Genomic DNA, 144,179 nt, shown 5'->3' on the forward strand with positions numbered 1-144,179 from the left:
TTCAGCCCCAAAACATAACTAAAACTTCAAATAAATTTATTAAAAAATCACATTTTTAAAATAATTATAAATTACATAAAATAACTATTTTAAACCCAGAAATTCGGGTCTCCACAGGTGAGTATGCACGGGGTACTCACCCGTAGGCCCAATGGAAGTGCCAGTTTCCTGCATGCACTGCGCATGCGCGGGAAATCGGCACTTCCGTTCCTCTGAAAGCAGGGGCTCAGAGGTCGAACGCGTGCGCAGGAGAGGCTGCGCGTGCGCATCAAACTTCGTTTTTTTTTTACAGGTTTTCCCAGGAAGGTAAGCCTGCAGAAGTTAGAAATTTAAAAAGCAGGCGTAAGGCCTGCTTTTTACAAGGTAAGTTGTGAATTAATTAAAATTAATACATTTTTTCCACAGGTTTATTGTTTTTAAATACTTTAAAGCAAGGTAAGTTTATTTTTAGCCCCATTAGAAAATAAAATTATTTTTTTCAAAAATTTAAATTATTGTTTAAAATAGTTATTTCATGTAATTTATAGTTTATTTAAAAAATGTGATTTAAAAAAAAAATAATTTGAAGATTCAGTGTTGTTTTGCGGCCATAGTATTTATAAGTCTTGACAGCACTTCCTGTCAGACTTATGAATGGAGCATTCCCTGCCCCAATTGGCTCCCCATGGCCCACGTGATCCCAGGGGACGCATCGAACTAACTGCGCCGGCAGCTGGACCAGGCCCCGGATTGGAATTCCACGGGGGCCCACAGCTCAACAGCTGGCGCGCAAGGTAAGTGCAGGTCGGGGGCTAACACCTGCGGGAAGCCCCCGACCTGAATTTCTGGGCCATAATTTAAATTTTTGAAAAAATTTATTACAGTTTCTAACGGAGCTAAAAATAAACTTACCTTTCTTTAAAGTATTTAAAAATAATAAACCTGTGGAAAAAATGTTTTAATTTTACTTAATTCACCACTTACCTTGTTAAAAGCAGGCCTTGCGACTGCTTTTTATAAGCGTAGCTGCTGGAGCCTTACCCTCCCGGAAAAACCTGGAAAAAAACGGAAGTTCCAGGCTTACGCGCTGCCTCTTCGGTGCACGCGTTCGACCTGTGAACCCCTTCCTTGAAGGGAACGGAAGTTCCGGTTTCCCGCGCATGCGCAGTGCATGCACGAAGCCAACACTTTTGTTGGGCCTATGCGTGAGTACCCAGCGTGTACTCACCTGTGGGGACCCAAAGTTCTGGCCTGAATTCTATTCCAAGTACACTCCAAATACTGCTTTTCATTGAGTGACACCATAAGGATGATTTTTATACATGGCCATAATGGGCAGTTGGCAGGTGGAGGTGCCATATGTGACCTTGCCCAGGGAGTGTGATGCATTCAAATCATATCTCTCCGGCCTGGTCACCAGTCTTTGTCAATGGGCAATCATTCGACAATTTGGTGAATATCACCATGAATGGCTTCTGATCAGTTTTTATTCTATTGAAACCTTTCACTTGAAAATCACCAACAATCCTTCTCAATTTGTGCACAACTAGTCTCTGCTTGAGACATGGCTTGTGAAGTACATGTAACTGTTAACCATATACTATCATAATTCTGCAGCTATTCCACTTCTGACTTAGCTTCATTGCTGTTCATTATCCAAATCCACGACAAGGTCTTGGACAACGTGGACCACTTTCCATACCTCGGGAGCCATCTGTCAACAAGGGCAGACGTCGATGACGAAGTCCAACACCGCCTTCAGTGTGCCAGTGCAGATGGGTCACATCGTCCACATGCCTGATACGAGACTCCCAAAACAAGTGCTCTACTCGGAGCACCGACACGACAAGAGAGCCCGAGGTGGGCAGAGGTAACGCTTCAAGGGCACCCTCAAAGCTTCCTTGAAAAAGTACAACATCCCCACTGACACCTGGGAATTCCTGGCCCAAGACCACACAAAGTGGAGGAGAAGCATCCGGGAAGGCGCCAAACACCTCGAGTCTCTTCGCCGGGAGCAAGCGGGAGCCAGGCGCAAGCAGCGCAAGGAGCACACGTCAACACAAGCACCCCACCCACCCGCCCCTTCAACCACCATCTGCCCCACCTGTGACAGAGACTGTAGGTCCCACATTGGACTCATCAGTCACCTGAGAACTCATTTTTAGTGTGGAAGCAAGTCATCCTCGGTTCCGAGGGACTGCCTAAGAAGAAGAAGATTGCTGTAATTCAGATAGGACTACAAGAGTCATGAGTCTGAAGAACCATTGGTTCTGTTGATAAGAGATCCTTCACTTTCTTTTTCTTATCAAATAGCATCTACAGCAGAGTCAACAAACAGTATAAAAAGACCAGTCGTAGTGCGAGCAAGCACTGAGTGCGAGTCATCAAAGAGTGCTGTGAGTTTGGGTAAGTGTGAGAGTTCTTTAATTGTTATTTCTCTTTAAATCATTCTTGATAAGATTACTTAAGCAGTTTAAGTAAAGGGGAAAAGTTAAATATTTGGGATTCTGTTGGTTTAAGAAGAGTAAAACAAGGTTACACTGCAGCAGGAGAAATTGGCACAGCAGGCAGTGGAAACCAGTTTTCTAACCAATCAGCAGGGGTGACTCATTTGGCTGTAAACAAACAAACAGTATAAAAAGAACAGTCGTAGTGCGAGCAAGCACTGAGTGCGAGTCATCAAAGAGTGCTGTGAGTTTGGGTAAGTGAGAGTTAGGGTAAGTAGGGTGTTAGGTGCTCTTTTCAAACTTTAACTCTGTGGGTTCCAGCTAATAAGGCCTTTCTGGTGCAGAGTGACTGTTGGTAAACCATTTAACTGGTGTAACTAGAGGGATTGATTTAATTTAAATACAATTAATTAAAGGGGATATTAGCATCTAAAATCGGGCAGAGGGTGTCCATAACTAACAATAAAAAATTTAATCAATTACATAGAATGGAGCAGGTGATGTGTTACTGTTGCGAGATGTGGGAGCCGGTGAACCCCATTGAGGCTCATGGTGATTACGTCTGTGACAAGTGTCTGCTGCTACAGGAAATCCAGCTCCGTGTTGATGAGCTGGAGTCTGAGCTTCAGACACTGCGACACATCAGGGAGGGGGAGAAGTACCTGGACTCTGTATCAGGAGGTGGTCACACCTATGAAGTTAATTAATTCAGATGTAGCCCATGGTCAGGGACAGGACGGTGTGACTACGAGTGAGGCAGGTACGGGGATCCAGGAGGTAGAGCTGGAGGAGCCGCAGCCCTTGCTCTTGTCCAACAGGTTCGAGGTTCTTACTCCCTGTGGGGACAGGAGCAGGGACTGCAGGGAGGATGAGCAACCTGGCCACAGCACCGTGGAATGGGGGGCCATTCAAGAGGGGGGAGTAAACAGAAATGTTGTAGTGGTAGGGGATAGTATTATTAGGGGGATAGATAGAGTTCTCTGCAGGCGAGAGCGAGCGTCCCGAAGGCTGTGTTGCCTAACCGGTGCCAGGGTTAAGGACATCTCCTCTGGGCTGGAAAGAAACTTGCAGTGGGAGGGGGTGGATCCAGTTGTCGTGGTCCATGTTGGTACAAACGATGTAGATAGGACTAGGAAGCTGGTTCTGTTAAAGAAGTATGAGCAGCTAGGGGTCAAATTAAAAAACAGAACATCAAGGGTAATAATCTCTGGATTATTACCTGAGCCACGAGCGAATTTGGCTAGGACAAATAAAATTAGAGAGTTAAATGCGTGGCTCAAAGACTGGTGTGGGAGAAATGGGTTTTGCTTCCTGGGACACTGGCACCAGTACTGGGGCAGGAGGGAGCTGTTTCGTTGGGACGGGCTTCACTTGGCCAGTGCTGGGACTAGAGTCCTGGTGGATCATATAACTAGGGCTGTAGAGAGAGCTTTAAACTAACTAGTGGGGGGGGGGGTTCCTAGAGAGCAAATAATAAAAATGACAACAGAGAAGGTCATAGACTTAGGTAGCACTGGGGAAATTAAAAACCAGAGCGTGTCAGGAAGGGGCAGAAGGTATGGAGTAAAAGGTAAAGTAATAAAAAGGGCAAAAGCAGGAACTAAGTGTCACAAAACATATTTGAAAGTTCTCTATCTGAATGCACGTAGCACTCGTAACAAAATAGATGAGTTAATGGCACAAATAACTACATATGGGTATGATAATAATAATAAAAATAATTCAACTTTATTGTCATTGTACAATGCACAAGTACATGAACAACGAAATGTGATCTTGCAAGCTCCCATGAGTCCAGTACAGAAACATGGCTGCAGGGTGACAATGCCTGGGAATTAAACATACCTGGTTATTTAATGATCAGGAAGGACAGGCAGGAAGGAAGGGGAGGTGGGGTGGCTATGTTAATAAAGGAAGGAATCACTGTAATACAGAGAAATGATATTGGGTCAAAAGATCAGGATAATGAAACAGTTTGGGTGGAGGTAAGGAATAATAAGGGGAAAGAAACACTAGTGGGCATAGTCTGTAGGCCTCCGAACAGTTGCAACTCTGTTGGACGGAGTATCAATCAGGAAATAGTTGAGGCTTGTAATAAGGGAACATCTATAATTATGGGGGATTTTAACTATCATATTAATTGGACAAATCAAATTGGGCAGGGCTGCCTTGAGGATGAGTTCATTGAGTGTATTAGGGATGGGTTTCTTGAGCAGTATGTAACTGAACCGACCAGGGGGCAAGCAACCTTAGATCTGGTCCTGTGTAACGAGACATGATTAATTTAAAATGTCCTAGTAAAGGATTCCCTTGGAATGAGTGACCATAACATGGTTGAATTCCATAATCAATTCGAGGGTGAGAAGGTTGGATCTCAAACAAGCGTGCTAAGCTTGAATAAAGGAGACTATGAAGGTATGAGAGCAGAATTGAGTAGAGTGGATTGGGAAAATAGATTAAAGGGTAAGACGATACATGATCAGTGGTGTACATTTAAGGAGTTATTTTACAATTTCCAAAAAAAATATATTCCACTGAGAAGAAAAGGGTGTAAAAGAAAAGACAGCCATCCGTGGCTAAGTAAAGAAATTAAGGATAGTATTCGACTAAAAACAAGGGCACATATGGTAGCCAAATCTAGTGGGAGGATAGAGGATTGGGAAAACTTTAAAAGACAGCAAAAAAGAACAAAAAGATTGATTAAGGGAAGATAGATTATGAAAGTAAATTAGCAAAAAATATAAAAACAGATAGTAAGAGTTTTTATAGTTATATAAAAAGAAAAAGGGTGGCTAAAGTAAATGTTGGTCCCTTAGAGGATGAGACCGGGAAATTAATGGTGGGAAATATGGAGATGGCAAAAACACTGAATGAATATTTTGTATCAGTCTTTACATTAGAGGACACTAAGAATATCCCAACACTGGACAAACAGGGGGCTATAGGGGGGGAGGAGCTAAACACAATCAAAATCACTAAGGAAGTGGTACTCGGTAAAATAATGGGACTCAAGGTGAATAAATCACCTGGACCTGATGGCTTACATCCTAGGGTCTTGAGGGAAGTGGCGGTAGGGATTGTGGATGCATTGGTAATAATTTTCCAAAACTCCCTGGACTCAGCAAAGGTCCCGGCAGACTGGAAAATTGCGAATGTAACACCCTTATTTAAAAAGGGCAGTAGACAGAAGGCTGGAAACTATAGACCGGTTAGCCTAACATCTGTGGTAGGTAAAATTTTGGAGTCCATTAATAAGGAGACAGTAACAGGACATTTGGATAATCATAATTTAATAGGACAAAGTCAGCATGGTTTTATGAAGGGGAAGTCATGTTTGACAAATTTGCTGGAGTTCTTTGAGGAAGTAACATATCGGGTGGATAAAGGGGAACCAGTGGACGTAGTGTATTTAGACTTCCAAAAGGCATTTGACAAGGTGCCACACAAAAGATTATTGCTTAAGATAAAAAATCACGGGATTGGGGGTAATATTCTGGCATGGATAGAGGATTCGCTATCTAACAGAAGGCAGAGAGTTGGGATAAATAGTTCATTCTCAGACTGGCAATCAGTAACTAGTGGTGTTCCGCAGGGGTCAGTGCTGGGTCCCCAACTCTTTACAATCTATATTAACGATTTGGAGGAGGGGACCGAGTGTAACATATCAAAGTTTGCAGATGATACTAAGATGGGAGGGAAAGTAGTGAGTGAGGAGGACATAAAAAACCTGCAAGGGGACATAGACAGGCTAAGTAAGTGGGCAGAGATTTGGCAGATGGAATACAATACTGGAAAGTGTGAGGTTATGCACTTTGGCAGGAAATATCGTAGAGCAAGTTATTATTTTAATGGCAAGAAACTGGAAAGTACTGAAGTACAAAGGGATCTGGGGGTCCTGGTGCACGAAACTCAAAAGGTTAGTATGCAGGTGCAGCAAGTGATTAAGAAGGCCAATGGAATGTTGGCTTTCATTGTTAGGGGGATAGAATATAAAAATAGGGAGGTATTGCTTCAGTTGTACAAGGTATTGGTGAGACCGCACCTGGAATACTGCATACAGTTTTGGTGTCCATACTTAAGAAAAGACATACTTGCTCTCGAGTCAGTACAAAGAAGGTTCACTCGGTTAATCCTGGGGATGAGGGGATGGACATATGAGGAGAGGTTGAGTAGATTGGGACTCTACTCATTGGAGTTCAGAAGAATGAGAGGCGATCTTATTGAAACATATAAGATTGTGAAGGGGTTGGATCAGGTGGATGCGGGGAGGATGTTCCCGATGATGGGTGAAACTAGAACTAGGGGGCATAGCCTTAGAATAAGGGGCTGCTCTTTCAAAACTGAGATGAGGAGGAACTACTTCACTCAGAGGGCGGTAGGTCCCTGGAATATGCTGCCCCAAAAATCTGTAGAAGCTACATCATTACATAAATTTAAAACAGAAATAGACAGTTTCCTAGAAGTAAAGGGAATTAAGGGTTACGGGGAACGGGCAGGAATTTGGACATGAGTCTAGGTTCGGATCGGTCATGGCCCTGTGGGTAGCGGAGCGGGCCCAGGGGCCATGTAAACTGATCCTGCTCCTATTTCGTGTGTCTAATTCTGTTAGATTCAGGAGGTGGTTCTGTGATAGTAGATTGGTGGTTAGGATCAGATCAGCCATGATCTTATTGGCCTACTCCTGCTCCTATTTCTTATGTTCTTATGTTATGTTCTTATTATTGAGACATATCAGCTACAAACTTGTTGAAATAATTCATCATACCTCGACATCTCAGTTCAGTCTTGTATGTGGGTTGTTCCATTTCTTTTAATGGCTGAAATCTTTTCTGGAGTCTGGTTTCACTCTTTGCTCACTCAGAATGTTACCAATAAATGGGAACCGGCTCACCCCAACCTCTTACTTGTCTCAGTTTAGCTTCAGTTTGACTGATTTGGTCTTTGTTCGGACAAGTCTTCGCCTTTCATTGTGGTTTTGTTGCGAAGATGCCCACATTCTTTTATCCATAATAACAACAGAGAATGCTGGAAAAACTCAGCAGGCCAGGCCACATCCGTGGAGCGAAATTAGAGTGACGTTTCGGGTCGAACCCTTTTTCAAACTGCTTTTATCCATAGTTGTATCTACTCCTGGAATATGTCACAAAGATGTTGTGAATGGTCTTGTTATAGACTTCTAAGATTAGGAGGAATTTCTTCACCCAGAGAGTGGTGAACCTGTGGAATTCTCTACCATAGAAGGCAGTAGAGGCCAATTCATTAAGTATATTCAAGAAGGAGTTGGATATATTTCTTAAGGCTAAAGGGATCAAGGGTTATGGGGAGAAAGCAGGGACCGGGTACTGAATTTGGATGATCAGCCATGATCACATTGAATGGCGGAGCAGGCTCGAGGGGACGAATGGCCTACTCCTGCTCCTATCTTCTATGTTTCTATGTTTCTGATACTAATGCAATCCTAAGGATTGTCTTAAAAATCTATACCTCCTAGGACTGTGATTAATGGGCACAGTTTAGAACTGGCTTCATTCAAGTTGGTTCCCAGAATCCCTTTGGTATGTGTAGCTTACTGAAAATCTTTGCATAAAATATTCCCTAATGCCGTTGCTAAGGTCTCATGAATCCACACATGCATGATCTGCCATTCCTGCAAAACTTGCCATTTTTCTTAAATGTATTAACAAGCAAATTAACTCAGTCAGTTGATTCGTCAACTTTGATGATCATATCCAACTCTTTTGTGTGGTTAAGTTTGGTTTTCCATTTCTCTTCTATTGGAAATGGTATCTTTCTGCATGGTGTTGCATTTGCAAAGATAATCCAGAGACCGTCAGTGAGTTCAGTTTATGCTGCTTTTAATATGGCTGCCACACACACACACTTCCAGGCACAAGCAATCGAATACCTATACACAATACAATGATCACAGCACTATCACACTCCATGTGCTCAGGCCAAGGCAATCGAGTACCTATCACCAAATGTCAGACATAACATTTCCTCCCCCCTCACAGAATTTCAAACATGAAATGTAGTGACAAAATCCTGTAGGTGGCCAGGGCGAGAACGTGTACGAACAGGCCGAGGTGTGGACTGGTGAGGAGCAGGCTGAGGCACAACATCTGCTTGAGGGTTGGCTGGCTGAACCACATGTGCATCCCGCCATTCTGCGGGTAAGGCTTGGGGGTTAGGTCCGTATAATCCCGCATCAGGGGGTGCTGGCACCTTCCGAAGGCGGCTGGCATGCCACCGAGAGCCGTCAGTGAGGCAGAAAGTGGCTGGTCCAAGTTGGCGGCTGATTTGGAGAGGGGAGGACCAGAATAACGCCATCTTATTATTGCGGTGAGGCCTGCGGACTCTGACCCAATCGGAGACTGAGATGTTGGGCGCCTTGGCCCTCTTCGACTGGTCGAAGCGGAGTTTCATCTTCTCCTGCTGTCTAGCGACTGTGGCTTAAGCCGGTGGAGCAGGGCTCTGAGCTAGCGGGGGGCGGAGCCTGCCAAGGGGCAGCATGAGCTCACGGCCTAGCATGAGGGATGCGGGTGAGACCCTGTAGTGGAATGCTGGGAGGCTCTGTAGTGCAGCAGTGTGTGGAGGAGGGCCTTGTCAAACGCACACCCCTGGGATAGGTGTGCTCTGAGGCCATTTTTCAGTGTCTGGTTAAAACGCTCCACCCCCCCCCCATTTGACTCGGGGTGGTAGTATGCTGTGCGAATGTGACGGATGCCCTTGCTCTCAAGGTAAGAGGAGAGTTCCGAAGAGACCATTTGGGGGACATTGTCTGTGGTGATGGCCTTTGGATGCCCCCAGCGGGAGAAGAGGGACTCAAGGATATCAATGATGACCCGAGAGGTGACGGAGCCCACGGCAGTGACCTCTGGCCATTTTGAGTGCAGGTCATAGGTCACCACTAGGAACCGTTGATGGTGGGGGACACCATGGATCTCCCTGCAGACGTCCAGCTGCAGGTGCTCCCAGGGCTGAGAGGGCCAGGCAAGGGGTTGCAGGGGTGGGGGAGCTTGGTGGCCAGTCTTGCCACTTACAAGGCAGGCTGCACAGTCCTCGACCAGGGCCTCGATTTCCCTGTCGATACCCGGCCACCACACTAGGTCTCGGCATCGTTGTTTGAGTTTCACTATGCCCAAGTGGCCCTCATGCGCCATGGATAAAACACGCGCACGAAGGGCACTTGGGACCACAGTGCAGAGCCCACGTGCAACACAGGAGTCATTCCAGCAGGAGAGCTCCTCTTTAACTCTGGAGTAGGCAGACAGTTCCTCAGGCACCTTGCGAGGCCAGCCATCTCTGATGAAGGTGCACAGCTGGGAGAGGGCCGGATCCTGTTCAGAGGCCTCTTTGAGCTCCTGGAGAGAGACTGTGGTTTGGAGAGGCGTGTGCAGCATCTGGACGATATCCTGTTCCACTTGTTCAGACCCGACGAGTGGGGCTGGGGCAGAGACAGTGTGGGAGAGCAGATCTGCAACAACATTGTCATGTCCTGGTGTGAACTGGAGACTGAAATTTTATTGGCGGAGGCGGTCAGCCCAGCGGTGTCGACGCAGTGGTCTGTGGCCCGTGCCGGATGTCGACAGCAGGGCAGTGAGAGCCTGGTGATCGGTTCGCAGGGTGAAGGCACGGCCATACGTGTACAGGTGCCACCGCTCACATGCCCAGACGCACGCCAGTGCCTCACGCTCGCCTACTGAGTACTTCTGTTTGGTGGGGCTAAGGGCTCGGGAGGCAAAGGTGATTGGTTTCTCCACTCCATTCTGTATCTGCGATAACACCGCCCCCACAGCTGCAGCGGACGCGTCGCAGGTGACGAGGGTGGGGCTGGCGACGTCAAAGTGAGCCAACACTGGAGGCGACGTGAGCTGCGATTTGAGGAGGCGAACAGCTTCCGTACAGGCTTGTGACCACACCCAGGGCTCATCCTTTCGCAGGAACTGGCGCAGTGGGGTTGTGGCGGCTGAGTACTGGGGCAAAAACTTCAGGTAGTACCCAGTCATGCCAAGGAAGGAGGCAACCTGTGCTGCAGAGCTGGGTTCTGGGATGCTGTGAATGGCATCCACGTTTGACTGGAGTGGGGATATACCGTCAGCCGACAACCGAAACCCCACAAATTCGATCTCTGAAACAGCAAAGACACACTTTTCGCCATTCAGTGTGAGCTTGTGTTTTGCTAGAGCTGTGAAAACTCTGTGAAGGCGTTCGTCGTGAGTGGAGGTTGAGGGCCCATGCATGACGATGTCATCCAGGTAGATGGCCACCCCAGGAATGCCCGCGAGCACAGAGGCCATCACCTTTTGGAAGCAGCTGGGTGCAGAGCTAAGTCCAAATGGCATCCTGGTGTACCGAAAGACGCCAGCATGCGTCACAAAAGCAGTGAGGTCCCTGCTGCTGGGGTGGAGGGGAACCTGTAGATAGCCCTGTCGAAGGTCCAGTTTCGAGAACTGGATGGAACCATAGAACTGTGCTGTGAATTCCTCTGACGTGGGCAGTGGATACTTGTCAGGGATTACGGCCTTATTCACTGCTCGAAGATCGACACAGACGCGTAGACCACCTGACCTTTTCGTTGCGACCACCAGGTTGGAGACCCATGGGGAGGCATCAACTGGTTCGATGATGCCGGCTTCCAGTAGCTGCTTTAATTCAGCTGTGACCCCGTCACGGAGAGCAAGCGGGATGCGGCGCAGTGGCTGAATGACAGGGGTAACGGTGGAGTCAACCATGGGCTGGTGGGTGAAGGCAGTCAGGCAGCCCAGACCCTCGAAGAGTGCTGGCCATGTTTGGCGCCACGGTGAGGCGACGTGCAGAATCGCAGGCCCAAGAGAAAAAAAACCAGGTCAGTGAAAAGATCCAGTCCCATCAGGTTAGCTCCTTGGCGTGCCACATGAAAACAAAAATCTGGCAAAACTTTTGTTCCATAGCGTACTGTGAGGTTGACTGAGCCCACCAGTCCAATTTTTGAATTACCACACCCGCAAAGGGTAGTGGAGGGCGCAGAGAGTGGCAGGGAGCTGAAAAAGCGTTTGAATGTGTCCACATTCAGCAGTGAGATGCTGGCACTGGTATCCAACAACAGCGGGATGCACACATCATTCAGGTTAATTGTGCATGATTTGAAAGCCACTACTGGCCCAGCGCTCACGTTGTGAATTATAGTGCTTGAGGACTGAGAGTGTTCATTTGTAGCAACCGGGGCAGAGCGGCAGACATTGGCAAAGCGATTTTGTTTTCCACAATTGCGACAGGCTTGGCCACGCGCGGGGCAATTCTGCGCTCTGGTAGCATGTGAATGAGATCCGCAGTTTCCACACTGTTGCCGCGGTAGCGCGCGTTGCTGCCGTCCCGTGAGCATTACCGTGTCAGAGCTGTCAGGGCCGAGGGTGCTGTCACTGGGTGTGTGTGCTAGTTTCGCTGCACATTCGGCTGCAGACTCCACTTGAAAGGCAATGTTGACTGCCTGTGACAACGACAGATCGTCGGACTCGAGTAACAGTCTTTCACGCACTCTCACGTTGTTGGTGTGCTCTATTAGTTGATCACGCACCATCTCATCTTGTAATGCACCGAACTTGCACGAGCTAGCTAATCCCCTCAAATTAGCCACGTATTGATGCACTGACTCGCCGAGGAGTTGGTGATGCTGTCTAAAAATGAATCGCCGCAGGAGGGCACTTTGTGGGGCAGAGAAGTGTGTGCTTAACAGAGCCACAGCCTCATCATATGTTTGGATTGAGTCTGCTGTGCATAATGTCCCAAGAACATGCTGGCCCTCCGCTCCCAAGCAATGGGATAACAGTGCCTTTTTCCGAGCCGTACTCACAGTTTCTAGTCCAAGAGCAATGAGGTAGGTTTCAAAGGACTGTAACCAGCGAACCCATGGGATCGGGGGCTCACCGGGTAGTGCAAGGAAGGGAGGAGGTGGTGGAAGAGAGATTTCAGCCATCCTTGTCGCCAAATGTTGCGTTTGCAAAGATAATCCAGAGACCGTCAGTGAGTTCAGTTCATGCTGCTTTTAATATGGCTGCCACACACACACACTTCCAGGCACAAGCAATCGAATACCTATACACAATACAATGATCACAGCACCATCACACTCCATGTGCTCAGGCCAAGGCAATCGAGTACCTATCACCAAACGTCAGACATAACACATGGTTGCTGCACTAGTTGAGCAACTTCCTCAACAGCTATGAGATGCTCACTTGTAGGGATCTCAACTCTTCAAAGATATCTCCAAACTGCTGTGTCAGAATTTCATAACATCCACCACTGAAGGCTTTAGCATTCAACAAGCACTTTATGAGCTGAGGTTCGCCATGTTTTGAAACGTAAAATTTGTTGTACTTCCATGGGAATGATCATAATCCGCACACTGTATACTCTGCCTATGGACTTTACTTTTGCCTTACACTGACCTATGCAACTCCAGATTATCCAATTATTTTCACTTTGCCGTGAAATAGTTTGCCCTTCATGATCAGACCTTTATAGATCTTTTCAGGAAGAAGGTTGACCTGTGCTCTGAAATCTAGCTGGAAGTTACCTTCATTGATATCTAAGCAGAAAATCCTGGAAAACACTCAGCAGGTCAGGCAGCATCTGTGGAGAGGGAAACAGAGTTAACGTTTCACCTGAAACATTAACCCCATTTCTCTCCCCGCAGATGCTGCCTGACCTGTTGAGTATTTCCAACGTTTTATTTTTTCAGATTTCCAGCATCCACAGTATTTTGATTTTGGTTTATTGATATCTACATCCTTTCCTGCTTATAATCATATTACAAGTAAATCGCCAGAGTAACCCATTTCATCTTCAGCTATATTGATTTTACATTACTGACTCCTCCAGCATTTGGTAAAGTGTCCTATTTTACTGCACTTAAGGCAGAGCATAGCCATAAGCAGGGCATAGCCTTGGCTTGTGTCTCTAGTCATATTTCTTGAACTTGAACTTGCTCTTTGTCTCCTTTACTTTAGCAACATGATTCTCTTTGCTGTATGCCATCTTTTTAATGACTGCAGGAACCGCTCCCCTTTATCACGTAGTCCTATGATTTGGCATTGTGTGATTTCAGATGTCCAAATCATGTGATGTAAGAAAACTACTAGGCACTAGGTCTAAGTATTTAACAAGGCTTTAATCAACTGTTTTTCAACATGGAGATCTAGTTGTGTCCTTCACTAGTTCCTGTTAAAGAATGTCATGAGCAAGCTGGGCCCATGCCCGAGTATTTATACTCTCCCTGGACAGCGCCATCAGCAGGCCACCCAGTATTACTTCATAAGTCATTTCCACATGAATGACAAGATTCATGTCATTCTTCCCGCCTGAAAGATTGAAAGTCCGGCGGCTTCCTTCTATTGAATTAATCAGACTGAGAATAGATGCAGTCATTTGGATCTCCATTGGAGGCCGGAAGGCACGTCTCCTCGAGCCATGTTTTGGTCCCTGGGTCGCTTGGTTCATACTGGCAGGCCGGCAGAGTCTGTGTCGCCTTGATTGACCTGAGGGGCACTGGGGAGATCGTGGCTCCGGGTGTGGGCCCCCATCAGCGCAGAGCTGGCTTCACCCTGCTCAGTAGTCAGTGACTGACCGGCATCCTGGTTTCGGGTGGCCATTCCGCGGGGAGCACTCTGTTCCCCGGGTTGATCCGGTGGAATAGCTGGCAGATCCCTTGACGTCCCAGGTAGGGCGTCATCCTCAGAGGAGCGCAGGCTATCGCCCTCCTTAATATGGATCCCACTATCGATTGGGGCCGTGGGATTGGGGCCGTGGGACCGGTTGGGCAGGGAGCCAGATCCCGATGTGACACTGTGGATTCCCGGCCATCAGGGTACCGCACGTGCGCGTACATGGGATTGACATCCGTCAGTTCCGCTTCGTCGATGAGGGGATCACTCTTAGAGGATCGGACGAATCTTCGGAGCAGCACGGGGCCAGGAGCTGCCAACCATGATGGTAGGGACGTCCCATGAGTGGAGCGACGCTGGAACCCGAAGAATCATTCGTGAGAAGTAGCGTTGGTGGATGCAGAAAGAAGAGACCTGATGGAATGCAACGCGTCAGGGAGCATAGTTTCCCACTGCTGGTCTGGTAGGTTGTGTGACCTCAGTGCAAGATGAACAGCATTCCAAATGATGGCATTGTATCTCTCAACCTGTCCGTTTCCAATAGGATGATATGGTGTTGTTTTACTTGTGGCGATTCCCCGTTGGGAAAGATAACTTTTGAGTTTGCTTGACATGAAGGAGGGACCCCGATCAGAGTGGATGAAATTGGCCGTACCGCAAAGGGAAAAGACCTGATCGAGGCATTTGATCACTGTGGAAGTAAGCATAATGGGATAGGGGAAAGCAAAGGAAAAGCATGAATATTCGTCCACCATAGTAAGCAAGTAGGTGTTTCACGTTGAGGAAGGCAATGGCCCTTTAAAGTCAATGCTGAGTCTCTGCATAGGCTGTGTAGCGTGTATGAGCGAGCCAACCGACGGACGGAAGAATTGCGGTTTTAATTCAGCGCAAATTCTACAAGTGGAGCATGTTCTTTTCACGTCTTCCGTAGAAAATGGGAGATTTTTAGATCGTACAAAGTGCAACATACGGGTAATGCCAGCATTGCACAAGTCAGTATGAAGATCCGTATGAGTCGAAGTTGACATGGAAGAGCAGAATGCACGCGTGAGGGTATCTAGGGCCACATTCTCTTTGCCGGGTCGATAATGTATGGTGTAGCCAACGGCCGCCAATTCCATCCTCCAGAGCTGTATTTTGTTATTCTTGACCTGAGTGCGTTTTCGGTTATCCAGCATAAAGGCCACAGAGCGCTGATCAGTTATGAGTGTGAAATGGCGACGAGAGAGAAAATAACTCCATTTACGTACTGCTTCGATGATAGCCGTAGCCTCCTTCTCGACAGGAGGATAATGGCGCTCACTACCCTGCAAAGTTCTGGGCAGAAACGGGTCGACCGCCTTGATTCAAGGTAGCCGAGATCGCCATCTCCGATGCATCGCACTCGACCACGAAAGGGAGATTTTCATCGATGGAATGAAGCGTGGCTTTTTCCAGTTGTTGCTTGAGGAGGTCGAAAGCTGAAATAGCCATCACGTCCAACGGAAATGACTTTGCGTGAAGGAGGGGCTGGATCTTGTTGGAAAAGTGGGGTATCCACTTCGCATAACAGACAAACATGCCGAGGGCCCGACGAAGAGAGCTGAGATTCGTAGGAGGAGGGAGCTCCTGAAGCGGACGAAGTTGCTCCGGATCAGGTTTGATGACACCATTGCCTACCCAGTAGCCAAGGATGTTGACTGATGTTACTGATTTCACAGATTTGGACTCATTTAAGGTTAAGTTGCGATGATGGAGAACTTCAAGAAATTTCTGGAGGTTGGCATCATGCTCCTTCTGGTCATGACCAGCAATGGTGATATTATCCAGATATGGAAAAGTGTCCATTAAGTTCTCCTGTTTGACTAGGCTGTCCATTGCCCATTGAAAAACGGCCACCCCATTGGCGACCCCAAATGGAAGGCGACAAAACTGGTAAAGTCGACCATTGGCCTCAAAGGCCGTATACCTTTTGTCAGATTCCTTTAACGGTACTTAATGGTATGCACTCTTTAAGTCAAAAGTTGAAAATACCCTGTAGTTGGAAAGGTTATTGACCATGTCATCGATGCATGGTATTGGGTAGGCATCCAGGTCGGTATACTGGTTAATAGTTTGCGAGTAATCAATGCAAAGATGTTTCTTGTGTCGCTTCAGAGGATTTTTAACATCGACGACTTGAGCCTGCCAGGAAAATGAACATGGCTCAATGATACCATCAGCTAGAAGGCGAGAGATTTCTGCCTCGATAAAGGATCGATCTTGGCTGAAACGTCATGATTTAGTGACTATGGGCTTACATCGGGGGGGGAAAGATTGGAAAACAAGGAGGGCTCATCGAGCGAAGCCGCCAAAAGTGCACAAAACAGTACTTTGGAAATAGCTCCAGCTTTGGCCCTCCAAACTCGAAAGTGAGTCTTTTGTGTTGTTTCTGGAAATCCTGTCCCAGGAGTACATCACTGCATAGGTTTTTGAGCACCCCGAGCTGGGTGGAAAAATAAGTGAGGCCATTGAGAATAAGGTCAACAAGACAAAAGCCAGAAGAGTTGGTGGTCAGTGTCGTCAGAGCCATTACAATTTCCCTGTCCGAGGGGTAAATACGCAGCTTTAACTTACTGACAGCCCGCTCACTGATGAAGCTGTCTGAGCTACATGAGTCGATTAATGCACTCAAAATGTGTCCATTTACCGAAACCCTCGTGGATGCATGGGACAGGCTTCGGGGAAAAACAGCTGTAACACTAGTAGTGACTCTTGGGGGAGGAGCAATTTTATAGATAGCAGCTGTAACACTAGTAGTGGCTCTTGGGGGAGGAGCAGTTTTAAAGATAGCAGCTGTAACACTAGTAATGGCTCTTGGGGGAGGAGCAGTTTTATAGATAGCAGCTGCAACACTAGTAGAGACTCTTGACCGGCATATTTTAGAAAAGTGACCTTTCTTACTGCAATGATTGCGGTTGCATTATGAGCAGGACAAAATTTCCTATAATGGAATGCACCTCCACAGAAGAAACACTTCTTTTTAGATTGCCAAGGTGCCGCTAGGGTAGGGTCGTCATCAGTGAGGGCGTCCGCCTGAGGCTTACCGGGGGAGTCACTAAAAGTAGTAGCAGCAGTCCATGCATATGGTAAATAGGCATCTGAATTTTTTTGAGCTAAGTCCAGAGAATATGCCTGGTTATAGACAGCTTGTAACCTGAGGGTTTTATTCTCCAACAGATGCTGGCGTATGAGGGGAGAAGCAATTCCATTAATAAAAGAGTCACAAATTAATTCCTCCCGGTACTGCTCAGCTGAGACAGCTTTAAGGTTACAAACTTTGCTGAGCCTGTGAAGCTCTTGAAGGAATTCATCAAGTGATACCCTGGGTTGCTGTCGAGTTGTGGCCAGTAGGTGCCGAGCAAAAATTTTGTTTGGGGCCTTAACATATAGTTGCTGTAGTGTTTGGATAGCGGAGTCATAGTCTACAGTCTTCAATAAAGTCAAACACATGAGGGGATACATAATTGACAAGCGTTCATAACTTATTAGGAATATTCTCACCACACTGCTCGAGGAAGTTGCTGAAGGTACGATACCAGTGTTTCCATAACTTAGCAGCTGTAAGTGAATTCGGGTCCAGGTCGAGACGGATGGGTCTGAGTAGTTTCTCCATGATGGATTGATTACTACGTCTGAGTTCCCTTCTACAGTTTGAATCGTAGCTGTCTGTTCCCAAATCACTCAGAGCGTGGAGCGGGTTGCAGTTGATTAAATTGACGTAAGAAAACTACTAGGCACTTGGTCTGAGTATTAAACAAGGCTTTAATCAACTGTTTTTCAACATGGAGATCTAGTTGTGTCCTTCACTAGTTCCTGTTAAAGCTTATCCTGAGCAAGCTGGGCCCATGCCCGAGTATTTATACTCTCCCTGGACAGCGCCACCAGCAGGCCGCCCAGTATTACTCCGCAAGTCATTTCCACATGAATGACAAGATTCATGTCATCATGTCTATTGCTTTTTCTAATGTCATATTGGTGTCTTGTAGCAAACTCTTTTTTCTATTCTTGTTTTATTTTGCCCTGAATGTCATGCAGTCCTTAATGAGGGAGTCATTTAATTCTCCATGAGCTCTCCTTCAGACCGATCCCTGAAATTAAATATAAACCTCTCATAGTGAAGCAAAATTTTTCAAACTGTTTCATACATTGTCCTCCTAGATGAAGGGGTTACTGGTCTCTCCCACCTTGGGGTAGATTTTGCTCTTCAGCACCAGTGCATGAGCTTAATGAAACTGAAGTGCTCATCACAAATTTGGGCCATACAATAATTTTAAATGAATGGAAAGTAGTGAGCAGCTTGTACCTTAATTTCAGGAAGTGCTTCTGTCCCACCAAGCTCTTACACTCAGTTGCTGAAGAGGAAAATCTTTCTCCTCATCTCCCATTTCTGTAAGGAATATAGCTACTCTTAGTTTACCACCTTTATTTAAAACAACTTCTGTAGCAACGTCAAACCATTGCTTAAATTCTTCCAATTTCTGAAAGCATTCATATTCATTAGCAGCAAGATTCTGGTACTTGTAACCCATGGGCTGCCATTGTGTTTTCATTTGTATACTGTGGACTTTGGTATATTACATTCTCAAGTATATTTTCTCAAATGTAGGTAACAGGAAGCTAGATAAGTACATGAGGGAGAAAGAAATAGAAGGATATGCTGGTAGAGTTAGTCGAAGTATAGAGGGAGGAGATTTGTGTGGAGCATGAACACCATCATAGACCAATTGGGCTGAATGGGTTTCTTCTGTGCTGTAAATTATATATAGTTCTATGTATGCAGTACTATACTTATACACTCCAGTGTAACCTCTAATCACAACAGCAGGTGCTCTGGCTCCATACAATCTTATTTTTATGGATGACTTCATATGTATTATTGGATTAAACTGAGACAGTGGACAATGCAGGTCCAAAACAGAATGTTTATTCAAGGTGCCATCATGAGATAACAACTGGCAGTAGAAGGTGCTGTATTCTTTCATCATTACGCTGTGATGATTGGGACCATCAGTGTCAGTGATAGAGAAAAAAAGATTAAAAATGTCACCGTCATGATTTGAGTGAGTGGAAACCAGGAAATTGAATAGCAAGTGCTTCTTCTCAGTCCCCACTGGATTTACACCCAATCTATTTTCTTTTTGGGTTGCATGTCCATGTACATCATTCATTTTGTGGGTAGCCTAATTATGCTTACATCCAGTATGCCAATGAGGACCTTTAGGAGTCCTGTTGAAATATGAAGTTCCATCCTTTATTATGAGAAGTTAAAGGAAGTTGTTTAAAATTCTAAACTAACGGGGGGGAAAAGATGCAATGTATTTTATTAGAACTTTTGTATTTTTCAGCTAATGTTTAGTATATGAACATATATATTTTTTTCCACTAATGTTTCCTCTATTTTCCAGTGTTTTCTAGATTGTACTATGTCAGGAATGTTTATGCACTGAGAAGCAGCACATTCGTTGTTACCAATATCACTGGGAAACTTACGGGATAGCAACTCTTTCCAATAGTTCTGCAGAACAGGATGATCATTAAAGAAGACAGGATCTGTAAAGTGTCTCCCACAATACCATCATTCACTTCACGCAGGCTGCACCACAGCATCTAACTGGAAGACACAGAAAGTGCTGTGCCTTTTGGCAAGTCACTGTTAGCTTTAATACAGGGGTTTGCTTTGAAAGCACCCCATTGCAGAATTTCGTGCTTGAAGTGAAACGTGAAGAAAGGAGGCACCAGAGCCAGTTTGGCCACACCCACCATGATGCCACTCAGCACGACCATAGAGAGCTGGCTCTGCAAGCTACCGGTCAGAAAGGAACCACTTGTATGTCTGTTCCATCTAGTGCAATGACACCTGCAGCCAATTTGCTCCATAGAGATTGAACTGGGAGTGACGGGCAAAGTTACCAGCACACTCACATGTTTTGGCTACCTAGTGTCACTGCACTGCTGCATTCCCTAAATTACAGGGTGCCAACAGCAAATTTGCCGCAGATTCCTGGCATAACTTTATTGCATGCATGCTTGGGCAAGTATCTAATAAATAGTACCATTGGCTAGAATTACTTTGCAACTTCATTAAAGTCTACCACCCTTTTCCACTTTTGTTCCGCGGTCGTGTGGAAAGTGCAGGCAAAATTAAACCTGGCTGCCACCTTCTGCCCACCAGGCTGAATTACAGTTCTGGGAAAGAGTGCCATCAACAGGGCAACCCTCTTCAGATCCACCTTATAGAGCAGCACACCACCAGCCATCAAATGGAGTTCAGAAGCTGCATTGCTCCATCACATGATCATGGACTACATTTTCTGCACCTTGGGGGGTGATTTTGCCAGTCCCGGGGAGGCGGGTAAGGAGGTGGGACTGCCGGGAAAATGGCAGAATCTGGGGGCGGGTACCCATCCCGCCCCCAATCCGCCTCCGTGCCATCTTCCCAGGAGGTGGGTACCTGACCTGTGCCGGGTCCCATCTCCTCGAGACGGGAAGGGGATTTGTGCCAATTAACTACCCGTTAACAGGTAGTTAACAGGCAGTTGTTCGGAGAATCCCTATTTTCAGCCCTGAAGTGTGGGCTTCCCAATGGCTCTGAACCTTGCCAGGGTCAGCGAGGCAGGCCGTCAGTCTGTGGGGGTCGGAGGGGCCGAGATGTGCGGTGTGCAGGTGAGTGATGGTGCATGTGTGGAGAGGTGAGTGTAAAGTGTTTCAATAAGTTTTACTTACCTTTACTTCTTCCTGCAGGTTTCATCCCTTCAGGTCTCGGGAGTCCCTCAGCTCACCGGCACAGAAAGCAGAATGGCTGCTGAACTGTCAAAAGCTGCAGCCTTCTGCTTTCTGCTCAGGAGAGATCTCTAACTGAGCCTGAGTGGAAGGACTCAATTTAGAGGACAGATTGTCAGTGCTTGACAGCTTCACAGAGCCGTCAAATGCTAACATTTCATCTGTCAAAAGCTCTTGACAGATGAAACGGTAGTTGCTGACGTCACCTGTAACCGGCTTTCCCTTAATTGGCCTGCTAAGCCCACTGGGCTTAACAAGGTCAATTCAGGGAAAATAGTGTGGGTTGGTCACAAGTCGATGGAGGTGGGACTAAAACCTGACAAGTGGGAGTCCCACCTCCAAAAGCTTCCCATTGAGAAAATCCAGCCCTTGCTTTCTATTACGTCCGTGAATGATTGAGACACGGACAGAAGGAGTTGAACAAAACAAGTCTTTACTGATGGAAGTCAATAGTGAAACTGGAACAACAGAGGCTCACTAGCGCCTTTTATACAGGGGTGGTCACTGCCGGTACTGCAGTCTGAGACCAGTTATTCTCTTAAAGGTACATACACAACAATTCCTCCCCTTTTAAACAGTACATAACATTCATTTAACAACTAAATGATAACTAATTACAATCACAATTACGGTTGCTGGATACATTGGTTAAGTTTAAGCAATTATAAGTTCAGTCTTTGAGGAGGCTTCCTGACTCTGTCTGGATAACGCCTCTTTGGGGTATCAGGTTCTTCTGGCAATGTTGAGTCGGGATCAATGTCGTTGTTTGGTTCATCTGCTTCCAATATTACCGGTTCTGCGGTAGCTGCAATTGGTACGTCGATTTCATTGCCAAGTGTATCAGATCGTGGTGTGGAGTTGACGTTTTCCAGTGACTCTAGAATCTGGTCAGCATGGCGTCTTACAATGCTCTCTCCAACGTCCACGGTATACATGAGAGGTCCTTGCCGTGTACAAATCGTTCCTGGCTGCCATTTCTCAGTGCAGTAGTCCCGGGCCAAAACTGGTTGACCTATCTTAAAACTCCTGGTCGGCCTTTCATTCATATTCTGAAACTGCCTGTTCTCCACATCTCTTCGGACGTTTGGCTTAACCAAATCCAAGTGGCATCGTAGTCTTCGATTGAAGAACATCATGGCTGGAGTTTGGTTGGTAACCGCATGTGTCGCATTCCGATAGGCAAACAAGAAGTTGTCCACCTTGTGTTGTAGGGGTATATCTGCATTACACATTGCCTTGATAGCCTTCTTGAATGTTTGGACAAACCTCTCGGCCAATCCATTAGTGGCTGGATGATATGGGGCAGATGTGTAATGCTTAACACCATTGTTCTTTAAGAACCTCCGGAACTCTTCAGACACAAACTGTGGTCCATTGTCGGAGCAAATCTGTTCAGGCAGCCCATTCCTGGCGAATATGGTTCGTAAAACTGTGATAGTTTTTTCCGTGGTGGTTGAGGACATTTTTATTACCTCTGGCCACTTTGAATGTGCATCCACCGCAATTAAAAACATCGAGTCCATGAAGGGACCAGCAAAATCAATGTGCACCCTTTGCCATGGAGATGAGGGCCACTCCCATGGATGCAGAGGAGCTTGTGGTGGGGCGTTTTGGACCTTCTGGCATCCTGCACAGCTCTTGGTCATCTCTTCGATTTCTCTATCGATTCCCGGCCACCACACAAACGCTCTGGCTAAGTTCTTCATTTTTACCCCACCCAGATGACGCTCATGAAGCTCATTGAGCAATCTATTCATCAACTTAGGTGGAATTACTACTCTGGATCCACACATCAAGGTTCCTCTGCACACTGACAGCTGTTCTCTTCTCGGCGAGAATGCTGGCAGCAGTGGTTCGCCATTTGCTGGCCATCCCTTCACCATTAAATCAGAGACCCGTGATAGTGTCGGGTCATTACGTGTTTCCTTTCCTATGTTTGCATTCGTCACAGGGAGACATTCGACTATGGTCGAGTGGAATAACTCCATTGGATCCACTGCAAGGTCTTCTTCTTCTTCCACCGTCGGCGTGACAATCCATCAGCATTCCCATGCTGTTTAGTTCCTTTGTACTCAATGTCATATTGGTGTGCCCCGAGGAAAAGGGACCACCTCTGCAGCCGTTGTGTTGTCATTATCGGTACACTCTTCTGAGGGTTGAAAATGGAGACAAGAGGTTGATGATCAGTTAGTAGAGTAAATTTTTGACCGTGCAGGTAGTGATTGAACTTCTTCACCCCCCACACTAGGCTGAGGGCCTCTCTGTCAATCTGGGCATAGTTACGCTCGGCAGAAGTTAACGAGCGTGACGCAAAAGCTATCGGCCTCTCTAAACCATCAAGGAATTTATGTGTCAGTACCGCCCCAATGCCGTAGGGAGACGCATCACACGCCAGTCTGATCGGCAGTGCTGGGTTGTAGTGAGCCAATACTTCCCTTGAAGTGATTAAGTCCTTACTCTTCTGAAAAGCGCGCTTACAATCATTGCTCCATTCCCATGCTACTCCCGTTCGTAGCAGGGCGTTCAGTGGGTGCAGAATTGTCGACAAATTCGGCAAAAACTTATGGTAGTAATTCACCAATCCGAGGAATGACCTCAGTTGCGACACATTTTCAGGCGCTGGGGCCTTAACAACCGCTTCAATTTTGTCAGGGGACTTATGTAACCCCTCTTCATCAATCACGTGGCCACAATACGATATCTGCTTTTTAAAAAACTCGCACTTGGGGCGGTTGGCTCGCAGCCCATGTTCCCGTAGTCTAGTGAGCACCTGTTCTAGGTTGTTAAGGTGTTCACTGTCATCTTCACCTGTTACAAGGATGTCGTCCAAGTAACACTGAGTCCCCGGAATCCCTTGCAGGACTTGTTCCATCGCTCTTTGCCATATCGCCGGAGCCGATGCTACTCCGAATACCAATCGATGATACTGGTAAAGACCTTTGTGAGTGTTTATCGTGAGATACTTCCTAGAGGACTCTTCAACCTCCATCTGCAAATATGCTTGTGCTAGGTCAATTTTTGTAAAACGCTTCCCTCCAGACAGTGAGGCAAAGATGTCTTCTATCCTTGGAAGACGATATTGTACTGTGTGAAGGACTGGGTTCACCGTCACCTTGAAATCCCCACAGATGCGAATCTTCCTTGGCTCCCCGGACTTATTGCTTAACGTTTTCTTCATGACAGGAACGATGGGTGTCGCCCACTCGCTCCAGTCGACCTTAGACAATACGCCTGCCTTCTCCAGATTCTCCAGCTCTGCCTCGACGGCTGGGCGAATTGCATATGGTACCGGTCTTGCTTTGAAAAACTTGGGAACTGCATTCTCTTCTATTTTTATCGAGGCGGTTACGCCTTTAAGCGTGCCCAGTTCTTGTTGAAATACCTCTTTGGCGTTAGCTAAGGTTGTTGACAATCGTCCAGGAGTGACGTCTTCATCTTTTTTACCGTCCACCGTCATTGCATGAATGGAGTGCCAATCTAAATTTATCTTCCTGATCCACTCCCGTCCCAATAACGGTGGTCCACCATTTGGCAGTATGTAGAGATACAATTTCCGTATTTTCTTGCCGTTGTATTCGACAGGCACCCTTATTTTTCCTCTGGGGTATACTTTTGCCCCGTATACGTCGTCAAGATGATGGATGTCTCTCTCAAGGGTATGTGTGAAAATAGCCGCTCGTAGTCTCGTCGATTCATGATGGTTAGCGCTGATCCTGTATCCAATTCCATTTTAACTTGGGACCCTGCTATCGTGAGGGCGACCCAAATGGTTCGGTGATCCTCTTTTACGATTACATTGTGAAGTTTGAGACAGCTTAGTCTCCTGTTCCCGGATTCACTATCGCTCATCTGGTCTTCGGAACTACTGTCCGTCATCTTTTGTACTTTCTTGTACGGTTCCTTAGTAGCCTTTTTATTGTCGCTGGTCTTCTTCCCAGACCTGCAAACTCGTGCAATGTGTCCCATCTTCCCGCACTCCCTGCATATTTTGTCTTTGGACCAGCAGTCCTTCTGGTCATGGTTAGTTCTGCCGCAGCGATAACATTTTGCAAATCCCCGTGTCATTTCGTGGGTGCCGTATTCCTGTGGTTTTTGTTGAATTTCTGCAGCTCCCCTGGCTGCTGCTTCATACGATACTGCCACGCTGAAAGCCTTATCTAGCGCCAGCTCTTTCTCTGAGAGTAACTTCTTCTGTGTTCCTTCACTCAGGAGTCCAGAGACAAATTTGTCCCGTAGGGTATCTGCCAGTCCTGCTCCGAACTGGCAGTGCTTTGATAGCTTTCATAGTTCCGTAAGGTACTCAGCACTGCTCTCATCTTTATGCTGAGTTCTCCTGTGGAATTTAAATCTTTCTGCTATCAACAGCGGTGCAGGGTTTAGGTGTTCCTGTAGGACAGCAACAATTTCGTTAAAACTCTTCGCCTTCGGTTTGGCTGGAGTAATCAGGTCCCGCAATAGGCTGTATGTTCTAGCGCCCATTAAGTTTAGCAATACCGATGCCTTTTTCTCCTCAGCTATTTCGTTTGCCTCGAAATATACCTCGACTCTTTCCACATACGTGGTCCAGTCCTCTATTGTATTATCAAAAGCAGTGATACAGCCAGTCTTCGGCATCTTGCAAATCTAAAATGGCGCCTCCCGCGCTTTGCCTTCTTCCCCGATTTAACAAAATGGCACCTCCCGCGCTTTGCCTTCTTCCCCGCTGATTAAGATGGCACCTCCCGCGCTTTGCCTTCTTCCCCGCTGTTGCTAGCGCTGCTTTCCGCGGTTCCCGTTGCAACCTGCAGCTCCTCGCGGTTTCTTGCGCGTTTAATATTTCTTTTTTTATTATTTTCCCGTCGTGGAACAACCCTGTGGGACTCTTGCCTCCCTCTTCTCGGGTCTATACGCAGCCCGGCTTCGTAGCACCGGCCGCGCCCTGTGTGCTCCACCCTCTCTCCCTCTTCTTCCCGACAACGCTGCTCGGCCCCGTTGCAAACCACCCGCTCGAGTTCGTGACTGCCGCAGCCCAGGAAGGATCAGTGCAGTACCTGCCACCAGCCCGATTAGCTGAAGCACTGTCGACAGGAACCAGGCCCCGCTTCCGACAGCTTCTCCAGCAATCTTCAACTCCGCAACACAGGGGTGGATGCCCATGGTCGACGCCCGTTTCTACTGCCTCTTACTTTCTTTTCTTTCTGGCCTCGACCTCTGCTCACTTCGCTGTAGGAATGGATCCCAGGAGGTGGTGCAGACTGTAGGTAGGTTCGTATCTGCTCGTCGCCAGTATTACGTCCGTGAATGATTGAGACACGGACAGCAGGAGTTGAACAAAACAAGTCTTTACTGATGGAAGTCAATAGTGAAACTGGAACAACAGAGGCTCACTAGCGCCTTTTATACAGGGGTGGTCACTGCCGGTACTGCAGTCTGAGACCAGTTATTCTCTTAAAGGTACATACACAACAGTTTCCACTGAATTTTGACAGCCAATGTTTTTCTCCATTTAGCCTTTATAATTTTTTTATTTTACTCATTTAAAATGACCTTTAGAAAGCCTTTCAAAAATTACTGTCATCTGTACAAAGGCTGTACAAATTTCTGTCCCCGTATATCCAGCTGTGACAAAAATGAAGCAATTCTGTTTAATATTTAACTTGGCATTGGCTTCCTTAATTCTGTCACAGTAGTTAAAGAATTCTGTCACAGTACTTAAAGATCAGCTTCACTCAGAGAATCATCTCATAGTTTCACTCAATATAATGGGGCAGAAATTCGGATCGGGGGCTTGCCGCGCGTGCAGGCCCCCGATCTGCACTTACCCGACGCGCCTGCCGTTCACCTCCAGGGACGCCTGGAATTCCTTTTTGAAAGAGAAGAATCCCGGGCAGCGTCTGACGTCACGCCGCCTAGGAGTGCAGCCAACGCGAAGCCTGGAGCGCGCTGTGCAACTGAGACACGCCCCTTGAGGTCTCCGTTTAATAGGACACGCCCCCAATGTTTCTCACAAGCTGCAAAGCATTTTTACATGCAGAGCAGCATTTCAAATAGGTTTTTGGTATTTTTATGAAGCTTTTGGTAACTTTTATAAACTTTTAAAAACATTTACATTATTTTGAAGAATCTGAAGTAGTTTTAAACAGAATTAAAGCAATTTAAAGACTTTTAAAAGCCCTGAAAGAATTTTTTTCATTCCATTTATTTATTTAGCAACGTCGTCGTCATACGTGTCTTCACACTGTTCCCTTTGGGGAACTGTATGAAGTGGTGGAAGGATTTATGGCCGTGATTAACGCTCCTTCCGTGACGGTAACCATCTTTCTACCAGCCATTAGGGTGGTTAGTCCTATGGCGGGAGGGTTTTACAGGCTCCCACAAGCTATACGAGGAGGGGGGCCACCCACGCCCACGGACGCAAATATCCCACTGGATGTCAACCCAGAATTTAGAGCCGGAGCTCCGACTCCACTTGCTGGGACTGTCTGGAGCGGGGTTCGAAACCCTACCCCGTCTGGCCCAGCGGCGGGGATCCTACCGCTACGCCAAAGGCCCACTCCGATTAGCAACGTGAAATGGCTGGAATGAGCACAATTCACGGCATTAAAAGAACTCACAATTGAACTGATGATGACCTCAGTAATCTCCTCAACGAGGTGAAGGCGCAGCGCCTGCTCATCATTGGTAATGAGAAGTCCAAGGCACCGCAAAAAGGACAGATGATAGCTTGGTCTTTCAAGTGGCAGCATAGGGCTCCAGTCACGGGGAGGGAAAAGGCGCAGGAAACGTATGGGTGTCACCTTTTGTGCGGAGTGGGCCTTTTGCATAGCGGTAAGCATCCCCGCCGCTGGGCCAGAAAGAGTAGGGTTTCGAACCCCGCTCCAGACAGTCCCGGCAAGTGGAGTCGGAGCTCCAACTATAAATTCTGGGTGGACATCCAGCGGGATATTTGCGTCCGCGGGTGTGGGTGGCCCCCCCCCTCAGATGGGTTGTGGGAGCCCGTAAAACCCTCACGCCATAGGACTAACCACCCTAATGGCTGGTATGAAGATGGTTATGGTCACGGAAGGAGCATTAGCGTGGCCAGAAATCCTTCCACCACTTCATACAGTTCCCGAAAGGGAATAGTGTGAGGATACGTACGACGATGACCTCTTGTGCAATGCACCTCCTTGGACCCTCAGTCGCAGATGCGAGGGGGCAAATCGTGCAATTGTTAAATTTTTCATTTTATTGACATGTAAAATGTTGGCCCAGTAATTCCGTTCCAAACGCGTGAGTACGGTCGGGGTACTCACGTGTCTGGCCGGAGGAAATGCCGCTTTTCAGCATGCACAGCGCATGCGGGGAAAACCGGCATTTCCTGTCCTCTGAACGAAGGGGTTCAGAGGTAGAACACGTGCGACTGCACAGGCAGCGCGTGCGCAGTAAAATTCGCCGGTTTCATTCATGCTTTCAGTGAGGTTAAGTCCTTACAACTTACACATGAAAAAAGCATGAGTACAGTTGCTCCAGAGGCTGCGGAGGAAGATATATTTTATCGTGAAGCTTCTGAAAGGCAATATTTTTGTTTGGGAAAGGGAGGAAAGTTATTTTAAGAAATGCTGAGGTAAGTTTTAAAGTTTATTTTTGTTTTTTAAAATGGGTTTTCAGTACTGTAGGTAGAAGGAGCAATTGTGGCTATGTGAATTGAATTGAATTGAGTACCCCGACCGTACTCACACGTTTGGAACGGAATTACTGGGCCAATGTTGCAACCATTTATCAGTTGGTTTCCATGCAGTTAGTTGAGGAAGTATTCAAGCCACTCAATTCAACTACAAAAACATTAGCCCATATTTTCCGATCCCTACGGGTGTGTACAAGCTGTGTAAACACCCGTAGGGACCTCGCAAGTGCCGGTTTCAGGCATGCGAAGTGCATGCGCTGAAAACCGGCACTTGCGATCTGTCAAGAATCCTCTTGACAGATCTTGCGCCTGCCCTGGAGAAGGGCCTCTGCGGGCCAAGAGTTGCGCTTTCTGCAGAACCTCCGCCCGCTGAAAACCCTTAAAAATCTTACGCCTGGTAAAAGCAGCGTAAGGCCTGCTTTTACCAGCATAAGAGTTTAAAAAAGTAAAAAAATGATTTTTTTATCCCACTCATTTATAATTTAAAAATTCTTAAAAAGAAAGTAAGTTTATTTTTAGCCCTGTAAAAAACTTAAATTATTTTTTCAAAAAATTAAATTTTTGTTTAAAATAATTTAATGTAATTTTAACTAATTTTAAAAGCATGATTTAAAAAAAATGTATTCAATGTTTTGATGTGTTTTTTGAGTGATCCCCATTCATACTAATGGTCTAAGCTGAGAGATCTGTCAAAAGTATGAAGGGGGATTCCCTTCTTTCATTGGTTCCCCATGGCCCACGTGATCCCAGGGACGCTTGCGAACTGCCTGCGCCCCTGGGATACCTTTGTCCTGCGCATTTCATAGAGCAGGGGCTGAGGAGCGGAAATGTCCAGACCTCCAGAGCACGCAGGAAGCCTCCGATCGGAAAATACGGGCCATTGTGATTTGTTCAGATACACATTCTGACTGGCACATTTCTGAATTTACAGATAATTATTATAATTCTGCTTAGCTTGGATTTCAGAGGAACTTCTTTTGCTCTCGGGATGTGACCGATAACTTCCATAGTTGAGAAAAGAATTAAAATAAAACTTTTAAGAAGTAATTCTAGTCATAGTTTTAGTACTCGAATTACAACCTAATATATTTCAGTATTGGAGGATCTAATCAAGTTTAATGACTATATTAATGTTTCTGCTGTTATTTGTTTGTTCATTTACTGTTTTAATAAATTTCTTTGTCACTTAAACCCAAAATAATATCTAAGTTAATGTTTTTTCACCACTTTTCAAGATATTGAAGATCTTGAAGGCAGGGGATAGAACCAATAGCTGAAACGATCTCAATGAAGGTTTTCTGTTCTTTATCCTGGGTGCACAACATTTCACCTAGATATTAAGGCAAATGTGAACACTTTCAAGGACATAAGGAGAGTAGTCTTAAAAACACATAAGCTAAAAATATCTTGCGTAAAAAGGGTCATGAGCCGAACAATATAACAGCTGCCAATTATTTTAAATAATTCCTTTTAAATTCACCACAATGCAATGTTAACAGGCCTTTAAGAGCTGCTAGCCTACATTTTACTCCTCCACCACCGCTATCCCGCCCAAGCCACATGCTGTGGGAAGACCTAATATGGGGCAAGATCTTGCCTGTATAGATTTAAATAACTAAAATCAGCCAAACATAGATTGTCATAAAGTCACTCTGCAAACAAAGTGGCAGGATTAAAGTCCGTGCACTTGGCTCCTATCATTTGAATGCCAGGACCGGTAAAATCTATGACAATACGGTAAAGATGCCTTTCTAAGGCAGATACCAAAGCCCTGATTTAACCTAACCCACCCAGCGAGAATGCGCTTTTGGGTCGGATGGTTGATTTGCACCCCGCAGATTTTCAGCTCCAAGTTAATGGACTGTAAAATTGGGCAGGGTGTAAATTGGGCATCCGACTCAAACCTGCTGAAATCTCGCTGGACGTGTTAGGTTAAAAATCAGGGCTTGCTACTTTGCTCCATATATAACAGAACATGAAAGTGTTACCTATTTTAATCATCATATGACCGTCAATAAATAAAATGAAATTTCTAAAAATGTTTTGACTTAATTTTGATATCTGCTATATATATTATGTTACATTCTTGAATAATTACAATCCAATATTTTGAAAATTTCAGTATATGTAACACAGGAAACAATGGGTAAGACATTGGTGTTGAGTATATGCAGAAATAATTTCAAAGAAACCTATGTGCAAGTGACCAGGATTCTACATAAAGTTATTAAAAAATTATGGAAGAATGCAGCAAACATTCTTTTCAGTGATTTAATCAGATTTTGAAAATTCTATTTTGCTATTCCAGGCAAATCAGGTAAACAATATGAACAGCTTTACAGGTCAATACAAGAATGGGAGAAATGCATTCTTGTTTACAAATTTGCAAAGTGCAGAAAATAGAACTAAATAATAAAACTAAAAAGGATATTTTTTGTAATATTTATGGACTTGATCAAAATCTTTCAATAATTTAATCTAATTTTCATCTGGTTTATATACCTATAAACAATGAGAGGTATTCTGGATCATTAGTATTTTGAGCTAGTTGTGGAAGTTGTGTAATAGAATGGCTTCCTGCTTTACTGGGACTTTTTGTCAGTGTTGGGCTGCTGAAAAACACTACAGTTGTGGAAAAGAGATGATGAAAAATACAACAAATGCAAAAAAAACACAAGCCTAATCTTCCAAAGATCTGTAAATACTTGTATACACCCACAAAATTTGGATATATGTGGACTTGTATTCCCAATGCCTACTACGACAACAAAATGTTTAAGGAGCCTGAAACAGCACAGCTAAATCAGCCCAGTTCCCCACACTCAAGCAATCCTATGTAGTTTTGTCAGTGACAATCTGCAAGCCATTGGAGTTTGATATTTGCACAATGTAACTACTAGGGGGAGAAATTCGGTATAGCCCCGTTTGGGCGTTAAAACTTTGAAAGTTGAAAAATTAGCGCCAGGCGCTAATCATTCCCGCCTCCTGCAAAATTCAGTTTTAGTGCTCCAAGAGGGAAGTGGAGCACTAAATCAAGTGCTAACCACTTCTCTTAGGGTGCTAAAGTCCGAGAGCGGGGCGGTAGCGGCAGAGCGCTAAACAATTTTGAGCGCATTGTAACCGGCACTCTTTCATCACAGAGGCTGCTTCCCTCGCTTAAAAGGAAGGCCCAATGATGCTGCACAAGCTAGCTGTCGTCAGTTCTGTTTTGCAAGGCGACCTGGGCGACTGCCATTACAGCCCCAAACACTTTCACAAAGCGGAGGGCTTGGACATCGTGCATCAATGAAACAGAAAAAAGTTTGCACAGGCACCAGACTGGCGCACATAATAAAGGTTGCGCTAGCTGAAAAGCATTCCCTTTAATTACCACTCCCAAAGCGGCCAGCTGAGTTCACAATGCCTCCTCTAGCTGGTGTTGTCATAAGCTTTGTAAATATTCCTCTCTTCCTTAACCTTCCTTCTAATATCCTTGTTGATACAATTTAATACCTATTTTATTTACTTTGCCTCTGCTGCACTTAGGTATCTATTCGTCCTGTAGCCCCATTTAGCATTTTGAAGGACAACCACTTATATGTTACAGATTTATATCTAAGTAATAACCCTCCCCCAAGCTATGTTAACTGTTGCGAATGTATTCATCACTTCGAGATATGATGCCTGAATCCAAACATGTCGTTGTATACTGATCAAAAGTGTGATCCCCGAATTCATTTTTATTTACTTCCTTCACCCAAATATACCAAAGTCGATTTGCATCTCCCTAACATCATCATCCTAGACGATATAAGCTAATTGGCTGTATCTATATAACCAGTGAGGAACAAAATGGTTTGCAGAACTAGGAGTTTATATCCCATTATTATTTTATAATGGGGAGTACCATATGCCTGAGACCACAATTTCTAAATTCATTTCTATCAAATCATTGCAGCTTTTATTGTCAATGTTCAAATGGCTGCCTACTTTCCAAAATCTGCATCTAAAATTGCAATTGAGAACTTGTACATTGAGACCAAATAATTATTTTCCCAACGGAGGTTTTTTTCAATCACTGAGACACATAAAAATGCTTTTACCTTTGTTGTCCAGAAATTATTGTTGGGGATATGAACAGATAAACACTTACTGTATCTGTGTGACATTGCTGTTTGAGTGGAGCTGACAGAGGAATATCACATAATGTATTAAGCATTCCTCTGCTAATATCGTCAACAGTCATTTCTAGACTGAAAGATTTGGTAAAGATTTAACATAGAATTATTGGGCACTAATGGTCCAAACTGTTTCATATAACTTTCAATTAGTGGACTAAACGATGAATACATTCTTATGAAATTTCTCTGCCTATTTTTTTAAAGAAAATGTTAGTTTGATTATTTTAAAGTAGTCGGGAAAACAATTTTTATAATATTGCACAGCATAATGTTCAGGCTACATGTTCTTAAAACATTTTCACTCACCCTTCTAACTTTATGCCTTTATAATTTAAAAAAACTGTAGATCACTTAGTAATATGCAACAAAAACAGATAGATCTGCTGCAGAAGCTACCTCCTCTGTGGCTCAGTGGTAGCACTCTTGCCTCCGAGGCAGAAGATTGTAGGTTCAGGACCCACTCCAGAGACTTGATCACATAATCTGGGCTGACACTTCAGTACAGTACCAAGGGAGTGCTGCACTATCGGAGGTGCCGCCTTTCAGAGGATATGTTAAACTGAGGCCCCATCTGCCCTCTCAGGTGGCTGTAAAAGATCTCATGGCACTATTTCGAAGAAGAGCAGGGGAGTTGTCCCTGATGTTCTGGCCAATATTTACCCTGAACCAACATCACGGAAAAAACAGATTATCTGGCCATTTATTTCATTGCTGTTTGTGGGACGTTGCTGTGCACAAATTGGCTGCCATATTTCCTACATTACTACAATGACTAGACTTCAAAAGTACTTCTTTAGGATATCCTGTGGTTGCGAAAGGCGCAATATAAATGCAAGTACTTTTGTTCTTTTAAAGGATCTCTGTATTCCTGAAAAATGCTTGGTCATTAATCCATTGAAATAAATCATATGAAAACACATCATCACTTCACTTCTGTGTAATATTTCTGTAATAGGCAGGTGATCGGCTGCACTAGTTTACTTCGAAAGACGAAGGTGAAAATGATCCCCACTGTCTTTTCTTTCGTCCCCTCGAACAATGAAAATATTTCCAAACATTTTTTTGTGAAAACAACACCTAACTTGACCAGTTCATCCAAGTTATTCTTCTCATCTACACATGACAAAGCTTATGAAAGCGTATTGATAATTATATATTCCCAAGCTGCTCTTGGGATTATATTGGACACTAGCATAGCAGTACAGCAAAATAAAAACATACAAGTACTAAATCAATGAATTCAGCTACCTGGGGCATGGGCTGAATGCCATGAGAGAGAAGATTAAGCAGATTAATATTCATAGTGGCATGTAAAGGTTATTTGCTCCTGACCCCCTACCCTTACATGGTTTAAAACAAGCAAGAGCTGTGAAGCACCCAGTCACAGATATCACAGCTATAATCTAATTTGTTTGACAAAGCAGAATCTTGCAGCAGAAAATTACCACTATAACGCAACAGCTCCTGGTGCCCAGCAGGATGCCACATGAAAACAATATCCTTAATTTAATTTAGAATTACAGTACTGGTGCACGCAATTTTAATTCGCATCAGCATGAAAATAACATGTAGATACTTTCCCCAAACGAAACAGCTGTAATCGTTTCTTCAACAGGCTGAAGCTTGCAGATTCTGGAGCTACTCTACATAAAATGTATAATAAGACATGTAGGGGGAAAAATTCGGTGTCGCCCCATTTGGGGCGCCATTATTGGCGGTGTGCAAAGTTTAGCGCCTGCCGTTAATTATTGCCTCCGACAGCAAACTTGGCTTTTATCGCCCCTGGAGGTGATTGGAGCGCTAAATCAGGCGCTACACACCTCTCTTAAGGCGCTAAGGCCGAGGAGCGAGGTGCTACCTCAGAGGGTGGGCGAAGCTCATGTGATGTCAGTCAGCAATGGAACACAGACACAATGGCACCGGCCAGTTCTTAAAGGGATGGATTGATCTTGCTCTCCATCCACATCCTGCTCATTGCAGCCTTGAATCTCGGCCTGGAGAGACTTGTACATCAAATCTGCTGGAAAGAACAATGGAGAGATCCAGGGAAAGAGCTCACAGTGCAGCCTCCACAGTCTCTTCTAAATCGATACAAGGACAAATCAAAATGAACCTGCAGATTGCTGCTCAGTACCCTAAACTCCTTTACACAGCGTTGAATCTCTCCAGAAGTCTCTCACTCTCTCTCTCTCTCTCTCTCTCTCTCAGAATGCGTGGTGCAAAAATGTTACCAACAAAAAAAGGCAGGAAGTGGTCGCCTTTAAATAGCGCTCCCCCAGTCCCTTTCTGACTGCAGAACGCATCCCTCAACCGGTCGTTGCTAGCGGCAGGTGGTAAGGCAGGGGGCGCCACTCAATATCCGGTCTGGGGTGCTACCGGGGCGTTGTGCACTCGACTGACGTCATGATCTGCCGGCGCAGGAGATCATGGTGGTAATGTTTAGCACCGCCGCAAAATGTCTAGTTAATTTTGCGAGAGGCGCAGATATCGCCGCACCCGGGCACTAGTTGCTTTGTGCCCCACTCGGCACCCTCTTAAGGCACTAATGGGAGGCGCAACCAACTGAATTTTTCCCCCACAGAGGCGGATATTTCAATCACTATGGGTGGGTACGTGTTTTGTACACACCCGTAGGGACATTGGAAATGCTGGTTTCAGGCATGCGCTGAAAACCAACATTTCCGATCTGTCAAGAATGCTCTTGACAGATTGGATGCCTGCCCTGGAGAATGGCCTCTGCAGGGGGAGAGTTCCGCTTTCTGGAGACCCTCCACCTGCAGAAAACCCTGAGAATTCTTACGCCTGGTAACATAGAAACATAGAAACATAGACAATAGGAGCAGGAGTAGGCCATTCGGCCCCTCGAGCCTGCTCCACCATTCAATGCGATCATGGCTGACCATCCAAATTCAGTACCCTGTCCCTGCTTTCTCCCCATACCCCTTGATCCCTTTAGCCTTAAGAAATATATCCAACTCCTTCTTGAATATATTTAATGAATTGGCCTCTACTGCCTTCTGTGGTAGAGAATTCCACAGGTTCACCACTCTCTGGGTGAAGAAATTCCTCCTCATTTCTGTCCTAAATGGACTACCCCTTATCCTTAGACTGTGACCGCTGGTTCTGGACTCCCCGACCATCGGGAACATCCTTCCTGCATCTAGCCTGTCCAATCCTGTCAGAATTTTATAAGTTTCAATGAGATCCCCTCTCATTCTTCTAAACTCCAGCGAGTATAAGCCCAATCGACCCAATCTCTCCTCATACGTCATTCCTGCCATCCCAGGTATCAGCCTGGTGAATCTTCGCTGAACTCCTTCCATGGCAAGAACATCCTTCCTCAGATAAGGCGACCAAAACTGCACACAATACTCAAGATGCGGTCTCACCAAGGCCCTGTACAACTGCAGCATGACATCCTTGTTCCTGTACTCAAACCCTCTCGCTACGAAGGCCAACATACCATTTGCCTTCTTAACCGCCTGCTGCACCTGCATGCTTACCTTCAGCGACTGGTGCACAAGGGCGCCCAGGTCTCGTTGCACTTCCCCTTCTCCCAATCTAGTGCCATTCAGATAATAATCTGCCTTCCTGTTTTTGCCACCAAAGTGGATAACCTCACATTTATCCACGTTATATTGCATCCGCCATGCTTCTGCCCAATCACCCAACCTGTCCAAATCATATTGGAGTTTCTCGGCATCCTCCTCACAGCACACACGCCCACCCAGCTTTGTGATGTCTGCAAATTTGGAGATATTACAACTAGTTCCCTTGTCTAGATCATTAATATATATTGTGAATAGCTGGGGTCCAAGGACCGATCCCTGCAGTACCCCACTAGCCACTGCCTGCCACTCGGAAAAAGACCTGTTTATTCCAACTCTTTGCTTTATGCCTGCCAACCAGTTCTCTATCCAAGTCAATACCTTGCCCCCAATCCCATGTGCCTTAACTTTACATGCTAATCTCTTATGCGGGACCTTATCGAAAGCCTTCTGAAAGTCCAAATACACCACATCCACTGGTTCTCCCTTATCTATTTTACCAGTTACATCCTCAAAAAATTCCAGTAGATTAGTCAAGCATGATTTACTTTTTGTGAATCCATGTTGAATTTGTCCGATCCTGTCACTGTTTTCCAAGTGCTCTGCTATTACATCTTTTATAATGGACTCTAGCATTTTCCCCATTACCGATGTCAGGCTTACCGGTCCATAATTCCCCGTTTTCTCTCTACCACCTTTTTTGAATAGTGGGGTAACATTAGCTACCCTCCAATCCATGGGTACTGTTCCAGATTCCATCAAATGTTGGAAGATGATCAGCAATGCATCTACTATTTCTAGGGCCACTTCCTTAAGTAGCCTAGGATGTAGATTATCAGGCCCTGGGGATTTATCAGCCTTCAATCCCATCAATTTCCCTAACACCATTTCCCTACAAATACTGATTTCTTTCAGTTCCTCCCTTTCATCAGACCCTATGTTCCCCGATATCTCTGGGAGGTTACTTGTGTCCTCCTTTGTGAAGACAGAACCAAAATATGTATTTAAGTGGTCTGCCATTTCTTTGTTCCCCATTATAAATTCCCCTGATTCTGACTGCAAGGGACCTACGCTTGACTTCACCAATCTTTTTCTCTTCACATATCTATAGAAGCTTTTACAGTCAGCTTTTATGTTCCCTGCAAGCTTACTCTCATAATCTATTTTCCTCCTCTTTATTAATCCCTTTGTCCTCCTTTGCTGAATCCTAAACTGCTCCCAATCCTCAGGTTTACTGCTTTTTCTGGCCAATTTATATGTCCTCTCCTTGGATCTTATGCTATCCCTAATTTCCCTTGTTAGCCACGGTTGAGTCACCGTTTTTGTTTTATTTTTATGCCAAACTGGGATGAACAAATTCTGTAGTTCATCCATGCGGTCTTTGAATGTTTGCCATTGCCTATGCACCGTCAACCCTTTGAGTGACATTCCCCAATCAATCCTACCCAACTCGCGCCTCAGACCATCGTACTTTCCTTTATTTAAATTCAGGACCCTAGTCTCTGAGTCAACAACTTCATTCTCCATCTTAATGAAGAATTCGGTCATATTATGATCACTCCAACGCAAGCAGACGTAAGGCCTGGTTTTACCAGGATAAGAGTTGAAAAAAAGTTTTTAAAAACTTTCACTCACTTATCATTTAAAAATACTTTAAAAAAGGTAAGTTTTTTTTAGCCCCGTAAAAAACAAATTATTTTTTCCAAAAAATTTAATTTATTGTAATTTCAACTAATTTTAAAAAGGTGATTTAAAAAAAAAATTATTTACTGTTTTGAAGTTTTTTTGGGATGATCTCCATTCATATATTTGACAGGTCTCTCTGTCAAGTGTATGAAGGGAGCTTCCCTTCTTTGATTGGCTCTCCATGGTCCACGTGATCCCAGGGACGCTTGCGAACCGCATGCAATTCTGGGATACATGGGCCCTGCACACTTGGAGTTGAAGAGGCCCAGCATCAGAACTATATGCACCTCGGGAGCCCTCAGCTAAGTGCGTAGATGTTTTCCAGATCTGAGGCCTCCGCACGCGGGAAGCCTCCAATCGGAAAATATGGCCCATTATTAACTAAGTGCACCGTTTTGCAAATGGTGGTCGAGTCTGGCCATGATCCTTAATTAAGATCGTACTATTATGCACCTCTGTTAGTGTGTTCTTAAATAAGGATCACAGACTCAATCCTATTTTGACTCAGTACTACCCAATAGTTTTTCTACTGAAACATAGGGTTGATTTTAACTCAGGGTGGGAATCAGAGATACAGGGGTCAAAGCAGGTGGCAAACTGTTGGGCTGCCGGAGTATGAGGACCAGGAGATTTAACTTCAGGGGGTCAGCCAGAGCACTCCTGCCAGGGACCATGCGGGCCTTCGTCAGATCCAGGGTTAAAATGGCGTATGTGTCCCAATTATGTCACTTTGACGCAACGCTGTCTTTTAAATTTGGCCCCTGCTCCTCTGGGGCAGGAGACCTTCCCATGCCTGAATTCAGGCAAGTAAAAATGGTGAGGAAGTGGGAACGCATTGGGAATGCAGTGCAAACCTCCTGGTATCATACCTCCCCGCCCACACCATTCCTGCTGGTCGAGTAAGGGGGTTCAAGCTGGCCCTCATTTTTTCTTACAAATAAGGTAGAATCAGTATTCATAAGAAAACAATGACAGTGGGCCAAATCTTCCCGAAAACAAAATCGGCCAGCAAGTTCAGAGGATGCAAAGTTACACTGTGAGTGGCGAATCTCCAGAACTCGCTGGTCGATTTACGCCACTCCACCGTTTGTTTCACAGAAACATCAGCCAGAATTTTAATTACTAGGGTGGGTCGGGTGTGGGCAGTTGGCATGGCAACTTGGAACTCCATTCTTCTTTTCATCTCGCTCCTCAGAGCGACTTTCTGTTAGTGGCGCCTGACATGAAAGGAAGACTTATGAAATAATACTGAGCGGCCTGCGGGTGGCGTTGTCCAGGGAGAGTATAAATACTCGGGCACGGGCCCAGCTTGCGCAGGACATTCTTAACCGGAACTAGTGAAGGACACAACTAGACCTCCATGTTGTAAAACAGTTGATTAAAGCTTTGTTTAACGCTTAGACCAAGTGCCTAGTAGTTTTCTTACATCAGCGCCTAGAAAGGCAGGCTTGTGCATTATTCGGCCCTATCAAATAGTGCAGGTCTGATGGAGATATAATACCAATCAATCTCCCTGGTCCAAAATGGAAGCAATTTAAACTAGTCAGTCTCATTCCTACCTGTATTATATGCTTCTTAGAAGCTTAAAAAATTTCAAATATTGGGCCAGTAATTCCGGCCCCAACGCGTGAGTACGGACGGTGTACTCACGCGTGGGCCCGTTGGAAGTGCCGGATTTCAGCATGCACGGGAAACCGGCATTTCCTCTCCATTGAACTAAGGGGCTAAGAGGTCCAACGCGTGCGCGCAGGACTCTGCGTGCACGCGTTGAACTTCCTTCGTTTTGACAGGTTTGCGCGTGTGCAAGGGCCTGGACTTTTTAGAAATGAAAAAAGGAGGCGTAAGGAGTGGAATCTTGAAGGTAAGTGGTCTATTATTTAAAATTATTACATTTTTTCCACAGCTTCATTGTTTATAAGGGCTTTACAGTAAGGTAAGTTTATTTTTAGACCCGATTTCATAAAAAATTATTTTTTTCAAAAATTTTATTAATTGTTTTAAATAGTTTTTTTAAGTTATTTATAGTTTATTTAATTATTGGGATGTTTTTTTAAATTTTAATTAAAGTTAAACTAGTCTTTTGGGCGCCCGTACTTTTCATGAGTTTGACAGTCTTTACTATCAAACTCATGAATGAGTTTCCCCTCCCCTGATTGGCTACAGAGTGCTCACCTGATCCCAGCCGGCACATCGCACTAACTACGCCGCTGGATCAGGTAAGCACATCGCGCCGACATCTGAACCGGGCCAGTGACAGGAAATGCAAGCAGGCCCGGGCTTCAGATGTCAGCGCGCAGGGTGAGTGCAGATCGGGGGCTTGCACGCGCGGCAAGCACCCGATCCTAATTTCTGGCCCATTAAATTTTACTTGTTTTCATTTTTTTCTTATTTTTCCTTTCTGTCTCTTTATTCTGTTTCTCTTAATCCAATCTTTCTTTCCCTTTATTTCTCTTTCTGTACCTGAATTGACTCCAATTTACCCTCCTTCTCAATAGTTCCTTTGGTTCTTTCGCAATCCTTCAACCTCATTAGTTAAGGAGATAGATTAATGGTCCCACCATTCACTAAGGCCCCAGATGCCCTGATGCCCTCACGACAACGTTGTCAGCTCGCACTTCCAGCAAGTTATGGCATAAAAAAATTGAGCTGAAGGGTGTGTGGAAAAGTCTAACTAACGGGGTATGCCATGAGATGCCCCACTCCAGCAAGATTTGGCTGGTTAGGGATGAAATGAATTATTAATTGTGTTAATGGGTTGGTGATGTATATACTGTAGTGCCAAGGTGCAGCAGCATAAAGAAGAGGATATGGGATTGATCCCCTCACTCTACCAAGTTCCAAGTCTCTGTTGTGCTACACAGAAAGCCAATTCCCAACAGAGGCAAAGGTGGTAAAATCGAATGGCAAGTAGTGTCACTACTGGGCCACTGCTCACAAGATCATAAGATCAATACAAATAAGGAAGGCTAGTCAGTTCATTTGAATTTATTAACCAGAAAGATTGTCTAGTTCCCCCATTATTTTTGGGGTGTGTGCGACACTGGCGAGGCTGTCAATCCCTAAATGATTCCAGGGATGTCACCTCCATCAGTCTACCCAGAGTCCATTCCATGCGTTGATTATTCTGTGTGAAGAAAAATTTACCGATATCAATCCTAAGCATGCCTTTTACTCAGCTAAACCTGTGCCACCTTGTCTCACTCTTGTGGTTCAGTTTGAAGTAATTTCCCCATTTTACCTTTTCCATACCATTTACCATTTTATATATCTTTATAAGATCACCTGTTAGTTGCCTCCTTTTGAAGCTGAAAATTTGAGGAGCACTGTTTTCATTTTCTAAAGCAGTAAACGTAAGCAGCAAAGGTTGGGAAATCTGACATAAATCAATTTCACCAGATTCCTGCTGCTTTTGGTACCCACTCTATCTTCTAGTCTTGTTTGGGACTAGCAACTGAGCTTCATTAGCCAATATAAAATGGGGGTGGTGAAGGGTACATTGCCCACAGAAGTGCTTGATATCAAGTCCACAGCACACCCATGAAAACCTAGTAGAAAGGAGGACTTGGTTGGATGTGCAGGCATGAGGGCCTTTACAAGTCTCACAGACTTGGATTAGGAATGTATGCCAGTTGGTGTTATTTATTTTTGTCCTGCGCTTCCTTTATTGGCACCAAAGGGTTCACATATAGGGATCCTCTATGTTGACATGTAATTTCTGCGAGCCCTGAAAAGCCTGCCTGGGAATAACAATGGAAGTCTACCTTCTAATAGTTCAGATCATCAGAGGAGTAGATGCCAAGCTGTTCCATGTGTTGTGAGTCACGTGCAGCTACAATGCCGCACAGAGCTTGCACGGAGAGTATTGGTCAACTGTGGCCAAATACCTGTCTGCACTAACTTTCAGGCTAATTTATGTGATGGTTCAGTGGAATGGCAGAGGAAACCCCTCCTCGCAAGCATCTCATGCAGCACAACCTCAACTTCAACAGCCAAAGAGGAATTCGGGTGCAGGACTGTGCTATCACTTGTGGACAAACTCATGTTGCACCTAAGGGATCTTTTTCCCTTCATTCTGGCATTCCCACTTTTTATATCTCTGCTCCTTCAGTCTCGACAAAGTTATGTTGATGGGTCAAGATGCTTCTTAATGTTCTCCAGAGCTTTCAAGATGTTTGATTCCCTCCTTGTGATATTCCCTTTTTAAATGCCCCCATTCCTTTAAATGTGCCTTGTGCAAAAGTTTCCTCTCCTACCAATAATGACGTCCTTAGATCCACCTGAGTTTGCATCTGGAGTTGTGAATAATTATACAAATGAGGTTAAATGAGAAAATTGAACGCTATTAGCATTTGACATACAGGCAAGTCTTAAATCAATGCTAAAAATTGGAGTAAATTTGCACCAGAACATGAAAAGTGCCCCCAAGTTCTCCAGTCTTTTGATGTTAAGGAATAAACCTGCCTTTCTTTGCTCTCAGCCAGCCCAAGTCTTGCCCTCTGTATCAGAGGTGAAACTCAGTGAGGTTCCACATAATTCCTGCTGCACCCTGCATGCATGAGCATTAGACAATTCTGATGGGTGTCCCCTATTTGGCTGGGGCTACTGGGCATGGGCCCTGTATCCTGTGCATTAATCTGCCCCTTTGGACAGAGCACTGTGTAGTTTCAGGATGACTTTCTGTGACTGCTTTGACAATAGGGCTCAGCATTCTGTTTGTTCTGCTGATTGCTGCTCTGCAGTATTTGGAAAGATCGAGCATGGAGCCTTGGGGAGTGCAGCAGAATCCCCATTTACACAAGGAAAGCGGGCAGAGTCGTGGTGGCCGGATGCAAGCAGCTCGGAGGAAATTCCTGGCCCGGGTCTCTTTCAACTTCAGCCTGGGGTACCTTACTCAGCACTTTTCCCCCATCTTGATATAACTCTTTTAGTACCCTCTGTGTTGTGTGTCTGTGAATGGTTGGCTAAAGGGTGACATTGGAAGCAGGCCAACCATTCGAATCTCTTGAGCAGAGGGCAATTGATCCAGTGGAAAACCTGTAAGGAAGGAAAGATACAAAGGAAACCTGTATGCCTTTCAAAAGGAGGCTAACATCTAAATCAGGCAGAAAATTGCCAACAAATTCTCCTGGTAAATACCTGTGGTCCAACAAGTTTTATGTCAAATCTACATTGTTCTATAAATTCTAGTGTTTCCCTTGACTTCCAATGCAGTCTGTTATGAATGTCTTTAGACCCTCCATGAGTGTCACCATATAGAGTCGAGTCAGAATCAGTGTTTTTTTTTCTCTCCCTTCACACTTCTATCTTCATCTGCTGAAAATAGTTTCTATTCTCCCTTCACATGATGTATCTATCACATTAAAAATTCTGACCCGCACTTCACAGGCCTAGTTTATGTTTTGCATTTAGAATTATGTTATTTTTCATGCAAATTTTTTTTAACCAATTCTAGACAGTTGGTACTTCTCGGTGACCCTGCTACAATTTCCTGCTTCAACCACTTGAGCTACCACGTTGTCACCACAACAATCCCGACTTTTAATAATAGGAAAGCTACAAGCACAGTAACTCTGCAGAAAAATGATGACATTTCACACGCTTCCAGCAATAATGGATGTCTTTGCAGCTTCTTGGCTTACACAGATAAATTACTTTTGTGCTCCCTGTAGCTTTTTAGTGTACATGTTGATAGGCCTGACTGTGATTACTGATTAACGGGCAATCCAGGGTGGGGGGCGGGGGTGGGCTATGGTAGCAGAGTGGTTATGGTAGGCCCAGGCAAAATGCTGCCCAAAATGCTGGCACCTGAATTTAGATCTATCCCAGACTAACAGCATGAGCAGTTCCTTTCTCTACTGGCTGTAGAAGCTTTAAATTTGGTCACCTTGGACCTAGTTTTTTATGTCAGCACAAGTCTATAGGATCAAATGACAATAATGCAGTATAAATTGCCACTCCACTGAAGAAAGGCCACATGATTGGGCAATAAAATATGCATTACACTAGTGCATTAAAGGATTGTCTTCTGAGATTAGAGTGAAGGTATATTGTTGGAAAATGAAAAGCCTTACTCTATGCTTGTCCTGGAAGTACGTGATGGTGACACTGATGGCTAAAGTGGGAATGACACTCAATACCTGAAACACAAGGATAAATAAATAAAACAGGGCCAAAACTCAATTTTTGAACAAAAATAAGTAAGTTCCTCATAACACGGATATGCAAAATTCAGACTTGAGTCTTTACTAGTCCAAAGAAACTTCTTAGCTGCTACTTAGTTTTGTTGTCTGTTCAGCTAGGTCATTAGGTACAGCCTTCTATAACTGATGGAAACGGACACTCCGGGGTCAATTTTCTGGCTGCCGTCGGGCGGCTTTTCATGCGGCCGGGGGCCGAAAATCAGCGAAAAAGCGGGTCGGGAGCTCCCCGCCTGATTCCCCGCCCCGTCCAACTTTCGGACCGCCGTTTCCCCGCGACCCGCTTCAGTCCCAGCCGCCGCTGGTGGGACTGGTCGTCGGAGCACTAATAAGCAATTATCAGCTTGTTGAGGTAGATTTTCCGGGGCCGTTGCAACTTTGGGGCTTTCCCCACATCAAACCCACCTGCGGGGAACCCCACTGCTGAGACCTGGCGTGAAGCTTGCCAGCTTGCTTGCTGTCAGCTGCAGGTCAATCGGAGAAGCTGCGATTTAAAGGGACAGCACTTGTATGTTGAAGGACCTTGTTGTTGCAGGTTTGGGGCTACTTCTTCAAGGCTTAGGCACAGCTGTGGAAGGTTGCAGCCTCACACACTTCTCCAATGCGATCTCCTGGGAAGCCCCTCTCGCCACCCTCACTCAGCGCTTCCTCAGCGGAGGCATCTACGAGAAGCATGGGATGCCTTTTTTTCCTTCCCTTCTTGCCATTAGAGGATCTCCAGCAGCAGAGGCGGCAGCAGCAGAACCAGGAACAGCAGGATCAGCAACAGGAACACCAGGCTGCTGCTCACTCACCTGAAGCTGCACAGGCCAGAAGGGGCCAGCACTTGGAAGTGGCTTGAGAGCATCTTGCTGCGCTTTAGGGGGCCATGGGGACCCGTATCTGCACTGGCAGTCCTACTCAGAAGGACTTCCATGAAGGTCTGGTTTCTCTGTTCAACAGATGGCCAACGCTCCTCAAGAAATGTCATCCTCTTATGAGCACTCACCATGTTTTCCATACCCTGGCGAGTTATCTCCTCCATGGAGGTTGCCAACCTTTCCATGGTGATGCAATCATGTGCCAATGACTCCACAAAGGCTCTGCTCATGGTCGCTATGGACTCCTCCATTCGCTCCACACTCACAGCGACCCTGGAGACAAAACCTGCCAGAGACTCCTGCATTTGTGCATGGAGATCCATCACCTCTTCTCTTGTGGATGGACCCAGAGGCAGAGGGTCCACATGCAGCGCAGCTGAGCTGAGCTGGCAGAGTCCTGTGCCCTCCGATGAAGACTCTCCACTGCTGTCCCTGTCTCCAGAATCTGCTGAGGCTCACTTGTGAGCTGTGACACACCAGGTGACAACACTACTCTATGTCCCGAAGGTCCCCCCGAGGTGTGAGTGTCTGTGCTGGTGCTGGGTGCGCTTACTTCTGCTGACGCTGCGCCCTCAGAGGTTGGAGCTTCCTCTGAGGAGTCTGGCTGCACAGCCTCTTCCTCCTCCACAGTGAGGACGGGGGCTCTGGATGGTACTGTGGGGGAGTTAAGGAAGGAGTTAGAGATGTAATGCCAAGGTTCTTCTGGTGACTCCCAACGAGTTGGCATCTGCTGACACCTGCATCCATGCAGCATTGGTCTCAGTGGGAGGCCTCTTCCTCCCTGACCTAGGGAAGAAGACCTCCCTGTGGGCCCTAACCCCACCCAATAATGCCTGCAGTGAAGCCTCGTCGAATTTGAAGGCAGCTCGGCCTCTGCCGCTGGCAGCAGCTGGTGCAGGCTCCTCTGCCATTGTGCAAGAGTGGCTGAGAAGCCTGCAGAGGTGGAGAAGCTTGCTGGACACTCTGAAAGCACCACGAATGATGACATCATACTGTGGGGATTTCTGACTCGAATTGGACAATTAGCAAGGCTTCCCACATGCTGGGAATTAATTGGCCACTTGAGGGAAAATTGCGTGGAGCTGGCTGACACTTTTTTATGTGTGTCAGAAACCCCACATTCGGGGAAACCCAACCATTTCCCACACAAGCCGAAAATCGGGGCTTCCATCTCTGTAGTAAATGCTCCTCCTTTGTGGCAGATTCATGAAACAGCACTGGTGACAGTCATCCCAGACGAGAGTCAAAAGAATATTTGTCAATCCTTCTGGCTGATATGTGATGAACAGTATCCTTAATAGGGAGAGATTGTTCTGCTCTGCCAAGAACAAGTGGAATAAATAATTCCCAGTTACAGGCTCTTCCAGAGACTACAGTGGGGCAGTTAGTCCATAATACACAAGCGATTCTAGAGAAGTTTGTGCTTCTCTAAAAATGTATTTGTTTAAATCAAAAAGATTAATATTCTTCTGTAGCAGATGCACAATGAAATAAGAAAATACTGAAAGCCTGAGTGGTTCCTGACTAAGTAGATTCATTTTGTTGAATAGGTTAGAGATTTTATTGTAACCTGGAAGGTTGACAGAAAAAAATCATGATACTGTTGAAAATCAGACTTTAAAAATCCATTTCATTCAATTAGCTAAATAATTAAATATATTCTGTAGGCATCAAAAGGTAATTCAGGGCATTGGATCCAAATCAGGAACTCTTCATTTTCAAATTTAACAGGGGCTAAAATGAGTCATTTCATGTTGGGCACTGAACAGAATCTATTTCCTCCATCAAGTTAAAGATGTCACAAATCTACTTTTCTCCAGTAAAGAAAGCACCAGTTCCCTGAGCCTCTCCTCATAGCCAAGATTCATAAGACTGTGGGAATTCAAGGTAAGTCTGAAGAATGGATAAGAAAGGGTAGAATACAGCAGATAAATTGCTAGCAGACACAAGTGTTGAATATGGCACCCGAGGGACTAGTCTTGGGACTGCTACTGTTTCATTTTATATCAACAGCTTGTATTCAGAAGCTCATATAAATTGGTCAATTTTAAAGAGGATGCTAAATTAGAAGAGGAATACAAAATGAGTTGAACAAAGTGGACTAAATAATGGCAGATTAAATTTAATATGGACATGTGTAAAATATTGCACATAAAGGAAGAAAAAAGTGGGTGATATATGGGGACGGAAATTCCTTTAGGCCTGCTTTCGGGCCTGAAAATGGCACTGTGCACAGAGTGTGTGTGCCCCAACCAAGAGGCCCAAGGCCAGCCTGAAATTGAGCCTTGGGACTCATTAACATTATTTGGGTGAATTCATCATTTTTTTTCTTGTCTTTCTGTGCAGAAGCACCTAGCCTGTGCGCAACTGAAATCATAGATGGTAATTCATAAGTATGAACCTGCATCTCATCATTTTAGCAATTTAAAAAAAATGCATATTTTTCTTTGCCAGTTTAGAGCAAGATTTTTTTTAAATTCTACAAATTGAGGAAATGTTCATAATTTGAAAACTAGCGACAGTGCAGAAATTCCACAGAAACACCTCTTGAACTTACATAAAAGTCATTGTGGAATTTTCTTGTAGCACCCAGAAAATTTTTGCTCTGTTCTACATTTTAGCAATATTTAGTGTGAAAAATGCACTCAGTGTGCAAACATTGTAATTGTCAGTGTCGTTACTCAATTTTGTCGAAAATACTGCCAAAGATTTTTATTTGAAATTCAGTTTCCAGGGTATTATTTATAAAGTGTTTTCTTTTAATTGGTTTGTTCATTTTGCTATAGCTTTTCTTTTGTTATAACCTCCCCACAACACCATGTCCCCAGCCTTTGGCATTGATATCCTTCCCAAAAGTGAGGATGTGTATGAGACCAGTAGGAATTAATTTTGCTCCAGAAAAAAATTCTGCTTCTCTAGCTTTTGCCTCTCCTGTACCAGAGAACAGGTGCTCTGGTACAAGGTCCTATTTATTTTGCATTCCAATTGCCCTGGGAAGATAATCCATTCCCTGAACCACAGCAGTCTTTGTGCTGATGGTTCTCTCAACGTGGTGTTAGGTAGGGAATACCAGGATATTGACCCAGTGACAATGAAGAAAGATCAATATATATCCAAATCAGGATGGTATGATAACTAGAGGAGAACTTGGAGGTGATGATGTTCCCACAATATTGCTACTCCTTTTCTTCTTGGTGGTAGAAGTTGCAGAGAAGGGAAGTGCTGTCGAAGTAATCTGGTGATTTGCTGCAGTGCATCCTGCCAATTGTATATATATATATATATCCACAGTCCATCCATGGAGGATGTTATGTCCAGTGGTAGGGGAACTGATCAAGCAAATTGCTCTGTTCTAGATGATTTTGAGCTTCTAGAGTACTGTTGCTGATGTATCTTTCCAGGCAAGTGGTGAGTATTCCATCACACTCCTGGCTTGAATCATGTAGATGGTTGAGAAGTTTTGAGGAATTAGGAGCAATGTTCCCTTTTTTTGGGTGCGCAGCGGGGCTGCGCGGCCCATTCACAGTTCCTGCGCAAAACTTTACATTGAAAAAGCCGGTCCCGGGCTGCGCGGGATCGGCAGAGAGGTATGTGGTCGCGCACTTTATAGGGAACGTTGGTTAGGGGTGAGCCATTTGTTGGAGTAGCCAACTTCTGCTTTGCAGACATGATGTTGATATGACTGGTTCAGTTACGCTGCTACATAATAAGAAATAGTAGCAGGAGTAGGCCATTCGGCCCTTCAAGCCTGCTCCGCCATTCAATAAGATCATGGCTGATCTTCTAATTCAACTCCACCTGCCCGCACTATCCCCATATCCCTTGATTTCCTTAATATCCAAAAATCTATCGACCTCAGTCTTGAATATACTCAATGACTGAGCATCCACTGCCCTCTGGGGTAGAAAAATCCAAAGATTCACAACCAATTGAGTGAAGAAATTTCTCCTCATCTCAGTCCTAAATGGCTGACCCCTTATTCTGAGACTGTGACCCCTAGTTCTAGACACCCTGGCCAGACAAAACATCCTCCCTGCATCTACCCTGTCAAGCTCTGTAAGAATGTTATATGTTTCACGGAGATCACCTCTCATTCTTCTAAATTCTAGGGAATATAGGCCTAGTCTCCTCATCTCTCCTCATAAGACAATCCCCCTATCCTAGGAATCAGTCTGGTGAACCTTTGTTGCACTCCTTCTAAGGGAAATATATCCTTAAGAAGACCAAAACTGTACACAGTACTCCAGGTGTGGTCTCACCAGGGCCCTATATAATTGCAGCAAGACTTCTTCACTATTATACTCCAATCTTATATTGGTGGTCTCTAGTTTTGCTCTCCCTCACAATAGGAGACATGCTCTCTGTATCTACTCTATCAAAATCTTTCATAATTTAAAGACCTATTATATCACCCCTCAGCCTTCTCTTATCAAGAGAAAAGAGACCCAGCCTGTTCATTCTTTCCTGGTAGGTGTAACCTTGCATTTCTGGTATCATCCTTGTAAATCTTTTTCGCACCCTCTCCAGTGCCTCCATATCCTTTCTATAATATGGCGACCAAAACAGTACACAGTACTCTAAGTGTGGTCTAACCAAAGTTCAGTACAAGTTTAGCATAGAAACATAGAAGATAGGAGCAGGAGTAGACCATTTGGCCCCTCGAGCCTGCTCCGCCATTCAATGAGATCATGGCTGGTCATCCAAATTCAGTACCCTGTCCCTGCTTTCTCCCCATATCCCTTGATCTCTTTAGCCTTAAGAAATATATCTAACTCCTTCTTGAATATATTTAATGAATTGGCCTCAACTGCCTTCTGTGGTAGAGAATTCCACAGGTTCACCACTCTCTGGGTGAAGAAATTCCTCCTCATCTCTGTCCTAAATGGCTTACCCCTTATCCTTAGACTGTGACCCCTGGTGCTGGACTCCCCCACCATCGGGAACATCCTTCCTGCATCTAGTCTGTCTAGTCCTGTTAGAATTTTATAAGTTTCAATGAGATCCCCTCTTATTCTTCTAAACTCCAGCGAGTATAAGCCCAATCGACCCAATCTCTCCTCATACGTCATTCCTGCCATCCCAGGTATCAGCCTGGTGAATCTTCGCTGCACTCTCTCCATGGCAAGAACATCCTTCCTCAGATAGCATAACTTCCCTACTTTTCAATTCTTTCCCTCTAGAAATAAACCTGAGTACTTATGCTTGGTTTCCTTTTTTTATGGCCTTATTAACCTTTGTTGCTACTTTTAGTGATCTGTGTATTTGTACTCCGAGATTCCTTTGCTCTTCTACCCCATTTAGATTCTTATTTTCCAAGTAATATGTGACCTCCTTATTTTTCTTACCAAAATGTAATACCTCACACTTATCTGTGTTTATCTAGCTTTGCATCGTCAGCAAACTTGGATACATTATACTCAGTCCCCTCATCTAAGTCATTGACATAGATTGTAAATAGCTGAGGCCCAAGCACTGATCATTGTGTGTATTGATTTCTTTGTGGGTTCAATGATGAGACATTTATGAAAGAGAATGAGTTTTAATCTAAAGTCTGTTCAACTCTTTATACAGCATTCAGGAGACACCATTATGCTAGTGATGCATCTAGAACGAAACTGAAACTAAAACTAACTGCCTTGCTTCTCTCGGTCACATGCCCTCTGCTGGTCAGGCACAAGCAATCAATCAGGCAACTATGCTGGTAAGACATGATAATCAAACAGGCAAATAACATCACTATTTGCTGATATCATTACATTGTGGTACTCCACTAGTTACAGCCTGACAACCTGAAAATGACCCGTTTATTCCTACTCTCTGTTTTCTGTCCATTAACCAATCCTTAATTCCTGCTAATATATTACCCCCAATCCCAAGATCCCTAATTTTGTTTACTAACCTCTTGTGTGGCACCTTATCAAATACTTTCTGAAAATCCAAATACACCACATCCACTGGTTTCCCCTTCTCTACCCTGCTAGTTACAACCTCAAAAAACTCTAACAGATTTTTCAAAATGATTTTCCTTTCATAAATCAATGTTAACTCTGCCCAATCATATTGTGATTTGCTAAGTGCCCTGTTACCACGTCCCTAATAATATTCTAGCATTTTCCCTACAATTGATGTCAGGCTAACTGGCCTGTAGTTCCCTGTTTTCTCTCTGCCTCCTTTCTTAAAGAGCGTGGTTACATTTGTTACCTTCCAATCTGCAGGGACCACTCTAGAATCTAGGGAATTCTGGTGGATCAAAACTAATGCACCCACTTTCTCTGTAGCCACCTCTTTTATAACTCTAGGATTTAGGCCATCAGGTCCAGGGGATTTGTTGACTTTTAGTCCCATTATTTTTTCCAGTACTATTTGTTTACTAATGCTAATTTCTTTAAGTTCCTCATTCTCACTAAACCCTTGGTTCCCTACTACTTCTGGAATATTTTTTGCATCTTCTTCTGTGAAAACAGATATAAAAGCCAGAATTTTCCAAGGTGTCAGCGGATGGGATCAGTGGCAGGTCGGTTGGGAAAGTGTTTTTTTTTTAAAGCGGGTCAGGAAACAGCTGTCAACCTGTCGCAACGTGCCGTTCCCAACGTCGGGTCTGTCAGCGCTGAGCAGACCCAACAGGCAGCGGCGGGCGACCCAATTAAACAAATTATAATGTACTTACCAAACCCGTAACATGCTTTTTTTACCTTACTTTTTAACTTTAACTTCATGGCCACGGGAACCACGCTGTTCGGTGACCACATCTGTCAACCTGAGGTGGGAGGTTCAGTGGCCATTGCTCCAGCTGATTACTTGTCACCTTCAAATATACAGTGAAAGCTCCCACCTGACAGATCTTCACTTTCCTCAGCCAAAAACTGTTCCTCACTGCATTTCCACAACAGATTCACCATTCTGCAAGTCTTTCCACAAGTCTCCAACCAGTCTCACCTTATTACCTCGCTTACCATTGACAGATCGTTTCTGTCATCTGTACTTCACCTGCCATCTATTCCATCAGCATGGGTGCCATTTATACTGTCTCACCTTGGTCTTCAGAATTGGACCACGATGAGTCCCAACAGCAGCAGCACCAACAACAACACCAAACTTCTCCGCAATCACCTGATGCTGCACAGGACACAGGGCATCAGCACCTGACCACCTTGCTGGCCAGGAGGCCAGGGATGACCTCATCATAACCAGATTTACTTAACTTTACGCTGCACACCCTGGCTGCCACATGATGCACCAGGTTGGTGCTATTCCACACCAACACCATAAAGCATCCCTACAATGCCCAAGCCATTCCTTTCACACTCACCACCATTGCAGGGGGAACCGTTATGTCTCACCATTCACCGCAACTCACTAAGCCAATTCCAAAGGTGCACAGAAATCTGTCCAAGAACGTGAACAGAAGAAAGTAGGGTTGAGGGTTGGAAGGGCAGGAAAGTCAGCGAGAGAGTAGGATGGGGCAGTTGGGGTTGCTGCTCGTGAGGAGATAGTGATGAGTGCCTTGATGGGCCCTTTGGAGGATGTCAAGAGGCAAAAAGGGAAGCTGTAGGCTTATCTAAGAGGGAGTCAATCCTGGGACGGCAGCAGGAGAGTAGGAAGGTTGAAGAGTAATGAAGGGTTGTCACTACTCTGCTCTACGGCCTTGACATTTCTCTTACTGCTTTTGAATTTACCCTTTCCTGCATCCTCCCACCACTCCCACTGCCTTCATTAGTTTAAAGCCCTATCTGCCGCCCTAGTTATTTGATTTGCCAGGACGCTGGTCCCAGCCTGGTTTAAGTGGATCCCATCCCAACTAAACAGCTCCCTCTTTCCCCAGTACTGGTGCCAGTGCCCCATGAATGGAAATCCCTGCCTCCCACACCACTCTTTCAGCCACGCATTTAACCTTCTAATCTGCTTGTCCCTTTGCCAATTTGCATGTGGCTCAGATAACAATCCAGAGATTATTACCCCTGAGGTTCTGCCATTTAATTTCGACCTTACTCCGCAAACTCTCTCATCAGAACCTCAGTCCTAATTCTACCTATGTTGTTGGTTTCTACGTGGACTACGACAACTGGATCCAAGTTCTTCTCCAGCTGCGAGGAGATGTCTTTAACCCTGGCACCAGGCAGGCAACACAGCCTTCAGAACTCTCAGTCATGGCTGCAGAGAACAGTATCTATCCCCCTGGCTATACTGTCCCCTAGCACTACATAATTCCTTTTCACTCCCTCTACTTGAATGACCTCCTATACCCCGGTGCCATGGTCAGTTTGCTAACCCACCCTGCAGACTTAACCCTCATCCAAACAGGTAGCAAGAACCTTGGCCGCGATTTTAACCTCGGTGTCAGGATGGGGGTGGATCAGCTGGTTTCCGAGTTCCGGTCGCGCCCCCAGCTGCTTCCGCTCCACAGACGTGATTTTCCCTTGATTGACCTTGTTAAGCCCGCCCTGCGGGCTTACCGGCCAATTAAGAGGAAGCGGGTCTGTTGACATCATTTGATGATGCATCATCTGCTGGTTTCCTTAAAGGGACCATGCACAATTTTATTTTGAGTTGATTTTTCAGTGTTTGACAGCATTGAAAACACTGACAATCACTGCACAAAAATGAACTCTTGCACCCAGGCTCTCCAATGACTCCCTCCATATCTGGAATAGATGGCAGCTGAAGGTGAGGTGACAGAAGCGATCTGTCACTGATGAGAGAGGTTGTCCCAATGAGGTGGTACTGGACATACAGTTGGACTTTAAAACTTGTAAGTTAAATAAATCTGTATATGTATTAAAAATGCAGTAACCAACATTTTCTATGCTCTGAAACTCACCATGTGCAACACTGGATCCTTGACACCACTTCTGCAGCTGTCATCTTTTCACAAACATCAGACCAGACTCACAACACGCCACACTTACCTGGCGTGTTGTCCGGACGTCGTGAAACCCGATGCAGAAGCTGGAAAATTGAAAAACAGCCTGTAAACTACTGGCAAGTGCCTGGTAATAGGCAGTTAATTGCCTTTAATCCGTTTCCCGCCGCTAGGTGTCGGGTCCATTCACAAATTGGGGACCCGACACTTGGGAAGGTTGTTTGGAGGCTGGTTGATGGCGGGTGCGAAACCCGCCATCAATCAGAATGACTTTAACTTCTGACCCGCCTCCAAAGCCGCCCTCTGAGTGCCGGCAAAATCGCGGCCCTCATATCTGTTGGATAATGGCAAAGGCCAAGGCCCCTCCAGCACTGCACCTGGGGTCCCCTTACCTGCCTGACTCGCAGACACACCCTCCTGACCACTAACCAGACATGTACTACTACATAACATAAGAGGTGTGACTGCCTCCTGGTTCAAAGTGCCCAGGAAACTCTCCCTGATGCCCTGCAATGTCTGCAGCTCAGACTCCACCTCCACAATTCTGAGCTGAATTTCCTCGAGATGCAGACACCTACTGCAGACATGGTCATCCGGGATCACGATGCTCTCCACAAACTCCCATATGCTGCAGTTACGGCACACCATCTGCGCTGCCATCCCTAAAATAAGTGTTTTACTTAATTAACTAATTTTTAAAAATTATTTGTTATGAGATGTGGGCGTCGCTGGCAAGGCCAGCATTTATTGCCCATTCCTAATTGTCCTTGAGAAGGTGGTGGTGAGCTGCCTTCTTCAACCGCTGCAGTCAGCGTGGTGAAGGTACTCCCAAAGTGTTGTTCGGGAGGGAGTTCCAGGATTTTGACCCAGCGACGATGAAGGATCGGTGATATACTTCCAAGTCAGGATGGTGTGTGACTTGGAGGGGAATTTGGACATGGTAGTGTTCCCATGCACCTGCTGCCCTTGTCCTTCTAGGTTGAAGAGGTCACGGGTTTGGGAGGTGCTGCTGAAGAAGCCTTGGCGTGTTGCTGCAGTGCATCTTGTAGATGGTACACACTGTAACCACAGTACATCGGTGGTGGAGGGAGTGAATGTTTAAGGTGGTGGATGGGGTGCCAATCAAGCGGGCTGCTTTGTCCTGGATGGTGTCGAGCATCTTGAGTGTTGTTGGAGCTGCACTCATCCAGGCAAGTGGAGAGTATTCCATCGCACTCCTTACTTGTGCCTTGTAGATGGTGGAAAGGTTTTGGGGAGTCATGAGGTGAGACACGCGCCACAGAATACCTAGCCTCTGACCTGCTCCTGTTGCCACAGTATTTATGTGGCTGGTCCAGTTAAGTTTCTGGTCAATGCTAACCACCAGGATGTTGATGGTGGGGGATTCGGTGATGGTAATGCCATTGAATATCAAGGGGAGGTGGTTAGAATCTCATTTGTTGAGGATAGTCATTGCCTGGCACTTCTGTGGTGCGAATGTTACCTGCCACTTATCAGCCCAAGCCGGAACGTCGTCCAGGTCTTGTTGCATGCAAGCATGGACTGCTTCATTACCTGAGGAGTTGTAAATGGCGCTGAACACCGTGCAGTCATCAGCGAACATCAGCATTGCTGATCTTATGTTGGAGAGAAGGTCATTGATGAAGCAGCTGAAGATGGTTGGACCTAGGACACTGCCCTGAGGTACTCCTACAGCGATGTCCTGGGGCTGTGATGATTGTCCTTCAACCACCACAACCATCTTCCTTTGTGCTAGGTATGACTCCACTCAGTGGAGAGTTTTCCCCCCGATTCCCATTGACTTCAGTTTTACTTGGGCTCCTTGATGCCACACTAAGTCAAATGCTGCCTTGATGTCAAGGGTAGTCACTCTCCCCTCACCTCTGGCATTCAGCTCCTTTGTCCATGTTTGGACCAAGGCTGTAATGAGGTCAGGAGCCGAGTGGTCCTGGTGGATCCCAAACTGGGCATCAGTGAGCAGGTTATTGGTGAGTAAGTGCTGCTTGATAGCACTGTTGATGACACCTTCCATCACTTTACTGATGATTGTGAGTGGACTAATGGGGCGGTAATTGGCTACCCTTTAGCTTAGTTTATTAACTAATTACTTGATATAGTTTAAGTTATATATGCATTAAATTAAATATTTATCTGCAAAACAAACCACTGCAACTAGTGAAGGCTAAAGGTAGCACCTCTGCTCCGAATTCGCCCACTTGCCAAATTCCCAACTTTTACACCATAGAAACATCGAAATTAGGAGCAGCAGTAGGACATTCGGCCCCTCGAGCCTGTTCTGCCATTTAATAAGATCATGGCTGATCATTCGAATTCAGTACCCTGTCCCTGCTTTCTCCCCATATCCCTTGATCCCTTTTGCCTTAAGAAATATATCTAACTCCTTCTTGAATATATTTAATGCATTGGCCTCAACTGCCTTGTGTGGTAGAGAATTCCACAGGTTCACCACACTCTGGGTGAAGAAATTCCTCCTCATCTCTGTCCTAAATGGCTTACCCCTTATCCTTAGACTGTGACCCGTAGTTCTGGACTACCCCGCCATCAGGAACATCCTTCCTGCATCTAGTCTGTCTAGTCCTGTTAGAATTTTATAAGTTTCAATGAAATCCCCTCTCATTCTTCTAAACTCTAGTGAATATAAGCCTAATCGACCCAATCTCTCCTCATACATCATTCCTGCCATCCCAGGTATCAGTTTGGTGAATCATCGCTGCACTCTCTCCATGGCAAGAACATCCTTCCTCAGATAATGTGATGAAATAACTCTGTGTTCTGGCATTTGTATTGTCTGTTGTTGTTGTACTTGTTAATGTCTGGAATGTTCTACAGGTGTAACCACTAATGCTCCTCCATAGCCCCGCCCCTCTGGATCCTCCGGATTGGTGTGAGTCTTACTTATAAGAGCTGGGTCTTACTCATAAGGGCTGGGTCGGTGATGAATGATGGTTGCCCTGTGTTAACTTGATGCCATGTTCTTTACTTAATAAAAAGCCTTTAGTTTTAAGCTTTAACCTCTTGGATTCAGGCCGTTATTTGGCACATCAGATAAGGCGACCAAAACTGCACACAATACTCAAGGTGTGGTCTCACCAAGACCCTGTACAACTGCAGCAAGACATCCTTGCTCCTGTACTCGAATCCTCTCGCTCTGAAGGCCAACATACCATTTGCCTTCTTAACCGCTTGCTGCACCTGCATGCTTACCTTCAGCGACTGGTGCACAAGGACACCCAGGTTTCGTTGCACTTCTCCTTTTCCCAATCTATTGCCATTCAGATAATAATCTGTCTTCCTGTTTTTGCCACTTAAGTGGATAACCTCGCATTTATCCATATTATACTGCATTTGCCATGCATCTGCCCAATCACACAACCTGTCCAAATCATACTTGAGTTTCTCTGGATCCTTCTCACTGCACACACACACACCCAGCTTTGTGTCATCTGCAAACTTGGAGATATTACATCTAGTTCCTTCGTCTAGATCATTTATTTATATTGTGAATAGCTGGGGTCCTAGCACCGATCCCTGCGGTACCCCACTAGTCACTGCCTGCCACTTGGAAAAAGACCCGTTTATTCCAACTCTTTGCTTCCTGTCTGCCAACCAGTTCTCTATCCAAGACAGTACCTTATCCCCAATCCCATGTGCTTTAACTTTGCATGCTAATCTCTTATGCGGGACCTAATCGAAAGCCTTCTGAAAGTCCAAATATACCACATCCACTGGTTCTCCCTTATCTACTCTACCAGTTAAATCGTCAAAAAACTCCAGTAAATTAGTCAAGCATGATTTACCTTTTGTAAACCCATGTTGACTTTATCCGATCCAGTCACTGTTTTCCAAGTGCTCTGCTGTTACATCTTTTATAATGGACTCTAGCATTTTCCCCACTACCGATGTCAGGCTTACCGGTTTATAATTCCCCATTTCTCTCTACCACCTTTTTTAAATAGTGGGGTTACATTAGCTATCCTCCAATCCATGGGAACTGTTCCAGAGTCTATAGAATTTTGGAAGATGACCAGCAATGCATCTACTATTTCTAGTGCCACTTCCTTAAGTATCCTAGGATGTAGATTATCAGGTCCTGGGGATTTATTGGCCTTCAATCCCATCAATTTCCCGAACACTATTTCTCTACAAATACTGATTTAATTCAATTCCTCCCTCTCATTAGAACCTATGTTCCCCGACATCTCTGGGAGGTTAATTGTGTCCTCCTTTGTGAAGACAGAACCAAAGTATGCATTTAATTGGTCCACCATTTCTTTGTTCCCCATTATAAATTCCCCTGATTCTGACTGCAAGGGACCTACGCTTGACTTCACCAGTCTTTTTCTCTTCACATATCTATAGAAGCTTTTACAGTCAGTTTTCATGTTCCCTGCAAGCTTACTCTCGTAATTTATTTCCCCCCTCTTAATTAATCCCTTTGTCCTGCTTTGCTGAATCCTAAAGTGCTCCCAATCCTCAGCTTTGCTGCTTTTTCTGGCCAAATTATATGTCCTCTCCTTGGATCTTATGCTGTCCCTAATTTCCCTTGTTAACCACGATTGAGTCACCTTTTTTGTTTTATTTTTATGCCAAACAGGGATGAACAAATTCTGTAGTACATCCATGCAATCTTTAAATGTTTGACATTGCCTATCCACCATCAACCCTTTAAGTAACATTCCCCAATCCATCCTAGCCAACTCGTGCCTTATACCATCATAGTTTCCTTTATTTAAATTCAGGACCCTAGTCTCTGAGACAACTGCTTCACTCTCCATTTTAATGAAGAATTCTACCATATTATGATCGCTCCTCCCCAAGGGGCCTCGCACAACAAGATTGCTAATTAATCCTTTCTCATTACCTAATACCCAGTCTAAGATGGCCTGATCTCTAGTTGGTTCCTCGACATATTGGCCCAGGAAACCATCTCGTATACACTCTAGGAATTCCTCCTCCACAGTATTGTTACTAATTTGGTTAGCCCAATCTATATGTAGATTAAAGTCACCCATGATAACTGCTGTGCCCTTATTGCATGCATCTCTAATTTCCCATTTAATGCCATCCCCAACCTCAGCATTACTGTTTGGGGTCTGTATAGAACTTCCACTAACGTTTTCTGCCCCTCAGTATTTCTCAGCTCTGCCCATACACATTCCACATCGTCAGAGCTAATATCCTTCCTTACTATTGTGTTAATGTCCTCTTTAACCAGCAATGCTACCCCACCTCCTTTTCCTTTTTTCCTGTACTTCCTGAATATTGAATTGGGATGTTGAATTCCCAGTCTTGGTCACCCTGGAGCCATGTCTCCGTAATCCCAATTATATCATATCCGTTTACATCTATTTGCGCAGCTAATTCATCGACCTTATTACGAATGCTCCTCGCATTAAGACAGAAAGGTGGAAAAATTCAGTATCACCCCATTTAGAGCATCATTATCGGCCGTGCGCAAAGTTTAGCGTCTGGTGCTAATTATTGCCTCCGACAGCAAACTTGGCTTTTATCGCCCCTGGAGGTGATTGGAGCGCTATATCAGGCGCTTCACACCTGTCTTAAGGCGCAAAGGCTGAGCAGCGAGGTGCTACCACAGAGCGCTGGTGAAGCAAGGAAGGGCAAATCAAAATGAACCTGCAAAGTGCTGCTCAGTACCCAAAGCCCCTTCACACAGCATTGAATCTCTCCGGAAGTCTCTCTCTCTCTCTTAGAATGTGTGGTGCAAAAATGTCACCAACAAAAAAAGGCAGGGAGTGGTCACCTGTAAGAAGCAATCCTCCAGTCCCTTTCTGACTGCAAAACGCTCCCCTCAACCTGTCATTGCTAGCAGCAGGCAGAAAGGCAGGGGGCGCTACTCAATATCCAGTCCCGGATGCTACCGGGGCGTTGCGCACTCGACTGACGTCACGATCTGCCGGCACAGGAGATCGTGGTGGTAGTGTTTAGTGCTGCTGCAAAATGTCTAGTTAATTTTGTGAGCGGCGGAAATATCGCCGCGCCCGGGCGCTAGTTGCTTTGCGCCCCATTAGCGCCCTCTTAATGCAATAACAGGAGGCGCAAACAACTGAATTTTTCCCCCTTAGTCCTTTTAGAATTATTATTTACTGTGGCCCTGTTTAATTTACACATTTGATTTCTCTGCATTCCAAATTTGCTTTTCTCCTTCCTGTCTTTTGTTTCTAACCTTGCTTCCCTTTTCTCTGTCTCCCTGCACAGGTTCCCAACCCCCAGCTATTTTAGTTTAAACCCTTCCCAACTGCACTAGCAAACACTCCCCATAGCACATCAGTTCTGGTCCTGCCCAGGTGCAAACCGTCCAGTTTGTACTGGCCCCACCTCCCCCAGAACCAGTTCCAATGTCTCAGGAATTTGAATCCTTCCCCCTTGTACCATTCCTCTAGCCACGTATTCATCTGAAATATCCTTCTATTTCTACTCTGATTAGCACGTGGCACTGGTAGCAATCCTGAGATTACTACCTTTGAGGTCCTATTTTTTAATTTACCTCCTAACTCCCTATATTCAGCTTTTAGGACCTCATCCCGTTTTTTAACTATATCGTTGGTACCTATATGTACCACGACAACTGGCTGTTCACCCTCCCCCTCCAAAATGCCCTGTAGCCGCCCCGAGACATCCTTGACCCTTGCACCAGGGAGGCAACATACCATCCTGGAGTCTCGTTTGCGGCCGCAGAAACGCCTATCTATTCCCCTTACAATAGAATCCCCTATCACTATAGCTCTCCCGTTCTTTTCCCTCCTGTCCTGTGCAACAGGACCACCCATGGTGCCAGGAAGTTGGCTGCTGCTGCCTTCCCCCGATAAGCCATCTCCCTCAACAATATCCAAAGTGATATATCTGTTTGAAAGGGGAATGGCCACACAGGACCCCTGCACTACCTGCCTGCGCCTACTACTCTGCCTGGTGGTCAGCCACTCCCTTCCTGCCTGTGCAGCCTATGGTGTGACTAACTCCCTAAACGTGCTATCCACGATGTCCTCAGCATCGCAAATGCTCCATTTAAGACCACTCTGTGCAGACCACTCTCTGTGTCAGCAGATATTGTTTACTTTTATTCAACCAAGTTAAAAGTGCTGACTCAGCTTCGTGCTCACAGTAATTAGCTCCTATTCAGGCAAACACTTACAGCTGATTGACAGCTAACTGCCACTGACAGGCAGTTTCTGTTAACTTTTGACTACAGTTTATTTTATAGTTTTTAAAGTTCTAAGTTAAATTCAAAGTGTTGAACTAAATTTCAGTTTTTACATCCAGTACTCACCCAATACTTATCAGAGACTTCCACTCTCTCCAATTTCCCAACTTTTACACTCTGTTTAAACGTACTCCATATTAGACCACTCTATGCAGGCCACTCTGTGCATCAACAAATACTGCTGGTCAATGGTGACTCCCAAGATGGTGATGATAGGAGGCTTGGAGATAGGCTTGGTACCATTGAAGGAGATGGTTGGGCTTTCTCTTGTTCAATGATCATTGCATGGCACTTATCTTTCCTGCCATTTGTCAGTCGAAGCCTGGATATTACCCAGGTCTCACTGTAGTTCTGGTAATGGCTGTTATGCGGTTTATTTTGGACAGATTAAAAATGAAGTTAAAGTTAAATATTTAATTAACAGTGGAAGGAAATTATTGTTACGAGTGTATCTACATCCTGGTCTGAAGCCCCAAGGATGCCATTATCGCAAATCCACCCACCTCTTTAACTTCTCATCGCTGAGCTGATGGAATTCTATAATTCATCAAAGCAGTTCATCTTTGCAAGACAGGGGTGGGAAAAGCTTCCCTCCCTACATGATTTGTAGCTCATGCCAGCTAACTTCAGAACAACACAGTCAGCATGAAGAAAGTCAATTCCCATCCTGTGACCTGGAAGGGGTTTTGTAAAGGTAATAGTCCAGCAAAGGGAGAATAGTAACTTTTATTGTGGATGTGCAGACATTTTAAAAAGAACTGGAATTTTTTCCCCAAATGATTTTATTATTGAGTAGTATAGTAAATTAAAAAGAAAAAGCTGGAGATCAAAATAGAAACAGAAAAATGCTGAAAAAACAGCAGGTCACAGTATTGTTAAGGAGAAAAGGCAAGTTAAACATTGGAGTGCAGGCACATTTTTGTCATACTTGCAAATACTTTAATATACAAATCTTGTCAGACCTCCCTTTGTTCAGAGTCAGAAAGGGAGCATTGGGAGTAGGTGAAGAAAACCCAGCAACTAGGTATCTGAATAGGAATCAGATTACAAAGGGACCAGAGTCAGAGGAAAGTGAAGGGGAAGAGGTTTTGAGGGTCAACTGGCATCCAAGAGTTACTTGAGTTCCCCGTCTTTGCCAAAGAAGAAAAACATGTTTGGGTTAAGCAGTGGATGAGACCAAAAGATGATGTGGAATTGAGAACTGGGGCAGTTAGATTGTAGATTGAACTAATGCTGCTGGAGAAAGCCAATGCATGATGGCACCTGGCAGATTGAATTAAAGTACAAGAACATACGCCCTACAGGGAACATAATTGAAGCCATTTAAAACCATCTTTTCTATTTTCAGACGTTGTCTGTATTTTCTGTTTATATTTTAAAAGAAATTAAATATTTCTCAGGTCATGACAGAATACAAATAAACAGTATATACAGCTTTTAGCTTTCACAGTTCTCATATTGAGGGTACATTTATTTCATGATGCGGTCTCCTCTACACTGGGGAGACCAAACGCAGATTGAGTGACCGCTTTGCGCAACACCTCCGTTCAGTCCGTAAGGGTGACCCCGAGCTTCCGGTCGCCTGTCACTTCAATTCTCTGCTCCACTCCCACTCTGACCTCTCCATCCTCGGCCTCTTACACTGTTCCAATGAAGCTCAACGTAAGCTCAAGGAACAGCACCTCATCTTTCGATTAGGCACGTTACAGACTTCTGGACTCAACATTGAGTTCAACAATTTTTTCACATGGCAGCTGTTGATGATTCTGCCATTCCCATTTACACCTCTTCTAGACTCATCTTTTGTTTCTTTACTTGTCCCATTACCATCTCCTTTTGTTTGTACTATAATCATTTTGTCATTTAATCACTCCTGCCTTCCACCTATTGTTCTTTCCTCCTCTCCCCCTTTCCCTGCCCCTGCACTTGCTTAAAGTCTGTTACATCTCTAACTTTTTCCAGTTCTGATGAAAGGTCTGATGACCTGAAATGTTAACTCTGTTTCTCTCTCCACAGATGCTGCCTGACCTGCTGAGTATTTTCAGCATTTTCTGTTTTTATTTCAGATTTCCAGCATCTGCAATATTTTGCTTTTGTACATTTATGAAGGTCTGATATAGCTATAGCAGTTCTTCACAGTCAGGTGCGATTATTAGTTGGCAAGGAGCCTAAGGTCATACAAGTAGGAGAGAAGGATAAGAACATAAGAACATAAGAAATAAGAGCAGGAGTAGGCCATACGGCCCCTTGGGCCTGCTCCGCCATTCAATAGGATCATGGCTGATCTGAATCTGGACTCACGTCCACTTCCCTGCACTCTCCCCGTAACCTCTAATTCCCTTATCAGCTAGGAAAATGTTGATATACCTATCAATTCATCCAATGAAAAGCGACGAGTTAAGATAGTAACTATAGGTTTTTATTGGCTAAATAACAGAGCCCACCCTCGTGGGTGATCGGGTCCAACAAGGAGGAATACCAGCCAGTCGACCACCTTTATACCTGGGCAAGCAGGCGGAGTCATGGGCGGAGTCAGCTGTGGTCAGCCCAGGTATAACAGCGTGACAAGAGGTGACCTTGTGTAGTGATACAACAGTGTAAACAGTGATAACCATAGTGTAACGATATAAACAGTGATAACCATAGTGTAACGATAATGAACGATAAAAGTGGTTTACCACATTCACCCCTTGTTTAGATTTGAGTCCGGCGGGGTGAAGTGTACTACCAGTTCGGGTATGTCAGTCTGTCCGGAGGCCTCGTAAGTCTCTCTGATCGGCGCAGCAGCGGCGGCGGTGATGCAGTATCCGATGTTAATGCTGGTGTCTGCGTGGTCGGCGAAGGCTCGTGGGGTTCCGGCATGCCGTCTACCTGGGGTGGATTTGGGGGGGTGGTGGGGGGTAACGGTGGTGTCTCAGGGGTGCCCGAGGGTGCAAGGTCTCGTAAGGAGACTGTGTCCTCCCGCCCGTCTGGGTATGCCACATAGGCGTACTGGGGGTTGGCGTGCAGGAGGTCCACCCTCTCGACCAGGGGGTCCGTTTTATGGGCCCTCACGTGCTTTCGCAGCAAGACGGGCCCCGGAGAAGTCAGCCATGTTGGTAGTGAGGTTCCCGTAGTCGACTTCCTGGGGAAAACAAACATTCGTTCATGGGGGGTGGCGTTAATGGCCGTGCAAAGCAGTGACCGGATGGAATGCAGCGCTGCCGGGAGGACTTCCTGCCAGCGAGAGGTTGGCAGGCCCTTAGACTTTAAGGCTAAGAGAACGGCCTTCCGGACAGTCGCGTTCTCTCTTTCCACCTGGCCGTTCCCTCGGGGGTTGTAGCTGGTGGTCCTGCTTGCAGCAATGCCTCTCGCTAGTAGGAGCTGGCGAAGTTCCTCGCTCATGAAGGATGAGCCCCGGTCGCTATGTATATAGTTCGGGAACCCGAACAAGGCGAAGAGGTCGTTCAGGCATTTGATGACCGTGGTACTGGTCATGTCTGGGCAGGGGAAGGCAAAGGGGTAACAGGAGTACTCATCAATGATGTTGAGGAAGTACACATTACGGTCAGAGGACGGGAGGGGCCCCTTAAAATTGATGCTCAAGCACTCGAAGGGGCGGGTGGCCTTGATCAGGCTTGCTCTGTCCGGCCTAAAGAAATGCGGTTTGCATTCGGCGCAGGTTTGGCAGTTCCTGGTCATGGTCCTGACCTCCTCGATGGAGTAGGGCAGGTTGCGGGCCTTAATGAAGTGGTAAAGTCTGGTGACCCCGGGGTGGCAGAGGTCGTTGTGGAGGGTCTGCAGTCTATCAATTTGCGCGTTGGCGCATGTACTTCGTGATAGAGCATCTGGGGGTTCGTTCAGTTTACCAGGCCGGTACAAGATATCATAATCATAGGTGGAGAGCTCGATTCTCCACCTCAAGATCTTGTCGTTCTTGATTTTGCCCCTCAGCTTGTTATTAAACATAAAAGCGACCGAACGCTGGTCGGTGAGGAGGGTAAATCGTTTGCCTGCCAGGTAATGCCTCCAGCGTCGTACTGCCTCCACGATCGCCTGGGCCTCCTTCTCAACCAAAGAGTGTCGGATCTCAGGGCCCTGGAGGGTCCTTGAGAAGAAGGCCACAGGTCTCCCCGCCTGGTTAAGGGTTGCTGCTAGGGCGAAGTCGGATGCATCGCTCTCCACTTGGAAAGGGATAGACTCATCCACCGCGTGCATCGTGGCCTTAGCAATGTCTCCCTTTATGAGGGAGAAGGCTGCGCACGCTTCTGCCGTCAGGGGGAAGGAGGTGGACTTCATGAGGGGTCTGGCTTTGTCCGCATAATTCGGCACCCATTGGGCATAGTAGGCGAAGAGCCCCAGGGTTCTCTTCAGCGCCTTTGGACAGTGGGGGAGGGGTAGCTCCATGAGGGGACGCATTCTTTTGGGGTCGGGGCCGATGACCCCGTTCTCTACTACGCAGCCGAGGATGGCGAGACGCGAGGTGTTAAACACACATTTCTCCTTATTGTAAGTGAGGTTCAGCCTTTCGGCCGTACGGAGGGATTTCTCCAGATTAACATCGTGGTCCTGCCGGTCGCGGCTGCAGATGGTGACGTTATCTAGATAAGGGAACGTGGCCTGCAGCCCGTTCTGGTCAACCATCCGGTCCATCTCCCTTTGGAAGACCGAAACCCCATTGGTGACGCCGAAGGGAACCCTAAGGAAGTGGTAGAGGCGGCCATTCGCCTCGAAGGCGGTATACTGGCGGTCCTCAGGGCGGATAGGGAGTTGGTGATAGGCCGACTTAAGGTCGATGGTGGAGAATACCCGGTACTGTGCAATCTGATTGACCATATCAGATATGCGGGGAAGGGGGTATGCGTCCAGCTGGGTGTACCGGTTTATGGTTTGGCTGTAGTCGATGACCAGGCGGTTTTTATTGCCGGTCTTAACGACTACGACCTGGGCACGCCAGGGGCTGTTGCTCCTCTCGATGATGCCCTCCTTCAGGAGACGCTGCACCTCAGAGCTAATAAAAGCTCTGTCCCCGGCGCTGTACCGCCTGCTCTTGGTGGCGACGGGTTTACAGTCGCGGGTGAGATTCGCGAACAGGGAGGGGGGCGGGACCTTGACGGTGGATAGGCCGCAGGTGGTATGCGGTGGGCGGTTTAAAGGCTGCTGGTTGTCGACTGTGAGTGGGGGGAGGGGTCCACCGTATGCCAAAGTGACACTTTGAAGGTGGGATTGGAAGTCCAGCCCTAGTTGGACGGCAGCGCAGAGCTGGGGCAGGACGAGGAGTTTAAAATTTTTATACTCCGTGCCCCTAACCGACAGGGTCACAACACAGTAGCCGCTGATGTCTGTAGAATGGGACCTCGACGCCATCGAGATCCGGTTGCGCGTTGGCCGGACAGTGAGGGAGTAGTGGCTCACCGTGTCTGGATGGATGAAACTCTCCGTGCTTCCGCTGTCGAACAGGCAGGTCGTGGCGTGGCCGTTTACTTTGATGTCCATCATGGACTTGGACAGGTGATGCGGGCGAGCTTGGTCCAGTGTGACGGAGGCTAGAGTATGGCTGAGCGAGCTGCTGTAGTCTGCGGGTGAGGCGGTGGTCGGGTCTGGAGACAAGGTGGCGGTCGAGTGTGGTGGACAAAACGGCGGCGCCCACGAGGTTGAATAAAATGGCGGAGGAGATGGCCGCCCCCACAACTCACATGAGGCACTGCTGGCGTCGGTGACCTTGATCAAAGATGGCCACCCCCACGACTCACACGAGGGGATACTGGCATCTGTGGCCTTGATGAAAGATGGTCGCCCCCACAACTCGCATGAGGCACTGCTGGCGTCTGTGGCTCTCCCCCTGCAGGCCTTAGCGAAGTGGCCTTTCTTGTGGCAATCGGAGCAAGTCGCGTTTCTTGCAGGGCAGCGCGTCATCGGGTGTTTCGCCTGGCCACAAGAAGCAGCCGGCGGCCCGATCGCGGGGCTCCGATGTTGCAGCCGGTACCGGGGGTGGCGGTCCCGATCGGTTCTGGGACGCCGACGCTGAGGTAGGTCCCAGAGGCGGCGGTGCGAGGGGTATTGCGGCCAGGGTCGGGCCGGAGTCCCAGGGTCGCGCAGCACAGTACCTGGAATACGCCTCGAGGTCCCGATGGGCCACTTCCAGAGAGCGAGCGAGGGCTGCAGTTGTATTCAGGTCGAGGTCCTTTGATTCGAGCAGTCTTTGCCGTGAGTAGTCAGACCGAAGGCCTTTCACGAAGGCATCGCGGATATTCCGTTCAGTATTTTCTGCAGCTGTTACAGCTTTAAAGTCACAGTCCCTGCCGAGTGTTTGTAGCGCCCGCCGGCGGCTCCTTGTTGGACCCGATCACCCACGAGGGTGGGCTCTGTTATTTAGCCAATAAAATTGATATACCTATCAATTCATCCAATGAAAAGCGACGAGTTAAGATAGTAACTATAGGTTTTTATTGGCTAAATAACAGAGCCCACCCTCGTGGGTGATCGGGTCCAACAAGGAGGAATACCAGCCAGTCGACCACCTTTATACCTGGGCAAGCAGGCGGAGTCATGGGCGGAGTCAGCTGTGGTCAGCCCAGGTATAACAGCGTGACAAGAGGTGACCTTGTGTAGTGATACAACAGTGTAAACAGTGATAACCATAGTGTAATGATATAAACAGTGATAACCATAGTGTAACGATAGTGAACGATAAAAGTGGTTTACCACAAATGTCTATCTCCATTTTAAATTTATTTAATGTTGCAGCTTCCACAGCTCTCTGGGGTAGCAAATTCCATAGATTTACTACCCTCTGAGTGAAGAAGTTTCTCCTCATCTCAGTTTTGAAAGAGCAGCCCCTTATTCTAAGATTATGCCCCCTAGTTCTAGTCTCACCCATCAGTGGAAACATCCTCACCGCATCCACCCGATCAAGCCCCCTCACAATCTTATATGTTTCGATAAGATCACCTCTCATTCTTCTGAACTCCAATGAGTAGAGTCCCAACCTACTCAACCTTTCCTCATACGTCAACCCCCTCATCTCTGGAATCAACCGAGTGAACCTTCTCTTAACCGCCTCGAGAGCAAGTATATCTTTTCTTAAATATGGAAACCAAAACTGCACGCAGTATTCCAGGTGTGGCCTCACCAATACCCTGTATAACTGCAGCAAGACTTCTCTGTTTTTATACTCCATCCCCCTTGCAATAAAAGCCAAGATTCCATTGGCCTTCCTGATCACCTGCTGCACCTGCATACTAACTTTTTGTGTTTCATGCACCAGGACCCCCAGGTCCCTTTGTACTGTAGCACTTTGCAGTTTCTCTCCATTTAGATAATAACTTGCTCTTTGATTATATTGCATCTGCCAAATCTCTGCCCACTCACTTAGCCTGTTTATATCCTTTTGCAGGTTTTTTATGTCATCCTCACTCATTGCTTTCCCTCCCATCTTTGTATCGTCGGCAAACTTGGATATGTTGCACTCGGTCCCTTCCTCCAAATCGTTAATATAGATTGTAAAGAGTTGGGGTCCCAGCACTGACCCCTGCGGAACACCACTAGTTACTGATTGCCAGCCCGAGAACGAACCATTTATCCCAACTCTTTGTTTTCTGTTAGATAGCCAATCTTCCACCCATGCCAGTATATTACCCCCAATCCCGTGATTTCTTATCTTGATCAGTAATCTTTTGTGTGGAACCTTGTCAAATGCCTTTTGGAAGTCCAAATACACTACATCCACTGGTTCCCCTTTATCCACCCTGTATGTTACATCCTCAAAGAATTTGAGCAAATTTGTCAAACATGACTTCCCCTTCGTAAAACCATGCTGACTCTGTCCTATTAAATTATGTTTATCCAAATGCTCTGTTACTGTTTCCTTAATAATGGACTCCAACATTTTGCCAACCACAGATGTTAGGCTAACTGGTCTATAGTTTCCAGCTTTTTGTCTACTTCCCTTCTTAAATAAGGGTGTTACATGAGCAGTTTTCCAATCTGCCGGGACCTTTCCTGAGTCCAGGGAGTTCTGGAAAATGATCACCAATGCATCCACAATCCCTACCGCCACTTCTCTCAATACCCTAGGATGTAGGCCATCAGGTCCGGGGGATTTATCTGCCTTAAGTCCCATTATTTTACTGAGTACCATCTCCTTAGTGATTTTAATCGTGTTTAGATCCTCCCACCCGCCCCATTGCCCCCTGTTTGTCCAGTGTTGGGATATTTTTAGTGTCCTCTACTGTAAAGACTGATACAAAATATTTGTTCAGCGTCTTTGCCATCTCCATGTTCCCCACCACTAGTTTCCCAGTCTCATCCTCTAAGGGACCAGCATTCACTTTAGCCACCCTTTTTCTTTTTATATAGCTGTAGAAACTCTTGCTATCTGTTTTTATATTTTTTGCTAGTTTACTTTCATAATCTATCTTCCCTTTCTTAATTCATCTTTTAGTTATTGTTTGCTGGCTTTTAAATGCTTCCCAATCTTCTATCCTCCCACTAGATTTGGCTACTTTATATGCCCTTGTTTTCAGTCGAATACTATCCTTTATTACTTTACTAAGCCACGGATGGCTGTCTTTTCTTTCACTCCCCTTTTTCCTTAGTGGAATATATTTATCTTGAAAGATGTGAAATATCTCCTTGAATGTAGACCACTGCTGTTGTACTGTCTTACACTTTAATCTGTTTTCCCAGTCCACTTTAGTCAATTCTACTCTCATACCTTCATAGTCTCCTTTATTTAAGCTTAGTATGCTGGTTTGAGATCCAACTCTCTCACCCTCAAACTGAATTTGGAATTCAACCATATTATGGTCACTCATTCCAAGGGGATCCTTTACTGGGACATTTTTTATTAATCCTGTCTCATTACACAGGACCAGATCTAAGATTGCCTGCCCCCTGGTTGATTCAGATACATACTGCTCAAGGAACCCATCCCTAATACACTTTATGAACTCGTCCTCAATGCTGCCATGCCCAATTTGATTAGTCCAGTCAATATGAAAGTTAAAATCCCCCATGATTATAGCTGTTTCCTTATTACAAGCCCCAACTATTTCCTGATTTATACTCCGACCAACAGAGTTGCAACTGTTAGGAGGCCTATAGACTACGCCCACTAGTGACTTTTTCCCCTTATTATTCCTTATCTCCACCCAAACTGTTTCACTATCCTGATCCTTTGACCCAATATCATATCTGACTCTTGCAGTGATTCCATCCTTGATTAGCATAGCAACCCCACCTCCCTTTCCTTCCTGTCTGTCCTTCCTAATTGTCAAATACCCTTGTATGTTTAGTTCCCAGTCATGATTATCTTGCAGCCATGTTTCCGTAATGGCCACCAGATCATACCCATGTGTAGCTATTTGCACCGTCAACTCGTCAATTTTGTTACGAATGCTGCGTGCATTCAGATAAAGAACTTTCAAATATGTTTTCTGACAATTTATTCCTGCTTTTACCCCTTTTACTACTTTACCTTTATCATTATACATTCTGTCCCTTCCTGACATGCTCTGGTTTTTAATTCCCCCACTGCTACCTTGCTCTATTGCCTTCTCCACTGTCATTTTTATTTTTCGCTCTCTTAAAACCTCCCCCCGACTAATTAGTATAAAGCCCTCTCTACAGCCCTAGTTATTGGATTCGCCAGTCTTCTAGTCCCAGCACTGGCCAAGTGAAGTCTGTCCCAACGGAACAGCTCTCTCCTGTCGCAGTACTGATGCCTGTGTCCCAGGAAGCAAAACCCATTTCTCCCACACCAGTCTTTGAGCCACGCATTTAACTCTCTAATTTTATTTACCCTAGCCAAATTTGCACGTGGCTCAGGTAGTAATCCAAAGATTATTACCCTTGTGGTTCTGCTTTTTAATTTGGCCCCTAGCTGCTCAAACTCCCTCAGCAGAACCTCCTTCCTTGTCCTATCTATGTCGTTGGTACCAACATGGACCTCGACAACAGGATCCTCCCCCTCCCACTCCAAGTTTCTCTCCAGCCCAGACGAGATGTCCTTAACCCTGGCACCAGGCAGGCAACACAGCCTTCGGGACTCTCGCTCTTGGCTGCAAAGAACTCTATCTATCCCCCTAACGATACTATCCCCTACCACTACAACATTTCTTTTAACTCCCCCGACTTGAATGGCCCCCCGCTCCACGGTGCTGTGGCCAGGTTGCTCATCCTCCCCGCAGTCCCTGTTCCCATCCTCACAGGGAGTAAGAGCCTCAAACCTGTTGGACAAGAGCAAGGGCTGTGGCTCCTCCAACACTACCTCCTGGATCCCCGTACCTGCCTCACTTCTAGTCACACCATCCTGACCCTGGCCACGGACTACATCTGAATTAATTAATCTAATTGGTGTGACTACCTCCTGATACACAGAGTCCAGGTAACTCTCCCCCTCCCTGATGTGTCTCAGTGTTTGAAGCTCGGACTCCAGCTCTTCAACACGGAGCTGGAATTCCTCGAGCAGCCAATGCTTACTGCAAATGTGATCACCGTGAGCATCAATGGTGTCCACCAGCTCCCACATATTGCAGCAGCAACACATCACCTGATCTCCCATTCTATGTAATTAATTAAATTTATTAATATTATTTTTAAATACCCTCTGCCCCGATTCTAGATGATAAATATCGCACCTTAGAAACTATAAACCACAGAGTTTAAGTTTAAAAAAGAGAGAAATACTTACCAACCAATCACTTACCCGCTTTCTGGTAACATCACACTTGGATTACTTTTTACCTCTCTCCTTCCCTCCGAGTTCCAAGTTCGGAGACTGGTAGGCCTTACCTGGTCTCTGGGGCCTTTTATAGCCCCGCTCTGCCGCATTCCCGCCGACGCTGTGAGGACTTACCTGGTCTCTGGGGCCTTTTATAGCACCGCTCTGCCGCTCGAGATTCCCGCCGACGCTGTGAGGCCTTACCTGGTCTCTGGGGACTTTTATAGCCCCGCTCTGCCGCTCGAGATTCCCGCCGATGCTCTGAGGCCTTTCCTGGTCTCTGGGGCCTTTTATAGCCCCGCTCTGCCGCTCGAGATTCCCGCCGACGCTGTGAGGCCTTACCTGGTCTCTGGGGCCTTTTATAGCCCCGTTCTGCCGCTCGAGATTCCCGCCGACGCATTGAGGCCTTACCTGGTCTCTGGGGCCTTTTATAGCCCCGCTCTGCCACTCGAGATTCCCGCCGATCTTGTTGGGTGCCGGGTTGGATATGCAAAAGAGCTGGTGGGGGTGGTAGGTGGAGGAAGGAAACAGGTCTCTGTCTATTCAGAATTCAGCCAAGAAACATAGGAACAGGATTAGGCCATTCAGCCCCTTGAGCCTGTTCAGCCAATCAATTAGATCATGCCTGATCTGTACCTAACTCCATTTGCTTGCCTTTGTCCATATCTCTTGATACCCTTAACTAACGAAAACCCATCAGTCTTGAAATTTTCAATTGACCTAGCATCCACATTCTATTGGGGGAAGAGAGTTCCACATTTACACTGCCCTTTGAGTGATAAAGTGCTTCCTGACTTCACTCCTGAATGACCTAGCACTAATTTTAAGTTTAAGAGATCCCTCAAGCTATGGAGCCTTGAGGTGATTTGGGTGGGTGTGGAGGAAGGGGTGCCCTGGCAATGTTCCTAGTTCCAGGTACAGTCTGTACATCACTTGCTCTGTTTAGGTGGAGGGGGGCTGGTGAGGGGAGGTGCAGGGTCTAACTATGCCAGAGGTAAGGTTTGCACTTTCTTACTGCTTGGGAAAATCGGGGTGAGCCACAGAGGGCTGGAGGTTCCTTGCCTCCTTCCAATAAAGCGAGATGGCATGGAGTATTGATCTTGACTGACATTAAGTCACGGATGACAGACTTTACTTTGTCTAAACATCCTTTATCAACATGATTTGGCAAGCTGTAAAGGCCTACCAGTAGTAGTAAATGCATTTCTGCAAAACTAGAAAATTTCACAACAGCTACTCAGTGCAAGACAGAAATGCAGGGCAAGTAATCTGTTCCAGTTGTGGATAAATTCCAAAAGACATAGGCTGAGGACAAGACTCTGGTCATATCAAAAGAAATGGGTCAGTCTTTGTAAAAACAAAAACTACTAAGGTGGCTGTGGTTGTTTCTTTTATCACAATGTTGGGAAAAAAATGAAATATCAGATGTCCAGTAAATCTATCCATTATTGGCCTATTGTGCCTCACTTGCAGTTTGTTAATATTGACACTGGGTAGAAAATTAATTCACCTCACAAGAACATTAGATCAGGTAAGGTAGACACAAGAAAAAAACAGCTAAATTATATACTGCCCAGTGAAAAAAAATTACCCATATTCATTGTTGTCGCTCAAAGAAAGGATGGGAGCACTAAATCATGCGCTAACAGCCTAGCTCAGTGGCGTTACACTCAAAGCGCTAACCAATATCAGGTACAGTCTAATCGCTAGTCATCATTGCCACAGGCTCTTTCCAGTTGTTAAAGGGGAGGTTCATTCATGCTGCAGAACCTAATTCTCAGCATTGCTGGCTGTGAACCTGTATCAGCAAGCAGGAGCAGGCCAAGCCAAAGGAGCCGGATGACTCAAGCAGGTTTCATGATGGCAGATCCATGCCCCAGGGAGAGAGCCCGCAGATTTTCGGACCAAGCATTGGAGGAGTTAGTGTCCATTGTGCTCGACCCGGCAAGTGGCAGGATGCCCTCGCGGCAAGTCTTCCGTGCCATGTGGAGGGAGGTTGCCCATCAGGTCTCGGGCAGCACTGTGGTCCCCAGGACCCACACACAGTGCAGGAAGAAATTTAACAACCTCACTCAGGTGGTCACTGTTATAAATCTCATCATCATAAAGAAACTACTCATGAAATAACGCTGGATGGCCAGCTGGTGGCGCCGTCCAAGGAATATAAATACTCGGGCGTGAGTCCAGCTTGCCCAGGGACATTTTGTAAGACAGGAACTAGTGAAGTACAACTAGACCTCCATGTTCTAGAAACAAGTTGATTAAAGCTTTGCTTTATACTCAAACCAAGTGCGTAGTGAGTATTATTACGTCAATTTAATCAACTTGATATCGACTCCACACTCTGAGTGATTTCGGGAACAGCCAGCTACGACTTCAACTGCAGAAGGGAACTCCGGAATAGAAATCAATCCATCATGGACAAACTACTCAGACCCGCCCGTCTTGACCTGGACCCAAATTCACCTACAACTGCTAAGGTATGGAAACACTGGTATCGTACCTTCAGCAACTTCCTCAGGGTATGTGGTGAGAATGTTCCTGATAAATTAGAGATACTTGCCAATTATGTATCTCCTCATGTGTTTGACTATATCGAAGACAGTGTAGACTATGACTCCGCTATCCTAATATTGCAGCGACTATATGTTAAGGCCCCAAACAAAATTTTTGCTCTGCATCTACTGGCCACAACTCGACAACAACCCGGGGAATCACTTGGCGAATTCCTTCAGAAACTTTGCAGGCTAAGCAAGGATTGTAATCTTAAAGCTGTCACAGATGAGCAGTACCAGGAGGAGTTAATTCGTGATTCCTTTATTAATGGAATCGTGTCTCCCTGCATACGCCAGTGTCTGTTGGAGAATAAAACCCTCGAGTTACAGGTTGCCTATGACCAGGCATTTTCCCTGGGCTTAGCAAAGAGGAATGCAGATACCTATCTTTCACCTCGTGCACAGGCTGCTGCTATCACTTTTAATGACAACGAGACCTCCGTGTTCTGAAACAAGTTGATTAAAGCCTTGCTTTATACTCAAACAAAGTGCATAGTGAGGTTTATTACATCAGTCACATTAAGTCAATGCCTCAAAAATTGCAACATACCACTGTCTGAACCTCATTCTGCACACACTGGCCAAAGCACCACACCCCCAGCACTCACCCACCAACAATTTCTACCTGCCAACACTCACACCCATATCTCACATCTTGCACACAATGACAGCTATTCAACTATGGCAGGCACATCACCCAAACACATTGTTCCACACTCACTCACACTATTTCCTTTCTCTTGCAGGCCAAGGTGGCTCACAACAGGAAGGAGCAGGAGTGCATAGGTGGGGGACAAGCTGACACCCAACCACTTTCTGCGCTGAGAATAGAGTGCTGCAGATCATTGGGCACCAGGTGGTGGGCACCGTGGCCACCGGCGACGTTGACCCCCTTAGGGACAACAACGATATGTTCATCCCTACTTCTTCTTCTCACGTCCTATTTCTCCCTCACCCCACAAGCCTTTCGCACTTTCCATCTAATCATACTGTATGCATGCCTTTCTCCCTTCCTGCCCCCCTCCCTCACCTTAAACCATCTCATGTGCCTTTATGCTTTCAGATAATGAGCAAGCATCGGAGCAGCCTGTCCCTGAGGGCACCGTTGAGAGCAATGTGGGAGGAGAGGAAGAGGAAGAACACATCGCATCACTGCATGTCTCACCCACAGGCACCAGATCAGATACTGGCACTACACATTCTTTAGAGGCTAGTATAGTAGCGGGATCTGCACAGGGTGATGCACCGGGAACGAGTGGGCTGCATCAAGGCCAGGGGGAAAGGGTAGCTCGGGAGTCAGCTCCCTGGAGGGTGAATTCACGTGCAAGTTCTGTTGCACAGGACTCAGATGAGGACCTCGATGGGGAGTGATGTAAAAAGATTACTGAGCACTTGGTTTGAGTATAAAGCAAGGCTTTAATCAACTGTTTCAAAACCATGAGATTTCTAGTTACATCACTAGTTCCTGGTTACAGAAACATCCTGAGCAAGCTGGGCCCACGCCTGAGTATTTATACTCCTTGGACGGCACCACCAGCTGGCCGCCCAGTGTCACTTCATGAGTCATGATAAGATTCATGACAGGGAGGCCTTTAGAAGAAGGGTAATGGGCATGCACACCGAGATCGTAGGTGCAATGGCAAGGGTGCCCGAGAGCCTCTCGGCAATGGTAAGGAGCGTGGAGGAATCCGCCTTCAACATTGCACAGAGCTCTGCGCACACCATGGAGCCCATCATTTCCAGTCTGGAAAGGATGGTCGACTCCCTGAGAGACCGTGTTGACCCAGACCTGATGCTGTGTGTGATGGGCGATCTGGCAGCTTCCATTGCAGCACTGGCGGAAGCAATGCAACATCTTAGTGCTGTAATGCAGTCTCTGCTTGGTGTCATTCAATCTCAGACTGCTCTCATGCAGTCTCAGCTTGATGCCACGCAAGTTCTGACTGCTGCCATCATGGCTGGGTCTACCACCATTGGCTGGGGCTTTCACGGTGTCGCAGCAGGCCAGGGATGCTGAGGTACTGCCCCGGGGGAGTGGCAGTGGGTCAGTGGAGCAGGAAGCTGCTGTCCTCTCTCAGGAGGTCAGTAACCTGACGTTGTGTGACTTCTTACATTTGTCCACCCCAGTCCAACTCCGGCATCTCCACACCACCTCTCTCAGGATGACAGCATTCTTGCTCCCGCCACTGGCACTCCGCCATTGCCCTTGTCGCTACCTGTCATCCAGCCAGTCCAGACTGCTGCTGCTCCTGCTGAGGTGGTGCAGTCTCCAGCCGGGCCTTCAAGGCCAGAGCTGGTCGAGGTCATCCTGCAAGGGCATCTGAAGTCTCCCGCACGGACACTCAGCAGCCTTCCACCAGCCGTGCTGCAGCTACTTGGCTAGCATTTCATAGGAGCACTAGAGTTGGCAAAGGCAAAGTAACGAGAGGCACTAAGGGATTGCACAAGGGTGAATAGTAAATATTGTTGGCGTAAAGGTGTGTTCACAGATTATTGATAAACTTATTAATTCAGTTCGAATAATTTTCTACTGTCTCTCATTTCAGCTGTGCACTGTGATATGGCCTGCGACAGGGATGGAATGATGGGGATGTGCTGAGCAACTGGGATGTGGGGTTTAATTTTCTGGAACCGCAGTCTGATGAGGCGATCACGGACCACCCTTCCAGAAGGCCGATTGAGTGGCTGCCTCCTCCCACGCTCCTGTTACTCCTCCTCATCCTCCTCCTCTTCCTCTTCCTCCTTCTGAGATGGTCCCACAATCCCTGCTGGCAAGGGCTGGGCCCTCATGGTGACCAGATTATGGAGCATGCAGCAGACCATGACGAAATGGGACACCCGCTCCGGTGAGTGCTAGAGGGCTCCTCCTGAGTGGTCAAGACAGTGGAACCATTGCTTGATCACCCTGATGGTCTGCTTAATGATGTTCCTGGTGGCAGCATGGCTCTCATTATGAGAGTGCTGGGCAGGAGTGTTGTGGTTGCAGAGGGGAGTCATGAGCCAGGTGGAGAGCAGATATCCCTTGTCTCTGACCAGCCAGCTGCGAGCTTGATGTGATGGCTGGAAGAGTGCTGGCACAGGATGAAGGCATCATGGCTGCTGCCAGGATAGCGGGCATTCACATTGAGGATTCCTTGGCTGTGGTCGCACACCAACTGCACATTAAGTGAGTGGTAGCCTTACGGAAGTTACAGAAGATCTCAGGATTATTATGTGGGTACAGTCAATGGTGCCCTGAATCATGGGGAAGCCCGCTCTCCTGGCAAAGCCACATGCATGCTCGTCCTGCTTCTCTCTGGTGACGGGGAAGGAAATGTAATCCCTTCTCCTACTGTGGAGAGCCTCTGTGACCTCCCAGATGCAGTGATGGATGGTGAACTGCAAGATGTTACCTATATCTCCTGTTGCAGACTGGTAGGATTAGCTGGCGAAGAAGTTGAAGGCGACGGTAATCTTGACTGCCACTGAGAGAGCCGTGGTCACCCTGATCTGAGGCTGGAGGTCTGGTTGCAGGAGGTGGCAGACTTCTGTAACCACCTCCTTGATGAAGCGGAGTCTTCTAATACACTGCTTCTGGCTTAATTGGAGGTAGGAGAATTGCTGTCGGAATACCCCAGAGGGTAAGGCCTCCTGTTGAGAGCCCTGATGGCCCTCCTCCTCCCTCTGGCTACATGTTCCAATCTTTCTCGCTGCCTGCGCTCAATCTGCCGTAGATCCTGGAGGGCGAGGTCGACTGTCAGTACAGCCCCCATAAATGTAACCAAGTGTCGCACTTTGATATGTTGTGAGAATAAATGTACTAATTTTTAGTAGCCACATCACTCCAGAGACTAAACAGCCTTTAAATGATTGATTTAAACTGTTGCAAAATGTCAAACTGACAAGGAAGCAGTGAAACAGCACTAACCTGAAAGCTGTGACTCATTACTCATGATCTCTTTAAGTAGGGCCCCTGGAGCTGGCTACCAACTGCTCCACGCCTCCTCTCCCTGTCACTGTCAGGGTGAGTTGCCAAGGCACGGGACGATACTCAATTTGGCAGACTGGGTGCCCAGTGAGCGTTGCACGATCTGCCTGGCACTGAAGTCCCTGTTGTGTATGTACATTTAAGGGAATAACTGGTCTCAGACTGCAGTACCGGCAGTGACCACCCCTGTATAAAAGGCGCTAGCAACCTTCTGTAGTTTCAGTTTCCCGATTATAACAAGTCTTCACTGAATGGAGACAATCAACTCCTGCTGTCCGTGTCTCAATTATACACGGACATAATATTGGCGACGAGCAGATACGAACTTACCTACAGTCTGCACCACCTCTTGGGATCCATTCCTGAAGCGAAGTGAGCAGAGGTCGAGGCCAGAAGGAAGAAAGAAGCAGTAGAAACGGGCGTCGACCGTGGGCATCCGCCCCTGAGTCAGCGGAGTTGAAGATTGCAGGAGAAGCTGTCGAGAGCGGGGCTTGGTTCCTGTCGATGGTGCTTCAGCTAATCGGGCTGGTGGGAGGTAGTACACTGATCCTTCCTGGGCTGCGGCGGTCTAGAACTCGAGCGGGTGGCTTGCAACGGGGCCGAGCAGCGTTGTCAGGAAGAGGAGAGAGAGAGAGGGTGGAGCACACGGGGCGCAGCCGGTGTTACAAAGCCGGGCAGCGTACGGACCCGAGAAGAGGGAGGCAAGAGTCCCACAGGGTTGTTCCACGTCGGGAAAATAATTTTAAAAAATATATTAAATATTAAATGCGCAGAAAACCGCGAGGAGCTGCAGGTTGCAACGGAAACCGCGGAAAGCAGCGCTAGCAACAGCGGGGAAGAAGGCAAAGCGCGGGAGGCGCCATCTTAATCCAGCGGGGAAGAAGGCAATGCGCGGGAGGCGCAATCTTAATCCAGTGGGGAAGAAGGCAAAGCGCGGGAGGCGCCATTTTGTTAAATCGGGGAAGAAGGCAAAGCGCGGGAGGCGCCATTTTGGATTTCCAAGATGCCGAAGACTGGCTGTATCACTGCCTTTGATAATGCAATAGAGGACTGGACCATGTATGTGGAAAGAGTCGAGGTATATTGCGAGGCAAACGAAATAGCCGATAAAAAAAAGGCATTGGTACTGCTAAAATTAATGGGCGCAAGAACGTACGGCCTATTGCGGGACCTGATTACTCCAGCCAAACCGAAGACGAAGAGTTTTAACGAAATTGTTGCTATCCTACAGGAACACCTAAACCCTGCACCACTGCTGATAGCAGAAAGATTTAAATTCCACAGGAGAACTCAGCATAAAGATGAGAGCAATGCTGAGTACCTTACGGAACTACGCAAGCTATCAAAGCACTGCCAGTTCGGAGCAGGACTGGCAGATACCCTACGGGCCAAATTTGTCTGTGGACTCCTGAGTGAAGGAACACAGAAGAAGTTACTCTCAGAGAAAGAGCTGGCGCTAGATAAGGCTTTCAGCGTGGCAGTATCGTACAAAGCAGCAGCCGGGGGAGCTGCGGAAATACAACAAAAGCCACAGGAATACGGCACCCACGAAATGACACGGGGATTTGCAAAATGTTATCGCTGCGGCAGAACTAACCATGACCAGAAGGACTGCTGGTCCAAGGACAAAATATGCAGGCAATGCGGAAAGATGGGACACATTGCACGAGTTTGCAGGTCTGGGAAGACCACCAACGACAACAAAAAGGCTACTAAGGAACCGTACAAGAAAGTACAAAAGATGACGGACAGTAGTTCCGAAGACCAGATGAGCGATAGTGAATCCGGGAACAAGAAACTAAGCTGTCTCAAACTTCACAATGTAATCGCAAAAGAGGATCACCGAACCATATGGGTCACCCTCACGATAGCAGGGTCCCAAGTTAAAATGGAATTGGATACAGGATCAGCGCTAACCATCATGAATCGACGAGACTACGAGCGGCTATTCTCACACATACCCTTGAGAGAGACATCCATCGTCTTGACGACGTATACGGGGCAAAAAGTATACCCCAGAGGAAAAATAAGGGTGCCTGTCGAATACAACGGCAAGACAATACGGAAATTGTACCTCTACATACGGCAAGATGGTGGACCACCGTTATTGGGACGTGAATGGATCAGAAAGATAAGCTTAGATTGGCACTCCATTCAGGCAATGACGGTGGATGGTAAAAGAGATGACGACGTCACTCCTCGCCGATTGTCAACAATCTTAGCTAACGCCAAAGAGGTATTTCAACAAGAACTGGGCACTCTTAAAGGCATAACCGCCTCGATAAAAATAGAAGAGAATGCAATTCCCAAGTTTTTCAAAGCAAGACCGGTACCATATGCAATTCGCCCAGCCGTCGAGACAGAGCTGGAGAATCTGGAGAATGCAGGCGTGTTGTCTAAGGTAGACTGGAGCGAGTGGGTGACACCCATCGTTCCTGTCATGAAGAAAACGTTAAACAATAAGTCTGAGGAGCCAAGGAAGGTTCGCATCTGTGGGGACTTCAAGGTGACGGTGAACCCAGTCCTTCACACAGTACAATATCCTCTTCCAAGGATAGAAGACATCTTCGCCTCACTATCTGGAGGGAAGCGTTTTACAAAAATTGACTTAGCACAAGCGTATTTGCAGATGGAGGTTGAAGAATCCTCTGGGAAGTATCTCACGATAAACACTCACAAAGGTCTTTACCAGTATCATCGATTGGTATTCGGAGTAGCATCAGCTCCGGCGATATGGCAAAGAGCAATGGAACAAGTCCTGCAAGGGATTCCGGGGACTCAGTGTTACTTGGACGACATCCTAGTGACAGGTGAAGATGACAGTGAACACCTTAACAACCTAGAACAGGTGCTCACTAGACTACGGGAACATGGGCTATGAGCCAACTGCCCCAAGTGCGAGTTTTTTAAGAAACAGATATCGTATTGTGGCCACATGATTGATGAAGAGGGGTTACATAAGTCCCCTGACAAAATTGAAGCGGTTGTTAAGGCCCCAGCGCCTGAAAATGTGTCGCAACTGAGGTCATTCCTCGGATTGGTGAATTACTACCATAAGTTTTTACCGAATTTGTCCACAATTCTGCACCCACTGAACGCCCTACTGTGAACGGGAGTAGCATGGAAATGGAGCAATGACTAAGCGGGCCTTTCAGAAGAGTAAGGACTTAATCACTTCAAGAGAAGTATTGGCTCACTACAACCCATCACTACCGATAAGACTGGCGTGTGATGCGTCTCCCTATGGCATTGGGGTGGTACTGTCAAATAAGTTCCTTGATGGTTTAGAGAGGCCGATAGCTTTTGCGTCACGCTCGTTAACTTCAGCCGAGCGTAACTACGCCCAGATTGACAGAGAGGCCCTCAGCCTAGTGTGGGGGGTGAAGAAGTTCAATCACTACCTGCACGGTCAAAAATTTACTATACTAACTGATCATCAACCTCTTGTCTCCATTTTCAACCCTCAGAAGGGTGTACCGATAATGACAGCACAACAGCTACAGAGGTGGTCCCTTCTCCTAGGTGCACACCAATATGACATCGAGTACAAAGGAACTAAACAGCATGGGAATGCTGATGGATTGTCACGCCTACCATTGCCGACGGTGGAAGAAGAAGACCTTGCAGTGGATCCAATGGAGATATTCCACTCGACCATAGTCAAATGTCTCCCTGTGATGAATGCAAACATAGAAAAGGAAACACAAAATGACCCGACACTATCCCGGGTCTATGATTTAACGGTGAAGGGATGGCCAGCACATGGCGAACCACTGCTGCCAGCATTCTCGCCAAGAAGAGAACAGCTGTCAGTGTGCAGAGGAACCTTGATGTGTGGATCCAGAGTAGTAATTCCACCCAAATTGAAGGATAGAGTGCTCAATGAGCTTCATGAGGGTCATCTGGGAGGGGTAAAAATGAAGAACTTAGCCAGAGCATTTGTGTGGTGGTCGGGAATCGATAGAGAAATCGAAGAGATGACCAAGAGCTGTACAGGATGCCAGAAGGTCCAAAACGCCCCACCACAAGCCCCTCTACATCCATGGGAGTGGCCCTCATCTCCATGGCTGGTCCCTTCATGGACTCGATGTTTTTAATTGCGGTGGATGCACAAAGTGGCCAGAGGCAATAAAAATGTCCTCAACCACCACAGAAAAAACTATCACAGTCTTATGAACCATATTCGCCAGGAATGGGCTGCCTGAACAGATTTGCTCTGACAATGGACCACAGTTTGTGTCTGAAGAGTTCCGGAGGTTCTTAAAGAACAATGGTGTTAAGCATTACACATCTGCCGCATATCATCCAGCCACTAATGGATTGGCCGAGAGGTTTGTTCAAACATTCAAGAAGGCTATCAAGGCAATGTGTAATGAAGATATACCCCTACATCACAAGGTGGACAACTTCTTGTTTGCCTACCGGAATGCGACACATGCGGTTACCAACCAAACTCCAGCCATGATGTTCTTCAATCGAAGACTACGATGCCGCTTGGATTTGGTTAAGCCAAACGTCCGAAGAGATGTGGAGAACAGGCAGTTTCAGAATATGAATGAAAGGCCGACCAGGAGTTTTAAGATAGGTCAACCAGTTTTGGCCCGGGACTACCGCACTGAGAAATGGCAGCCAGGAACGATTTGTACACGGCAAGGACCTCTCATGTATACCGTGGACATTGGAGAGAGCATTGTAAGACGCCATGCTGACCAGATTCTAGAGTCACTGGAAAACGTCAACTCCACACCACGATCTGATACACCTGGCGATGAAACCGACGTACCAATTGCATCTACCGCAGAATCGGTGATATTGGAAGCAGATGAACCAAACAACGACATTGATCCCGACTCAACCTTGCCAGAAGAACCTGATACCCCAAAGAGGCGTTATCCAGACAGAATCAGGAAGCCTCCTCAAAGACTGAACTTATAATTGCTTAACCTCAACCAATGTATCTAGTAACTGTAATTGTGATTGTAATTGGTTATCATTTAGTTGTTAAATGAATGTTATGTACTGTTTATCTAAAAGGGGAGGAATTGTTGTGTATGTACCTTTAAGGGAATAACTGGTCTCAGACTGCAGTACCGGCAGTGACCACCCCTGTATAAAAGGCGCTAGCAACCTTCTGTAGTTTCAGTTTCCCGATTGTCTCCATTCAGTAAAGACTTGTTATAATCAACTCCTGCTGTCCGTGTCTCAATTATACACGGACATAATAGTCCCCGGCGCTAACTTGTAGCTTCGCCATGGCGCTACTGCCTCAGCACCCCATTAGCACCCCCACCAGATGCTAACTGGAGGCGCTAAGATACTAAATTTCACCCCCTTTGATTTTTAACAAATGATTGAGAAACTGTAAAAATTTTGAAGTGCTCTGTTTGATCGGTGGCTAAAGTATGACTGTCAGATAAGACCACAAAATAACAAAAAACCTTAGGATTAAAACAATTTGAATTTTCTTTATGAAGGTAAAATTGTCACACAGATTGCGACAGTATGGAAGATCATTCTAACCAGGAAACTGAAGGGATCAGATCAGCTGTCGGTGTTACACCCTGCCCGATTTTACTCTCCATTGCAGATTGAACGGGGTGTAAAACCAACATTCGACCAGATTCCATAAGTTTTCTGATGGGCAGGTTAAGTTAAAATGGCCCTGTGTATATTTGGGGAGGGGGCAACAGTTTGATAAGGACTACTCAGGCATTCAACACTGGGAAAGGGAGAGGAGAGAATGATGTTATTAAAATGATTTTTAGTAATATAAACGCAAGATGTCGTAAATTAGTGCATAAATCACACTTCCATCGACATTTTCTGTTCTGTAAATCTCTGAGCGTAATTACATAGCAGGAGTGCTACTCCAGACCCCACAAGGAAACCATGGCCCCCCCTTGACTTACTCCTATTCCAACCACAATCACCTCCAGAACCTTCCAGCCTCCTCGAACTTACCTGACTGCCAGGGTCTGTTTCCTCAGATCTCCGGTGGAAGCCTCCTGCTACCTTACAATCTCCCTCCCACCAGCCCGCCAGGCAGTGATTCCGGGTCCATGTAGGAGCCTCAGTTTGCTTATGGAAGATGGAGTTAAAATGGCCCAAGCCTCATGCCAGACATGCGCGCTTGACACATCTGAGGCGGGGGAAATTTTATCCCCAAAAACCGGACGGGTTTGGGGCGGGTGGGAGGTTAAAGTTTTAAAAATCTGAAAACCGGCCCTAACTCGCCTCCAATTCATCCACGTCCGGTTTGAAATGAGGCACGATTAGCGGGGGGTTGTGGCGGGCTGGCAACCAACGCGCTCGCAGGAGGAGGGTCGCCCATTTAAATATTATAATGAGGTTGCCTCGGGAAACCCGCTGGCTAAAGGGAGGTGAGGACAGCTGGTTCCAGGAGGTAAGTGCCTTTCCACCCCCGAGGCCTCTGATCTCAACCCCCCTCCCCCGAGGCCTCTGTTCTCCCACCTCCCCTCCCACCCCCGGCCTCCGATCCCTCAACCTCCAACCTCCAATCCCTACTCCCCACCCGGCCTATACTAGGTGTGATGACACAGGAGATCAACGAGTTAAATATTAAATTTCGTATGCGGGGCATGCTTTTCATTGAAAACTTACTATAAGTACCTGCAATAACTGATACTCCCGTAGGTGGTGCTGCAATTGGTGCTTTTCATGTTAAAGGTGTCATAATGTGTGACACATGATAGCTGCTATTTTAGTTTGAGTGTATTACTTTGGGATTGCACAATCTGGCCACTAGAATCCCATAAATCCGTCAAAATGCTTTCTGAAAATGTTTTCCGATGGCACTTATCTCAGTAACTAATTTCTAATATCCAAATTAAGGATCTAAGCAAAACATGTCACAATAGCATGATTAAATGTACCCACTAAATTGTTTTAATGCATTCATTGAAGTTTTTTTGAACACAAAAATCTGAGCCCATCTCAAAAGCCTGGGCTTCAACTGAATACAAAGAAGAATGTTCAGTGTTTTTTTGTTGGTTGTTAGAAAAGAAAATAGATTATTTATAGAGAGTGGATTTTTAAAATACCATTGCTTTCGGATGTATATATTCAGTTAAAAATGATCTCCTGAACCATTTCTGAGGCTTAATGATTCCTCCGGGTGCTCCGGTTTCCTCCCACAGTCCAAAGATGTGCGGGTTAGGATGATTGGCTATGATAAATTGACCCTTAGTGTTAGGGGGATTAAATACGTGGGGTTACGGGGATAGGGTGGGATATGTGTTGGTGTAGGGGTTACGGGGATCGGGTGGGATATGTGTCGGTGCAGGCTCGATGGGCCGAAATGGCCTCTATCTGCACTGTGGGGTTTCTGTGATTTCTGTGATTCTGTGATAAAAGATAAAATGTCATTGTTTAATGTGGTCATTTTTATTTGTTTATGGAAATTTATGTTTATTAAAGATTATATAAATTTGCCAACTCATTAATAGTGTGCTACCAGCACATGTCATGAGTGCATGTCAGAAAACTGCATTTCAACTCATGGTTTTCTGTATAATAATTTTAACAAGCAGAAAATTTACACTTAAGTGCTTGAATTCAGTAACATGAAGATGGGAGCCATCTGATAATGGGACAAGCAGTGGTGGAGGTACCCGACATGTGAGAGCACATGAGAACATGTGGGCGGTGGTGGGGAAGAGTGGGGATCTGTTTGTTCAAATGGGGCCAATACTAGTTTGGGTCTCATTCTCCTGAGTCTACTCCCCTAAAAGTTGTTAGACCCTGCTCTAATACTACCAAATCCTAGCAACCCCAATGTTTCAAAACACCCCCAAGTCCTGTTGGACATCAGGATCTCCCTCCTAAGACTTCGTCCCCTCCCCCAAATCCTTCAACCCTCTCTTGGTGCTCACAAATCCCTAGACTGCATTTCCAGTGCTCCCTAATGTTAAAATCACTCCCATTGTTCCTGGATCCCGAGAACGCCCGTTTACTGCGGCTAGGTTCTTTTGATACCTCTCCCAGCGATTCCAGATCACAGGACCTGCCCCCGTGTTCCTGAGATCTCACTCTTCAGTGTTTTTGGAACCCTGGAAGCCTCCTCCCACTGCTCACAGACCATGGGAACCAAATTCAAAGCACTACTAGACCCTGAAACCCTATCCCAGTACTGCAAGATCTCAGGGCCACCCTGAATGCTAATAAATGTGCCCCTTGTTATACTGCTTTGTATAACCCTTCTGTTTTTATAAAACCTCTGATTCTCCATGAGCTCCAGGAGATATACTAATACATAGAACACAGAATATCGCACTGGCAATGATATGAAACCAGCTTAGAAATCACCGTTGGCAGTATTATCTGATGAATGCTTATCTTCAACCCATAACCAATACTACCAAAACAGATGATCTCATCAATTATCCCATTTGTTACTTGCAAGACCCTGCTGTGCACAAATTGGCTTCCACATTTGCCTAAACAACATCAGTGAGTACACTTAAAATGTAATTAATTGGCTATAAGGCAGTTTGGGATGTCCTGAGCACATTAAAGGCGCTGTATAAATGCAAAATCTTTGTTTCCTCTAACCATGGTCTTAGCGGGGAAATAAGTAAATTATATTTAAATGTTTCTGATGTAAGGAGAAAAGTCCATGCTCCTGATGGCTCCCCCACAAATGAACTGATGAACATGTTAAAATAGTGGGTGAAGGAATCTTATAAGAATGGTTGAATGTTTGTCCATGAACACTGCCAACAATAATTTCCAAGTTACAATATTTAAATAAGGTACACAAGTGACAAAATGCTGTGTGTGTTACACAACTTGTCTACTTTTTGGTTAAACACTGTTTCACACTATTGCTGTTGTGATGATTTCTATTTTGCCAGAGGCTGGGTTGTTCATTGTGAGGTAATACCCGTGAGATATGGGCTCAGAAATTCCATTCGCAGCCCTCCCGCGGGCGGAGGGCTGTGATTTGGAAAAATCTCCGCCTGGACCGGAGGGCTCCTGGGAGGCACAGAGTTCCGTTGATGTGCCTCCTCAAACTGCCAGTGTGCAGGGCACGCGTATCCCAGGGGCGCAGGCGGTTCGCAGCGTCCCTGGGATCACGTGGGCCATGGGGAGCCAATCAGAGCAGGGAATCTCCATTCATAGATTTGACAGGAAGACCTGTCAAATCTATGAATAGAGATCACACCCAAAACATAAGTAAAACTTCAAATAATTTTTTTTTTTTAAATCACATTTTTAAAATGACTATTAAATGACATAAATTAACTATTTTAAACAAAAATTTAAATTTTTGAAAAAGATAATTGAAATTTTTAACGGGGCTAAAAATAAACTTACCTTTCTTTAAAGTATTTTAAAATGATAAATCAGTGGAAATTTTTTTTTTTACTTTCTTCAGCTCTTATCCTGGTAGGCGCAAGAATTGTAAGTGTTTTCTGCAGGCGGAGGGTCTCCAAAAAACAGAACTCTCCACCCACAGAGGCCCTGCTCCAGGGCAGGCATGCCCCTACGGGTGAGTACACAGCACGTACCCACCCATAGGGACCGGGAATTTCTGCCTCTTTATAACAGTACCCTATCAGCAGAGCAAAACACACTGGATATTTAACTCAGCAGCTGGTTCCTTCTCATCTACATCCTACAGAAAAGTCCGTGCGAACATTCTCATGACTGCCAGGTTGTCATCAATGAATGGGCAAACTAAACGAATCATAAAGTCCTCACAGTTGCAACTATTATGAAACAGGACCATTTTACTTTTTAAAAACAGTTTTCAAAAATTCTGACATTTGCTCTGCTAAGGTGTCCTTACATACTTTATCATGTTAATCCAATGCACCTCACATTTAATACTATTTTCTGACCTAAACTCTTAAGATTTTCTTCTTATTATTATTTTTACTCATCCCCATGGCATAAAGAGACAATGTGCTAGGGAAACAGTTGGATACAGTGGAGTAGATTGTCAACATAGCGCTCAGATATAAAACTGGCGTGGTGGATCAGCCGCACACCACACAATGAAAATCAGACGATTTCTATAATGGGCAGCTGATCTGCAAGGCCAGTATTATACCCAGACAGCAAGTTGAAAATCTATGCCAATACTTATCAAACAGTCATTTGTTGTGTGTTATTTGATTGGCTCTGCCTGTTGGATTATTGGGCCTGAATTTGTGGTTGGCGTCGTAGCTAAGGAGTACGCCACTGACATCGCAAGGAAATCTGCACCTACTTCGTGCGATCCTCCCGTGAGAACTTCCTTTCAAACGCTGCAGTGTTCCGCGCAGTGTACTCCCCCATGGACCGCAGGAGCGCACCATTATGCGTATGCGAACCTGGGATCAAGGTGTGGTGGTGCTCCTTTTACTTCCTGATTCTTAAGCCCTTAAGTGCAAAGTGACAAGAGGAGGGATTCATTCATATGGGATAAGAAAGGAAATGAATCCACAAGCTAACTTAGTATTGAAGGCAGGCTCCTTTTCTTTTTCTACTTTCATTTTTTGCACGGAAATCCCCGCTTTATAAAATAACAGTAACAAAAGACCAAACGAATATTGTAAATTCCATCCTAATTTCAAGAGTTTTACATTTTCACATCTGAATTGCATTTAATTCCACTCATATTTAATACAGTTTTGAAACTAATTTGAGCACGGATTTTTAAAAGCTGACCCATTATTTGCATGATTGAGCCGAGGGAAACAGCTGAGTCCTTTCACATTACAGTTGATAACATTTTTGGGGGCATTTTACAAATTAAAATTAAGGGAACATATCCTGCTGTGCATTTCCAATATTTCCTGTTCTTTTTTAATGCAAGATTTCCAGCCCTCTGTTCTAATGAAAGTCTGTTGCGGTCCCCTTATGCTGTGTGACAGGCTTCCTGCACCTGTTTGCACAAAATGTAGATGAATCACCAGGAGCGGATGGGATGCATCCTAGGATGCTGAGGGAATTGAGGGAGGAAATCGCGGAGGTACTGGCCATAATATTCCAATCCTCCTTAGATATGGGAGTGGTGCCAGAGGACTGGAGAATTGCAAATGTTACACCATTGTTCAAAAAAAGGGTGTAAAGATAAAAACAGCAACTACAGGCCAGTCAGTCAGTAATGGGAAAGCTTTTAGAAACAGTAATCAGGAACAAAATAAACAATCACTTGGACAACTGTGGATTAATTAAGGAATGCCAGCACGGACTTGTTAAAGGCAAATTGCATTTAACTAACTTGATTGAGTTCTTTGATAAGCTAACAGTAAAGGGTGATGAGGGTAAAATAGTTGACGTAGTGTACATGGATTTCCAAAAGGCATTCGACAAAGTGCCACAAAATAGGCTTTCCAGCAAAGCTGAAGCCCACGGAATAAAAGGGACAGTGGCAGCATGGATACGGAATTGGCTAAGTGACAGGAAACAGAGAGTAGTGGTGAACGGTTGTTTTTCGGACTGGAAGAAGATGGTGTTCCACAGGGGTCAGTTCTAGGACCACAGCTTTTCTTGATATATATCAATGACTTGGACGTGGGTGTACAGGGCACAATTTCAAAATTTGCAGATCACACAAAACTTGGAAGTATAGTGAACAGTGAAGAGGAGAGTGATAGACCTCAGGAAGACACAGACAGGCTGGTGAAATGGGCGGACATGTGGCAGATGAAATTTAACGCAGAAAAGTGTGAAGTGATACATTTTGGTAGAAGGAATGAGGAGAGGACATATAAACTAAAGGGTACAATCCTGAAGGGGGTGCGCGAACTGAGAGACCTGGGGGTATGTGTGCACAAATCGTTAAAGGTGGCAGAGTAGGTTGAGAAAGCAGTTAAAAAGTGGAGAACTGTGTCCAATTCTGGGCACCATACTTTGGGAAGGATGTGAAGGCTTTAGAAAGGGTGCAGACAAGATTTACGGGAATGATTCCAGGAATGAGGGACTTCAGTTATGTTGATAGACTGGAGAAGCTGGGTTGTTCTCCCTGGAGCAGAGGAGATTGAGAGGAGATTTGATAGAAGTGTTCAAAATGATGAGGGGTTCCCATTGGCAAAAGGATCGAGAACCAGAGGACACAGGTTTAAGGTGATTGGCAAAAGAATCAAATGTGACGTAAGAAAAAACTTTTTTTATGCAATGAGTGGTTAAGATCTGGAATGCACTGCCTGAAAGGGTGGTGGAGGCAGATTCAATCATGTATTTCAAAAGGGAGTTGGATAAGTATCTGAAGGAAAGAAATTTGCAGGGTATGGGGAAAGGGCAGGGGAATAGGACTAGCTAAAGCCCTCTTGCAGAGAGCTGGCATGGGCTCGACGGGCCGAATGGCCATCATCCGTGCTGTAACCATTCTATGATTCTATGTTTCTATGAAGACTTAAAAAATTTCAGTGCAATTAGTTCGGAGTAGCTGGGCAATTAGTCCAACTCTTCGCTAGCACGTTAATTCCTATCAGGAGGTGAAAAACGCAGCAAAGCCTCTGTGTAGCCATAACTTGACAGATCACAAGTGCATGCAGAAATCCCGAACTTGCAGTCAGCTTCAAAGTTGGTATGACGGTGTACTCTGAGTGTTTGCCGTCATACCGACCGCAAATTCAGGGCCGATATCATAGCCATCATTTTTCATTCTGGCCTAGGTGTTTTTAGATAAATATATATATATATCTCCTCAGATAATGAAGCAGTCCATGCCAGCATGCAACAAGACCTGGACGACGTTCAGGCTTGGGCTGATAAGTGGCAGGTAACATTTGCACCACAGAAGTGCCAGGCAATGACTATCTCCAACAAGTGAGAGTCTAGCCACCACCCCTTGACATTCAATGGCATTACCAGCACCGAATCCCCCACTATCAACTTCCTGGGGGTCCCATTGACCAGAAACTGAGCTGGACCAGCCACATAAATACTGTGGCTACAAGAACTGGTCAGAGGCTAGGTATTCTGCAGCAAGTGTCTCGCCTCCTGACTCCCCAAAGCCTTTCCACCATCTACAAGGCACAAGTAAGGAATGTGATGGAATAATCTCCACTTGCCTGGAGGAGTGCAGCTCCAACAACACTCAAGAAGCTCGACACCATCCAGGACAAAGCTTGATTGGTACCCCATCTACCACCTTAAACATTCACTTCCTCCACCACTGGCGTACCATGGCTGCAGCATGTACCATCTACAAGATGCACTGCAGCAACTTACCAAGGCTTCTTCGGCAGCACCTCCCAAACCCACGACCTCTTCCACCTCGAAGGACAAGGGCAGCAGGTGCATTGGAACACCACCACCTCCAAGTTCCCCTCCAAGTCACACACCATCCTGACTTAGAAGTATATCGCTGATCCTTCATTGTTGCTGGGTCAAAATCCTGGAACTCTCTACCTAACAGCTCTGTGGGAGTACCTTCACCACACGGACTGCAGCGGTTCAAGAAGGTGGCTCACCACCACCTTCTCAAGGGCAACTAGGGATGGGCAATAAATGCTGGCCTTGCCAGCGACGCCCACATCCCATAAACAAATTTTTTTAAAGATATACGGTTTTCCTTTGCAATATTTAAATTAGTCAATATTTGTATTAAAATGTAGGTTGGCATTTTGCTATACCAATTGCATTGGAATAGTACAGTATGTATAAGCGTTGCAATATTTAAAACAATATAACTGACGAGACTCGTAAAAGTGGTAGCTCAATCAGAGTTCCGACGATTTGTACAAAATGATTGAGTGACATGAGCTGACCCATTGATTGCTTGAGGATAGCCATATCCAAAGATTTTGGTAAACCACAGGCAGATCCAAATTACGATACTGCTTGAGAAACTGACTTTGCCCTACGATAAATGGAATAATGCGATTTAATATTAATTTAATTTAAATATTATGGGAAGAGCGAACAGGATAATGGGCTTTCTCCTAACATTCAAATCTATCCCAACATTAAAAAAACATTCAAATCTAAATTGAAAACATCCCTGAAGGGAAACCAAACCACTTGAAAACTTGTAAAAGTTGTTTTTGCACTAGGCTGCTTGCACTAGACCCACTGTGAAGCCCTGACTTCAAAAGTCTCTGGAATCCAATTATTAAATACACTCTGGAATTTTATTGCCCTTTCTGCGTCAATGTGCATCAATGCAAAAGCATTGTATAATGACACAGTAAGTACGAAAAGCATGTGTTGGAATAAGCAATTTCCAAAGGAAATACACTCTTGTTTGAAAACTCTCTATTTATTGCTATTTTTGTCTGCACAAATAGCTCCTATCGTTCTCTTTTTTGCAACTGCTCAAGGATTTCCATTGGACCCTGATTGAACTGTAGCCTATTTGGCAATAAGAATGCAACTGTTATCATTAATTTGGTGATGTTCATAAATAGAAGTATATTCATTTAACACAAAAACATGTCAACAAGTTAGGTAGTAAAACATTATGTATTATATTGGCCCAGAAATTCGGGTCCCAACGCATGAGTACGTGCAGGGTACTCACGCGTCGGCCAAACGAAAGTGCCGGTTTCGTGCATGCACTGCATATGCGTGGGAAACCGGCACTTCCATTCCCCTGAAAGAAGGGGTTCAGTGGTCAAACACATGCGCCGGAGAGGCAGCGCGTGCACATTGAACTTACGTTTTTTTTGCAGGTTTCTCCGGGGGGGGGGGGGGGGTAAGTCTCCAGCAGTTACACTTTTAAAAAGCAGGTGTAAGGCCTGCTTTTAACAAGGTAAGTGGTGAATTAATTAAAATTAAAACATTTTTTCCACAGGTTTATTATTTTTAAATACTTTAAAGAAAGGTACGTTTATTTTTAGCCCCATTAGAAAATGTAATTAATTTTTTCAAAAATTTTAATTATTGTTTTAAATAGCTAGTTCATGTAATTTATGGTTATTTTAAAAATGTGATTTAAAAAAAAAATTATTTGAGGTTTCAGTGATGTTTTGGGGCTTATAGTATTTATAGGTTTGACAGCTCTTCCTGTCAAACTTATGAATGAAGCATTCCCTGCTACCATTGGCTCTCCATGGTCCACATCGAAATAACTGCACCCCTGAGATATGCAAGCACTGCGCGCCGGCAGTTGGAGGAGGCCCAGGATCGGAATCCCACGTGGGCCCACAGCTCAACGGCCGGTGCGCTAGATAAGTGCAGGTCGGGGGCTTGCACCCGCGGGAAGCCCCCGACCCAAATTTCTGTGCCATTAGTTGGCCTCCTCTTTGTCCCAGTTGACATTTCCTTCAAATTAACATGTCATGGTTTAGTTCTATGCAGTGACTCTTTTAAATTAACAAGCAATGCAGCAAGTGGATTTCAGTCGATATTAATTAAATTTCACCCTCTGTGTTACATATATGATTGCTAAGACACAAGATTTATGAACTAATTTATATTACTCAAATTATATATTTTCAAGTCAGATAATGACGGTGCTTAGTCTGTTCCTTTATTTTTTAAATAATGATTCTGGGTCAAAGCATAACATTATTTAATTGAACTATTGCATTATTTGTAAAATAACTAATTAAATGTCAGTCTATCACAAAATAATTTATATTCTTTGAAAAACAAACTATAACCAAAGACATTAATTACAAAGTTAGAAGATCTATAAAATATGCTGCACATCAATCTCAGATTCCATTTTACTACAAGTACTTAAAGGAGTGTAAGATCTTAATGATGTCTGAGTTCTTGGACAAGATACCAATAGGTAACAGCCAGTATGTTTGAGCAATAGATCAAGATTTAGTCTAAGGTTTAACCTTGGAGTTGCGGTTGCTATGGTGAAATCTTCTAAAGCAGTTTGGTTTGATGTGTTTAAATGTGAAAAACTAATTTTTCTCCAGTTATATTCAATGTTTTTACAGTATTTTGGAAAGGCATCTGAAGAAAGGACAATAAAAAATATGATGTAATTTACTGTTTTTGGCAAGCATGTGTTATTTTGTTTTGTTTTATCTGTTCTGTTCATGTTTAGTTAAAGTGTGCAAACACAACTGTCTTTTTCGATCGGGAAAGATTTTTTAAATTTATGTGAAGTGATGCAATTGCATGCGCCTGACAATGTTTCGCTTCACCTTCTTAAAAACCTGCAAAGGAGTTAACCCTTTCCACTGACAGCTGTTTAAGTTCACTAAGCAACAACTTTAGTATGACATTTTAAGATATTGGACATTATTACATTTAAATTTCTTAATTTTAAGTTAATATTTCCCCACAGTGACAGAAGGAAAATTATGATTTGATAAATTATCCCTTTGGGCTCTAAGCAGAGTCACAATGGATTATCTTCTTTCTTTTGTTATATGGAAGTTACCTTGTAAACTAATTGCAGCATTTCTGTCTCTAATGCTAAAACACTGTGTAAACCACCTAGCCTGGGAATCACTTGTTTCTGAAATTGGAAATGGAAGATAAATTGGTAGAAATGATATTGAACATTGACAAAACCTGTCAGTTCAACAATACTGCTGTTTGGATTTTGGGATAATTTTGTAATAATAAAATGGACTCAGGCACTATATATTGGGTTACTTTTGGGAAAATAAAAGATCCTCTAAAATAATGATAAATAAAAACTGTTAATAACTTGGACTAAGTGAGAATGTTTGATCTATGTTTTCAATCTTAAATATTGTACTGGACAGTAAAGTTCCTCCAGGATTCATGAATGAGATATGAATGGTAATTAATGGGATGTGTAAAATGAAGAGAGGAAGTGATTGAGGGTGTGAGATAGAAACAGGAGAATTACACCACCAATTGGGAATTTTCCAAACTTTCGAGTGAAAGTCAGGAAAGTGTAGTTAAGAATAGTAAACTGATAGCTTTCTCTTGGAGACATTTGTATCGCTGTCTATAATGAACTTTTTAAGAAAACTGAATTTGATAGTCCGGCCACTACCCAAGACATCGGGACCATGCAGAGGAAGATGAGCAAAGATCTCCAGATGACAACAATCTTTTGATAAGATCACCTGAAAGCCCGAGAAAGGCTTGTATCAGATGGCACGTGTGGCATAACATGGAGATACCAGTATGAGTGTGCAAATGTGATTTGTTACGTATGAAGCAATTACCATCTGCAAATGTGTGGTGAATCTGCACTGAAGAACGGGTCTCAGACATACTCAGTTACTTGACAACAGCAAGACCTAAAATAGTTAATGTGGCCCAGGAGAGTGAGACAACTTTTAAAGCATTGACACATACTCCATCGAGAAACTATCTAATTAATGAAACAATCAGAGTAGAGTTAAACACACTGGTACCTGTTAGAGGGATTGAAATTGAAGTTGAAGTGGAGAGTTACATGGAATTTGGACTGGGACAATTGAGGGCCAAGGAGAAATCATGTTTAGTAAGAATTATCCACAAGATGGATACGAGTAAGAGAGGTCTGGAGAATCCATGATTTGTTGACTAGATGTTAAACTGTAATGCCGCTTGAAATGATTGCGAGACTGAATTTAACTGTGACTGTAATAATTGTGTTTTGTAGGTAACAGAGTGTGGGAAAAACCAGAACGAATCCAGTATGAGGTGATTTTGGTGGTGCCTCCTATGTCACTACTATCGCAACTACCATGCTTTACGGGTCTAACGGGACCTGTTCCATCAACCAACATGTTTTATTCAATATCAAAACCTATGCTCAAGTGAAACTGACAGTAAATGAGAACCTTAAGTATGAGCTGCACAATTATGTGGCACAATTCGGATATTACATTCCCCTGTTGTCTAAGGGTTTCAGTGAGCTCATGATGTGACTGAACTCCTCCCTAAAGCATTTTTATGTTTTGGAGCAAGACAGCTCATGAATGGATATTGAAATTGACAGCATAAGGGACAACTCACACTGGTGGGATATTGGGCTTAATACATCAGCACACCTTTAGGTTCGTATTATTTCACATGCTCTGGCAGTTCTCCAACTTGTAATGATAGTGTAATTGATATATCTATAAACTCTGTAGTAAAACTTTGATACATAAGCTAATTGTGTACTCATGCATATGACTAACCAGCACGAACAAATTAATTGAGCACACCGAAAGAGAAGATCTGAAGCAATGTAGAGGAGACCCCAGGTGGGGTAACATCAGGAAAGATAGAAGAAACAGAGGAAACCCCAGGCGGGGCAGCGCTGACATGGGCTGGGCCCTTGGTGTAGAAAGGCCTTGTACCAGGGAGGCTATGAAGTGAAAGAGATATGATAAATTCCAATGGCGTGAAAAACTATAAACAAGATAACAAGACAGCAGCATAGGGTTGATGGAAAAATACTGGAAAGGCAGGATGCTACCTTAACCTGAGTGACAATGGTATTTTGACCATTAGAACCAATTAAAGGTGATTTTGTTAAAGATATATATAGACATTGGCCAAACGAACTGTTGATAAGAAAAGGGTTAAAACCTCGATACTCAAAGAACAACTTTACACAGACACACTTGCGAGAACAAAGGAACAGACTTAAGACGGCGTCATCTGTGTCCGAGAGGTTCCAGAGACCAAGGGCTGAGAGCTACTCGTTAAAACTATCACCTAATGTTAAGTATTGATTACATTGTAAGCTTAATAAATATTGATCTATTGCTCAAACATACTGGCTGCTGCCTATTGGTGTCTTGTCCAAGAACTCAGTGATCATTAAGATTTTACAGGAGCTTTCCCACCCATTGAAAAAACAATGGGTGAGAAATTCATTATAGCCACGTTTGGGGTGCTAACTTTTAAAAGTTGAGAAAATTATCGCCAGGCGGGGCAGAGACCTCAGCAGCAATGCACACTGGGCCGTGCAGCGCAGCCACGTTCAAAGGTTGCTTCCCTCTCTTAAAGGGAAGGGCCATCACTGCAGGCTCTGCAATATAAAACGTACCTACGTGGACCACCAAGCAGCGTGTCGGGCTGATCAATCACGGGCAGGAACCCGCGATAAAAACTGCAACAAGAGAAGTAAGTTTTTTTTTACTTACCTCGGCCACCTCGCCTTGAATCATTGTCCCCGAAGCGGCCAGCCGCCTGATGCACGCCTCCTGCAGCTGTCAGTGTTTCCGACTGGCGCTGCTGCAGGGGGCAGATGTCAATTTCGGGTCCAGGGCACGATCTCCAGGTGAAGGAGATCGGGGCGCAATGCCGTAGTGCTGCTGCAAAACTCTCGCCAAGTATGGCGAGAGTTGATGTCAGCGTGGCGCCCAGTTGCAAAGCCATTTGCGCCCCATTAGCACTCCCTGGGGGTGCTAACGGGAGGCGCAAAGGCATCCAATTTTGCCCCCAATGTGTGGTACAAGAACTGTAAATAAATATCCTGATCCACCGTCAATGAAAATAGGTATTTGTCCAAATGTGAAATTGTACAACCTGTGAAGTGGGGCTTTGCGTTGCATGTTGGGAAAATCTTTTCCCCAAATGGGGACATGGTGAGGATGCAGTTATAACACGCAAAGAAAATGGAGAGCAATTTCCTCGAATCATATGTGGGAATGGGAAGCTGATTTGTATTGGTGTATAAAAGTCACAAGAGAGGAGGAGGAGGAGAAGATTGCATCTATATAGTGCCTTTACATTCTCAGGATGGAATTACAAAAGCAACAGTCAATGTGTGCACAGCATAGTCCTACAATTAGCAATGAAACCACTGACAAGTTCATTTGGTTTTAGTGTTGTTGGCTGAGGGATAACTGTTGGTCAGGATAACTAACAAATAACAAAGTCAAAGATAACTCATCCACAGCTTAGCTCCACATTCTGGGCAAGGAATTAAAATTAAAATGGTAAGTTAGATATGGATATTTAAACTAACTTCAACAATCTGTAAACAATATCATTCCAAGGTAATGACTAACACTTACATTTGAAAATGTAAACCTGGCTTTTCTCTTTACAGATACTGATAGGCCATTGTGTACTACCAACACCAACATTGCTACTTTGTTCCAAGAAAATTGAGAAATTAATTTTGGGTAGTAAAAAAACATTAAGAAACATTGAATTACATTACCATTCAGTCCAACTGGTCTATGCCGTTGTTTATGCTCCACACAAGCTTCCTCCCACCAATGTTCCCTGGAAGCTATGCTTTGTTCTGCATGGCCTGTTTCTTTTAGTGCACCATCCCTTTAAATTTCAGTGCATGCGTACTATTTACAATGGAGAAGCTGGTGAGCGGTCTGCGCGGGACCTTTCCCATTACTTTAGCGGGGACATTGCCTCCCACCTTACTTCATCTCACCCTATCAACATATCCTACTATTCTACTCTCCCTCATGTACTTATCTAGCTTCCCCTTAAATGTATATATGCTATTAGCCTCAACTACTTCATGTGGTAGCAAGTCCCACATTCTAACCACTTTCTGAGTAAACGCGTTCCTCCTGAATTCCTTGTTGGATTTATTGGTGACTATCTTATATGTACGGCCTCTAGTTTTGGACTCCCCACAAGTGGAAACATCATCCCTACGCCTACCCTTCATAATTTTAAAGCTCTCTATTAGTCACATGGAGATAGAGAGCACCGCAGACAAATATGCATATGAATTTAAATGATAACTTAATTGATGTGTGGATTGTGAAGTGGCTCCAGTGATATCACAGTGATTTTTAAAGTCATCTCCACGAAGTTAGTCGTATTTCATAGAGATGACTTGGTATAAATTTGGATTGTTAGCTTAACCATGACAAAAAATATAGGTACTAAGTTGGTGATGAGCATAGCTCTGCTAAGAATGAAGTGTGTAATTGTGAAATGGCTGCATAAAGAAATTTCTAATTAGTCATCTATTTTGCTAATTAAATCATATACATGTACAATACTGAGACCAAGGAAACTTTTATCAAAAAGTAATTAACCTCACATAATGTAGGGCAAATCACTGACCTTGGAGGCTGGAGAAATAACAGAGGGATTATGCAGCAGTGGAGATATGCATCTAACTATAACAAAATTTAATTATTATGGAATCTACATTATAAATTTATGGTCATATATGGCTTTTATTTCTACAGTAAAATGGTACCAGGTCAAAACTTGCAAAATATGATAAAAACTAGACATTTGGTGAAATTTGTCAGCCATGTTGTACTATGGTCAGAGAGGGAAATAAATGTTAAATTGTACGCAGCTGTAATATAAATGCTCCACGTGCATTTTAATGCAAAAGATTTTATTGCTATTTCATTGCATTTTATATAGTACTGTTCTCTACTGCTTCCACTCCGACCTATGGGCTGGATTTTGCCAATGGGGAGCTTTTGGAGGCGGGACTCCCACTTGTCGGGTTTCAGTCCTGCCTCCATCGACTTCTGGCCAACCCATGCTATTTTCCCTTGATTGACCTTGTTAAGCCCGCCCAGCGGGCTTAGCAGGCCAATTAATGGGAAGCCGTTTACACAGAACGTCAGCGTATGACAATTCATCTGTCAATATTTTTTAACAGATGAATTGTCATCGTTTGACAGCTCTGTGAAGCTGTGTTTGATGAGTCCTTGTATTCAAGACTCATCAAACCTATCTGCTGAGCAGAAATCAGATGGCTGCTACATCGGAGAATGCAGCAGCCGTCTGTCATCTCTGCCGGTGAGATGTCGGTTCCCTAACTGTTGAAGTCTGCAGGAAGAAACAAAAGGTAAGTAAACATTTTCTATCACGTTACACTCACCTCACATACTCACCTCTCCACACTTGCACCCATCACTCACCTCTACAGCGCACTTTTGGACTCCTGCAACCCCTGCAGACCCACTGCTCGCCTCAGTGACCCGGGGTTTTCCGACGTCAGGAAGCCCGCATTTGCAGGGTGTAAAATGGGGATAATCCTCTTAATTGCCTGTTAACTACCTGTTAACAGGCAGTTAAGTGGCTGTAATCCCCTTCCCGTCTCTGGGAGTCGGCTCCCAGCGCTGGTTGGCTACCCGCCTCCTGGGAAGATGGCACAGAGGCGGTTTGGGGGCGGTATGGGTACCCGCCCCCAGATTCTGCCATTTTCCCGGCAGTCCCGCCTCCAAACCTGCCTCCCCAGGGCTGGCAAAATTCCCCCCATAGTTTCCAAAGGCTTGTGTGTCTGCACTGTCACCTCTGGTGTACCTCAAGGTTCCATCATTTGGCCTCCTTCTGCATCATTTACATGCTACCATTAGGCAATATTATCAGTGTCTGGTTTCTCTCCTTTCCTCCATAGACCCTACAGCTGTTGCAATTCTTGTCAATTGCTTATGTGACATTAAGACTTGTATGAGCCAAATGGCATTTTGCTTAACGTTGGCAAAATCAAAGTTATCCTCTTTGGCTCCTACAAACACATGCAACTTAAACCCATGAATCTACCTGACTGCCTCCTCAGATTGATCCCAGAGGTGTGGAATTTAGGAATAGTTCTTGATGCTTAGGCTTAGCTTTCCCCCCATATGTGGTCCATCTCCAAGACTGCTTTCATCTCTGAACATCACAATTTTACAGCACAGAAATAGGCCATTCGGTCCACCTGGTCTATGTTGGTGTTTATGCTCCACACGAGCCTCCTCCCACCTTACTTCATCTAACCCTATCACCATATCCTTCTATTGCTTTCTCCCTCATGTGCTTATCTAGGTTCCCCTTAAATGCTTATATGCTATTAGCCTCAACTACTCCATGTGGTAGCAAGTCACACATTCTAACAACTCTCTGGGTACTTTATTTTATGGCCCCTAGTTTTGGACTCCCCACAAGTGGAAACATCTTCTCTCCGTCTACCCTATCAAACCCCTTCATAATTTTAAAGACCTCTTATCAGGTTGCCTCTCCATCTTCTTTTTTCTAGGAAAAAGAGCCCTAGCCTGTTCAGTCTTTCCTGATAGTTATAACTGTTAGGTATTAGGGGTACCTAAAATGTATATGGTTACGCGAATGAAATTGTGCCACGAATAATACTGTGTTTAGATGATTATATTAGAGCTTGAGATAAAGGGGGGAAATTGGCTCGCGCCCCCTTTGGAGCAATAACTCCATCGGGGCACTACTTTTAGCACCCCGACAAAGTTAGCACCCCTGTGCCCGAAATTCAATGGTAGTGCCCCAAGCAGGAGGCGAGGCGCAACTGGGAGCGCTCACACTCCCTCTTGGTGTGCTCCCATTGAATATCGCGGAGCTACATGCAACAGTGCCACGTGCGTCGGCACGTAGCGCCATGGTACTGCAGGTCTCCATCCCCTGATTAAAGGGGAGCGGGCTAGTGCAGCGTGCACTGGGGCCCTGCTGGACAACTGGGGAGCGGGGTGCTCGCAAAAGAGCCCGGCACTCAAGAGGAATACCGGGCTGCCCGATCGCGACTGGCACCCCGCAGCGAGAGGGGGCAGGTGCTGGCAGGGGGCCCAAAAACAAAGGCCGCCCGGCACCTGCCCTTTAATTATCGCCGCTCCGGCTGCAAAAACACCACCCTGAACCTGTCAGACATAGCGTCTGGTATTAGCTCAAGGGGCACGAGACAAGATTGCGGCCCAAGACCTGAGCACGGCGATTACATCATCGCCGGAGGTGCAGCGCCGCGGGGGCGCTACCAGCTACCGCCACCGCTAACCTCCCGTGAGTTCCGTGGGGGGCGTTAGCGGTGCCGTGCCCGGGCACTATTTGCTTTGCGCCCCGTTAACGGGAGGCGCAAAGCAACCGAATTTTTCCCCCAAATTGTCTTCAGACTAGTATTAGAGTAGCTGGATAGATGCTTAAAATTTGCCAATATTTTTGGTTCCCTGCAGATGTTATAACATTCCACACAGTGGCAGTCACATATGATGTTGCTTCCCAGGCTAGTATCTGCTGTTTGTTTGCTTGGAAGGCCAACCAAGGCCCAATGCCTATGTTTCTTCCATTTCTGCTAATAACCATATTATAATGCTAAGATAGGATTTTGAATTTGTTTAACAAAAATTGCTTTCTAAGATGTGTAAGTTAACCAGTGTTTAATAATAGAATAGAGAGTATCTTTGGGAATTCAATGATTCATTCCATAGTACAATAGTCTGATAATGGAATGAAATTGTTAGTTTGCACAGCTAAGCTGCATGAACACCTTTGAACATAAATAACTGATAACAAGTAGCTACGAACTTCTGAAGGCTGAGAATGGTATGTCTGACTCTAGCCTTGGGAGGTCAGGGCCGGATGAGATAAGGGGAAAACAGTCCTTAGCATACTGTAAGGTCATGATTGGTTACGTACAGAAACCATGTGTAATGGCTGCAAGGACCCCCAAAAGTTAGAAGATAACATGAGGGTTGGCATTTTTCCATGGTTTAAACAAAGAACTTGACATACCATTGGGCACCTTGTTTTAAGAGGAATCTCTATAGGTTAAATAGTCTTGTCCATATTCTATCCCAGGTCCACCCCTAAAAAGAGTATCAAAGAAAGATCTGAAAAGCCCCTAGCGCAGATAGTGGAATGGAGAGCTACCGAAAGTGGATGCTGACTTTGGTCTAACACTCTTGGGCAGTTCAAGAAGAGAGAGAAACATGTAAGACAAGAAGAAGAGCTGTTTGCGCACGCCAGTCATCTGTCCGATCAGGGCCGCTACTCGCTACTTGTCACAGTCGTATGTTTTTGCTGTATAACTAGTGTGTTATATTCCACCTTAAATTCCAATGAAACACAATATACCCACCATATTGGTTGCAGTCAATCCTAATCATATGGAAGGCCATAGATAAACTAATCTCTACAAATTGGTGACTCCGCCGGGACTACAATAGAATTATTGTTGACAAAATGAGTTAAAATGGACTCGGTCTACAAACGTTGTTAAAAGGCGCCAGGCAATCGGGTTGGAAAACCTCGTAAGGGGGTGCATTTTGTCACTGAAACAAAAACAAAATGGTGGCTGTGTATTATAGAGACAAAGTTGTGAACAGTCTCTCGGATAAATTAGGGACCCCAGGGGCCCAAGCAGTAATTGGAATAGTACAGAGTGATGAGAAGTGTTACTCTGAGATTTGTGTGAAAGTGTGTGTTAAAGTGTGGAAGTTTCCCTGACTATGAATGTTTAAAAAGTTACAGTATTCCTTTTGTTTGAAAGTCTGTCTTTAAAAGAAAGTGTCTGTTATGTTTGTTTAAGCTCCACCCACTTTTCTGTGCATAGAGCTAAAAGCCACTTAACCCATTGTAGTCTTGTCTTGGATGTTGGAAGTTTTAAGATAATGTGAATATGTTCATTTCAATTTAAGATTGTGCACCTAGAAGTAAGGAAAATGTTATGATCTACACATTTTAAGTTAAAGACGCTGCTGTGGATATATTTTGACTGGGACGGCTTGTGCAGCAAACTGTAATTCAGAGGCAATTTGTTTTACAAAAGATAAGCTTCAGCCTTGAAGTTATGGTTGCAATGGTGTCATACAGAAAATAAAACTGCTATTGCCTTTAAATTAAAAATGTGTGGTCTCATTTTAAATTAATCTGAATGTTTAAAAAGCACTGTCTTCTTAATTTGGTTAATGCAAGTCCAAAAACGCCCACTCTCTAAGTTTTTGACAAGTAAGTCAATAATTATAAATTGGGTTGAAAGTAAATAATAAATTAGCCTATGATGAAATAAGATTCTGTCCCTTTTCTACTTTCAGTGTAGTGTCCCTTTAAAAAAAGGCCTGTAGGAATGTTTCGAAGCTACAAGCTGAGGGAAGCTCCGCCCTCTTTTTCCTTTTGTGTAGAATGTTCATGATTTTTGTTTAAATGAGAAAACAAATTTTTCTTCAGCTATATTCAATATTTTTACTGTCATTTGGAAAGTCATCTAAAGAAAGATTAAAGAGAAATATGATGAAATTTACTAGGTTTTTGTAAGCATGTGCTATTTTGTTTTATTTTATCTGTTCTGTATTGTGTTTAGTTAATAAGATGTCGGTCTGAATTAAATTGGAACTATTGAAGTTAACTAACCTATTAAATTATAAAAACCCAACTTACATTGTGGCCACAGTGAAATTCTGGTTGTTGTAAATTGTGCAAAAGTCTCTATTAAAATTGGTAGTTTTAAATTTCTTAAATGTTTCATGATTTGAGATCCAATTTGGGGATATTTGAGGTGATTCTGCTTGTTGACCATTTTGGTTGTACTAGAAAATCTTGGGGTTGGAAACCTCTTTAAAAAAAATGCAAAAAAGTTTAAAAACAATTGGAATTTAATCTAAAATTCTGTCTTTCCTGAGGCAATTTTTTTTAAATTAAAGTTAATAATGATAGCTTTACTAATGATTACTGCTGTTTTAACAGATTTTAATTCCTATTTAAGAAATTTAAAAAGTCAAAGAAAAATGAGAAAGCAAAAGTGCAGGGTAGCGATAGGGGTAATGATAACCAGAGTGTGACAGGAAGGGACAGAACGTATACACATAAGAGTGCATCAGAAAGAGGGGTCAGAGTAGGGAAAAATGGTAAAAAGACAAAATTAAAAGCTCTATATCGGAACGCACGCAGCATTCATAACAAGATAGATGAGTTGACAGCACAAATAAAAATAAATGATGTATGATCTGATAGCCATTACAGAGATGTGGTTGCAAGGTGAACAAGGCTGGGAACTGAATATTCAGGGGTATTTGCCATTTCATAAGGATAGGCAGAAAGGAAAAGAAGGTGGTGTAGCTCTGTTAATAAGGGATGAGGTCAGTGCAGTAGTGAGAAATGATATTGGCCTAGAAGATCAAGACATAGAATCAGTTTGGGTGGAGATAAGAAATAATAAGGGTAAGAAGTCACTGGTGGGAATGGTCTACAGACCTCCATACAGTAGCCACACTATAGGACAGAGAATAAATCAAGAAATAATAGAGGTTTGTAAGAAAGGTACGGCTATAATCATGGGAGATTTTAATCTTCATATTGATTGGACAAAGCAAATTGGCAAAGGTAGACTTGAGGAAGAGAACTTAGAGTGTATGCAGGATGATTTCTTGGAACAATATGTTGTGGAACCAACCAGGGAGCAGACTATTTTAGATCTGGTAATGTGTAATGAGGCTGGATTAATTAATGATCTCTAAGTGAAGGATCCTCTTGGGAAGTGTGATCATAGCATGGTAGTTTGATCAAATTCAGTTTGAGGGTGAGAAAGCTAGGTTTCAAACTATTATCAAACTATTAAAGGTAATTACAAAGATATGAAGGCAGACTTGGTTAAAGTGGACTGGGAAAATATATTACAGGGTAAGACTATAGAAAAGCAGTGACAAACATTTAAGGAGATATTTCATAACTCTCAGCAAAGATATATTCCAGTGAGAAAGACGTAAGAGGTGGTTGCAGAGATAGTGGATGCATTGGTTGTAATCTACAAAAATTCCCTGGATTCTGGAGAGGTCCCAATGGACTGGAAAACTGCAAATATAATGCCCCTATTTAAGAAAGGAGGGAGACAGAAAGCAGGCAACTATATACCAGTTAGCCTAACACCTGTCATTGGGAAAATGCTGGAGTCCATCATTCAGGAAGTGGTAGCAGGACATTTAGAAAATCATAAGTCAAGCAGAGTCAGCATGGTTTTATGAAAGGGAAATCATGTTTGACATATTTGCTGGAGTTCTTTGAGGATGTTTTGAGCAGGGTGGATAAAGGGGAACCAGTAGATGTCATGTATTTGGATTTCCAGAAGGCATTCGATAAGGTGCCACATAAAAGGTTACTGCACAAGATAAGAGCTCACGGGGTTGGGGGTAATATATTAGCATGGATAGAGGATTGGCTAACTAACAGAAAGCAGAGAGTCGGGATAAATGGGTCATTTTCAGGTAGGCAAACTGTAACTAGTGGGGTGCCGCAGGGATCAGTGCTGGGGCCTCAACTATTTACAATCTATATTAATGACTTGGATGAAGGGACCGAGTGTAATGTAGCCAAATTTGCTGATGATACAAAGATAGGTGGAAAAGCAAATTGTGTGGAGGACGCAAAGAATCTCCAAAGGGATATAGATAGGTTAAGTGAATGGGCAAAAATCTGGCGGATGGAGTATAATGTGGGAAAATGCAAGGTTATCCACTTTGGTAGGAAAAATAAAAACGCAAATTATTTAAATGGGGAGAGATTACAAAATGCTGAGTTACAGAGGGATCTGGGGGTCCTTGTACATGAATCAGAAAAAATTAACATGCAGGTACAACAAGTAATTAGGAAGGCAAATGGAATGTTCGCTTTTATTTCAAAGGGAATGGAGTATAAAAGTAGGGAAGTCCTGTTACAACTGTACAGGGCGTTGGTGAGATTACACCTGGAGTACTGCATACAGTTTTGGTCTCCTTATTTAAGGCAGGATATACTTGCATTGGAGGCAGTTCAGAGAAGGTTCACCAGGTTGATTCTGGAGATGAAGGGATTGTCTTATGAAGAAAGGTTGAGCAGGTTGGGCCTATACTCATTGGAGCTTAGAAGGATGAGAGGGGATTTTATGGAAACATATAAGATTCTGAAGGGGCTTGACAGGGTAGATGCAGAGAGGATGTCTCCCCTCGTGGGGGTATCTAGAACTAGGGGGCATAATTTCAGAATAAGGGAACACCCATTTAAAATAGAAATGAGGAGGAATTTCTTCTCTCAGAAGGTTGGGAATCTTTGGAATTCTCTTCCCCAGAGAGTTGTCATTGAATATGTTTAAGATGGAGATAGACAGATTTTTGAATGGTAAGGAAGTCAAAGGTTATGGGGAGCAGGCAGGGAAGTGGAGTTGAGGCCAAGATCAGATCAGCCGAGATCTTATTGAATGGCGGAGCAGGCTCGAGGGGTCAAATGACCTACTCCTGCTCTTACGTCTTATGTTATGTTCTTATGTAAAGAAGTTTTGAAGGTACAAGGACTTCAAAAAATAACCAACCACCAATTTATGGTCTTTTTCGATCGGGAAAGATTTTTAAAACATTTACGTGAAGTGACGCAATTGCATGGGTCTGACAATGTTTTGTTCCGCCTTCTTATAAACCTGCAAAGAAGTTAACCCTTTCTGCTGACAGCTTTTTTTTTAGTTCACCAAGCAACAACTTTAGTATTGCTGAATGAAATTTAAAGATATTGGACATTATTAAATTTAAGTTTCTTAATTTTAAGTGGATATTTTCCCACAGTGACAGAAGGAAAATTATGATTTGAAAAATTAACCCCTTGGGCTCTTAAGCAGAGCCACAATGGATTCTCTGCTTTCTTTTGTTATATGGAAGTTACCTTGTAAACTAATTGCGCGCACTTCTGTCTCTAAAGTTAAAACACCATGTAAAACCATCAAGCCTGTTTCTGAAATTGGAATTGATAAGATAAATTGATTAAAATAAAATTGATATGAGTTGCTGTTTCAAACATTTGTGATTTGTTACACATGAACTAATTAGCATGTGGAAATGCATGGTGAATTTGCACTGAAGAATGGGTCTCAGACATGTCCAGTTATTTGACAACAGCACGACATGAAATGGTAAATGTGGCTCAGGAGAGTGAGACAACTTTTTAAATCATCACGGCATTGACGCATACTCCAAAGAGAAACTGACTTTGAAACAATCACGATAGAGTTAAACACACTGGTACCTGTCAGAGGAATTAAAATTTAAGTAAAAACGACACATAATTTGAATTGGGACAATTGAGGGCGAGAGAGATCATATTTAGCAAGAATTATCCACAAGATCAATACGAGTAAAAGAGATCTGGAGAATCTATTCAGTCCATGATTTGTTGATTAGATGTTAAACCTTAGCTTTCTTTACAATATCTGTATTCTTTGTCTGCATCATTGTCACTTGTTATGTATGTACTTCGTCAACGTGCTAATGATTGTAAGACAGAATTATAACTTTGACTGTAATAATTGTGTTTTGCAGATAACAGTGCATGGGAAAAGCCAGTACGAATCCAGTATTGGTGGTGGTTTTGGTGGTGCCTCCTGTGTGAAGCATGGGGACTGTCAGGTACACTGACTAACGCAAGTAAGGTGACACAGTGGGATTGGGAATCAAAGGTGGTGGGAGACGGAGTAAGTAGGAAAGAGGAGGCAAGCTCCAACTGGATCTCTAGTCTGAACACCTGCGAGGGATTCTTCCTTAGGGTGTGCAATGTTACCCGGACTATGGTGACAATGTACTTGATTGAGAAAGGAACCGGTGTGTGTGTAACATGATCAGGGAAAAGGAACCTACTGTGTCACTACTACCGCAACTACCATGCTTTACGGGTCTAACAGGACCTGTCCCATTATTAGCCCTAGTTTCTGCTTCATGTCACATCTACCCACAGCCATCAATCAACATGTTTTACTCAATATCAAAACCTATGCTCAAGTGAAACTGACAGTAAATGAGATACTTAAGTATAAGCTGCACAATTATGTGGCACAATTCGGGTATAACATTCCACTGTTGCCTGAGGGCTTCAGTGAGCTCGTGATGTGACTGAACTCCTCCCTAAAGCATTTTTATGTGTTGGAGCAAGACAATTCGAGAATAGATATTGAAATTGACAGCATAGGGGATGATTCACACTGGTGGGATATCGGGCTTAATCTATCGGCACACCCTTGGGTTCGTATTATTTCACACGCTCTTGTAGTATTTCAGCTTGTATTGGTAGTATATTTGAAATATGTAACCCACTTAAAAACTATGTTAAGGAGGCTCGACTCTGGAAGGGCCTTAAATAAAATAAAAAGAGAACCTTTCTCCACTGGTGCATAAGCCAATTGTGTACTTATGCCTATAACTAACCAGCACTAACACATTAATTGAGCACACCGAAAGAGAACATTCAAGGCAAAGTAGAGCAGACCTCAGGCGGGGTAAGATCAGGAAAGATAGAAGAAACAGAGGATACCCCAGGCAGGGCAGAATTGGAACACTGGAACAGTGAATTGAATTTGATTCAGGGGTCGGAAGACTGCTCCTCCCCCTCAAGTGTGTGGACTGTGAGAATACTGGGGACGTCTCCACTTTATATTCATTTAATAACTAACTGAATTATACACAACATTTGAACCGTCAAACCAATAATCTAGATTTAGTACAATTGGTAGTGGTCAAAAATGAGAGGGCGAATAGAGTTTTCTCCCTTTCAAGGGGGAGGTGGGGTGTCTGTTAGAATTTAGGGGTACCTAAAAGGTATATGGTTACGAGAATGAAATTATGATGCCAATAATACTGTGTTTAGGTGATTGTATTAGAGCTTGAGATAAAGGCCTCGAAATTCAGTATAGCCACTTTTGGGGCGGTAAAGTCGGGCGGCCGCTAAAGTTTGCGCCCGCTGGAAAGTGGAGGGCAGTTCGCCGAAATTCAGTAGCTTTGGCCAAGGAGTTTGCTCGAGCGCTAAAACTGGCGATGCACGGCTATCCTTAGGCGCTAAGCCGGCGGTGCAGACTGATACCGCCGAGGCCGGGTGCAGCGCAGGTGCGGTCATGTTTTGATTGACAGCAGACACCCTGGCGCCGGCCAGCTCTTAAAGGGGGAAGGGTCGACTTGGTCTGCTGCCACGCCCTGGATACTGCAGCCCTCCAGCTAGGCCTAAACACTGCTGCTGGAGAGAAATAGCGCCAGGAAGGATGCAGAGGGCCCGTGAGCGAGCGCAGCGCTTCTCTGGCCATGATTTAAAGGTGCTGGTTAGGGCTTTGGAGAAGAGAAGCCATATCTTGTTCCCGGACATTGGCAAGAAGCCTCCCAACAGGGTGTACAGGAGAGCCTGGAGGGATATCGCCCAGAGGGTCACAGCCACCTGCGATGTCCCCCGGACTGTTGTCCAATGCCGGAAAAAGTTTAACGACCTCACTCGGATTGTCAGGGTGAGTACCCTTTCCAGTGTCCTCCTCATCCTTGCATGTGCACCTCACATTATGGGCAAAGGGACCTCAAAGGCCTAATGGCCAGCCCTCATCCAGCAGCTATGGCACTGGCATGAACATCAATTGCACTTTCTGCACTTTACACACTGGCCAAGCTATTCGACCATGGGAGGCAGTGCACACAACAACAGGGCACCACACTGGCCAAGCTATTCGACCATGGGAGGCAGTGCACACAACAACAGGGCACCACACTGTACTTAGAGGCCGTCCTTTCTCTTGCAGGCCAAGCTGGCCCAGAATCTGAAGAGCCAGACTGTCACCGGGGGAGGCCATCCCCAGTTCCAGCAGCTCAGTGACCTGGAGGAGCGCGTGGGTCGACTCATGGGTGCCCGGGTGATTGGCCCCGTTGCAATTGGAGATGCCGACCCTGTGCTGGGCCCCAATGGTAAGGACATGACCTTTTGGACCTCTCTCGTTCCCCTTGTGCTTCAGATCTACATCCTTTGCCACTGTCCGACCAATGCGCAGAATGCCACCACTCATGCCTCCCTCGCTGACGCCCTGTCCTCACTCTAAAGCTACTCTTGTGCCTTCCTGCTTTCAGCTGGTGAGGAGGAGGTCCCTGAAGCTGCGAGTGTCAGTCCCTCGGAAGAGGAGGACGAGGAGGAGCAAGAGGAAGGCGGCCCATCGGGGGAACCCTCATCCGCGCCAGGGGATGGCAATGGAGGGGACACGTCTTCCCTGGAGGAGAGCCAGGGGGAAGTGTTGCAGGGGGGTGTAGCTCCTGTGCCCAGTGGCGTCCAGCCACGCGGGAAGGGTCGGGCAGCTCGGCTGCCTTCTCCCCAGAGGGGGGAAGTGTTGCAGGGGAGTGTAGTTGCTGGGCCCAGTGGCGTGCAGCCACGCGGGAAGGGTCGGGCAGCTCGGCTGCCTTCTCCCCAGAGGGAGAGTCCGGCCTCCAGTCCGGAGACGGTCCTCGCCCAGGAGGTGCGCCTCCTTGATCAAATGTCCGCGGACTCGGATCGTCGGCACACCGAGTTCATGGGGGTTGTGGCACGGTTGCCTGAGGCCATTGAGTCCCTGGCTCATAGTGTGTCCGATTTCGGGGCCTCACAGGCCAGGGGTTTCGAACAACTCGCGGCAGCACAGGCCAGGGGTCTCGAACAATTCGGGGCATCACAGGACGCGAGTCGGGCCGAATTCGGGGCATCACAGGACGCGAGTCGGGCCGAATTGAGGGCAGCACAGGACGCGAGTCGGGCCAAATTCAGGGCAGCACAGGACGTGAGTCGGGACGAATTCAGGGCAGCACAGGCAGCGAGTGGACAGTTGATCAGTGGTGCCGTGCAGTCACTGGCTGGTCTGATGCGGGCACAGACCAGGGCAGTACGGGCAGTCACTGCTGCCACACTCGCTGTGTCAGGCAGGCATCGCCAGGGCACCCGCCGCGCTGCAGCAGCACAGCGGTCTGGCCTTCACCAGATTGCTGCGCTTGCTGCATTGCCAGCCCGGCCGAGTGCCAGTGTCTCAGGTGAGCAGCGAGCGCCTGGCATCAGCCAGCTTGCCCCCATTGCTGCAGCCGCCACTGCCACTCCCCCAGCGAAGCTGCGACGAGCTGCTGGAGGGACTGATGCTGCCCAGCCACAGCTGCAGCAGTCAGCAGCCGGCCCCTCGAGGGCCAGAGCTCGTCTAGGCCGACCCCCAAGGGCATCTGCCGTCACGCAATGTGCCCCTCAGGAGCCTTCCCCCAGCCTTGCAGCACCCACAGGGCCCAGGTTGAGGCGGAGCAGCAGGTCGGCCAGGGGCCGGAAAAGCCTGGACAAGGACTCGCCCTCTCGGCACACAAAGTAGAGTGTGTTGGCAAATGTTTTTTTATATGGGGGTGGTTGTGTTGTCTATGGGGGGGGTTCTTTTGGTAAGGCCGAGGATGAAGGCCATTTGGATGGACAAGTTTTGTTATTCCTCCCCAGGTTGTGGGAGTGAGATATGTTTTTGACTGTTTTTTGGGGGTGTTGTCTGTTTTTGGGTTTCATGTGGGAAGGGCCCTGAGTTTGTTCAATAAAGTTTTTTCTTTATTCAGCTTGTCCATGTGTGATGTTTCAAGTGGTTGTTGCGTTAACCGGCTGAGGGCTTGCGGAGCGGCTGCATTCATGTGCCTTCATTGCCACAAGCCATTCCCTGACAGGGGGCCTAGAAGTGTCGATCAATAAGCCGCCGACGGACGGCCCTTGGACCTTGTGGCTCCCTCCTGGGCTGGTACTCCTCCTCCTCCTGCTCGTCCTCCTGAGGTGGTGGTCCAACGTGAGGTGGCAGTGCCTGAGTCCTGCGGATAGCCAGGTTGTGCAGCATGCAGCAAACGGCGACGAACTGGGAGACTCTATCTGGCGAATACTGCAGAGATCCGCCGGAGCGATCCAGGCAGCGGAACCGTTGCTTGAGGACGCCAATCGTTTGCTCTATGATGTTCCTTGTGGCTTGATGGCTTTCGTTGTATGCCTCCTCAGCAGGGGTCCTGGGCGCGCGGAGCGGGGTCATGAGCCATGTACACAAAGGATAGCCTTTGTCCCCGATAAGCCATCCTCTTGGGGGAGGCTGTGCCTGGAACATGTCAGCCACAGTAGTCTGGCACAGGATAAATGCATCGTGGCTGCTGCCTGGAAAGCGGGCATTGACAGCTAGGATGCGCTGCCTGTGGTCACACACCAGCTGTACATTGAGGGAATGGTAGCCCTTCCGGTTGCGGTAATCCTCGGCATTGTCGATAGGTGCCCGCAAAGCCACATGCGTGCAGTCAATGGCGCCCTGCACCATGGGGAAGTCGGCGATCCTCGCAAATCCGACTGCACACTGCTCCTGCCTCTCTAGGGTCATGGGGAAGGAGATGAATTGGTGTCTCCTTGTGAAAAGGGCATCGGTGACCTGCCAGATGCAGCGATGCACGGCGAACTGGGAGATGTTAGCTATGTCCCCAGCAGCGGCTTGGAAGGAGCCACTTGCATAAAAGTTCAGAGCCACCGTGACCTTCACTTCCACCGACAGAGACGTCCTGCATATCAGCTGTGGATGCAGATCTCTGTGAAGCAGCTGGCAGATCTCTGCAACCACCTCCCTTCTGAAGCGCAGCCTCTTAACACACTGCGCGGCAGTCATGGTGAGATAGGACACCTGCTGGCGGTATTCCCTGAGTGGGTAAGGCCTACGTTGCTGACGCCTGATGCCCCCTCTGCGTCTAGGCATGGCTGCCCCTCTCACACAGCGTCTGCGAGCCCTTCGCACATAATGCTGGAACTGAGGGTTGGAACCCCATGCAGCCCCCATAATATACTTGCAAACAATGAAATCACAATGAGGCAAATTTCCAAGCTCTGGCCAGAATCCAAAAATACCTCTCCTATGTTGGGCCAAATCAGTAAGGTCTCTTCCTTGGTCTCTGTCCAGAAATCCGTTGCAGAAAAGTCATTGCAGCAAAATGGCTGGCCTTTATAGTTCAGTGTAAGTGCCCTTTAATTAGCGCTCCCCGAGGCCCGCAGGGCCTCTGCTGCGTTCCACTTCACAGTTCTTAACACCGCCACGCCCACATTGGGCGGGCGCGACTGAAGTTCCGGTTTGGGGCGCACAAAGGGCGTTGCACGACGAAATGACGTCATAAGTTGCGCGCGCAGCTGAGCGCGCGCAAACACTTTGCGCCGGCGCTAAATGTCTACTGAAGTTGGGCGTAGGTGCAGATCGTCCTGCGCCCGGGCGCTAAGTGCCTAGCGCTCGAGATCTACCCCTCCTAAGGCGCTAACGGCTGGCGAACGCAACTGAATTTCTAGGCCAAAGTGTCTTCAGACTAGTATTAGAGTAGTTGGATAGATGCTTAAAATTTGCCAAAGTTTTTGGTTCCCTGCGGATTTTATAACATTCCACACAGTGGCAGTCACATGTGACATTGCTTCCCAAGCTAGCTGTCTGCTGTTTGTGTGCTAGGAAGGCTGCTTACTGTATCTTTAATTTGGCCAACCAAGGCCCAACGCCTATGTTTCTTCCATTACTGCTAATTACCATATTATAATACGAAGTTAGGATTTTGACTTTGTTTAACAAAAACTGCTTGCTAAGATGCATAAGTTAACCAATGTTTAAGAATAGAATAGTGGGTATCTTTGGGAATTTAATGATTCATTTCATGATACAATAGTCTGATAATGGAATGAAATAGTTAGTTTGCACAGCTAAGCTGCATGAACAGCTTTGAACATAAATAACTGATAAAAAGTAGCTGTGAACATCTGAAGGCTGAGAATGGTATGTCTGACTCTAGCCTTGGGAGGTCAGGGCTGGATGTGATAAGGGGAAAACAGTTCTTAGCATACTGTGAGGCCACGATTTGTTAAGTACAGAAACCATGTCCCAAAAAGTGGAAGATAACATGAGGGTTGGCCTTTTTCCATGGCTTAAACAAAGAACTCGACATACCATTGGGCACCTTGTTTTAAGGGGAACTTCCATAGGTTAAATGGTCTTGTCCATATTCTACCCCAGGTCCACCCCTAAAAAGAGTATAAAAGGAAGATCTGAAAAGCCCCTAGCGCCGAGAGTGGAGTGGAGAGCTCCCGAGAGTGGATGCTAACTTTGGTCTAACACTCTTGGGCAGTTCAAAAAGAGAGAGAGAGACACGTGAGATGAGACGAAGAGCTGTTCATGCACACCAACCGTCTGTCCGATCAGGGCTGGTACTCGCTACTTGTCACAGTCGTATGTTTTTGTTGTATAACTCGTGTGTCATATTCCGTCTTAAATTCCGATTAAACACAATGGCCTAGAAATTCAGTTGCTTGCGCCAGCCGGTAGCGCCTTAGGAGGAGGAGATGTTGGGCGCTAGGCAGCTAGCGGCCGGGCGCAGCGCGATCTGCGCCTCTCCCCAACTTCACTAGAGATTTAGCGTCGGCGCAAAGTCTTTGCGCGCGCTCAGCTGCGCGCGCAGACCCTGACGTCATTTCATCGTGCAACGCCCTTTATGCGCCCCAAACCGGAACTTCAGTGGCGCCGCCCTTCTTTGCGCCTGGCGCCCCCAGCGACTGGTAGAGGGGAACGGTTCCCAGTCGCTGCGGGGTGCGGGGGGCGCTATTTAAAGGGGACTCCTCCTGCATTATAAGTGACAGCCATTTTGTGCCAATCCTTCTGTGTGAGAGACAATGGCAGAGAGCTTTCTGCTTTGACTCAGCGCTCGCACAGGTACTTCTGGCTTCAGGCCAGAGCTTTGCACTTGGTTTTCACGTTCAGTGCCATAGCCTTGAGTCGCCACATATACTGTAATGGGGGCTACAATGGGTGGAAACGTTGGCTTTCTGCATTGCATTCAAAGGGATCAGAGACGCCGTGAGAGAGTGCCAGTCATGGCCAGACGGAGAAGGGCCAACAGGTGTCGGCACAGGAGGCCTTACCCACCCAGGGTATACCGCCAGCAGTTCTCATATCTGAACATGTCTGAGGAGCAGTGTGTTCGGAGGCTGCGATTCAGAAGGGAGGTGGTCACGGAGATCTGCCACCTGCTTCGCAGAGATCTGCAGCCACAGCTAAGGAGCAGGACGTCTCTGTCGGTGGCAGTGAAGGTGACGGTGGCTCTCAACTTCTATGCCACCGGCTCCTTCCAATCCGCTACTGGGGACATTGCCAACATCTCCCAGTTCGCGGTACATTGCTGCATCCGACAGGTGAACAATGCCCTTTTCAGAAGGAGACGTCAGTACATCTCCTTCCCCATGACCCTGGACAAGCAGCAAGAGCGTACAATGGGATTTGGAAGAATAGCGGGCTTCCCCATGGTCCAGGGCGTAGAACTGATGAACCAGCATTGGTCAGGCCTTGCTTCAGGGCTGCAGTGCGCAGGGCATGGCAGCCAGACACGTCCACCCTCCCCCTTTAAGAGCTGACCGGTGCCAGAGTGTCTGCCGTCAATCAGCAACTCGCCGCACCTGCGCTGCGCCCGCCCTCGGGGGTATCGCCCCGGACCGCCGGCTTAGTGCCTAATGATAGTCGTGCATCGCCTGTTTTAGCGCAGCAGCAACCTCTTGGGGCGATGCGACTGAATATCGGCGAAGGTGGCGCGAACTTGCGCCGGGCGCAAACTTTAGCGGCCGCCCGACTGTAGTGCCCCGAACGTGGCTATACTGAATTTCTAGGCCAATATACCCACCATATTGGTTGTAGTCAATCCTGATTATGTGAAAGACCAGAGATAAGCTAATCTCTGCATAACCTCTCAGTTTGGTAACATCCTTGTAAATCCTTTTTGCACTTTCTTCATGGCCTCTGTCATTTTTCTTGTATTCCTTTAAGGCCGCAAGATGGAAATGCTGGACAGATTCTCAGGTCAATTAAATGTCAGACCTGCTTTCTTTTTCATATTCTTACTTTTTAATAATCTTGAAGTTTCTGTTGGGGACGTTTCTCCATATATTGGGAATGATTGGTTTTTTTTAAATATTTTTTATTTTTGAAGAATGACACATGAATTTCTGTGTGTGATATTGTGACACCCAAGTGTGATGGATGTGACTCAAAACTTCTAGAATTACACAGTATCTACCACACAGAAACAGGCCATTCGGCCCAACTGGTCTATGCTGGTGTTTATACTCCACACGTGCCTCCTCCCACTCAAATTACCTCTTCCCATCCTGCCACCATATCCGTTGATTCCCTTCTCCCTCATGTATGTATCAAGGCAGCCCTTAAATGTGTCAATGCTCTCTGCTTCCATCACTCCAAGTTCCACATTCTCATCATGCCCTGTGTAAAGAAATTCCTCCTATAATCTTTATTTGATCTTATATTTCTTTTGGATGAAATGTTAAACCGAGGCCCCTTCTGCTCTCTCAGGTGGACGTAAAAGATCCCATGGCACTATTTCGAAGAAGAGCAGGGGAGTCATCCCTGGTGTCCTGGCCAATATTTATCCCTCAATCAACATGACAAAAACAGATTATCTGGTCATTATCACATTGCTGTTCGTGGGAGCTTGCTGTGCACAAATTGGCTGCTGCGTTTCCCACATTACAACAGTGCCTACACTCCAAAAGCACTTCATTGGCTGTAAAGTGCTTTGAGACATCCGGTGGTCATGAAAGGCGCAATATAAATGCAAATCTTTCTTTCTTTTTCTTTCTTACGTCCCTTTGTTCCGGGCTGTTTTTCCACGTCTACCCTATCAAGCCCCTTCATAATTTCAAAGACATCTATCAAGTCTCTTCTTAGGGGGAAAAATTTGGTTGTTTTGCACCTCCCATTAGCGCCTTAAGAGGGCACTAATGGGGCGCAAAGCAACTAGCGCCCGTTCGCAGCAATGTTTGCGCCGCTCCCGAAATTAACTAGACATTTTGCGGCAGCGCTAAACACTACCGCCATGATCTCCTGCGCCGGCAGATCGTGATGTCAGTCGAGAGTGCAACGCCCCGGTAGCGCCCTGGACCGAATATTGAGTGGTACCCCCTGTCTTACCGTATGCCACTAGCAACGACAGGTTGAGGGGAGCGTTTTGCAGTCGAGAACGGACTGGGGGAGCGCTATTTAAAGGCGACTGCTTCCTGCCTTTTTTTGTCGGCGAAATTTTTGCACCATGCATTCTGAGTGAGAGGGAGAGACTGCAGGAGATATTCAAAGCTGTGTTGAGTAATTTTGGGTACTGAGCAGCACTTTACAGGTTCTTTCTGATTTGATCTTCCTTGCATCGATTTAGAAGAGAATATGGGGGCTGCACTCTGAGCTCTTTCCCTGGGCCACTCCATTGTTCTTTCCAACAGATTTGATGTACAGATCTCTCCAGGCCGAGATTCAAGGCTGCAATGAGCAGGGTGTGGATGGAGAGCAAGATCGATCCTCCCCTTTAAGAACTGGCTGACGCCAGTGTGTCTGTGTTCCATTGCTAACTGACATCATGAGCTTCGCCAGCGCTCTGAGGTAACGCCTCGCTCCTCGGCCTTTGCGCCTTAAGACAGGTGTGTAGCACCTGATTTAGCACTCCAATCACCTCCAGGGGCGATAAAAGCCAAGTTTGCAGTCAGAGGCGATAGTTAGCACCAGGCGCTAATCTTTGCACACGGTCGATAATTGTGCCCCAAATGGGGCGATACTGAATTTCTCCCCCTTAGTCTTTACTTTTCTAGTGAAAAGAGACCCAGCCTGTGCCATCCTTCCTGATAGTTGCATCCTCTCAATTCTGCAAACATCCTTGTAAATCTTTTCTCTACTTTCTCCAGTGCTTAGTATGGAAACCAGAACTGAGCACAGTATTCCAACTGTAGTCTAACCAAAGTTCCTGCGCCCCGCTTTTGTATTCTTTAGAAACAAACTCCAGTACTTTGCTCGCACTCTTTATGGCCTTATTGCATTGCTACTTTTTGCTATTTATGTATTTGTATTTCCAGAATTCTTTGCGCCTCTGCCCTATTTACCTCTTTACCTTCCAAGCAAAAAGTGGCCTCCATATCCCCTCTACCAAAATAAACAACCTCACACATCGCAATATTGAATTTCATTTGTTATTTATCAGAGGTCGAACGCGTGCGCAGGGGAATCTGTGCATGCGCTTTGAACTTACGTTTTTTTTTTACAGGTTTCTCCGGGAGGGTAAGTCTTTAGAATTTAGAAATGTAAAAAGCAGGCGTAAGGCCTGCTTTTTACAAGGTAAGTGGTCAATTAATTAAAATTAAAACATTTTTTCCACAGGTTTATTATTTTTAAATACTTTAAAGCAAGGTAAGTTTATTTTTAGCCCCGTTAGAATATAAAATTATTTTTTTCAAAAATTTAAATTAGTGTTTAAAATAGTTATTTAATGTAATTTATAGTTTATTTAAAAAGTGTGATTTAAAAAAAAAAATATTTGAAGGTTTACTGCTATTTTGGGGCTGTAGTATTTATAAGTCTTTATAGGTCTTCCTGTCAAGACTTATGAATGGGCTTTTCCCTCCTCCGATTGGCTGCCCATGGCCCATGTGATCCCACGGGACGCATCGAACTAACTGCGCCCCTGGGACACGCAAGCACTGCGCGCCGGCAGCTGGGCCAGGCCCCGGATCGGAATTCCACGGGGCCCTACAGCTCAACTGCCGGCGCGCAAGGTAAGTGCAGGTCGGGGGCTCACACCCGCGGGAAGCCCCCAACCCGAATTTCTGGGCCAATATGTATTTGTGATAGTTTAGTGCATTTCTGTATCAGTAGAGAGAGTGATTAAATTTGTATTGTATGGATAATTATAATTTATAAGAGATCTTGTGTCACACAGCATTAATCAGTGCCAATATAGCTATTTAGATTTATTTATCAATATTTAAAAATATAAAAAAGTCTAGATAAAGAAAAATACAAACTTTTATATATGCCCAGGCACATATATAAATAATCTTTAAGAATGTTATTTACACATATATGCTCGGATTTTGCGGTCAGCGGCGAAGGAATGGTGGGCGAAGGAACCGTTTACCTCGCCAGCAGCTTTCCACAAAGTTTTCACGGGCTTTAGAGCTCAGACTTGCTCTCATCCATCGTCTGAGCCAGCACAGTGCCCTCTACAGGGGATCTGTGGCATCTGTGAGCAGGTCAAGAAAAAACGAGGCTCTTCAACCAATCAGATTGAAGAATCCACACTGAGACACATGGGCTTAGTAATTCGATTAATCCCGAAAACGGGCAGTGCCACCGCAGGCCAGGGTTAATGGCCGCTCGCAAAAAGAGCGCAGGCAGCACTGGTATTTTGGTGCTGCCTGCTGATTTAAATGAGCGCAGCACAGAAGCTCCCGTGCAATGCACTCTGTCTGGTGGTAACATCAGCAGGAGGCCGAACGTTGCATCTAAAGGATTGGAGCGGCGTTCTTGGGCAGACTCCTTATTAACAGTACATTTCCAAGTGAAAACCAGACATGGATGTCCTTAAACCGCTGCCTGAGAAATCCTGAGATTATGCCCAAAAAATAAGCCGAACACAGAAAATGTAATGGACTGAGTGCAATAAAAAGGAAGTAGCGCCATTATATGGAAGCGAGATCTTGCTGAAGTGGCAAGGACGCAAGAGATACCAGTGAGTACTGGCCACTTGCTAAATTTGTTAAACTAGGGCAATGATCACAAGCTTATTTTAGGGTTATGGTTGTATAGGAACTGTATATTATATAGAAACCTTTGTATATATTTTCAATAAGAACAAAAAAAACCTCTATAAATCCTAATATTTCTTTGTTTAGTAGGTTCATCAGCATTTTCTCGATCTGGATCATATTGAAGAATTTTTGCAATTAACTGAAAGACAATTGAAGTCAGTTATTTGGATGTAACTTATTTAAAAGTAGCATGGTAAATGCGAATTGTGCAGAATGTTTACTATACCGCTGCTTTCTCTCGGCTATACACGCTGTCAATGGCTGCATTCACGGGCATGCTTTGGAGAGGAGTGGACGTCCACAATTGCTGAGCGGGCATCAATTCAGCATTGCACTCTGATTGACATCACGCTCCTGGTAATTAAAATACCTGCAGCGAGCACAGGCAACAGCAGCGCTGCCGACCTGCCCAATATGGCAGCTGCTGCGTTCCGTGCCAGAAGTGAGGCGGCTCCCATTTTTTCTTCAAAACCGGTCTTAACAGCCAGTGCTAAAGGTTCGAATTTCTAGGCCACAGACTCTAAACCAGGAAGTATAAAGCAGGAAATATAAATAGATTTAAATCATGTACAGGAAGCAAAAAAAAGATTGTGAAATACAGATGAGATTAACAGAGAGATAAAAGAGACAGACTGAAAAAGTAAAAAAAAATTTTTTTTTACAGGAACACAGGAACAGGAGTAGGCCATTTAGGCCTTGAGCCTGTTCTGCCAGTCAATGAGATCATGGCTGACTGTGACCTAACACCACATACCCATTTTTGACTCATATTCCTTAATACCCTTGGTTAACAAAACTCTATCAATCTCAGATTTAAAATTAATAATTGATCTAGCATCAATTGCCATTTGTGGAAGACAGTTCCAAACTTCTACCAGTGTGCAGAAGTGTTTCCTAATTTCGCTCCTGAAAGGTCTGGCTCTAATTTTTAGACTATGCCCCCTAGTCCTAGACTCCCCAAACAGCAGAAATAGATTCTCTCTATCTAATACAAAAGCAAAATACTGCGAATGCTGGAAATCTGAAATGTTGGAAGTACTCAGCAGGTCAGGCAGCATCTATGGAGAGAGAAACAGAGTTAACGTTTCGGGTCGATGACCCTTCATCAGATCTGGGTCTTCTCTCTACCTACCCTAACTGGTCCCCTTAATATCTTGAAAACTTCAGTCAAATCACCCCTTAACCTTCTAAATTCCAGGGAATACAACCCTAGTTGGTGTAGTCTCTCCTTTAACCCCAAGAGTCCGGGTATCATTCTGGTAAACCTACACTACATTCATTCCAAAGACAATTATCCTTCCTAAGGGGAGGTGCCCAGAACTGCTCACAGTACTCCAGGTGTAGTCTAACTAGGGTTTTGTATAGCTGTAGCATAACGTCTACCCCTTTGTATTATATAAAAGCCAGCATTCCATTAGCCTTTTGATTATTTTCTGTACCTGTTCATGACATTTTAATGATCTATGGTACCTGGATCCCCAAGTCTCTTTGGACCTCCACTGGTTTTAGCTTTTCACCCTTTAGAAAGTACCCTGTTCTATCCTTTTTAGGTCCAAAGTGAATGACCTCACCATTGCTTACATTGAAATCCATTTGTGTCAGTTTTGCCCATTCACTTAATCTATCGATATCCCTTTGTAGTGTTATGCTTTCATCTACACTGCCTACAATGCCACCTATCTTTGTATCTATTTTAATCCTCTAGTACTAATAATCTTCTAAGGGAATGAGACGCCGCATTTGTAAAATTAATTTTTCAGGGCCAGCGAGATTGTTTGGCAGCAATTATCACTTATCACACCATTAAAAACTCACTTACTCCTCAGTGCACCAGCCCTAACCTTTCCTGCCATCTTTAGAGTGGAACTAATGGGCAACTACCCCAAGTTCACGCCGTTGCATTCATTTCAGTGCCGAGTCAATCGGCAAGGACTGCTATAGCGCATCCTATAGGGGAGCAGGGTAGCTCTGACAGAAACATCTGGGATTTCTGCATTTAACTGCGCAAGAGCGGACGCCAGAAGTTGCTGTCCGATTTATCCCATTATAATGGGGAGAGCTGTTCGCCTCACCATTATTCTTATCACAAAATCCAACCCATAGTGTTTCTACATTTTATGTGCAAAGTTTTTCTGTATACATACACACACAATATCAGACATCTATCAAGGAGTACAGGTAGTTATCTAATTTGTGCATTCAACTGACAGATTGTCCAAGCTTCATTCTTATGATCTATGACCTTATTGTAACACTTCAACTGGGTTATTGTCATATAGTAAATTGCCAGCCATCCAGTAACCTCTATTTACCCGAAGCCCATCATAAAATGTTTTATTGATCTAAAACATAACCTTCAAAACAACCTACTTGATCTCTATCATTTACTTGATACCACCAATTGTGAACATTTTATATGCAGATAGCACCCTCTGGTGGTGATTATTGTGTTAGCAGTTTGTATGCTGGAAAGGTCATCTGACCTTTCTACCTTTCTTCCTGTGTGAGGTCATTTGACCTTCGTTCCTTTCTTCCTGTGAGAGGTCATTTGACCTTCGTACCTTTCTTCCTGTGAGAGGTCATTTGACCTTCGTACCTTTCTTCCTGTGTAACACAGGAAGTAGAATTCCAGGAAGGAACTGGCAGTAATGGAGGATTCCATAAGGGTTTCACAATCCAATGTAATCTGATTTCATATGTTAGGCCAAGCGCAATATCTGTGAGTATCTTTGTTTCTTAGCATAATAGCAACGTTGTCAGAGTAGTATTTTGACAATAATATGTTTATAAAAGGTTAATATTTGATAGTTACAGAAGTGAGTCCAAATGTTAGTTAGTTATACAATTAATCTATTCTACTGTTGTAAATATGTTTATATCTTATGTAATATCGAATGTGTAGTACTCAGTTTATGTACAAAACATACTTTATCTTTGTTTACAGTTTCACAAATTTGTTCAAGTAAAGCTTCAAAACAGCAAATGGCTTCACGAAGAATTATTTTTGAATAAGTGTTTAACTTGCTGGATAACTAGATAGGAGCACGTCTAGCGTGGCCAGTACACATTACAAATTGACAAGATTTAAATAGATGCCATTTACACTGTGGGGGAAGACTTTCAGGTTGGGTGTTGAACTGATGGATTCTCAGCAATGTGCACGTAGTGCCCACTCAGAGGGATGAACCAGAGGAACAGGAGTAGGCCATTCAGCCCCTCGAGCCCGTTCTACCATTCAATTAGATCATGGCTGATCTGTATCTTAACTCCATTTACCTGCCTTGGTTCCATATCACTTAATACCCTTGCCTAACAAAAATCTATCAACCACTTTCAGGTTCAGGCTTCATTAACTTTTAACATCTGAGCCACGGGCACCAAACTGGCACTCTACTGCAGCTTGCCAGTCTGTTAAGGATCAAAATCAGTTTGCTACTGTACGCAGTTGGCCGACAGGTAAAGCCTATTGGGAACTGGATAAGAAATTGGAAAAACAATGGGAGGGAGTAATTGGACCAGGTGCTGAATCAGCATGGAGAGAAGTGCTGAATGAATTACCACAGAAACCCTTTTGTTTATCATAGAAACATAGAAACATAGAAGATAGGAGCAGGAGTAGGCCATTTGGCCCCTCGAGCCTGTTCCGCCACTTAATGAAATCATGGCTGATCATCCAAATTCAGTACCCTGTCCCTGCTTTCTCCCCATATCCCTTGATCCCTTTAGCCTTAAGAAATACATCTAACTTCTTCTTGAATATATTTAATGAATTGGCCTCAACTGCCTTGTGTGGTAGAGAATTCCACAGGTTCACCACTCTCTGGGTGAAAAAATTCCTCCTCATCTCAGTCCTGAATGGCTTAACCCTTATCCTTAGACTGTCACCCCTGATTCTGGACTCCCCCGCCATCATGAACATCCTTCCTGCATCTAGTCTGCCTAGTCCTGTTAGAATTTTATGAGTTTCAATGAGATCTCCTCTCATTCTTCTAAACTCTAGCGACTATAAGCCTAATCGATCTAATCTCTCCTCATACGTCATTCCTGCCATCCCAGGTATCAGTTTGGTGAATCTTCGCTGCACTCTCTCTATGGCAAGAAGATCCTTCCTCAGATAAGGTGACCAAAACTGCACACAATACTCAAGGTGTGGTCTCACCAAGGCCCTGTACAACTGCAGCAAGACATCCTTGCTTCTGTACTCGAATCCTCTCGCTATGAAGGCCAACATACCATTTGCCTCCTTAACTGCCTGCTGCACCTGCATGCTTACCTTCAGTGACTGGTGCACAAGGACACCCAGGTATCATTGCACTTCCCCTTTTCCCAATCTATTGCCATTCAGATAATAACCTGTCTTCCTGTATTTGCCACCGAAGTGGATAACCTCGCATTTATCCACATTATACTCCATTTGCCATGCATCTACCCAATCACCAACCTGTCCACATCATACTGGAGTTTCTCTGCATTCTCCTCACAGCACACATGCCCACCCAACTTTGTGTCATCTGCAAACTTGGAGATATTACATCTAGTTCCCTCATCTAGATTATTTATATATATTGTGAATAGCTGGGGTCCTAGCACCGATCCCTGCGGTACCCCACTAGTCACTGCCTGCCACTCGGAAAAAGACCCGTTTATTACAACTCTTTGCTTCCTGTCTGCCAACCAGATCTCTATCCAAGACAGTACCTTACCCCCAAACCCGTGTGCTTTAACTTTCCATGCTAATCTCTTATGCGGGACCTTATCGAAAGCCTTCTGAAAGTCCAAATACACCACATCCACTGGTTCTCCCTTATCTATTCTACCAGTTACATCCTCAAAAAATTCCAGTAGATTAGTCAAGCATGATTTACCTTTTGTAAATCCATGTTGACTTTGTCCGATCCTGTCACTGTTTTCCAAGTGCTCTGCTATTATATCTTTTATAATGGACTCTTAACATTTTCCCCACTACCGATGTCAGACTTACCGGTCTATAATTCCCCATTTTCTCTTTACCACCTTTTTTAAATAGTGGGGTTACATTAGCCATCCTCCAATCCATGGGAACTGTTCCAGAGTCTATAGAATTTTGGACCACTTCGTTAAGTACCCAAAGATGCAGATTATCAGGCCCTGGGGATTTATCGGCCTTCAACCCCGTCAGTTTCACTAACACCATTTCCCTACAAATACTGATTTCTTTCAGTTCCTCCCTCTCATTAGACCCCATGCTCCCCAACATCTCTGGGAGGTTATTTGTGTCCTCCTTTGAGAAGACAGAACCAAAGTATGTATTTAATTGGTCTGCTATTTCTTTGTTCCCCATTATAAATTCCCCTGATTCTGACTGCAAGGGACCTACGCTTGACTTCACCAATCTTTTTCTCTTCACATATCTATAGAAGCTTTTACAGTCAGTTTTTATGTTCCCTGAAAGCTTACTCTCGTAATCTATTTTCCTCCTCTTAATTAATCCCTTTGTCCTCCTTTGCTGAATCCTAAACTGCTCCCAATCCTCAGGTTTTTCTGGCCAATTTATATGTCCTCTCCTTGGACCTTATGCTATCCCTAATTTCCCTTGTTAGCCATGGTTGAGTCTCCTTTTTTGTTTTACTTTTGTGCCAAACAGGGATGAACAAATTCTGTAGTTCATCCATGCGATCTTTAAATGTTTGCCATTGCCTATCCACAGTCAATCCTTTAAGTAACATTCCCCAATCCATTCTAGCCAGCTCGTGCCTCATACTATCATAGTTTCCTTTATTTAAATTAAGGACCCTAGTCTCTGAGTCAACTACTTCACTCTCCATTTTAATGAAGAATTCTATCATAATAAGATCGCTCCTCCCCACGGGGCCTCGTACAACAAGATTGCTAATTAATCCTTTCTCATTACATAATACCCAGTCTAAGATGGCCTGATCTCTAGTTGGTTCCTCGACATATTGGTCCAGGAAACCATCCCGTATACACTCTAGGAATTCCTCCTCCACAGAATTGTTACTAATTTGGTTAGTCCAATCTATATGTAGATTAAAGTCACCCATGATAACTGCTGTGCCCTTATTGCATGCATCTCTAATTTCCCGTTTAATGCCATCCCCAACCTCAGCATTACTGTTTGGGGGTCTGTATAGAACTCCCACTAACGTTTTCTGCCCCTTGGTATTTCTCAGCTCTGCCCATACAGATTCCACATCATCAGAGCTAATATCCTTCCTTACTATTGTGTTAATCTCCTCTTTAACCAGCAATGCTACCCCACCTCCTTTTCCTTTTTTCCATTCCTTCCTGAATATTGAATACTCCTGGATGTTGAATTCCCAGACTTGGGCATCCTGGAGCCATGTCTCCGTAATCCCAATTATATCATATCCATTTACATCTATTTGTGCAGCTAATTCATCCACCTTATTCCGAATGTTCCTTGCATTAAGACACAAAGCCTTCAGGCTTGATTTGTTAACACTCTCATTCCTTTTAGAATTATTACTTACTGTGGTCCTGTTTGAATTACACCCTTGATTTCTCTGCCTTCCACTTTTGCTTTTCTCCTTCCTGTCTTTTGTTTCTATCCTTGCTTGCCTTTCCTCTGTCTCCCTGCACAGGTTCCCAACCCCCTGCCATTTTAGTTTAAACCCTCCCCAACAGCACGAGCAAACACCCCCCCAGGACATCGGTTCTGGTCCCACCCAGGTGCAACCCCTCCAGTTTGTACTGGTCCCACCTCCCCCAGAACCGGTTCCAATGTCCCAGGAATTTGAATCCCTCCCCCTTGCACCATTCCTCTAGCCATGTATCATCTGAAATATCCTTCTATTTTTACTCTGACTAGCACATGGCACTGGTAGCAATCCTGAGATTACTACCTTTGAGGTCCTATTTTTTAATTTACCTCCTAATGCCCTATATTCAGCTTTTAGGACCTCATCCCATTTTTTACCTATATCGTTCAATAGGATCATGGCTGATCCGCAACTAGACTCACGTCCACTTCCCTGCCCTCTCCCCGTATCCCCTAATTCCCTTATCTGCTAGGAAACTGTCTATCTCCATTTTAAATTTATTTAATGTTGCAGCTTCCACAGCTCTCTGGGGTAGCAAATTCCATAGATTTACTACCCTCTGAGTGAAGAAGTTTCTCCTCATCTCAGTTTTGAAAGGGCAGCCCCTTATTCTTAGTTTATGCCCCCTAGTTCTAGTCTCACCCATCAGTGAAAACATCCTCCCCGCATCCACCTGATCAAGCCCCCTCACAATCTTATATGTTTCGATAAGATCGCCTCTCATTCTTCTGAACTCCAATGAGTAGAGTCCCAACCTACTCAACCTTTCCTCATACGTCAACCCCCTCATCTCCGGAATCAACCGAGTGAACCTTCTCTGAACCACCTCGAGAGCAAGTATATCTTTTCTTAAATATGGAAACCAAAACTGCATGCAGTATTCCAGGTGTGGCCTCACCAATACCCTGTATAACTGCAGCAAGACTTCCCTGTTTTTATACTCCATCCCCCTTGCAATAAAAGCCAAGATTCCATTGGCCTTCCTGATCACCTGCTGCACCTGCATACTAACTTTTTGTGTTTCATGCACCAGGACCCCCAGATCCCTTTGTACTGTAGCACTTTGCAGTTTCTCTCCATTTAGATAATAACTTGCTCTTTGATTTTTACTGCCAAAGTGCATAACCTCACACTTTCCAACATTATATTGCATCTGCCAAATCTCTGCCCACTCACTTAGCCTGTCTATGTCCTTTTGCAGGTTTTTTATGTCATCCTCACTCATTGCTTTCCCTCCCATCTTTGTATCGTCGGCAAACTTGGATATGTTGCACTCGGTCCCTTCCTCCAAATCGTTAATATAGATTGTAAAGAGTTGGGGTCCCAGCACTGACCCCTGCGGAACACCACTAGTTACTGATTGCCAGCCCGAGAACGAACCATTTATCCCAACTCTTTGTTTTCTGTTAGATAGCCAATCTTCCACCCATGCCAGTATATTACCCCCAATCCCGTGATTTCTTATCTTGATCAGTAATCTTTTGTGTGGAACCTTGTCAAATGCCTTTTGGAAGTCCAAATACACTACATCCACTGGTTCCCCTTTATCCACCCTGTATGTTACATCCTCAAAGAATTCGAGCAAATTTGTCAAAGACTTCCCCTTCATAAAGCCATGCTGGCTCTGTCCTATTAAATTATGTTTATCCAAATGCTCTGTTACTGTTTCCTTAATAATGGACTCCAACATTTTGCCAACCACAGATGTCAGGCTAACTGGTCTATAGTTTCCAGCTTTTTGTCTACTTCCCTTCTTAAATAATGGTCGTCAGGGACACAGAAAGTATCCCTGATTTCCCACATAGTGCAGCAGGAACATGCCACGGGGCCGAGCTGTGCTGCCATGACTTACCATTTAATTAATTAAAATTAAATTAAATCAAATCAATACCACTAATTACACTACAATTAAATTATATACTCAAGGGCCCTTGTTTACCAGCACTCTCCGCTACACATCGATGTAAAATGACTTGGGTGCAGAATCTGCTTTTAATGGGTAATTTGGCAAACTCTCAATATAAGTACTACAAAATAGTTGGTAACCATATCATCAAAAGGTGGATTATCTGTGTTGCATTGCTGCTCTATCAACTAAATTGCTGATTCAAGCTCGCCCCTGGCAAGCTCGCCCCTGGCAAGCTCTTGGACTATCCCAGATTTTAGAGGATTATATGAACTATTTGACCTTTAAATTTGTCTTGGTTTTGGGTTCCATCTCAGAGTGGTGGTGGCTCAGCAGGATGTATAACAAAAGTTCTGAACTGGCACAGATGGATCAACAGTGCAGCACAGCTGATCTTGTAGGTATTAAAAGGTAAATCTTTCTTGCATAATGGCTCTCACTTGTCTTGTCAATCAACAAGTACTGCAAGGGGTGAAAAGATGTGTCGCCAGTTACATCGACAGCACAGGAACAGACCATTCGGCCCAACTGGTCTATGCTCCACATGAGCCTCCTCCCAGTTGTACTAAATTAGTTGCTGATTAGTTACTCATTAAGAGCAGCAAAAACTTGCATGTATATAGCACCTTTAACATAGTAAAAGGTCCCAAGGCACTTCATAGGAATGTTATCAAACAAATTTGACACCGAACCACATAAGGAAATATTAGGGCAGATGGCTAAAAGCTTGGTCAAAGAGGTAGGTTTTAAGGAGCCTCTTATAAGAGGCGAGAGAGGTAAAGTGATGGAGAGGTTTATGGAGGGAATTCCAGAGCTTAGGGCCTTGGTACCTGAAGGCATGGTCAGCAGTGGTGGAGCGATTAAAATCGGGGATACGTAAGAGGCCAGAATTGGAGGAGCGTAGAGATCGCGGAGGGTTGTAGGGCTGGTGGAGGTCACAGAGATAGGGAGGGGCGAGGCCATGAAGGGATTTGAAAACAAGGATGAGAATATTAAAATTGAGGCGGTGCCAGACTCGGAGCTAATGCAGGTCAGCAAGAACAGGGGTCATGGGTGAATGGGACTTGGTGCGAGTCAGGACATGGGCAGCAGAGTTTTGGATGAGCTCAGGTATGTGGAGGTTGGAAGACGGGAGGCTGACCAGGAGAGCATTGGAATAGTCATGTCTAGAGCCATGTTCTCTGTAAGGTGCATGGCCGTGTGCTGCTCCAGGGAACCTGCGCAGCCGACTTGCCGGTATTAAAATGTAAAACCGCGCATGCACAGTAATTTGAATGGCCCGCGCAGCCCCTTAAAGGGGCCATGAAGGGCCAAAGAAATTACAGGGAACATAGATCTAGAGGTAATATGGATGAGGGTATGAACAGCAGATGAGCTGAGGTGGGGCAGAGCCGGGCAATGTTACGGAGGTGGAAGTCGCCGGTCTTGGTGATGGAGCCGATATGTGGTCGGAAGCTCATCTAGGGGTCAAATACGACACCAAGGTTGCAAAAGGTCTGGTTCAGCCTCAGACAGTGGCCAGGGAGAGGGATGGAATCAATAGCTAGGGAAGAGAGTTTGTGGCAGGGACCAAAGACAATGGGGGAAAAATTCAGTTATTTGCGCCCCCCGTTAGCGCCTTAAGAGGGCGCTAATGGGGCGCAAAGCAACTAGCGCCCGGGCGCGGCATTGTTTGTGCCGCTCGCGAAATTAACTAGACATTTTGCAGCGGCGCTAAACAGTACCGCCACGATCTCCTGCACCGGCAGATCGTGACGTCAGTCGTGTGCGCAACGCCCCGGTAGCGCCCCTTGCCTTACCACGTGCCGCTAGCAACGACAGGTTGAGGGGAGTGTTTTGCAGTCAGAAAGGGACTGGGGGGGCGCTATTTAAAGGCGACCCCTTCCTGCCTTTTTTTGTTGGTGACATTTTTGCCTCACGCATTCTGAGAGAGAGAGAAAGACTTCTGGAGAGATTCAACGCTGTATGAAAGAGTTTTGAGTACTGAGCAGCACTTTGCAGATTCATTTTGATTTGCCCTTCCTTGCTTCGCCAGCACTCTGAGGTAGTGCTTTGCTCCTCGGCCTTTGCACCTTAAGACAGGTGTGAAGCGCCTGATTTAGCGCTCCAATCACCTCCAGGGGTGATAAAAGTCAAGTTTGCCGTCGGAGGCAATACTTAGCGCCAGGCGCTAAACTTTCTACACGGCCGATAATGGTGTCCCAAACGGGGTGCTACTGAATTTTTCCCCCAATGTCTTCCCAGAAATTTCTGCTCATCCAGTACTGGATATTGGACAATCAATTTGACAATTTAGAGAGAGTGGAGGGGTTGAGAGAGGTGGTGGTGAGGTAAAGCTGGGCGTCATCAGCAGATATGTGGAACCTGATGTTATGTTTTCGGATGATGTCGCCGATGTAGATGAGAAATAGGAGGGGGCCAAGGAGAGATCTTGGGAGACTCCAGAGATAACGGTGTGGGAGTGGGAAGAGCAGCCATTATAGGTGATTCTCTGGCTACAACTGGATAAATAAGAATGGAACCAGGCAAGTGCAGTCCCACCCAACTGGACGACGGAGGAGAGGCGTTGGAGGAGGATGGAGTGGCCAACCGTGTCAAAGGCTGCAGACAGGTCGAGAAGGACGAGGAGGGTTAGTTTACCATGGTCACAGTTACATAGGATGTCATTTGTGGGTTTGATAAGAACCATTTCGGTACTGAGTCAGTATCATCAGGCTTTGCAGCTTTAGCAGCTGGCACTCTGGGCTCCACCATGGAGAGACAGATCGGTGAACAGAGTAGATAGAGGCTGTCAAGGAGTCACCCATCTTCGCAGTCTACTCTCCCACAGATCAGTGGAGGTGGTGAGCCCTAGCTCCACAGGAGTGGCCGAGGCACGATGGGATTAGTAAGTGTTGCCCTGTCTCAGAATGTTTGCTTCTTCACCACCCCTCAACCAATACCCGCCACAGAGCCAGCAAGACAACTGGGTCTGACTGACCAGCAGCAGCTAAGGCATAATTTTCTACAGGCAGGCCCTCACAGGCTCAAGTTCCCAGAAGTCACCAGCCACAAGCATATCAAGGATCTCACCATGAGCAACATCCCTTCCACCAGCTTTGCAGAGGCCACTAGGAGCGCAGTGTGGTTTCATAGCAGCTCACGAGTCTGGAGTGTCAGTGTGTCATTGATATAGAAGTTGGCTGAATTGTTTCAATGTTCTTTAATACAGGATTAAGGGAGAGTTGAAGGATATAACAAGGAATGTTTTGTGCAAGTTTTACGGCAAGGGAATAAGTAAATTGCTTGAATCACTGAGCAGCTAACTCATCACTCATATCTCTTGCTCCAGGGTGTTGAGCTAGCTCTCCTTCTTCCACTGCTTCCTTGCCTTCATGCTGGTTTTCCTCATCCAATAACGACTGCTGCTGTTACTGTGCCTCCTCTAAATGCAGGCCTCTTGTATGGCAAACTTTTGCAAGATGCAGCACACCACTACAATGTGGGAGACTCTTTCTAGGGCATATTGTAGGGAGTCCCCAGGCCTGTCCAAACATCTGAACATCTGCCTCTGCAGCCCTATGGTGTGCTCAGTAATCATCCCGGTGGTCCCATGGCATTGATTTTACCTGTGTTGCTCAGGCGTGGTGGGGTTGTGAAAGGGGAGTCATGAGCCATAAATGTAGAGAGTATCCCTTGACCCCAGCAGCCACCCTGTCATGTTGGTAGATGGGTCGAATATGACGGGGACAGTTAAATGAAGCAGGATAAATGTATTGTGATAGCTCCCTGGGTACCATGCACAAACTTGCATGATTGTGTTTCTGTGATCGAAGACTAGCTGGACATTAATGGAGTGGTAGCACTTCCTGCTTACAAATGCTGCTGGCTGCCGGTGTGGTGCCCTGATGGCAACACGTGTACAGACAATGGTCCCTGCACGTAGGGGAAGCCAACCACTGCAGCAAATCCCTGAGCTCTCTCCTGTTGACTGTTGAGGTCAATGGCGAAGGTGATGTAATGCTCAGCCCTGGCAAACAGCGCATTGCGGAACTGTTTAATATAGCCGCGTGCTGCAGACAGGGAGATGTGGGTGATGTCTGCTGTAGCAGACTGGAAGGAGCCAGTGGTAAAAAAGTTAAGGGCCGTGGTGACTTGAGAGCCACTGGCAAAGCATGGGCCCCTGGCCCAGCAGGCATTAGGTCCTGTTGCACGAGGCTGCAAAGGTCTGCAACAGCCTGTCTGAAGATGAACAGCCTCCTGCTGCACTGCTCTTTAGATAGATACTAGAAACGGATCCTTGGCCTGCATGCCCTGTGTCCTGGGTATGGCCTCCTACCAACAGACCTGCTGTCTTCTAATAGGCCCAGCTGTTGCTCATACTGGTTGCTGAGGCTGCTGCTCCTCTTCTCCGGACTGTTCCTCCATCCAAATGAAACGGACAATAATAGCACTCATAATCAGCAGATAGAGCTGACTGAGGGTAAGTATGACAAAGACTGTGAGAAAGAAATGATGTGGAAGCTGGAAACACTGTTCGCAAGCCAATCAGCACAATGGCATGCAGATCCTGTGACCAAATTACCTGCAGCTGAGTGCCCCTTTAAATACTACTTCAGTGGCTGTGAGAGACCAATCCCCCTAGATTTTATGACGGGTTGGGCGTAGGACAGGACATCCGTAATTTCGCATTAAATTGGCATTGGGGGTCCTAATTGCATCATAGGATCTCGATTTGCATGCATTCATGAGGCTCCTGCTGACCTCTGGTCGGCGCCTCAGCAGGCTAAAAAATACTGCGGTTAAAATGGCAGCTGGCAGGAACCGAATGGTAAGTACGCTGCAGTGATTTTAACCACCTGCCCACCCTCCCTATTTCTGCTGGGAGTGCGTGAAAGAGTCTAAGATCATCTGTGTGTGGGAGAATCAGTCTCAAAGTCTATGTGTAAGAGAGCGAATCTCAGAGACCCTGTAAGAGAGTCTCAGAGAGTCTGTTTGTGAGAGGGTGAGTGTCTGAGAGTCTATGGGCTGGATTTTGATACTGGAGGCGTGTAGGAGGCGGGACTACAACTTTTAGGGTTGTAGTCCCGCCTCCATCGAGTTGTGGCCAACCCACTCAATTTGAACCTTATTGACCTTGTTGAGCCCGCCCAGTGGGCTCAGCAGGCCAATTAAGGGCCACCCGGCAACAGGTGACATCACAGATTGACATTTCATCTGTCAAGAGCTTTTGACAGATGAAATATCAGCGTTTCACAGCTCTTTGAAGCTGTCAAACACTGACAATCTGTACTCCAAGTTAATTTCTTCCTCTCGGGATGATTTAGAGATCTCTCCAGAACAGAAAGCAGATTTTGACAGCTCAGGGCCATTCTGCTTTCTGTGCCGGTGAGATGAGGGACTCCCAAGACCTGAAGGAAGGAAGGCTGTAAAGGTAAGTAAAGGTAAGTAAAACTTCTTTAAACACTTTACACACACCAAACTCACTTACCTCTGCACTCATGCACCCATCACTCACCTGGACACTGGACATCTCGAATCCCCCAAGCCCTTCAGTCCGAAGGTCCGCCTCGTTATCTTGGCGTGGTTTGGAACCGTCGGGAATCCCACACTTTAGGGATAAAAATAGGGATTAGGCTAAAAACTGCCTGTTAACTACCTGTTAACAGGCAGTTAATTGGCACTAATCCCCTTCCCACCTTGGGGAGGCGGCTCCCAGCACAGGTCGGGTAGCCGCCTCCTTTGAAACTGGCATGCAGGTGGGTTGGGGGCGGGATGGGTTCGTGCCCCCCGATTTCACGATTTTAAACCCCCACACGCTTCCAATCCCGCCTCCACGGCCCCATGAAAAACCTGCCCTATGTGTGAAAGAGGGATAAAATTGGCCATTTAGTGTCACCAACTTCCACTGACCAGTGTAAAAGAACCAAATCACAAACATTCATTACAATTTGGTATGGGCAAGGGAGATTTAATTAGATCGAAGGAAAATATTAAACTGTGATCAATTCAGGCCAGTAGAACCCACAAACTTAAATCAATAACTTTAAAATACATTACGTTTTTTTTCCTCAGAAGGTGATAAACATTTTGTGATATTTGTTACTAAATTTAGTTAGTCTCTATCTGGGAAATCTTCTTAAAAGCATTCATAACATTAAGCAACCAATTTAATGGGTCAGTTAAGTGATTTTTTCATAATTGTGTGTTTTTTTTGTTTGTCAGAACTTCTAAAGAGAAAAGATAAGTTAATATTTTGGGTGCAATTCTTCAATGGAACTGAAAACTTTAAGATTTACAAGCATTTTGGTAGGGTTGGGCAAAATTAAAAGGGAAAAACAGCAGATACTCTAATGGGTTGAATGACTTGCAAACTGCTTAATAGAAAACGTTGGCCCGTATTTTCTGATGCCTACGGGTGGGTACGAGCTGTGTACCCACCCGTAGGGACATCGGAAATGCCGGTTTCAGGCATGCACAGCGCATGACAGATCGGATGCCTGCCCTGGAGCACTTCGGTTGGCCCTATGGGTGAGTACACAGCGCATACACACCCATAGGGAACGGAATTTATGGGCCATTTAATTTATTGTAATTTTAACTCATTTTAAAAACGTGATGGTTTTTTAAAAATGTATTTAATATATTACTGTGTTTTTGGGGTGATCTCCATTCATATATTTGACAGGTCTATCTGTCAAAAGTATGAAGGGGGATTCCCTTCTACTATTGGCTGGCCTGGCCCACGTGATCCCAGGGATACTTGCGAACTGCATGCGCCTCTAGGATACGTGGGCCCTGCGCATTTCGAGTTTGGAGAGGTCCAGGATCAGAAGTGTACGCACCTCGGGAGCCCTCAGGTAAGTTCGTAGATTTTTTTCCCGATAGGAGGCATCAGCATGCAGGAAACCTCCTATCGGAAATTATGGGCCATTATAAAAAAGATTATCTCAGTGAGGCATTGGAAAGACATTAAAAGAAGAAAACAGGTAAGATGGCAAAAAGAGAAGAAAAAGGCATGAAATTGGCGGGAAACGAGGGGAACAATTGCAAATGAAAGAGATTTAAAATTAAAACAAAGTTGCTGGAAATGCAGGGGTGAAATTGGTATTCATTGCTCCCATTTTCTGGGCGTAAAATGGGCACAAAAGTTACCAATTACGAGGCACCTGATTCACCCTGAAGTGCACTGAGCCTGATTGGTGCCCGGAGCTCACCGGCTTCATGGTAATGATGGCCAAGGATAAAATTCAGGCGATCCTCGGACTGACCTCTTCAGGTGTGCATTGCATAATCAGGCACTTACCAATTTCTCCCCTACATAGTAGGTCCACTAAACCTGAAAAGAGAAAAATATTGGCCAACGTCCCAGGATCAGAGCCTTCTACCTTGTTCAAGCCTTGTTCAAGAAGAGTTTACGTACAAAATATCAACACGTCTCCTTTCACCCTAGAAAATAACAACCCACATCACATCACCAACACTCCCTTCTGTAAAGAAATGTAGGATACAGCCAAGATCTTATGTTACTATAATCGGTGTTGATATCAGAGGGATAAAGAGTACTCAGAAGAAAGATGAGATATTAGGTCTGATTTTAACTCAGACCGCCTGCCAAAGGTGGCCCCAAAATATGAGTGCTGCATTTACCGTCCCTTTCCTGCTCTGATCCCACTTGCCGCCTTTTGTCCAGGGCTTTACAAGGGGTGACCAAGGTGGCCATCTCATTAAGTTATGCAAATCGAGATCCTACGAAGTACATTTTACAACTGAAAAATGGGCACAATGCAAACAAATTTCTCCCCGTGTTTCCAGCAACTTTGTATTCATTTTTATCTCCTTCATTTGTACTTGGCGGTGAGTGCTCTAAGCAACAGCCCTCAAATTGACCTTTGAAGGACGTTCACAAAATGGCCCAGGAAATATTTAATTTTTTTAGGTGTGGCCATCCCATCCAGGGCCCCGCCCACTTTCCAGGGTCACCTCCCCATCCCTCCAAGGGTCCGACAGTCAACCAGCTCAGCGTGGGAACCGGGCAATTTCCTAGAACCAGTGAGCTGCAATAGGGCATTCATTTGGTGCTCTAAGCTTGCTAGCAGAATGGAAATGAGGTCCAGGGCTCCACATGGCTCAGGCCTCCCACCTGCAAGAATGGGCGGTAGTTAAAATTGAACCTATGGTTCTTCAAGCTTAAACTGAGTCTTTTTGGAACAACATAGGAGGCCAACGTCAGATTGGGAATAGAAGGGGGAGTTAAAGTGGTGAGCCACAGGGAGGTTGGGGGGGTCATACTTATGGAGAGAGCATAGATGTTCAGAAAAGCAGTCATCCAATTTGCATTTGGTCTCTTCCCAATATAGAGGAGGCTTTGCTGTGAGCAGAGAATGCAGTACATTAGATTGGAGAAAGTACAAGTAAAATCTTGTCTTTTTACGATCTCCTGAGGTTGGTGAAAGGCGCTATATAAATGCAGTTCTTTCTTTCATGAAAGGAGTATTTAGCACCCCAGATCATTTTATTTTGTTGAACATACTATTTCCAGTAGAACTAAAACACTGGGAAAAGGGAATTGAACTCTTTTTAAAATTTAAACACCTTTAAAAAAAATTACAGGTGTCTTGCCATTGTGCCAGTATATGATGCATATATTGATAATGTAATAGGAATTTGGTCGCTTCACACAATGATGTGAGAAATATCCTGTAGAGACAATGATTTGGAAACAATAAAAACAAAAATAGACTATTAAAATGCATTTTATCCCCACACAACATGAAAACAGCAAGTACGATAGCAAAATACTGCAGATGTTGGAAATCCGAAATAACAACAGAAAATGCTGGAAAAACTCAGCAAGTCAGGCAACATCCGTGGAGAGAAATTTGAGTTGACGTTTCGGGCTTGACCCTTCTTCAAAACTGGAGAGAAAAGGAACTAGATCGAAGGCAGGGCTGCGATCGGACAAAAGAATAAAAGAACCAAAAGAAGTAAAAGAGATTAGAAGCTAGACGAGATGGTAATTGGCTGTGATTAGATGTAAAGTGTACTGGCAGGGCAAAAGATAGCTGCCAGGTGTGAGAGAGAAACAAAAGGAAAGGGGGGGGGGAAAGGAAAGGAGTGGAAAAATATAAGTGAAAATGAAATGGGGGCCGAGGTTATGATCTGAAATTGTTGAACTCGATATTGAGACCGGAAGGCTGCAGACTGCCTAATCGGAAGATGAGGTGCTGTTCCTCGAGTTTACGTTGAGCTTCCGTGGAACAGTACAAGAGGCCAAGGACGGTGAGGTCCGAGTGGGAATGGAGCAGTGAATTGAAATGACAGGCGACCGGAAGCTCGGGGTCACCCTTACGGACTGAACGGAGGTGTTCCGCAAAGCGGTCACCCAATCTGCGTTTGGTCTCCCCAATGTAGAGGAGACCGCATCGTGAGCAGCGAATACAGTATACTAGATTGCGAGAAGTACAAGTAAATCGCTGTTTCACCTGGAAGGGTGAGAAAGCCCTTTATCGTGACTTTGTCATTGGTCGATTATTAAGTCTTCTTCATTTCTGGAGTAAATTGGGTATTCCACTATTTCCCAATGTCTTTCCTTCTCTATTGAACGTTTTCCAATTTGATTGCAGGATAGAGTATTGTGTTAGCTTTTTCTTATTGCATTTCAGGACAATATACTCCAGATGGGTAAATTGCTGAAGCAATAAATGCAGTAACAGGAAACAATAAAACCAGCACCTGACCTCATAAAAATACCACATACCAATATTCAAATAAAGGACATAGTTTGTAAAACAAACAAGGTCTTGTTTCAGATTCAAGATGATTGTTCTCAAATGTGATACAAAAATAATCTTTAAGATTTTTTTTGTTTGTATTTACAGATAATTAGGAGTTACTGACAACTTGTGCTATACCAACCAGGGAGTGACAGAAAACAATGTTAAAACAAACTTTGATACATGCAGGATTTTTCAGAGAGTTAAGAACAATGTACAGTGAGCTCCAAATATCATTAAATCTGTTAGAAATGTACACTAGCCATCAGAAGTCCATGCGAATCAATTGCAGATAATTCCTTGATACACCTACAATAATATTATAATTATCAGTCCTCTTACACAAATAGCAGCTGTCAAATGCAGTTGCTATCCACACCGACTGTTGTTAATAGCAACAACAACTTATAAAATGGAATAAAAATCACTCCAACGTAAAATTAAGACAGTATAAATTACAAATGACAGATACTGGGAAGGAAGGATTTTATGGGATACTAGCTTTGTACAAGAACACCATAAAGGGTAGCCACTACTAGCCAGCATTCAATTACAAGTAATAGGTCATACATCACAAACCTGCTAGAATTCATTCAGCATGCAACTAAATTAATAAATGGAGCCATCCATTGGATACAATTCTCATGGATTTTGGAAGTGAAAGTTTTAAAGAAGATTATAGCTTATGCATTTAATGGTAAATTAGGCAGCCAGAGCTGGCTTGGCAATTGAAAGCTGTAAGCAATGATGAATGAAAAAAAAACTGTTTGAGGGACAGTGACAAGTGTGGTTTGAATGCAGTTTGTTCTTAAAACTCCTGCTGTTAAATGATATAAAATGGAGAACAGCTGCCAAAATCAACATTTGTTGATCTGGCAAGTCATTTGGAAAGTTGATTTACTTAGTGAGATTGATGACATTTAGAACGATCTGGAGAAGTTGATCAAATGGACTAAGGAACATGCTGGCAGATGTTCCTTCCCTCTCTCTCCTCCTCCCCCTCCCAACCCCACATCACCCCACTGTGGTGGTGGGTAGGAGCAATGCATGCCAAACAGGCACTCCACTGTAACTCAACCTTTGTGGGAGGTTGGAAAATAGGCTGACTCCTATGCTGTGCCAGTAGGTAAGTCAGGCTGGTGTTGAGGTGGGTACTGGTGCACGGTGGTTTGTGCGGTGGTGAGGGAGCAAATCTGGAGGCTTACGAGCACGGGCTGGTAGTGGGCTGCAGTATTTCTGTGCAGCATGGAGGAACAGTCCTGCTCTGCCTAGCCCCACAAAAATAAAAGAATAAGTGGTTTGGGCCTCTTTTTTGGAATGACTTTTTTTTTTATTGGTTTATGGGATCTGGGCGTCGCTGGCAATGGCAGCATTTATTGCCCATCCCTAGTTGCCCTTGAGAAGGTGGTGGTGAGCCGCCTTCTTGAACCGCTGCAGTCCGTGTGGTGATGGTACTACCACAGTGCTGTTAGGGAGGGAGTTCCAGGATTTTGACCCAGCGACGGTGAAGGACTGGTGATATACTTCTAAGTCAGGATGGTGTGTGACTTGGAGGGGAACTTGGAGGTGGTGGTGTTCCCATGCGTCTGCTGCTCTTGTCCTTCTAGGTGGAAGAGGTCGTGGGTTTGGGAAGTGCTGCCGAAGAAGCCTTGGCGAGTTGCTGCAGTGCATCTTGTAGATGACACACATTGCAGCCATGGTACACTGGTGGTGGAGGGAGTGAATGTTTAAGGTGGTGGATGGGGTGCCAATCAAGCGGGCTGCTTTGTCCTGGATGGTGTCGAGCTTCTTGAGTGTTGTTGGAGCTGCACTCATCCAGGCAAGTGGAGAGTATTCCATCAGACTCCTTACTTGTGCCTTGTAGATGGTGGAAAGGCTTTGGGGAGTCAGGATGTGAGACACTCGCCACAGAATACCTAGCCTCTGACCTGCTCTTGTTGCCACAGTATTTATGTGGCTAGTCCAGTTAAGTTTCTGGTTAATGGTGACCCCCCAGGATGTTGATAGTGGGGGATTCGGTGATGGTAATGCCATTGAATGTCAAGGGGAGGTGGTTAGATTCTCGCTTGTTGGAGATAGTCATTGCCTGGCACTTCTGTGGCGCGAATGTTACCTGCCCAAGAATTATCATCCAGGGCTTGTTGCATGTGGACATGGACTGCTTCATTATCTGTGGAGTTGTGAATGGCGCTGAACAGTGTGCAGTCATCAGCGAACATCCCCATTTCTGACCTTATGTTGGAGGGAAGGTCATTGATGAAGCAGCTGAAGATGGTTGGGCCTAAGACACTGCCCTGAGAAACTCCTGCAGTGATGTCCTGGGGCTGTAATGATTGACCTTCAACCACCACAACCATCTTCCTTTGTGCTAAGTATGACTCCAACCAGTGGAGCGTTTCCCTGATTCCCATGACTTCAGTTTTACTAGGGCTCCTTGATGCCAGACTCGGGCAAATGCTGCCTTGATGTCAAGGGCAGTCACTCTCACCTCACCTCTGGAATTCAGCTCCTTTGTCCATGTTTGGACCAAGGCTGTAACGAGGTCTGGAGCTGAGTGGTCTTGGTGGAACCCAAACTGGGCATCAGTGAGCAGGTTATTGGTGAGTAGTGCCGCTTGATAGCACTGTCGATGACACCTTCCGTCACTTTGCTGATGATTGAGAGTAGACTGATGGGGCGGTAATTGGCCGGGTTGGATTTGTCCTGCTTTTTGAGAACAGGACATACCTGGGCAGTTTTTCACATTGTCGGATAGATGCCAGTGTTGTAGCTGTACTGGAACAGCTTGGCTAGAGGCACGGCTAGTTCTGGAGCACGATAGCCGGGATGTTATCGGGACCCATAGCCTTTGCTGTATCCAGTGTGCTCAGCTGTTTCTTGATATCACGTGGAGTGAATCAAATTGGCTGAAGACTGGCTTCTGTGATGGTGGTAACTTGGGAGTAGGCCGATATGGATCATCCACTCGGAACTTCTGGATGAAGTTGGTTGCAAATGCTTCAGCCTTGTCTTTTGCACTCATGTTCTGGACTCCACCATCATTGAGGATGGGGATATTCTTGAAAGCTCCTCCTCCCGTTAGTTGTTTAATGGTCCACCACCATTCATGACTGGATGTGGCAGGACTGCAGAGCTTTGATCTGATCCGTTGATTGTGGGATTGCTTAGCTCTGTCTATAGCATGCTGCTTCCGCTTTTTAGCATGCATATAGTCCTGTATTGCAGCTTCCCCAGGTTGGCACCTCATTTTTAGGTACGCCTGGTGCATGCTCTTCTACACTCCTTATTGAACCAGGGTTGGTCCCCTGGCATAGTGGTAATGGTAGAGTGAGGGATATGCCAGGCCATGAGGTTACAGATTGTGGTGGAATACAATTCTGCTGATGGCCCACAGCGCCTCATGGATGCCCAGTTTTGAGCTGCTTGATCTGTTCTGAATCTATCCCACTTAGCACGGTGGTATTGTCACACAACATGATGGAGAGTGTTCTCAGTGTGAAGATGGGACGCCATCTCCACAATGACTGTGCGGTGGTCACTGCTGACAATGCTGTCATGGACAGATTCATCTGCGACAGGTAGATTGGTGAGGACGAGGTCAAGTAGGTTTTTCCCTCGTGTTGGTTCACTCACCACCTGTCGCAGGCCCAGACTGGCAGTTATGGCCTTCAGGACTCGGCCAGCTCCGTCAGTAGTGGTGCTACCGAGCCACTCTTGGTGATGGACATTGAAGTCTCCCACCCAGAGTACATTCTGTGCCCTTGCTACTTTCAGTGCTTCCTCCAAGAGGTGTTCAACATGGAGGAGTACTGATTCATCAGCTGAGGGAGAGCGGTAGGTGGTAATCAGCAGGAGGTTTCCTTGCCCATGCTTGACCTGAAGCTTCATGGGGTCCAGCGTCAATGTTGAGGACTCCCCAGGCCACTCCTTCCTGACTGTATACCACTCTGCTGCCACCCCTGGTGGGTCTGTCCTGCCAGTGGGACAGGCGGACAGTGTGACAAGGCGGAAGTCACACCCCCATCCACATCAATGGGGCTGTGGTGGAAAGGGTGGACAGCTTTAAGTTCCTCGGAGTCCACATCACAGAAGACCTCTCCTGGTCCCTCAATACCTCCTCTCTGGTGAAGAAGGCCCAGCAGCGCCTATATTTCCTAAGGAGGCTGAAGGGATGTAACCTGTCACCCCTGATCCTCTCTAACTTTTACCGCTGCACAATAGAGAGCATCCTGACAAACTGTATCACAGTATGGTATGGCAGCTGTAGCTACTATGACCGGAAAGCCCTGCAGTGGGTAGTCAAAACTGCCCAATGCATTACCGGCACCCGGCTACCGACCATAGAGCACATATACCAGAAACGCTGTCTACGGAGGTCACGGTCCATCATCAAAGACCCTACCCACCCCAGCCACAGTCTATTCACCCTCCTGCCATCTGGGAGATGCTACAGATGCATTCGCACCCGTATGACCAGATTTAGGAACAGCTTCTTTCCCAGGGCTGTCATCCTACTGAACTCCACAAATAAACTCTAAAGCCTGCACATCTGCCAATGCACTTTATTATGGTTATGTTAATGTATTACAAGCCAAATGTATGTTGAATGTTTAAATGTCTTAATCTAAATGTACACTCTCGGGAGCCGCAAGCCTACATTTCGTTGTACTGCACTTGTGCACTAACAATGACAATAAAAGTTGATTTGACATACCCAGGGATGGTGATGGAGGAGTTCAGGACTTTGGCTGAAAGGTATGATTCTGTGAGTATGACTATGTCAGGCTGTTGCTTGACTAGTCTGTGGGATAGCTCTCCCAATTTTGGCACAAGTCCCCAGGTGTTGGTGAGGAGGACTTGCAGGGTTGACTGGGCTGGGTGTGCCGTTGCCGTGTCTGTAGCTGGTGCCGAAGTCGATGCCTGGTGGTCCGTCCTGTTTCATTCTTATTATTGTTTCTCGTAGCGGTTTGTTACAACTGAGTGACTTGCTAGGCCATTTCAGAGGGCATTTAAGAGTCAACCACATTGCTGTGGATCTGGAGTCACATGTAGGTCTGACTAGGTAAGGACGGCAGATTTCCTTCACTAAAGGACATTAGTGAACCAGATGGGTTTTAACGACAATCCGATAGTTTCATGGTTATCAGTACTGATACTAGCTTTTTATTCCAGATTTATTTAATTAACTGAATTTAAATTCCCCAGCTGCCGTGGTGGGATTTGAACTCACGTCTCTGGATCATTAGTTCAGGCCTCTGGATTACTAGCCCAGCGACATTACTACTACGCTACCGTCCCCACCAGACGGTTAAGCCACTCACCGCTTGGTGCAAATTAATGGAGCAGGACAGTGCATTCACTGCCCATCTGCACTTCACAATTACATTTGGGGATTCTACAACAGCATAGGATCCCAATTTGCACATTTAAACAGCCTCCCACCAGGTGGTGTACCATGTGCCCATTTACAGGCCCACCTGCAAATTGCATCAGATGGGCCTTGGGTGTCCAAGGGGTAGTCGAGATTCACTCCCCTCCCACCCAAATTGTCTGGTAAACTGTTTCTCAAGCAAGAAACAGACTGACAACAGTTGATTTAGATGAGAATGAACTTTGAGTAGTCTGTTAATTGAGCCTTGAGGCAACACTGGGGATGAATTTCCTTTGGGCATCTCCTGCTTTGCTGCCGTTACTTTGACAGAAATCCAGTTTACACATGTAAGCTGGGTTTCTGGCAAACTCTCGCTGAAGTTATGGCAGCGGAGCGG

This window comes from Somniosus microcephalus, chromosome 7 (genome assembly GCF_052327205.1).
Source record: "Somniosus microcephalus isolate GS21.2 chromosome 7, FLI_Smic_1.0, whole genome shotgun sequence".
NCBI classification, from domain to species: Eukaryota; Metazoa; Chordata; class Chondrichthyes; order Squaliformes; family Somniosidae; genus Somniosus; species Somniosus microcephalus.